The sequence below is a fragment of the Toxotes jaculatrix genome, chromosome 3 (genome assembly GCF_017976425.1).
Source record: "Toxotes jaculatrix isolate fToxJac2 chromosome 3, fToxJac2.pri, whole genome shotgun sequence".
NCBI lineage: Eukaryota > Metazoa > Chordata > Actinopteri > Toxotidae > Toxotes > Toxotes jaculatrix.
The window spans coordinates 11617815-11739710 of record NC_054396.1 but is presented as its reverse complement, the minus strand read 5'-3'; the positions used below and the strand labels follow the sequence as shown (position 1 = coordinate 11739710).

Sequence of the window (121896 nt, the reverse complement as noted above, 5' to 3'; positions counted from 1 at the left end):
ATGCCAGCCTGTTGTCTACTGTCTGTCTGCCTTTTAGTCCTTTCTGAAAGGATCATCTTTCTTTTCTCCTCATGTTTTGTGTTAGACTTTTACGTCTTGTCTTATATCTCGTCTTAGATATCTTTTGTGGTTGGCCAGTCACTGAGGGTAAGAATGGATCCATAATTACATTTCATTTATTCACTAATTGTATCTAAGTAGTCATTTCTATTTCATATTGTTGGGGGCCTTCAGAATAAAATTATACAGCCAGTTGATAATTGTTTTACACAATCCAACACCTTTCCATTTACTTCCATACTAAAAGCACACCTCGCCACTGGTGAACTGTTTGTTCACCCTTTCACAGTTCAAAGCCGCCTTGAGGCAGTGTATGAATGATTGAATGAATGACTGAATTAATAATTTATATTTGTGTCATACCACTGAAATGGACTATCTCACATGAGATTACACGACACACAATCATATGATGAAATGATTTCTGGCAGTTGACTTTTTTGTTTCAAAGAAAAATAAATCAGTGCCCCACACAATATGTTTTGCATGTTATAAGAGAAAGTTAAAAAAAAAAAAAAAAAGATGAAGATGTGAGATGTTTTACACCAAACAGAACAGAAACTGCCCATGCAAAGCAATTTTCTGTGTCCATGCACTGATCAGATTATTTACAAAAATCTGTTCATTGTTTAAAGAACCAGCATGTAGGATTTAGAGGTATCCAATCTTGTACCTATAGTGGCTCTCAGGACACATAAGCGTTTGTTTTGTCTATTCTGGGCTACTGTAGAAACATGATGGTGCAATATGGCAGGTTACGTGGAAGAGGCCCTGCTCCCTATGTAGATTCAGGTGATTATAAATGAATGACAACATAATTATCAATATTATATTTGATTTCTGCTAATACGTCCCCCTAAATACTACACACTTGTCCTTTAAGGGTCTCCCAGCAAAAGGAAAAAGTAACTATCAATACATTAAACATAATGTCCAGTGTTATGATCAAGCGATAAAATACAACACGTCACTTGGGAACAACTAACTATCCTCTGCCTTTTATTCTCTTTACATTTCATCGAACAATGTTTTTATCTTTTTACTGCATTTTTCTTTATTTTTAACCAGAGACAGATCATCTTATGAGGACACAGGTTCAAGCTCCTTTATGAAGTGTTACTCTATAAATGTATGGAGAGTACAGGAGAGTAGGTATTCTGCCTACATAACTGGTGACATACAGTGCATATCTGCGCATGGAGTAGTGTTTCAGCGATCTTACATTATGTATTCGTGGGCTGAGTGTTTATCCTTCTTCGGATTGTTCGCACCGAAAACCGCGACCACTCTACTTTGATATCCTTTCTGTCATATTCAGTGCTTGAAATGAGTCCTTATGTGGCAATACAAAGTCCTTCTCCCCGTCTCTTCCAAATTCTCTGGAGACCTCAAACCTTACTTTTACTCTTTCAGTTGCCATGGATACCTCCGGCAAGGCAGCTGATTGGAGGCAACAATAAACTCAGCTCTTTCAAGCCTTTGACAAATTTGTCTCCAAACTGACGATCTAAGAGACTCCCTCTACCTTCTCTCACATGCTGACACTCACCCACTAACGTATACACACACATACATGTGGATAAACTTGGACTGATACACACACACACACAGCGGCGGTGACCGTTGGATGACAGCGGAACGGAGATCAATGTAATCTCCCTCAGCACAATCCAAAGCCACTGTCATCATCTATCTATCTATCCCAGTGGAACAGTCGAAATGTGTGAAATCAATTCTGCATTCAATTAAGGAGCAGCCAGCCACAGCAGTCTAGCTCCAGAGGTGACCCCGAGTGCTCCTGCATGGTCCTTAGTGGAGGCCTGCTCTGGTTAATAGCCTGGTTTCCACTAATGCACCAAACTGGGATAGAAGGCTCGCTTGATAACTATGATGAAGCTCTGTACCTATCTGTGCCGACACAGCAGGGAACACAAGTCATGACTGAAAAGCTTGGTCTGGTTGACTGTTTCTGATGAAGAGCCTCAACTCTCAACTCTGTACTACGCATTTTGAGGAATAGTGACTAAAAGGAAGAAAAAGTCCCACATAGAACTTCACTGGAACAATTTAAATGTCCAGCCCCTTACATCAGTGTGTTTTTGGGGAAACCCAGTTTAGTGTTTTTTATCCATAAAACTACTACCCATTGTTTAGTAATAATGCGTTGATCTGTTGCTTCACCTAAAAGTTGAAGTGGTCAAAAATATACACGCAGCTCCAGCAACTGCAATGATTTACACAAAGGGATTTTTTTATTTCATCATGGGATCCTACTTCTCTCACTCAGTACTGGTTGTTCCTGTTTAATGACGATGATATGCTGCTTGCATCACAGGAGTTTATTCATGCTTCTGAGTTTCTTAATTTGGCAGTGTTGGTATTTGGGGGTTTTCCTCTCATTATTACAGTAAGGCTGTTAATGATGCAGTCACTTTACAAGCCCTTTAAACAAAAACGACTCTCTTCTGAAAATGTGATCAAATAATTTTTACCCTAAAATATTTTCAGTGGCCTCAGTGAATGCTTAGGAAAGGTTTCTCCTCAGAAAGTGAAGCATAGCTAACAAAGAAAAGGTCTAGACTGACTCTGTTTAACGCACAGTGGTGAAATACGGGGAAAGTTTGTAAACCGGGTTCTTTTGTTTTTTACTGGCCGAAGTCTGGTATTACTTCTCTTTTTTTAATCCATACATTGCGTGACTTGTGCATTTATGAAGGGAAAGTCCATTTTTCTGTGAATCCACTGCAATCCATTATTGTGTAGCATCCAGACATTATACTGATATCAGTATATATATTTCATGTTTGTTGTAGAAATAACTGCTAAAACCCCAAACTGGAAATTGAGATTCAGTGTACACAAGCAAAACAAATCTGATACACAAACATATAGTGAGATTAGTAATTTGTGCAATATGACTGTATTTACTGCATGGGCATGAGGACTGCAATGAAATATCAGTCCTGCTACAAGATTTAGGCGACCTCACTTTAATGCATCTAATTTTGTACAATACTATATCACTTCACCTACAGACGCCTCCTCTCTTGTTCAGAACAATTCTTCCTGCTGATTTTAGACTTTCCTCAGGCCCCAATTTCACACAGAACTGGGTGAAGGGCTATGTACAATTATAAGAGGAGTATGGGTTAACGCTGAGAGACCTTCATCACTCCTTGTCCAACATATTTGTGGAATCTTTAAAACAGAAATACAGTACAATGAGACAAACTGAAAACATGTTTAAGCCCAACGTGAGTCTGACTTTAAGGTCAGTTTATATATTGTGTTATTGTGTGTTAGTGGTACATTTGCAATAAATCTGATTTCTACTAACTAATGCCCACACAGTGAACCTGGGGTCTGGGGCCATGCTTGTTTTTCTTCACTGCCTGGCCCCTTGTTTGTATTATAAATAAAAAGACCTACAGAATCCTGTATGTGTGTGTGTGTGTGGTTTTTTTTTTCTACAGACAGGTGTGTGTGCACCATTAACAGGAGTGAGCCTATGCTAAACGTTTTGGCGCCACCTACAGGTTTATCAGAGTAATGTTTCTTGAGATTCAGCCTCCAATCTGCTGAATTTTCGCAAATCTGTTCGATAGAAGTAGTCTTTTAAATCATTACATTTAAATAATTTGTTCCAATTTTAAATTAAAGCGCCAGCCGTACTTTCTCTGATCCGAGTGGGAACTTTCATTTAGCTGGGAACTGTTATCGTTTGGCACCTGCCTTTCTGTCCGGACATGTAAGGGGTTGCACAGACACTTCGACTTGGTTTCGGCACGCCATTGTGGCAAACAGTTACTTTCATATTACTGACTCCGCAGTCTGAGCTAGCTGCCTTAGCAGAGTTATCCTGAGTATAAGAACCATAGAAGAAACTGTCCCACAATGGCTACGGACTCCTGGGCTCAGGCGGTGGACGAACAAGAAGCCGCGGCGGAATCGGTAAGCCGTAACTTACGCAACACGAGCTAACGTGTTGTTAGCACGTTTAGAGGATGCTCTGGCCTGTTCTGGTACAATGTTAACGAAAATCAGCCGCTCAGCAATTTTTGACACGTGAAACTGTATTGCATAATACTACCAGTTGGTATATTGGGTCATGCGACAGTAGCGTTTTCATTTACGTAAAAAGCGAAACTACCGGGCGGTGCCGGTTTGGCGTCGGAGCTAAAGTAAGTTAGCTAGAGCCGAGATGCTGCGTGCTCAATGAGTTATTAGCTTTAGCACTTAGCTGGCTAACAAGTAAATGATGCAAGAGGCTCCAAAATAGCCTAGCTGAAGGTGTAATAGTCGTGATTTGGTCCCAGTTTGCACCGTCATGTGTTATGAGAGGCACAGTCTTATTATGGCAAGCATCAAACAGCTCTGTAAACTTTCTGATGTTTCTTATTACAGATCGGTAGTCTCCAGATAAAAGAGAAACCAGAAGAAAATGGTAAGTGCGTATGACTTTATTAGGTGTAAGATTATATAGTCGGGGAACCAGTCATCCCAAAATATATAACTATATATTGTAATGTATATATAACTATCATTTTTAACATTGCAGGCACGGCCTCAAACGCAGACTCCAGCAGTGCAGCTGCAAAGTCAGAAGCTGAAGGAGAGAACAAGGCAGCAGATGACGATGACAGCGGTGGGCAGTTTATAATTTATATCCCCCCCAAAATACTCATCCTCTGGTGAATCCGTCTGACATTCTCGATTATCTTCAGCTGAGGTGTGACAGTTATTGTAACCTTTTTTTCTCCAGAGGACAAAGCGGCACAGTCATTGTTGAACAAGCTGATTCGGAATAATCTTGTCAATAATACTAACCAAGTGGAAGTTCTTCAAAAGGATCCCAACTCTCCGCTCTACTCTGTCAAGTCCTTTGAGGAATTGCGTCTGTAAGTGTTTCTTTGTATCTTTTATTTTTCTATTCTATCTATCAGTTGTCAATATTTGTCAGTTTTAGTATTATGACACATGAATGTAGTTCGAAAGGGTGAATTAGAACCAAAAACTTTTTTTTTTAGTAGATGTTTTAAGGCACTACTCACAAACGAAATGCCAAAGCGTTTTAAAAATGATCTGCAAAACACTTTAACACTTAATTGAAGATGTGACATATTACTGTTTTCTCCTGTGTGCAGAAAACCTCAGCTGCTTCAGGGCGTGTACGGCATGGGTTTCAACCGGCCATCTAAAATCCAGGAGACTGCCTTACCCATGATGCTGGCTGAACCGTGAGTAGCCATTACACTGTATGCATATGTTCTGAAGTCCTCTGGCAAAATATTATGTGTCTTAATAGTCACTAAAATCTCTCACCCTGAACAGCTACTGTGAAACCTTAAAATTAATTTACCCCTCTTTGCACCAGTATGTTATGCAAGGTGCTAAGGCCAAAAACTGCCTGTGCCTCCAATCTAATTCCCTGTTTTTTTTCCAGTCCACAGAATCTAATTGCCCAGTCGCAGTCAGGAACAGGGAAAACAGCTGCCTTTGTCCTGGCCATGCTCAGTCATGTAGACCCCAACAACAAATACCCCCAGGTTAGTATTCACTTACCTCACTGTTCTAGAAATTTCAACTTGAAATCTTAAGAGTCTAATTGATACATGTGAGGTGTCATTTGAAGAACACCTGAGACCTTCCTTCTATGTGTTCTTCTTGTGTCCTCTTTTTTATTAGTCTGTCTCCTACAATCACTATTTAATGCTGGTAAAATGCTGATATCTTGAACTAAATGACCCAAAGCATTTGTCTCCCTCATTTCCTTTCTCTTTATCAGTGCCTGTGTGTGTCGCCCACCTATGAACTAGCACTTCAGACTGGTAAGGTAATCGAACAAATGGGCAAACATTATCCTGAGGTCAGACTAGTCTACGCCATCAGAGGAAATAAATGTAAGGCTTCTCTGCTCGCTATAATGCTATGTGTGCATTGTCACTGTTGTTGCTGATGAAAAACATATGCGCCCGAGAGGTTGTGTGTTGACAAACGCTTGTCTCTTGTTCATGTTCCAGTGCAGCGGGGCATGAAGCTGCAGGAACAGATAGTTATTGGCACACCTGGTACCATGCTGGACTGGTGCAGTAAGTTCAAGTTCATAGACCCCAAGAAGATCAAGGTGTTCGTGCTGGACGAGGCTGACGTCATGATTGCCACACAGGGTCACCAGGATCAGAGTATCCGCATCCAGAGGTCAGTTGAATGAAACTGGAATAAAAATACTAGAGATAAGTTAGGCAGTTATGAATGCTGTGCAGGATCATATGGTGTCCTGAAACCATGATTGTTCTTTATCCATTCACATCAATAATCTGTAATTTATCTTGTAAATTACGTTTTTTTTTTCAAGCGGAGTTTCTGTGATGTACACTTTTACCCTATTTAAATGTGCAACTGCTGACCTCTCACTCCTCTCTTCCCTGCCACACAGGATGCTCCCTAAAAACTGCCAAATGTTGCTGTTCTCGGCCACGTTTGAAGAGTCTGTGTGGAACTTCGCCCAGCGCATCGTGCCTGACCCCAACATCATCAAGCTGAAGAGAGAGGAGGAGACGCTGGATACTATCAAACAGTACTATGTGTTGTGCAACTGCAGGGAGGAGAAGTTCCAGGCGCTCTGCAACATCTATGGAGCCATCACCATCGCCCAGGCCATGATCTTCTGTCATGTGAGTTCTCATGGAAGTTTGACTGCCTTTTTATTTCAGACAGCTGGCTGTGTTTTTTTTCTCTAGTTATTTGTAAGAGCAGAGTGTATTGTTGATTTAAAAAAAAAAAGAAATAAGTAATATTTCCACACATGATCTGTATTAAAAGCAACAATTCTCATTTTGACCCCACACATCTTATGCGACGCTATCAAAGTGTCCAGCAAACCTGCATGTTCACCAACTTTTGTAGCTTTCTCTCCATGTGATCCGAGTGTGAAAAAATAACTTGGCAACACAACACTAGCTTGCTTTTTTTCGACCCGTTGCCTTCATCAGGCTGTTTTCACACCCCAGTTCTTCCTGTAAATTAGCTGCTATTGCCAAGTTATGTTTTCACATTTCGTCCTTTGTTACACAAGCACCTAGTTGGCTGTTGGAAGCAGCTGCAGTACACTCTTTTCTCTGTGATCCAGACAAGGAAGACTGCAGGCTGGCTGGCGGGGGAGCTGTCCAGAGAAGGCCACCAAGTGGCGCTGCTCAGTGGAGAGATGCAGGTGGAGCAGAGGGCAGCTGTCATTGAACGCTTCAGAGATGGCAAGGAGAAGGTCCTGGTTACTACAAATGTTTGTGCTCGAGGTAAGGAGCATGTGCTATTAAGATGGGAAGAATAAACATGATGTGTTCATGACTTTAATTCAGCTGTTGCATGTACATTGACAAAGTAATGCTCCGTATTTGATAATTGCTTTTCACCTAAGACAAATCTGGTCTCAAATTTAAGGCAGGATGGGCATCACCAAGAAAACATGGGATTAGAAATAAGAAGGGGAAATTGGTTGTGTAAGGTGTTTTTATTATATTTAACTTTCTAAAAAAAAAGGCTATTGTGCTACTTGGTACAAAATAAAAATGTGCAACTCTAGCTCCACCTAAGCCCAATCAGTGTCCTCAGCGCAGTGTCCATTTCTCTGCAGTTTGGTCACATAGTTTTCCCGTGGCAAACTTTAGAGGAAACATCTAAGCTTTACCCTTTTCCCCAAGTTTTGGTCTGGATCTTCAGAGATATTTTTAAGATTTCACAGATGGCTACCCTTTGACCAGAATAATGAACCAGCATTTAAATCCAGTATTTCCACATACATGTCATGTTTACGAATACCATTACCACACACACGGCTCACTCGTAGTGTACAGCTAGCAAAGATGAGGAGTGGAGCCTTGTCTATAGTTCTGGAAAACTGAACTGTGTGACTGCAATTATTATAAATAATGCTAATTATTATTTCTGGCCTTTCTTGTCTTCAGGCATTGATGTTGAGCAAGTTTCCGTGGTGATCAACTTTGACTTGCCAGTGGACAAAGATGGTAACCCTGACAACGAGACATACTTGCACAGGATCGGTCGCACCGGTCGATTTGGCAAACGGGGACTGGCCATCAACATGGTGGACAGCAAGATGAGCATGAACATCCTCAACAGGATCCAGGAGCATTTCAGTAAGTCTGACAGCAGCTACTCGCACTTTGCTTTCTTATTCACACAAACAGTAAGTTGATGAACTTACACCATCTCTCTGTGGAGGACTGTTCCTACGCTGCACGGTGGGAGATATTACGTAACTATGTAAATAACATCTACCATGTATTATTCTTTGTCTTAAAAACATATTTTTATTTTGGGAAGATGGTGCTTTTCAGGCTGCTGATCCACCACATGTCAACCCTCCATACTCTGTGCTCTTTTTCTCTACAGATAAAAAAATTGAGAAACTAGACACAGATGATCTAGATGAAATTGAGAAAATCGCCAGCTAAAGAGAAGGGCATGACCGCATGAAGGGCGCAGACCCAACTTCCCTTCCCCTCTTCGCTCTCCAAGGACTGTGCGCTCCTACAAGTGTTTTATGCTTTTATTTTTTTTAGCCGTCAGAGGAAAGAGCAAAACCACAAACACAGCATATGTTTACACGTGGATATGTCTCCTCTCAGACGAGTGTTTTGTAAGTCTCTGGAACATACCCTATTTCACTCTTTGTACATTGTTGAATAAAGTCTATGAGTTTATCGCTGTGTACCGTGATGCTGCAAAAGCAGGCATAGTCGACTCTGTTTTACTGAATACACTTTGATTAAAAAACACTTTTTGGTGTTAGCTGTATTGGCGACATGATACAAGCTATTCTGTTAAAGAGATTCATAAAAAAAAAAAAAAACAATAGAGAAATAAACATTTTTATGTGCCACAAAGTTTTCTTTAATTTTAAAGAACAAAATTATAACTGAATGTAATCGTATCATGTAGACTATTACAGCTTTTATTGTGCTTTGTTATATCTACCAAAATCAGTACAAAGGGTGAAGTTGGGTATGCTGCTCCGGAGTGGTAGTTTTATCATTAAGATTATGTTATTGAGATGGTGATGGTTGGGTTTCAAGGGTCTATGCAAACTTATCAACCTGTGATAGCTATTATCAAATACTATCAACCTGTAATCACATGACACAAATTAATCCTGAATTAACCTCAGCTTTAGCATCAGGGTGTGTAGTCAAATGCCAAAAAAAGGCTGCCTAGAGTGATAATACACTACTAACTTCAAGTCATGGACATTTAGGTGTTTCCGTGTTTAACCAGTAATCAATCATCCGCCAACCACCCGTCTTACATGCATGTTATTTTTGTCATTTTAAAAACTATCGTCAGGCCATTGTCAGGACAGGCTTAGCGCCACTGCTGAGCATTAATCATTAGTCTTCTTTTCTCCTTCATCTGTCTCGTAAAACCTCATTTTAATTCCAATTGTGGCCATTAAGGTCTGAAGTGATCAGTTTCCCTTTGTGTCTCACTGTCCCACACAATCTTTTCAATCAGGGTCTCCAGTTTTACTTTAGCTCAGATACATTCTTCACCCAGACTGTGCTGTTACTAAGGATTGTGAGTTTAAAAAAAATACGCAATGCCTTCCTCAAGTGCATTATATATACATATGATTTTGTTATTGATATTCTAAGACATTGGGCTTAATATTCTGACTAACACTTGAAATTTTGATTATATATTGAATTATGGGCGTCTTTAGGATGTGTGAATTATCTTTTTGAAACCAAATGCTGAATTGACTTGAGGACCAGAGGACCTATGCCAATCAGATTCACTGTGTTGCTCCAACATGGTCGCATGGATAGGAAACATGTACTTGTGTACATATTTAAAATTTTAGATTAAAGAAATAGTGACTGAATTATTGACAGTTTGTCACTTCTAAGAAGTGCAAAAACATTCCTCATGAGGTTCAATTTTGACAGACGCAGCACTTCGATTACGGTGAGCCTAAATCAGTTAACCTTGCATCAGTGGATGACTGGACAAAATTAAGGAAACGGTGTGATGCCTGGTGTATTTGATAATGCGCCGGAACATTAAGGGCAGTGATTGGTCAGTCTGAACCTTCTTCAAACCTCATCTGGCTTCCACTGGCACCAAGAAGACTGCTGGTGGAGTCCAGTTTTAATGGACTGTTTACGTACAACTTGCTGAAAATCACTCAACTCAGTGAGCAGATGCAGCCAAATTAGAAGCAAGTGAGCATGCTGAAAATCCACGAGAATGGTCTGTGAAGACTTTTGGGTAAAGAAGCAGTGTATGCAGTTTTATTTGGACATTTGGATGTATACATTATCAATGAGAGTGTGTGCACTTTGTTGATCCATAATGTAATACCACTGTACGAGAGCCATGGACACACAAAGCAGTTTTGGCTATAGAACTTAACACTCCTCTCCACATGTTGTATACCTTGTTTGATAATTGTGAGAACCTACAAAACCCAGTTCATACATGTATACATAGGAATAATACTGCCTAATCAGGCTTAAAGCAAGTTGTCTGTTGTAACCTAAAGGTCATGTGTAGACAATGATAGGTTCAAGGTGTGTGGCATTCTGTAGCTGAGCTGCGTTCATGGACACAATTATGTATTCTTAATATGTTGAATTAAAGAGCATAGATGTCGATCTGTATGTAGTCTAATACTTATTTGTGTAAGTGTGGAAGTAGATTAGGTATAAACACCTGCAAGGGGCCACTGACTCAAAGTCAAGTTGCCACATTTTGTTATCAGTAAAGAAAACAGCATACATATAAATACAAAACCTTTATTACAATCAATGCATACAGTAGTATGGAAATACGTTAACATGAATAAGTTGTTCAAGTAGAATTAATCCTCTGAGTTTCCAGTGGAGGGAAGTTGTTCCTCTGACATCTGTTGTGAAAGCTGCAGGTCTAAGAAGGTAAAGAAAAAGAAAATAAATCTGAAACATGTCCTGACTTAACACATTCACATTTTATAAGTTTTACAGAACCACTGTATGTAATAGTCTGAGCTGAACACTCACTAGCATTATGTGTTATTACACGATTTAGATTTAGTCTGACTCCTTCCTACTGGAGTTTTTAAAGCCATCCACACCTGCGTCTCTGTAGTCCACCCTTGTGAGAAAGAGGCCGTGAGCTGGAGCAGCCAGGCCCTGTGGGTAGGCCTGAGAGTCCTGAGCATCCAATATGTCCTTCAGCTGGGGCACTGAGAGCCGCCTTTGGCCGACCGCCACCAGGGCCCCCGTCATCCTCCTCACCTGGTGGAGCAAAGGCCCGAAGCATTAATTACAAAAGCTACACTCATAGTTACTGACTATAGCACAGTGTCAGTGGGAAAAAGGTTGGACATTTTTAACATTTAAGGCTGAATAATCATTATTTATGATCCACATTTTTCAGTTATCACCAGCAGATGGCAATACATACTTCTAATGAACTGCAACACAATCACACATAGGTACATTAACAGAAATATAGCTGAGATCTTAAAGAAATTGAGGACATTTAAAGGGAACACACCTGCCTGTAGAGAAAAGATCTGCTCCTAAAAGTTATTTCCCAGATCGGGATGTTCCTGAAAAAGAAACAAAACTTGTGTTAGTGTACACTAGATACATACATACCAATTTTGTGCAGACAATTTGTGTTGTCTGGATATTGGACAAAAAGCGCACAAAGGCTTTAAGGCATATCTACAACACTTCTCATGAAATGCTACATTAATGACATCAGTTGCTGAAGGCATGAAGTCTACATGGCATCAGTGACAGAATGTGCCATACTAAAGAAAGGTTAAATACTGCCATTGGGTGTAAGTGCCACTTCAACAGCATAACAGTATCTTGATTGGTTGTCAAATGTAATATATATGTAATTATTTCTGTAAGAGAAAAAAACTGAAATGATTTAAAAAAAAAAAAATCAAAATGTTTCCTTAAAAATTGATTTCCCTGGATGCAACAAAAATCTGAGAGTGAATTATTCATTTAAACTGAAAGTGGCTCTTCTCTCATGTCTGTTATGTGTTAAGATTTGTCTCGTTTATCTCTCTTTTGTTACACTTTTCAATGTTTCCACCCACTGCATGGACAGAGTTGGAGGCAGATGTGACATTCATTCTTGACTCTTCATGCCAGACATCAGATAGAGTCTGGGACGCTCCTCTTGCACAGATTTGTTTAAATGTCACAAGCTGAATACGACACTGCAGCTTAGGCCCAACAGGATTATGTGTAATGCCATAGAAAATACAAATCTGTATTTTTTTTTTTTTTTTTTTTAAATTTGACATTTAATTTTTCTTTTTAATGATGTTAGTTGTTTTAGTGTTGAAGTCACAGCAACCCTCACCCCCCGACCCCCCCTCCCCATAAAAAAAATCTGACTGACTTGATATTTTGGGGAGAAAAGAGTGAACTGAGCAAACAGGCACAGGAAGAATTGGGTCAAATGCAAATTTGACTCAGCGCTTGCTGTCTGATTACATTTGACATGTAAGGAATTCAGAGACAGATTTATACAGCAGGGCTGTTAGCTCATGGACTGCAGTGAGGGACAATATTCGACTGTGGTGGAGCATAGACTGTGTATTAAAAGGGCTGGAGCAAGGCTGTGTCTCAAGTTCCTCGGTTACACATAACTGATTTTGTGTATTTTATGTCTCTATTTTTGCTTTTCGTGTCCAAACATATAATTAAGGATTAACAGAATAATCAATTACTTTATTGACAGAAATTAATTTTTCAGCAATTCTGATAATTGACTGTTTAAGTCGTTAAACAACACTAACGGGTACGGCCATGCTAGTAGCTCTGTGAGGCTGTATGTCGATACAGCAGCGGTGCTTTGAGCTCAATGCTACCAAGCTAGCAAATAAATAGAAAAAATAATAATAATTTTAAGAAAACTAATAAAACAGTTCATTATAAGGAAAACAAAACCCATGCTAGCATCTTTATGATAATGTACTACAGTTGTGCTTTGAGCTATGATAACGGAAAGGTTAACAATGCTAATTTATGCTTGCTCCCGCTAACCCGCTCACAATGACAATGCTAAGCAGGTATAATGCTTATCATGTTCACTGTCTTAGTGTGTTAGCATGCTAATATTAGCTAAATCTATAAAGTACAGGTGAGGCTTATGGGTATGTTGTAAGTTCTGCAGGTATTTGGTACAAAGTTTCATGGCTGTCGAGACATTTCATTGAAAATCACAAATTTCCAAGTCTGACAGTGACGCTAGAGGAAAAGTCAGGGGACTACTAAAGTCAGCAGGATTAATCTTCCGGGAAACATAAAATAATTGCAAGTTGTAACCTTAGTATTCGAAGGAGAAGGGTGTTAATGCTGATTAAATGTACAATAAATCACAACCAAAAGTGAACACAGTCTCACAGTGAATGTACTGTATGGCCACTACAAAGCTCTGAAATGGAGTGCTGTTCACTTATGTATGACAATGAGATCAGCCAATTCTGGAGGGAAAAAAATATCTCTTTTTTTCCATGTTGAATGGAGACCTAAGAACTCAGTCATGCCACACAGCTCTCTGTTTTAGGATCAAAAATTTAGTTCAACCTTTGGCTTTTCAATAATTCACAGTTTCTTATCGTTTTATGACTGTTGCTTAGAATAGTGACCCTCATGAAAAAGTAAACATGCAGCCCAACTTCCTGGCTTTCTCTAGGACCAAAACCTGACTGAGAATTAAGTTAGCCCACAGCCGGCCATTCATGAGAATTCTGTAGAGAATAAAAAAAAAAAAACACACACACAAAAAGGTTTTTGTTTGGTGAAAATGCAACCATGGACACATACACTACCAAATACAATATAAAATACATTACACATTTGTAAGCCTGATGCTCACAGCTTGTTAATGCACCACGTGTGTTGGGGTTAAGGGACTATATGACATTTAGTCTGAGAGCTGCTGTCCATGTCCATCTTGTGCACTATAATTTCAGGCAAATAATTACAGCCCATGACAGTGGTATTTGGCATGAAGAGTAAGCTGTGTGGATGTATAATCTAACAAAGCCCACAGGGCCCTGTATCTCTCACGCCCTAATCTTGTCATGTCTATAGTATATAAACCTGCTGTCACTCACACACACACACACAGCACATTAGTTAAGACAAACAAAAGAGTTTCTACATGTATGATCTAACATGCGTCACAGCTGGACAGGTTTATCTGTCAGATAGCATGAATAAGTTGTCCAATAGTAGTAATAGTAAGTATTTCCTGTGATGCCTGTTTTGTTGCTTTAATGACAAAAACGCATATTTTGCAGTGATGTGTATAATTTTAGTAAGAGACGGACAAGCTGTTCTGAACTGGATATGATTCAGTTACCACAGAAAAAGTTTGTCAACACTTAATTTGGAAAAGATTCAGATTTGAGTCTGTTAGACCTGCAATTCACCTAAATATCACATTAAACACTCCACTGAGTCTGACTGAAGCTTGAAAGGGAGAGATTTTCTAAGCCGTACACGCAGAACTGGCTGAGTGGAGTGAGTGTAAATGATTCAAAACTTGGGCCACCTTCTTGAGCAGCAGTTGACGCAAGATTGAGAAACAAGATTTTTGGAAGTGGAAAAGCACATGTATAATTCCTGTATTTTCCAGGCTTTTTTCTCTGATTTGGAATAATCAGCCCTCCCGTCACTGTGTTACCCCTAACTCCACTGTTGGCCCTTCATTGACATCCTTTCTAGCCAAAAGCTCCAAACCCACTGTACTCTACCTCCCCAGCACCAAATAGCAGAAACATGTTCACAATAACATCTTTATAAGGTGAAAATCTGTCAGTGTGTTTGCACTACCACCAAGTGGCAAAAAACATTAAAGCAGCTTCATGACACCTTATTTCTATACGTTTTTAAAATCTGGAGTATGTGCAGTCTGCTGGTAGGCAGTGTGGTCAGTCTTCCGTGAATATATAGCTTACCTATGGAAGTGTGCATGTGCGAAAGAGCTTCCTGGTTGTAAGTCAGCCACATCCAGGGTCTTGATGGGGTTTTTAAAAGGCATGTCGGAGCTGATTGCCCTGAAGCTGCTGAAGTTGTGAGTCCCAACCAGCAGGGCGGCGGCCTCACGCATGGCTCCTACATCCAGTTCTCTGATGAGCAACATAAAGAAGAGAGTTCTTCTTTAAAAGAATTCATTAAAAACAACACATTTTCTTTTTCTTAGAACAGACAGTAGAGGTCAAGATACTTTTTAAATCGGCCTTAAGTTTAAGTTGGCTATAAAATGACATGCATGAATAGCGAGGTCGAGCAGCTGGGATCTAATGTAACTACAACTAGTTTCAGGCTCCATGTCCCTGCTTTCAAAAATAATTTATAGGCGAACTTATATAATATGAAATTTCTGAGGCACAATGACACGTGAGAGCGCAGAGCATGTCGACGACCGGCTCATCTGAGGGAGAGAGAGAGAGTGTGCTTAGATTCTCTACAGTCTCATGCTTCTGTCACTGCTGAAATATGATCTGACAGAGAGAGAGGGAGCGATACAGCGAACAGGGAAAAAGAGGAGTGTGCTGAGTGACTCACTAATTAAAACCTTAATGCACTCATTTAAAATCTTGAAAAGAGAGTTTCCCATGAATGAAGATGTGGTTGAGTGCTGCAAAAAAAATCAGCTCATCAGCTCTTGTATAACTTTTCTTTTAAAAGAAATGTTTGATCCTTCCCAAATCAATGAATCAGGTTCGTCAATAGGTTTTTATAACCTTGTATTAGTGTTTTCAAGGTTAAGTCAGTTAACTAAACAGCTGTCATAACATAAATCAGCAAAAAGTTTAATGATATGTTTTTTTGATCATTAAAGACATTTAGCAAATAAAAACACTGACAATATTTGGGAACTTTCAAAAGCATTTGCCTCCTTTCTCTTTGTTATATCACTATACAATGAATGCCTTGAGATTTTCAAGACTTTGTCACACAAAACAGGCAATTCAAAATCATCATCTTGAGCCCTGGCAAACTGCAAACAGCAACACATTTTTTTAAATGAAGGAAGCTGATCATCATTTTTTAATGAGAGTGGATTGGTAAGGAAGTGCTTGGGATGGATGGCACAAAGTGCATGACTGTCACACCAGAGTTCAGGATTTGCATCCAGAGTCTGGTCTGTGGTCAGGTTAAGGCAACACAAGCACTTTTTCAATAATTTCAAAAACTCTGCTGTAATATGAAACTGGATCTCAAATCATTCTTGAAAAACGTAAAGTCACCTATGATCTTGCCTGTTTCAGAGTCAGATTATTGCACTTGTTCTTTCAAGACCAAATTCAGCATTAAAATAAACAGTGGAGATTAATATTTTTTGCAGTGGGAAAGATGGAGGGGGTGTGCTGATGCGGGAGAGGCAGATCAAAGAGAGAACGGATAGAGGCTGCTGAGACAGAGATACTCAGGGGTGGAAGGACGAGATGGATGCTGAAAATGAGAGAGGGATAACGAAGCAGAGACGCCAGAGAGAAAAACGAGGGAGGGAAGGAGAAGGGTGGAAAAGAGAGAGTGAAAAAAACCACACACACAGTCAGGGTAATGTGCGTGGGTGTTGTTCTGCATGTGTATAAGCCCGCAGCTTATCTTGCCCTACTTTCCCCCCAAAAAAGTGAAGAGAAGAGCACACAAACGCTGATACGTACTCTCTATGAAATGTGTTTCTTTATGCTCCCTCCCATCCAGCCACCATGAAGCCCTGTCTCTTCCTCTTTTTATACTCTGTCCATCCTCATCCCTGTCTCCCTTCTCTCCCTCCTTCTCCTTTGTTTGTTTTTGGGATGTCGACTCAGATAAAACCCTTTGTTTGACTGGCCCTAATTTGCTGTTCCGGCGTGGCACGTGTGGATTATTCATGTGTTTAAAGCGCCATTGTTTCTGCAAGGCTTGGCATGAGCTTATTGAGGGTATGTCTGTTTGTGTGTGAGTGTGTGCGAGGACCTACTTGTTAGACTGAGCTTGAGCCTGAGCTTGATTTTTATCTTTAAAGGGAAATCATCATGAAGGCTGTGCAGACAGATGAGAGAATGAAGAGAGGGGCAGACAACTCACGTGTTGCGGAGGTTCCAGCACAGATCGTGGTCTGTGAGGGGAAGCAGAGAGTGGCTGGGTATTCCCAGGGCTATCCGGTAGACGTAGGTCCGAGACTTGGCATGAAAACGGGCATGGAAGTTATCAGGCACACGGTGGGCATGGGTGATCCTGGAAAAGTGAAAAGATCACTTGGAGTGAAAGCTAACATCCATTCAGGCCAGAAAAGCTTTAAACTGTGTCTGAAACTCTAATGAGCAGTGATTTCTAATTTATAGTGTTCATTAATACAACATGCAGCTAATGCTCTGCACAAAAGTGTCCTGCTTTGTTATTGTGGTATAAAAAAAAAGATACTTCAAAGCACAGAAATTAATCTTTAACATTTGAAGTCTGGTGGATATTTAGACAAAAACTAAACAACAAACCGGGTTTCAGACAGACTGAAGTAGTCTCCAGACACAGATGGAGTTAATACTCATATTTTGTACTGCCAGCAAGAAAAACTGTGCATAAGTCATTGTCCAAAATGCCAGCGTTGCAGCTTTTTGCACAAAGGCACACCCGTTGTCAAAGTGCTAAAAGGGCTGCCAAGAGCCCTGAAGAGCCAAGTGCTTATGCTCACACAGTTAGCATCACAACAGACTGAGAGGCCAAGGCTCTTTGATGTGGTTCCAGCAGGGCTGGATGCTGGACACTTCCTGTGTATCTGTGCATACATAGACGCACATGCAGGCAGGGACAAATCATGAAATAAACTAATACACTCAGGTAAATTTTCCCTTTCATGATAAAATCAGTCAGTGCAGAGTGATTCATGGGTGAATTCTTGAAGTTGATTAAAGAACGTCACTGGCATTTCTGATCCAAGATCTGCATGTGTAATTGAATCACTCTTTATATGATCTATTCAGTGCAAAGTGTTGCTGCTGAAACAATTCGACCTAAGTGTGCTGGGCAATAAAACAACAAAAATTCACAAAGGCTTTCGACAAGAGGGTCTGAATATATTTTGGCTGTGTTAACACTTTTTGTGGTTCCAAGCTCTTCTGATAATTGAGTGTAAGAAACTGAGTGAGAGTCCCACTTGTCCTCATAGCTGGTGCTGTAGCAATCAATGTGACGTTTTTAAACTTTTTGAAAATGTTTGGCTGGCAGATTTAAATGAAATATGCTATTTCTAGTAAGTCAACTGGCACATGGCAAGTCATTCCTTCTTTCTACACAACAATTTGCTGTGTTTTCAATAAAAATAAAATTAAGAATTAGGTAATTAAAATGACCTGCTCTCTTAAAGCAGACTTGTTAAATAGCATATTCAGACTCTCACCAACAAGCCAAAAGCATCACAAATGGAAACTACAGTGCATGAAAATATTGCGATGTAAAATGTATTTTACACAGTGAATCTCAATTTTCTAGTAACAATGAATAAAACACATCCCAGTCTTTGTAAATCTAGTATGTCCAAATTTAAAACTTAAACCTAAAAAAATAAAATGGTTTCCAGGTAAGGACAAAGGGAATCAGGGTTGTTGTTGTTGTTGTGGAATTTCCTTTGTAAATGATACAACATAACACAAAACTATTAAAAACTATCATTCTTCACATTTTCACAGCTCACAGAAAAAGAAAATTCCACACTGTCTGTTCAGTGGGTCAAATATGTGATGTACAGTAACAAGTGGGAAACCCACAAACCCTTAATGCTTCCATCTGTAAACTGAAAGAACAGAGCTGAAGCCAGTCTGATTATCACTGCCTGAAGCACACTTATCACACTTGCACCTTATAGTGTTCATCCACACATGCCTGTGCCTGCACACAGAGGATGCAGTCATGCATGTGTATGTTTTTTTATGTGAGAGAAAGTGGGAGATGACGAGTGGTAGGGGCGTGTAAGCGTACTGCAGTATTTGGAACTATGTGAACAATGGTGATCAAATATACACATCACATGTACAGTATGTGCACATGCATGCGCAGTCTATCTATGTGTGTGTGCCTGTGCATAGTGAGAGAAACTAGGTTATGTTTCCAGGGGAGGAGATTGGGTGTGACACGTGGCAGAGGAAGCCCTTGCGTCTGCTTTCAGCGCCTGCTCCAATGTGAAGTGACAGCCTTCGCCTGGCCCCCAAACCACACACACACACATAAAATTTTCATAAGCAGTGTACAAAGCATGGTCTCACACATTTGGGAACTAGGGCTTTGTTTGGCATGGCACCATTTTGCTACTCAGCAGTTTTCCCTTATGGGAAAAGGGCCGTTCATTTTAGGCTAATTGAGGTCCATTTTCACAGAAAGACAAGTGAAGGCAAAGCCGAAGCTAGATTTTATTTTTATTCACAGTGTGCAGTCTGTGTTTAAATCTTGCTTTGGCTCTCTACCCCAGGAGGCAAATCTATGAGCCAGGAGCCATATTCTGATTGGTGCTTTAACAAAAACTCATTTTGCTTATATGCGAATAAGATGTGAAAATGTATTTTTTGTCAGATCTGACAATGTTTTCTTTTTTCATGACAGATCAAGACTGAAAACTTCTAACCAGTTTGAACACAGGCAGTGAGTCTTCATAAGTCACAAGGGTTTATGTGTCTCAGCAGGTTTCACATACTAATCACGATGGTAGTTTCCATTTAGCTGGATGTGTGTAGATGTGTGTGTGTATTAACGGATGCTACAGACCAAAAACCAGAGCAGGGATAATCCTTTCTAACCTTCTCTGCGCAGGTTTAGGGATTAGTGGGATGCTGGGAGCTTCCCTTACCTCCCTCCTCTCTTCTCCAAATGGCTCTTTTCTGCTTCACCCTCTCACTTCTCTGTCTGCTTTCATTCACTGTGTCTGTTCTCTAAATTTGTTGTGCTGACTCTCTTTATCCCTCACTATCCATGCCATCTCTCTCCTTTGTTCTCTCTCACAGAGAAAAGCTGCTGAGTAAATATCACAAAGTATCACAGCAGCCTAAACCAAAGTAGTCATAAGAAGTGACTTGTGGCTTTGAATAATGTAAAGATGTGAGCATTTTAAAAAGATGAGGTGGAAAAAAACCAAACAAATTAAACACTATCAACCAGGATTTGAAATATTCACATGCAACCCTATTTTAAAGTGCACTTTCAAAGCTCAACAAGTGGCCTTGTGATGTTTCACCAACGCTACATGCTTCTAAATGTTGGAGCAGACATTAAGCTGAGTCATAGCCACACAGATCTGCTGTTGTTTGTGCTTTATTACTGGAGGCATGTCCTCAGGCGATGCATGCATCATTGTTGTATAAATGTGAGAATGAATGCATGGATGTATGTTTTCCTTTCTGTGTCCCTTAAGGTTTTAAAACATAGTGTAAAACAATGTTTCTCCTACAGAACATGTCACAAGTTACAGTGAGTAAATGAATTAAATACACAAACACTGCTTTAAAGTGTATGGAGCATGTATATGTATTAATGTTCACATGAATGAATTCTCCATCACTTTTTCACTCAATCTTTGTCCACAGGGCAAACTTACTTTAAGACAATAAAAGGGCAAACTTGACATAATCAAAAGTATTTTTCACCTTGATTGTGCTAGTGGGATGCAGTGGTTGCCATGGATATTCCACACAACAGTCTGTGTCTGACATTATGTATTTAAATGGGGAAAAAAAATAGGAAAACAGCCTACCCAAGACTAAAGAGAAGCTATAAGTGATATTTTCTAAGAGCATGTCTAAATGTTAACAAAGCACAAGGAGCAGGTGTCTCTATTCTTTCAGGTTTTGTTTAGTGTAAAGTTACTTGCCAAGTGCTGAGCATCATAAATCTACCTGTATGCACGATATGAAGTTGATGTTTTACCCATAGCAGTGTATTAAGTCCTGTGTGGGAAAAAAACAAGCTAACCAGTATCTGTGTTAAGAAAGTCCATTTCTGGCCACGTCTAAGTTTTCAGACCAGGTACTTGTACAGATCATTGTCGATTCTGATGGACCAAGATGGACCAATTCAGAGCAGCCACTTGTTGGTCTGTTTCCTGAGATTGGGTAAGTTTCGCATGTGTGTGTGTGTGTGTGTATACACAATATACAGATATTGTATGACACTGAAATTTTATGAGAGCAACAGTGTGTGCTACTAAAACCTCTGGCTAATTTGATATCTCATTACCTGACCTGATTATTCAGTGTGGCAGAGTGATGGTGTCCAAATGTCCATTTTGAATGACCCTGTCTTACATTTAAGAGATGCTCTATTCACCTCAAATGTTGAACTTTAGTGACTGTTCCATTCTCACCTGAAAAAAACAAACACCTGACTCACCTGATTTGTTCTGTCCTCAGGTGGAAATTCAGAGCCTGAACAAGAATGTCCTCAGTAAACGGTGGCTTGTTGTTTTTGCGCTGGAGGTCAAAGTGGGCGGAGTTACAGAGAGCATGGACACCTGTGTCTGTCCTACTAGAGACTGACAGAGATACTGGGTTGAGGGGCCTCAGCCTCCTTATAGCATCCTGCTCAAAAACAAAGAGAACATCAGAGAAGCACAAAGCTTAAGTTATATTGTAAGAAAAAAAATTTTTTAAAGCAGTGAAGTCACCGCAGAGTCAGACATAGATAAATTACATCATAACAGAGAAAGGAAGGGGATCTATGTGTAATTCACATAGCAACTGACATGGTAGCTATTGCACAACCTGGCCAGCTCCATGCATTTATGGATATAAGTGTGCAAATACAACTGCTATGTCTTATTATCCATATTACAACATGGGATTCAGGTATTCATCAGGGACCAGACAAATAAAACAAAGAAGGAAGGATATGCACTGGAGGATATGTCAGTATAATAATTTAAGCAAACCTCACCTCCAAGTGGTCCTGGATCCCTTTCCTGTGCAGTTGATGTGGAGGCACTTTCACTGCACCACTGCGAGTAATTAATGGTTAATGATTTTAATAATAATTCACCTTAAAATGTGATAACCCACCCTGCTGTGTGACCTACCTGTACTTTGCTCCAATGTATTGAAAGAAGATGAGGTAACGTGCCTGCATGGTCTCTCCAAATGTCTTTGACACTTCTTGATCATGTTGCTCGTGTTGTTCACAACAGCGAAACGTTACATTTGAAAAGAAATATATATATATATCCCTTTTTTATGGGTCCAGCTTTCCTGTAACAAACACCGGCGGGTCTGACTGTTCAGTCTTCCTATGTAAAGGTCAACTTTTACGGACCTCCGCTGAAGAGCTCGTGTGCTTGTGACCGAGCTGATGAGCCAGACCTGCGCAGAGACGACACAGCAGCCAGAGCGTCAACGCGACCCGCACTTCCGGGTAGGCTCATAGTGAGATTTGTAGTCCGGAAGTACGATTAAAAAAAAAAACCCACTTGCAGTCTCTCCATCATCGTAGTAAGAGAGCAGCATAGTGTATCACTCATGTTAGTGTTTTATTCTTAATATTTTACCGATAAAACAGCCCGCATACAAACGTTCTGTTTCATATTAACACGTTATGATATTTAGCCTGTCGCACCAGTTAAACGTCAGATGCACATCCCGCGTCTGGCCATCTTCGGCAGTGTTTGAACACAAGCTGTCCGTACAGCGTGGTGTCTGCATTTATACCGTATGGCATGTATGTGCATCTATATATTACAAATTAAGGGCAAATATAAACGTTGATATGTAGTCTAGCTTTAGGTGTAATGACTTCTTCTATCAATGCTTCTATCAGTGCTGTCGGTCCATTTTTGTTTGCGTTGTAATCTACGGAGGGGTGTGTGTGTGTGTGTGTGTGTGTGTGTGTCGTCGTCCACGACTGACCAGTCGCAAAACCATCTGCCATGGAAACCATTGAAGCCAGAGACCTTAATATCCAGTGGAGATGGGTCAGCTGAGAGTGGGATAAAGACAGTCAACTGAATCAAGAGACCGGTTCAAGATCAGCGTGAAAAAAAAGAAACAACTACAGACTCTTGACATTAATATTATACTGTTAAAAAAATCTCAGCCTGATAATTACACTGAAGTGCTTTTTGGTTTCCCTTCAATATTTTGGGCTAAAATATGCAGCGTGAAATCTGAATCTGATTTCTTTGATTAAATTATAACATTTAGAGATTCATCTTTGAATTCAATATTTTTTCGAACTTCTTTCCTCCTTTCCTAAAACTGACAAATGTTTCAGAGGGTTATTATTTACAGTATAATATAGACAAAGTTATTCAGAGAGTAACCCGCATTTCGATGTGATAAAATTTATTTACTGACCTTTTGTTATATTATTGTTTGATTGTTGATTGTTTCGGCTGCTATACATTTCTCCTTGGGAACAATTAAGTTAATGTTGAAGCTGATTATCAGATTTATGCTTAGTTTGTTACATTTGTGAGATGAATTTTAAAAGAGAAAAGCTGGCCCTGTTCTCTCCTCCCATGATTCCTCCTGTTTCTCCATGCATGTTACGGCAGGTTGTAACTAGTCGGCGCTCTCCTCTGCTCTTTCAGTCTCCACGCTGCAGCTACGCCTCTTGCCTGTCTCGGCAGCAGCGACAGCAGTGTAGTAGTACTCAGCCTGCCGCGCTCTGAGCTCGCATTTTGTGTCACGGTGCCACCGGGTGAGGGGCGACAGACTGCTGCGCGTCAGAGGATACCAGTCACCATCCGCGAGGTTCAAGCGACATCCCGCTGCGGGCGATGACATTGGTAGACTGAAGTGGGAATAAACGAGTAAACGCAAAAATGACGGTGGACTTTGAAGAATGTATAAAAGATTCACCCCGATTCAGGTAAGGCTGTTCCTCTCAGGCACATCACAGCGGTGCGCAAAAATGGCACACCTTCTTTTACGCATGATTTTTTTTTCTGTAGACGGGGACTCAACGCTTCCTCTCATGCTGAATTAGTAGTGGTGGTATCAACAGGGTAAATGATAGGAGTGTGTGTGTTTAATATCTGAATTCACCCATGTGTTCAACAACAGGATGGCGTTTTCTCTCCGTTTTTGTCTTTTTTTTTGTATTTTTGCTGAAATCTCAGTCGTATTCATTAGAATTTTTAAAATGTCATCATTTGGTTGATTATTAAAACATATATTTGCACCGTGATGCATTTGCTGGGAGACATTTGTGTGTCTCCCATGTGATTGTCTGGTTTTTAAGTGTGGTTTGTAACGTTAGCTCAGTGCATGTGAGAGGAGGGGACACTCATTGCCTCGCACAGTGAGGATCCATTTTGCTTCAAAGTAAAAGATTTTAAGTTAAGTTTTTTAGTCCTGGTGCCAGGAATTAAATTCAGTCCTTATAACCTGTGAGGTGTGTGTAAGGGGACCCTCCTGTGTGTGAGTGAGTGTTGCAGCATGGCATATAGGTTGGGTGCAGTCCTCTCATTTGCACATAGAGGAGGCCCTGCAGTCACCCAGTGCATCTCTGTGGTAGCAGACTGGAGAGGAGATGCCCTTGTAGCAGCGGCAGCAGCAGCAGCAGCTGTAGTAGCAGCAGCAGCAGCTGTAGTAGTAGTGGCCTGGCTGACAGAGAGGCAGTAGGGAGAGGAGTACACTCTCTCTCTCTCTCTCTCTCTCTCTCTCTCTCTGCAGGGATGGAGCTCGTTGCCTGGGCACAGATCCAGCTGTTCGGTCCCCTGCCTGCCCGCTGGAGGGTTGTAGCCACACTCAGTCCACGTGCCAGTCTGGCTGTACTCCTGTGCAGGCCGATGGGAAACTAGCAGAGGAAATTCTAACAGCATCTAGGCCAGGGATCCCCTGTTAATTATGTCAGTTAGACGGACCTCATAAATGTGGTCAGTGTGTTACTCAGAAGGAGCAAAATCTGTCCCTATCACTGTCTGTTGCATGTTTGTTGTTGGTTCTCTCTTTTGGTCATTTTGTTGCTTTCTTCCTCTTTCTCTCACACACACACAGCTTATCCTGCTTGTTGCATATTATGTATGTGCACAGACTAGCAGATAGTGATTTGAGTGAGCAAGCAGACAGTGGCAAACAAGAAAGAGACTGAGTGAGACAGGCACTCAGTCTGTTGCTTAAGTCTCTCCTCAGTGATGATGGATGGCCCAGACGGAAGGTCACAGGAAGAGACAGCGAAGCAGCACACATTCAGATACTTCCCTTTTTTTCTGCCTGGTTCACTTTCCCATGATCTTATGAGGATTGTTATTTGGAAAATTCCACCACGGACAAAGGAAGCTGATGTTTCCTTGGATCAGGTTTACGAGCAGTAAGGAAAATGTAATGTTGTGTAATGCAGTGATCATGGTGATGGTGATGAAAGAGTGATAATTATGATAAAGGTCAGTATGTCCTTATGTCGCTCACACTTTTCCATTTGAGTACATTTACATGCACACTTGATTCTCAGTTTTGATTCTTATACTAGTTTTGATCATATTTGAGATATGGTGTTTACATGCAGCATGAGGGACCTTGTTTTTCATGTAATGTTATCCAGCTTTCTGATCATCTGTCAGTGCAGTCATGCTGCCTGGATGCTTCTGAATGTAGTAGCAGTATTTTGTGGTTGGTACTGGTGTCATGTATTTCAGCATGTAGGTCATCATCACATTGTTTCTCAAATTAGTTTAGTTACTCATTTTGCCTTTTATTTTACAAAATAAAATTTTAAGATGAATGTTAATTTAAGATCAAAGATTAACAAATTAATCCTCAAACTGTGTTCAAGAACCAAATTAACTCAGTGAGAATTAACAGGATTATTTCAGCCTGATAACAACATGTTAGCATGAATTAGCCAAGCCGCATTAGAAGTACTGGGCTCAGGACAACTGTCTGCCTTTAAACACACATTTTTTCCTGCAAAAACAAAATAACAGACAAATACCTATGTACCTAAAAAACCACTGAAAATAAAGATGGCCTTGTCCAGAGGTCAAATTCATAAGACAAAACCATGCCCATAAAACACTGAAGGTGAAGGTGATGGCAGTAGCAGTGAAGACAGAGACAATAATCTTGAGGACATTGTGACCCATCAAGGGTAGATGCCTGACTGTTTCCAGGTAATTATAGACAGTCATGGCTGGATTTTCCATTGTCCTGGAGTGCCTGATGTTCCAGGTTTCTTTTTCTTCCGTATTGTGTCATCCTGGAGATACAGCAGTGGGTGCTTAAAACAGCTCACACACACCCTCACACTGCAGGTCTTAACTTGTGCCACTGCTGCATGTGTGTGTGTATGCATGATTGGGTGAGCATGAAAGAACATTTAAGGTATGCCTGAGTATCTCTAACACACATCTTTTTGTTCATTCTCTTCCCCACATTTTCTGTTTACTAAGCCCTTTTTCTCTCACTGTCACTGCCCTCCCTTTTATTCAGCAGTCACCTGCTGCTTTCATTCATTTTATAACAAAAGCTGAGATGACGTCTGTGCACCTGCCTGTAGTTGTTGGTGCTAAATGGTTGTAATCCAATTCCTGTGAGGCACAAAGCTTTCAGATGTTCACCACCGCTGGTTTAGTTTTCAGCTTGTCCACACTCATGGCTGATAGAGTTTATCATACTTGTGGTTTCATTTTTATGGCAGAACATAACTGTGTTGGAACAAGTTTTCACCAAGATTATTATTATTATAAACTGAAACCAATTGACTTGAACGTGATATTTTGATAAGAAGGGCTGGGTGTAGCACATTAATAGTACAGGCAGCACATTACTATTTAATTTTTGTAAATCTCCTTATAGTTACAGATCCAGTGATCCTAAAGGGAAGTATTACATTATCCTTATATTTATGTTTAGCCTTTTCATTGACTGTGTTGTGATGATATAAGTATTAATATGCATATGTGGGTGTGAGCTGTTGCCTAGCAACAGCTGCTGTAAGGGAGACAAATGTGAGCTGGGAGAAAAGAGGACAGAAAATTTAACAATGGGAGAGGAGATGGACTCTTCGAGAAGACACCATCATTATTTTACATTTCCTGTGAAGAGAATAACTTCATTGTGGCAACTAAGTTATGTCCATAAGCATTTGTTCACGTATTTTAGCTCAACAAGCAAGAGAGAGTTGTTTTGTTTTATGAGTTGTTTTTTAGTTAGACCAATCAGAGAAGAGTGTAGTTATTGTAATTGGCTTCAGGTCTTAACTGCATGTCAAAGCCTGCGCTTACTGGTCCTATCAAGCTTACAGTAGCTGCATTATGGCATTTGTGTCATATCCCAAAACAAAATGAAAATACAGATCCTGCCTCCAGTAATGGTTATCTCAGGTCAGTGAGTTTAGCGATCTGGAGAACCAGCTGCACCTGTCTGCCTCTCTCTCTGTCTGTTTCCATCCCACCCTCATACTGTACACAGCACCAGGCTCTCCAGACAGGCTGAGTGAGCGAGTCAACGAGATTCAGAAAATGACAGGAGGAGACAGACAGGCAGGCAGAGTGGAGTTGTTATTGTGTGTTTTTCACTCTCAAGTTTATATAACCAAAACCACAGCTAAACCAAAACCAGCGGGCATGCAGATTGTAATCAGGAATTATGAGTCGTGAATATTTTTCTACAGGACTGGACAGGACTGTGTTACACTTGAAAGTTGCCAAACCTGCCTGCTAGCTTACCTCATGTTCAGATAATGTGTTCGGGCTTCAGGTAGCTACATGTTACACCTTGTAGCCAAGTAAAGGGAGCAAGGAGTAGACTAACAGATGTAGGTCAATGTTAAAATCTTTTATTTACCAAATCATATATATTTTGCTCCTGCCAGGTGTGTTCCTTATCTGTGGTTGCTATGGTTACCTGCAGTGTGTGTGTGGGGGGGGGGCTGCAGAGAGGTCACAACCTGTCAGTGCGTTATTTAATAGAGGCAGCTCATAAAGCCCATATTCTGTGAGAAAAGTAAACAAACTGTGTAGGCCTTATCATGTTGACCAAACCAGGTTACCAGGATAATATATACAAGGTGTTACTGCTTGTACTGTGGTTCCAGCTGCTTGTGTTATGTTCCCTAATAAGTTAACAAAAATCTGTAGCCTTGAAGAGTTGGAGTGCTCTTACTATGACATAAGTTTTATGGCACATCTAGAGACTGTCTACACAATAATTTCTCAAGTTTATATTTAGTAACTAACTAATCAGATTTGGTAAAAGACTTGAAAGCACTAAATAAAAAGAGGCTTTCACCCACTCTTATTTTTGGTTTCCTACATTATTTTAAAAGCATGTCTCCATTTATTAGCAAATTAAAGTGCTTTTTGATATCCTAGATATCTGTCTGGTGCCCTGGTTTCTTTTAACTGCCTGGATTTTTATTCTCTGCTTGCGACATCATCACCTGTAATCCTCCCTTTACACACATCATCACTTTGCTCGTCCGAGATAATGAATTCCTTTTGGTCAGTTGCCTGTGAAATATGTAGATATCCACCACACTGCCTCTGCTAGTCAGGGGAGGGGAAGTAGATCTGCTGTTGCCATGGGTGATCAATTACTTTGACGGGGATGGCAACTACCTATCCCCCTGTCTCGCTCCAGGATGCAGGGAAAGGCTCATATCTGTCCCCTTCAACACAGAAACACACACAGCTGTTTGCAGTGTATGCCAGCGGGCAGGTGTGTGTGCCAGCAGAGAGAACACGGCTGTATTACTCACAGCGTAAAAGGAACAGCACATGGTGACCTTGAAAGAGTACCGATGATTTTTCAGTAGCAAAAAAAATTGTATTAAAGTGCTGAATAAGATCACTTGTTGGCAGAGAGGGCCGACATTGATGTCCTGCGTGTTTGCTAATGTGATGATGCCTGGAAAGTGTCCCAGGCTGAAGCCATGGAGGTATGAAGTGCCAGCTTTCAATTATGCGCCCTGTGTCCTTGTCTGCTTGTCTTATTTTGGAGAGAACCTCTTTCAGAGCCTCCGTGACCCTCTGAACTTCACCAGAAATAGATCCTCTCTACAACATCTAGTCCTTGGCAAAACGTTAAGAAAGATTCCAGACCACTCACATTAAGTTTCTAATGTCAAGACACCCATTCCCAACCACTCTCCCTAATGCATCCATGTACAGAGGAGATGTGTGACAGAAAGAAAACGACCCTGCTGGCCTAGAATCCTTATCCTCTTACCTTCCATATATGGAGGTTCTCCATCCATTTTAAAGCTGTCCATTTTTTTTTTGTTATGCTAAAGAGGACTTTAGCATAAAAGACAAAATTGCTCTGCTTGAGAATTCTGCATTTTCTCTAAACCACTGAGTCCTAGACCTTCCATCAGTGTTTTCTGGGAAACACCATAATATAGCAAGCAAATCTCTGGCATTAGGCCCTAATCTTGAGGGATTTCCCACACAGCAATAGGGCTTTTTCTTAGAAGCTATAGGAAGGTCAAACAATTTATTTATGCTTGACATAGTCCCACACATGGGGACAATGTATTTATATAAGTTTAATATCTCTGTGGTAGGTCTAGTGCATGAGCAGAAGTTTACAGCCAAATATTTTCTTTCTACTCTGGACAATGAAGCCGACAACAAATAATATAAAGAACTGCTAAATAAAAAAATAAAGTTATTTTTCACTAGTGTAAGACTATCTAGACTGTTGAATTTGAGCAAACTGAATATTGGATACTTGAATTTTCTGAAATTTTTCAGTGCTATAAATTTCAGCATCAAGTATCCAGCACTTGATTAAATTAACTAATCAGGCATACAGCTGCTTACAGCATTCAAATCTTCATTATCTTCATGAATCTTCAGTCAAATTATTTCAGCATGTACAGTATAATACATTTCCAGTGCAATAAAAAAATACACTGACATTGTAGCCCAGTCCTTCATATTTATTTGTTTGAAACAGTTAAGATACGTCCTTCCTCTTGTTTAATTCATTTGTTGATCAAGTATGATTTAGTAGTTTTAGATTACTTCAAGTCGTAGCTCCACGCTCCTGTATTATGGGATAAAAGCTCTGAAAGGCTGGCCTGGAGGAGATTGAGGATCAGGTTGACAGTGATACGATGGATATTTTTTTGGAAACTCCTCACTGCAACTTTTACAAACTCCAGTAACTGTCTTTCTACTCCCCAGGAAAGCAACCATTTAACCACCAATTGACCTTTTAAACTCTCATAACCTACAAGTGTCACCAAAGGACAATGCAGAGCATCAGGGATTGTAAAAATATCTGACATACCCCATCTGTTACATTAAATATTTTAGTTCCCACTGTGCATAAGGGTGGAATTCTCCAACAATGAACTGCAGGAAACACGTCTTTTGTGTCAGAAGCATTAAATATCGGGGTTACTAGATTTGGCATTGTTGTCACTGCAGCATGTTTGTATTATCTAACTAATGTGCAGATGTGTGGTTCTTTTTCTCCTCAGCAAAGAAAATTCACTGTTGAAAGACAGTGGACCAGGCGAACAAAGAGGGCAGTTCCACCTGTGTTTTTCCTGTATGTGTGCTTTGAACTGATGCCTCTAGATGACAAAATGATGTCAGACTATATGAGCTCACTTCTTCAGTGAATTAGAGCCAAACTGAGTGGCTACTAAACTGTTGGCTTGCTTGGAAACGAGACCAGGGCGGCTTCCCTCCTCATAAATCTGTAATTCCTGCATACCTCACGCATGAGATTGGGTATTTAGCAATAAACAGGATCTGGAAACTTAATCCAGTCGCATTATTCATACAGAAGCCTGACTCAGACGTCAAAAGAAGAAGAATAATCCATATGAAGACTTAAGAGGAAATCTTCAAGCTCTTCCTCAATCTAAAGCGTCGTATAAGTGCAGGTGTGTCAGTGCCTGTCACTGGTGATTGAATTAGACCTACAACACATCAAGAAGGCTTAACAGGGATTTCTGTTTTATCAGAACAACTCCACCCTCTACAACAACTGTGCTTTTAATAAATCAAGGCTATTTTTGTCATGAGTGCAGGTGTTGATCCCTGTTTTTGGAAGATGAAGATGAAACACCCTGTAAATCAGAGAAGCAATAGCTGGGAAAGGATTACACAGAGAACTTGTATTATCTCTTGAGCTACACTGTCATGTTATGAAGCTGTACTGTGTATCAGAGGATGCTATATCATACTGTATATTTCCTTATAGGCAAACGGATGGGACGTGATTCAGTCTCTGTTAACTTCACATGCTTTGACCAAATCTTTAGGTGATGGTTATAAGTACAGTAATGAAGCCTAGATGGGGTTTTTACTGTGTTTCATTGTCCTTCATCTTGTTTGCATTTGCGCCACACATGCATGTATAAAGCTCCTGTGTGTGCCTGCTGGCTAGCATGTAGGCTAATCATCTTCCTGTCTCTGCCAGTTTGTCAGGCATACATTAGTTTGACATGTTCATGAGGGAACATCAGTCCAGCACGTGGACACTTCCACTGAATCCACGGTGCAGCAGATTTTCTGCCGCTTTGCTGCACGTGTTGCCGGGGGACTTAGTGTGGGACCCATTTATGAAATAGGATTATCAGTAACCACACTCTCTGATTAAATCAACTGGATAGCCTACACACCCTATTAAAGCTCACACACTATCAGCCTCTTACCCTGAGAACCTCAACACAATTTCCCATCTCATTCAGCAGTGGTGTGCAGGATAACGTAGAGCTGCAGAAATTGGTTTGACACAGTTTATGTCTTATTGCAGTTCAAAGGACTCGTGAGCCTTCACTCTGTTGCACAGATTGGATTTCTGTGCTTGTTGAAAATATATTAATATTTTGCCAGTTCAGGTGCCATTTGCCTTGGCTTCATGGTTTTATCCATATTTGACCTTTAAACTATCTAGCCTGGGTTATTTTAAGACCTGTCCTGATGGTATAAGCTGATGTCACGCTTCACAGGAGGATGAATAAACCACAGCAGACTGTAGACTTTGCTCTGAACTTTCCAGATGAAAAACAAGGGCAGTAATGGTGTTTGTAATAGATTTGATATGAACTCACTTTACATACAATTGTACATAAGGCTTGGACGTAAATGGTTGACTAAAAAGATATGCTCCGTGGCCTTGAATGCTGAGTAACTGCTGTGGGAAATATACCTCTGAACTTTTTGCCTGCCTAATATTTCTCCAACTAATATTAGCACCATTCACACTGCTTCCACATGTAGAGAAGTATGAAGCTTCAAAGACCCGCCATGTGTAGCTGTGGTTGCTCAGCTTTGATTGGACAATCAATTTTCGGGGGGAGGGGTTAATCATATAACAGTCAATAACAGTCAATTCCTCCTTTTCTGAATTTAGTTTTCCAATTATAGAGCAATGATTGATGCCTAGGTCGACTAAAGGGAAATAGGCAATTTAAAACTCCTGATTGAAGTAATGACTTCTTCAATAAAGACATGATCATCAGCAGAAGTGTGAAAAATGTGTTCAGTTTGAAATGACCTTATATGAAATGACCTTATATGAAACATTGGAAAACAACTTTAGTACGAGGTCACTTGTGGTTTGTGGCAGATAGTAGGGGTCAGACTTAACCACCGATGCTTAGATCAAATTTGATTCCTGTCATGAACAACAAGAGAGAAAAATGTGGCACAAATTGAACCTTCTCTCTGCTCTCCTGCTGTCTCACAGTTCATTGTGAATAGCCTCTCTCATTCATCCCCACTGAGATCACGATTTGGTTGGGAGTTTGTTAAAATCCTGCCAAGGCCTGTTGAAACTCGAATCAAAACTATTAAGTAAATTGCCTGCATCTTGTTCCTGGGCTGCTTTCTTCATCTTGGCACCACACAGGATTTTCTCAGTGAGAAATGTTTGTCTATCCTTGAGTGTCATGCCCAGTTTAAACACTTCTTTTGTCTTCTCTGAGCTCTGGATTTCAAGGGTTTCCCGGTTTCAAAACCCTGTTTGCCGGTTTGGTGTGCTGTGGCAGTTCTTTCTGTTGTTATAACTCCTGACATTCATACAAAAGAGCTTGACTATTGGTTTAGGCGTACAGAGGTTAAGCGCTCATAGTGGAAACCACATCTGAACTGTGAACCCCGAAACATGCTGTTGAGAGTTCACTCCCCAGGAAGTCGTTAAATCTCACAAGGGGAAACAAGCAGGACCAGCCAGCATGTAATATGTGGAATGCATCTGTGGTGGCCAGACTTCAGTGCTGACTGCCACACATTTAGGCATGCATGGATAAACCCTCTCAAGACATTAGTACATGCATGTACACATAAAAAAACTGTTAAAACATGTAGCAGCATGTGTGTTTGCACATACAGTACACACCACAGGAAGACTGTTGTTATGCAGCTTATGGTTCTGTACTAGTGAGACATAACCAGTTACACAGTCATATTCAGTATTTTCTCACAGTGCAAATCAAAAGGTCCTGGAGGAGAACATGGTGTCTCCAAAGTCCTTGATGTGTTAAAAAAAACCCCAAACAAAACAAAACCCTAGAACTTTTAACTTCTTGGTGGGGTTTTTTTGTTTGTTTTGGCTTTCTCATACACAGTTTTGCAATTCTTTATACAGTAGAGTTGAAAGAACAGTAAATCAGTTCTCATCATGAAGCGTTTCTTGGTCAAGATCGACAATTTAAAAACTAAACTATGCCATCAAATATCATCTGCAGTCCTCGTTGTTTACATCCAGTTCAAGTGACTCACGTCAGAACCCAGAAATGTATCGGCAAAAGCCTGTTTCACAAGACCATCTATCTGTCACAGAAAGGCACACACAGACACACACACATTCTTCTGTTGTTTATGTGTCTATCAGTCAAGATCAGGGACGGTAAAAGAAATCCCTTGCTTATGATGCTGGTATGACTAACAGTTGTGTTCGTGTAAAAAGAGACATTTAAGCCACAAGTGGGTATTTGTCATCTACACACAATGTGGGAATTATGTGGTGCAGCCAAGCCCTGCTCGCCTTCAAAAATGACCCAACTGGTTTAACCAAGTGGCGGAGAAAAGACTGAAAGAGAAAAGGAGTGAGAGGTCTTTTGTCAACATCTGTCCATCCCTCTTATTCTCAGTGATTCTCTCTTTCACTGCAGCAGTTGCTCATATTTGTCTTCCTTTCTTTTTCCTTTGACATGTGTCCCACAGGTATTCTGTCTTGTTCTCACCCTTTTACCTCTCGTTCTCTTCCCCCTCTTTCTCATTCCTCCTCCTGCCCGTTGTTGGTAATGCAGATGTGGGATGGATATGAATCAATGTCAAGGCCGCAGCAGCAAGGCAGATTGGGTTTCAGTGGATGAGCTGAGTCTCTCTGTCTGTTTTTGAACTGAATCTGGTTAGAAGGATGCAGGAAGAGAAGGTGGTATGGCTGGAGGGATGATAGATGACTAACACAATAGGGGAGATAATTGATAATTAATGGACGGATGTTTGTAAGAGAGAACGAGCACAGAGACAAAGGGTAGGTGGACTGGATGAATGGATGGACTTGGAGGAGGTGTAGTCTAAAGGACAGAGGAAGGAAGACAGAAAGTGGAGACAGATTAATGGTCTCCATCGTTACTATGGTGCGATCTTATCCTGGTAACCTGCCTGATGTTTCACAGATTTAAACACCAAATGCGTCATGAGTCACGTTGTGTGCTGAACATCCATCCAGGCAGCGAAGCATGAATGAAAACACACATTGCCAAAAACATTTCCCAGCAAATAACCACAAAAGGAAGTGTGAGAGGACAGAGCTGGAGCCGAGCAGAGGAAGTGGACAGCTGTCCTGTCGAATGGCGGGCATTGCTCGAACACAGTTTCCCTGAGGTGACAAATGAAATAGTCACGGGGTTTACTCTGGCTCACAGCCGTCTCATGCAGACTAGGAGGAAAGATGGTGTGTGTGTGTGTGTGTGTATGTGTGTGTGTGTGTCTGTGTGTCTGTGTGTGCGCGTGCTGACTCTCACATCTGGGATCCAGTTGAGCAGCTGGTTCAGATTTGGCCCAACTTTCTCTGCCTTTCTTTTAGTTCTGCTCTCTCAGTTTTGTGCATTTCTGGTTTTCCTTTACATCCTATTATTATTATTTTGAGCTTTAATATGTCGTTTCTTCTTCCTGTTTACTCTTGTGCCTTCTTCAGCTCTTTCGTCCTCTCTTTTTCCCTTTCTCCACCCACGTTCCTGTCGCCCCGGGCAGTGTGCGACGCTGTGTGGAGGAAGCTAAGGCCAATTGCATCAGAATTTTGGACCACTGACTTTAACTTCCGGTGTCTTTAGTAAACACCACCATTCACCCGCTTGTTTAAGGTTTTTTGATTTGTTTCATCCTCTCAGTTGTCTCTGTGTTGAGACATTTATCATTTATCGTTCCCTCGCAGGTTGTTCACACAGGCTCGCTGTGTGTTTGGCAGCCCACCAGCCCTGACTCACTGAATCCAAACACCCCTGCAGTGCTAAAACCGCAAGTGTGATTGACAAGCCAATCTTCTATCGAGACAAGAGGAGAGACGGGGGCACTGATTGCCCTCTTAGAAACTGATGGATTCCCTTTTCCCATTCTCCGTCCTTACATTATTCAGCCTGTATTCCTGCCTCAGATCTCTGTGGAATTCCTTGTAACCATATGAAAACATTCCCATCTGCCCTGTCAGCAATCCCACACTTTCTTGGATCCATCATTCCCACCCCCACAAAGTCACATACACACATGCACTCTTTGACATGGGGAGTGCTTTCTTCCATTTGTCCGATGGATTGTCCATTGCATACAAGTGGGAAAAAAAAAATCACAACAGCTGAAGCACAGTCACTGGTCGATAACGGGCAATATATCTTGAGCAGGAAGGAAGGATGACTATGCTCAATATACCATTCCTTCGGTATGTGGGTGTAGAATCATGGCGGGAATTACAGTGTGTATCTTATGTGTGTTTGTGTGCATATGTTACTGTGGAGAAGACAGATGTAGCGAGCTGAACAGGGAGGTTCTGTAAGAGAGATTTGGGCCAGAGAGAAGGGAGATTAAGGCTCAACAGTATATGAAACAAGCATAACTAAAGGTTTCATGGTGACTGCGACTTGCGGTTTACTTTGGACGAGAGAGCAATAAACCAGATCAGAGCCTGAGCAGTCAAGGCTCCGTTTTCACTGCAGACAAACATATTTTCCCAGTTTGTTTTTTTTTCATAAATTCATTGAATAGTAGAAGTGGAATAGTAAATTTTATGGATGCGCCGATCTGATACTGGTATCAGACATCGGTCCAATACTGACTCAGATTGCTGAATTGGGTACTGTGACAATAGGGCTGATCTATGGGACCGATCTGTTCCATTCAATTCTATGTTGATCAGTGTTTACGTCCCTGTGTGTGCTACATCATGTGTCACAGTAGACATGAACATTTTGCTAGAAGGAGAGCTTCAGCATGGAGGGAGCGAAAACTTTTTTACTGAGAGGAAATGTGTTGTTTTACCCTAAGGTCAGCTTTACACTTCTTTTTTTCTTGCACCATTTTCTTGTCATTCCCTGCAGTGTAAAGTACAAGAGTTTGAATGTTATCAGTCAAAATGCTGACAACGTGTCATGCTGATAGAACAATCAGCTGATTGCTCAGGTTTGAAGAAATAAGCTACGCAGTTGTCTTCTGTATGTTTTATTTGCTGTTGTTTTTATTTGTGATTTTGAAATGTATTATATAACAATAACATTGGTTGACAATTTAGTTTCTTAACAATTTCCTGGAACTGAACTTTGACTGTAGATTCAAAGAAATGTTCCTGGAAAGGATTATATCATTTGGTACTGATTATAGGGAAACTAGAGCGAGCGTAGGAAGTAATTAATTCCAGTTAATTTTTAGTGAACCAAGAGGTTTTCATTGATTCCACAGCAGGTCTACAAAAATTAGTCTAGAGGCAAGTATATGAAGAATTAAGTCTACAGCAATAAATGAAGATTTGCTTTGGTTTAAGTTGATCTATTAATTTCCAGCCATTAAGATCTTAGCAGCTCTTTCAAAAAAAAAAAAAAAAAAGCCCCTTCAAGATTAACAACTGTTTATAAACTCAATGCAACTAAGTAAACTCAGCTTATAGAATGTTGTCTAGACATTATTATTAGTAGGTTGTGGAAACTGTAAAATAAAATGTTAGCTAATATTATTTTTACCTCTGGGAATCAAACATTGCTAATTTGGTATCTTAAACTATTTGTCTCATACACTCAATACGTAAAACCATTGTATGATGTGTATATGCACACCCATGCCCTTTGACTGCTAATTCATACATGTTCCAGGCCCCGGCTCTCTGTCCTGCATGCTTTGTTTCTCTAGCTGTCTCAGTGTGTGGTGCTCTTGCGTAAGACCACCCCTTGTGTTAATGTAAACCTGTCTCTTCATTCTCTCTCAAACCCTGAACCTTCCCTCCACTTTCCATCCAGTTTCTCTTTCCTCCCAACACACCAATGCCGCACATCATCATCATTACATCCATACATAGAGTATGCACCCAACCAGTTTACATGTTGTAACATGTGTGCTTGATGGCAATCATGGTCTGACTGAGAAAACCCTTGTTCCCTAAGTTCAGTAAAGGAAGTGAAAATGCAGCCATTGTCTTCATCTGTAAAATAATCCTCTGGTGTTTTCTGTTGCTGCATCCTTAATCCCAGCATTCAGTGGTAAACGCTGCACTCTGTGTGAATTCATAGCCAACAGAAACTGGACAGTTACAATAAAGGTAATGGAAATCAGAGTACAGTCTTAGTTTTAAATAGATATATAAATGTTTATTCCCAGATTGGCTAAGTGGCCTCTGCAGCAGATTCCATTTCCTTTCTTAACATTACACAAATTCACTCAAAGATAAGGGAGCCATTTGTGTCGGCCTGATTTATTGGACAGCCGCTCACAGAAAACATTCGGGTCTGTGTGACTTTCAAAAATGTGCCGAAAGGTCATTTAGGATTTTGAGATTACGGTCACTGTTTATTTTGCCAACAAAATCAGTGGATCACTTTGTGTGTTTGTGTTCAGACTAATTTAGATTGGGTCGTACTCTTGGTGTATTGACATTTGGAAGTGTCATCTGTGATAAAATGATGGCTGCCTCAAGACTTGGAAAGTGCAGTCACCAGTGTTTGCTGAAAGACCCGAGTGAAGTGAGACTTTAATAACCCTCAGTATGCAAACATGAGAACTGAGTCTGATTGTGGTTTCCACAGTTCAAATTGGCTGAAGCTTAACTTTTATGATTAGATATCATTGTAGCCAAACAGTGAGGGATGTTTACATGCATTGAGAAGCCGCCACTGGTCAGACTCCAGTAAAAGTATGATTAAGCTGATAATATTCACTTTCATTAAATGAGGTATTTTCTGCTCTGTGAGCTTTTCTAAACCACAACATCCCATTATAATTGCAGGGGCTGGAGCCTTTCCCAGCATACATTTGGTGAAAAGCAAGGTGAAAAGGTAATACATATAGACAGACACAAATGATCTACCAAAGAAAAAAAACATAAAGTGTGTGGCTCCAAGTGTGCTCCCCCAACTGAAGTGACGACTTTGAATAAATAAAGAAAAAAATTAAGCGGAGGAAAAAATTATCCGGAGGAGAAAGCAATGGCCACCAATTTATGCTTTTAGATGTGGTCAGATGGTAACAACACAAAGTTAAAGGAGTAAAGGGTTTACACGCAGCAGTATAGGAACTTAAATTCCTGTCCTGTATATCAGTACAGTATATCAGTATACGACAGCTGAATCCAGAAAACCAAAACCAGACCTCAGGTTACTTTGTGGCCAAGATCTGATCAAATTGCGTGAGTGTGATGTACATGATCAGATGATTACTCAGTGCCAACCAGACAGCCAGAGTGTCCCTCTTCCTGAGTCTTTGGCATTGATGCTCTGTTCTTAGATGGATAAAAGTGTAAATTGGTGGTTGTTTCCTCTTTGGCAGATCTGACTGTGGCGTCAGCAGGAGGCTTATTCCACTGATGTTCAGTCAGTGCTGCCAAAGATAACAGGAGGGAAGCAGGCTGTTGTGGAAAGCTCACATCTTTCCTCTGGCTCACAGCTGGGTCAGAGCAGCATCTCTGCTCTCTCACGTGTGTGCAATAAAATGCATACACACACACACACACACACACACAGCCATAAATAGACACTTAACTTAGAACATATATCTTTACTTCTGCTACTGTAGGTTAAATATTAAAACACACTGTCACACTGCTTCACCTGTTTTCATACTGAGCCATGACCCACCCAGTGGGACAGACATAAACATCTTGCGTGGAAGACTTCCTGAGCTGCTGTCCCATTTATCAGGGCACCATAACATTTGAATTTGCAGTAACAGCACAAATACAAAATCAAGCAAAATCATAAAAAGTAACCCTCATCATTCCTATCAGATGTGGTTCACTAGTTACAATAAATCTACTCTCACAAATGTCAACTTCAAACAGCATCAAGACAGCATCAGTGTGTAATGAAGTATTCACATAATGAAATTCATTTTCATCCCACAAAAATTGATTGTACTCTAGTGTTTTACCAGAAGAATGTGATGTTGAGCATTTTAGTCTCTCATCTTGTGACAGATTTAAAACATTTAACTTATATAATATCTTAATATCTTGGCATATATCACACCTTTCACCATATTTTCTGCGTTCCTCTGCTGCCTCCTGTGAAATAAACTCAAAATGCCATAAATACAAATGTTTTAATACAGTATATACCCCATTTGCATTATCTGACACACTTGGGTGTGTGTGTGTGTGTTTCGGGGCTGAAACAAACGGCAGGCCTTATCTGCTCCAGACATTCTTTAAGAAAGAAGTCATGCTCTGTGCTGAGTTTATAAGAATAGTGGCTCCTTGTGCTAAGCAAAGCCGGAGGAATGCAGATGTAGCTTACCTGTAAACCTGTCTGTATCAGTCCGTTAATATCTGTTTTGTATTCTCTTCCGCCATATATGGACACTGTACAAACCAGTTGGGAACAAGTGGTGATGACTGTGAATTTCTTTTGACAGGTGTTTGAAGCAGAGAGTTTGCACTTCCTGTAGATTTAGTTACACAAGTTCGAACAGGTGCTTTGCAGAGGTGGCTTGAATCCAGATTCTTGTGTATTTCGATCATCACAAGTCACGTTTGCAGCTGACTACTGTTGTTTTTGCCAGTGCTTCATGCTGCCATCTTAACGTACATATGTGCTGAAAAGCCTGTTTTGATGGAAACGAAAGGGCTGAAGTATCCTAAAGGACAACATGCACTTTCATTGTGATTTTTAGTTTCTCTCTCTGGCTTTCGGCTCCAGGCGTGTGGGGGTTGAGATACATAGCTGGGTTAGTCACTGGCATCACAGCATCATAATCTGTTGAGTTGGTGCAATGTAGAGTCATCGCTGTATGGTGAGAATATCAAGTATGTTTCGCAGTGTAAAACTGGGCTTTTATAAAATGGTATTGCGCTTGGAAATCTTTGTTTCTCCATTTGCATTTGTTTGTACATGTTCCTGTGTAGGACAGCTCACATAAATGGGAGAACTGATTCCTCCAGAGTGAAGATGCAGCAGGATATGAAGTCAATAGATCAATTCATGGCTCAACAACAATTTTCTACTTGAGCCAAAGCCAACTGTGCTATTCACTGATACTGATCCTTTACAGATCATCAGCCCAACTGAACTGTATGTTCTTTTTCTGTGTGTACAATAGCCAGCTGACTGTCTCTACCACACAGAGTTGTTTTTGTGATGCTTGTAAATGCTTGTATTATATAATGCTTATTTTTAATGACAGTTTGCCTGCTTTCATTCATTCATCAACCCCAGACACAAGATATTGTTATAAAGAGATCTTTGCATAGTGAGAGGACGAGTTATTTCAAGTCATTACTATCATTCCCATTCTCGGTTCATTCATCCGGACTATAGAGGGATCAGGGATTGTTGCCCTCAACAGAAAACTGACATTTGCAACATATATTTGTCTGGAAATTTGTCATATAATAGCTCCGTCCCTGATCCATGCCACATATACTGATCTGTATAGTATACTGTGTTTTTTATTGCAGTTAGCAGGATATGCAACATATTTTGGACCATTGTCTCATAATTCGACCATGGCATTGTGACACAGCGATTGTCTCTCAGTGACACTCCACCACTCCTCTGTCATCCCTCTCTATCAGCTGGCTGTGGGTGGGATGGATGCAAAGAGGACAGAGGCAAAAGAGTCCTGGGAACAAAGTGCTTATACACCACAGGGAGTCTTCTTCCTCCCATGCCTTTCTCATGCAGGCTGCATCTGTGTGAGTGTCAGCTGCTGCTTATACCCCACTCGGGGGGTCAGTGGGGGTTAAAGAGGTTGGGTTTTAGGATGAGCACACAGTCTTACTCCTTGCTGTTCTTTTTTTGGATTCCTGCTGCTTTCAGTCTGTGACAGAAGCACTGCTGTGACTTTTTGTGTTGCTGGGCCGAGCTGTTATAACCTCTCAGCTCAGATCAACACTTTTATAGACAGGGTCACGCTTTACTTACTTGAAAAAAGACATTGTAATACACAGGGTGCGTTGTTAAGTGGTTTTGACATTCCTGTGGTTGATCAGAGTTGTAGATGTGCTGTCTTGTCTATCTCTCCTTCTTCCAACTATTTCTGTACCCCCCAATTTGAGAAGATGAGGCCCGTCATTTGCAGTATTCGGGGAGCGAGTCTGTGAGCGCACATTCCTCGGAGGATGAGTGAGGCACGATCAAACGTGCCCTCGAGCCCTAAATGGTTCAACACCAAAACACTCAACTCCACCCAGGCCACAGCAGCTCCCCTCCCCTCCCCTGGGCCAGAAGACACAAGGCTCTGTGGGCCCAACTTGAGAAGTCTTGTCAAAACTAAAATTTGCTGAGATTTGTGTGCTGTTCAAAAGTGTGTTTCCAGATGACAAGTAGCTCACCTGGATTTGAGGTTTGTGGTGTGAGTCATCAGCTTGTGGTTGCGTCTTTGCTCCCATTCTTCTTTTGCAGAAAAAAAAACTATATTAAAAAACTACTAATCTTCTAACAATAAAGTATAGTGCAAAATGGCAAAATCTAGACCACCTTTGGGTGGTTTCAGATCATTGTGAGCAGGGCCGTGATATTGCAGATCACTGCTGTTGCCTCCTGCTGTGAGAATGCAGTGGAAACAGAAATGAGCCACACCATATAAAACGTCAAGAGGGATTTTTTTCCGTTACAGCAATCCGAATTACTAAAGCTGAAAATGTGCTGAAATTTGGTACCACTTTAATGCACAGAAGGGATAAACATTTGGATCAGCAGGAGGGAGGGAGAAAGCTGTGTGTGTGTTTGTGTACGTGTGTGGTGTTTATAAATGCTAGAGTTTGGTGGAACATGTTGTGGGTATATATAACCCTCTGTTCTCTCTCTCTCTCTCTCTCTCTCTCTCTCTCTCTCTCTCTCTCTCTCTCTCTCTCTCTCTCTCTCTCTCTCTCTCTCTCTCACACACACACACACACACACACACACACAGGTTTAAGACTTTCTGCCACAGAACAGCTAGTGTCACTTGATGATGATGTAACTCACGTTGCATTTCTCAAAGTCAGCAATGTGGCTTCCTGTGGAAAACAGTCGCTTTCAGTTGTTTTCCCTGTTTCACTCCCTGCCATCCTCTCTTGGCCGGAAAGGGGAGAAAATGTTGTGTTTTCCAAGAAAAAGATGTTCCACCTAGCCTGAGATGCGGTTACAATACATTAGAGAGAAATTATTTCTGTCTGCTTTGGACTCCGAAGCTTCCAACACACTTCCTGTGGCCCGTGGCTGGAATGTACTCTGGAATGATATAATGATGTTTCAGCATCCCAGACAACTCTACTGTACCAGAAATATTTGGAAATATATTGTGTTTATAGAGAGCAGTGTACAAAACTGCTGCTTGTGAATAATGTTAACAAAGACACATCGCATTCGGGCCAGTGTTCAGCTTCAGTGAGGCCAGCAGGCAGGTGGTCTGACAGCTGCTAGGAAGCAGAGAAACTGTATCTTCTCTCTTATAGTGTGTTTGTGGTAATGATTTGTTGGATTATATAGCTGCTGCACAGATAAATGTGCAGACAGAGAAGTTAACGCTTCATTAAGTGTCTGCTATCCTCTGCTGCTCATAAGGTCCTGTACACTGTAAGACTGCAAGACTCTATCAAATATCTCTGACCAGGATCTCTGCTAATTTCAAGCATCTGTCTTCCATGGTGATATGAGTTGTGTCTTTTCAAAAGTCAGAATTTGTTGTTCTATGTCATTTTAGATTGGAAACCTTTGGATTTTGGACTAACAGGCATTGTTGTTTTACTATTTCTTGACATTTATTAAACAAAATGTGTTAGTTGAAAACATAGTTGACAGATGTCTTTAGTAGTAATTGCTGATTGTACTGTAGCTCCTGTGAACATTTGATCGGCTGTACTATCATACATAATGTAAAGAAATAGTCCTTTGCTGACGAGCACTGGATCAGCACATTACTTTGTCTCTAGTCAGCTACGTTCTGTGTAATGCCATTTAACTGAGGCTCAAGGATACAAGTAAGGGTTGTCCTTTTTGTCAGCATCATGTTTGGCCTCTTTGTCTCATCAGCCATCGGCGCAGTCAAATGTTTTTTCAGGGAATGAGTGTGATGTTTGTTGGGTGTTGGGAGGGTGGGCAGGGGGCACTCACGGGGAAGCAGTGAAGGCATCTTTGTTAGCAGCACATAAGATACTAGTGTCTGGCTTGGCTTGTTATTGGTGTGAAAAGACAGTCTGTTTAGGCAAATGTGTGTGTTGGTTTTTTGTGAGGATCATTTACTGGGGGCTCTTTAATTGAGTGCGAGCGCATGTGTGTGCATTTAGGTGTATGGAGCTGGTGCAGAAATCAAATGACAGAGTTGCAATGTTTGTAAATATGACTTTAAAAGACTTTATGTCATTAAGGTGAATATTTATATTCACCAAGGTTTCTTGCTCTCTCTCTGTTTGTCCTCTTGTGCACTGGTACACCCTCTTTCTCTCTCACACACATACACATGCAGACACTGTCCATGCCAACAGCTAAAGACAGAGTGAGAAAAGAGACTGACACAGGAAGCAGACAGACAGATTGTCAGACAGACAGAAGGAGGTGTGCACAAATGAAACAAAGAGAGAAGGGGAACAGATGATTTCTGGGGGAACAAAGATGTCGGGGAGAAAAATTAGAGCAAAGCACAGAGACTGTAGGTGACTGAACCTGATCACAAAGAGTCTTATCCTGTTACAGAGAACCTTCCGACGATGCAGACAGTTGAATGTAAAATCAGTCAATTTTAGTATGAAGTGATTAAAATTGGTTTTCGTACAGGGCCTGTTTGAATGTGGGCTAGAAGAACAAAGAAATGAGGGATGGGCTGCAGTTACTGTCCCCTCCCCAAAACCACCTGCGTCTGCTCACTGTCAGACAAAGCAAATCACCCATACGAACACATTGTTTGATCAAATGTTTAGTCATGAAATCTGCAAATTTACTATCAGCAAACACAAAAAGGTTATGAGGTTTTATATTTCCAGTGAGTTTCCAGGGAGTTTCAGCTTTGTGGTGAATTTCTTGTTGAGGTGATGGTGTGACACACAGGACACCCAGGAGAATAATGCAGATCATATCATTAGTTTAAAAGAAACGTGACTTTATTCAAGAAATGTTTTTGAAACCAATTGTAATCGACATCCTATAATATGAATTATAAAAACAGATTATTCAGGTGTTTTAAGACATAAATATGGGAGAAGAAATGAATTGCTAGGATCATTTTGCAGTGTGAAGGACTGATCGCAGAGCCTTTGTTTTTTTTTAGCTTTTAGGGATCAGTATGCTACTCAAGGGCACTTTGCCTGTGGCAGCAGGCACTGCAGTTGTACCTTAAGCCACACTACAGCCACTAGCTCAGCACTGCAATACACTGGCCTGTCAGTGGCACAGATTGTATCAGTAGCTTTCTGTATTTTAGCTGATTTTCGCTCAGGAGAATGAACATTTTATTAAAAGGAGGGAGCTGGTAAGAGTGAAGGGGGAGATGCACAGGGACAGACACATCAGACAAAGAGGAAATTGGTCAGTAAAAAAAGCGTGAGTAATGCTGATGCCTGTTGCCATGGTGATTGGGGTCAATGAATGGTTGCCATGGAGCTCCCTACTTGGAATTCTGGGAAGGGGATATTTTGATGTGTGTGCGTGCATGTGTGTGCGTGCATGTGTGTGCGTGCTGTCTGAACTTGTGGGTGGAGGATGATGAAAGTGTATATACATTATAAATGAGAATGTATAGTTTGAGTCTGTGTGTGTACATACACAACAGGACAGGCGGCTTAATGACAACAAGACTTCTCCACTGTTCATGCTGTCTTTTGAAAATCAGCAGTCTTATAGTACATACTACAGTAAGGCATGAGCGACTATTCAGACACTGTTGTCAGTGTACCATACATCATATATAGACATCTGTTTGTGGTTAATCCAATGAATTGATTCTGAAATTATTATTATTTTTTTAATCTGGCCCCACTTATTGCTTGTTGAGAAAACAGTTTTAACAATGCCATGATAGAAATATTAAAGGGGCACCACGGTATAAATAACATGGCAAAATCTCTTGACAGTTGACAAATTAGCATATATCTTCATATCACCCACTGCTACCACGTGTGCCACGTCTGACATGTCTGTTCTCAGCCATGTCATGGTAATTAGTGTCTTATGAGCCAATGAGGGCTGAGCACAATTAGGCACGCATCATGCATGTAAGACAACATTAAGCTGTTATTACTACAGTAAAACATGCATGATGATCCTTTTAAGTAATTTTGCAGTTTTCCACTCACTGCTGTTCACTTTCTGTGAGGCATGAAAATGTTGTTTTAGATACAGTAAATGTTCCAGCTGTCAGCAAACAACAGCAGCAAGAGCCCTATGACTTATTCATCTCCTTTGTTTAGCAAAAACTTTGGTACCTGTTCGTGTGAATGGAACCAGATTTGTCAGACTGGATACACCTGCTTTTGGCTTTTGGCTTAAGAGTTGTCTGATGGAACCATGTATTTTGTAGGCTTCTGGGTCAGTGTGTGTGTGTGTGTGTGTGTGTGTGTGTGTGTGTGTGTGTGTGTGTGTGTGTGTGTGTGTGTGTGTGTGTGTGTGTGTGTGTGTGTGTGTGTGTGTGTGTGTGTGTGTGTGTATGCATATGTGTGTGGGTGCATTTAAGTGCATGTGTATGTCTTGGCTGTCTTTGTCTGATTCATTTACTTATTTCCATTTGTCTGTCTCCAAGTGTGTCCCAGTTTGTCACACTCTGTCTGTTATGTCCTACATCTTTCTGGTTTATTTACGATAATCTGTCTCCGTGTGTCTGTGCGTGTGTGGTCATACTACACATGAGACAGTGGATTTGCTTCCCATCCACCTAATGTCAATAGAAAACGAGGTCATTGCTCATCACAGCTTGAACTGCTGAGTCAGCCTACAAATAATTTCAGAATAAATGTGCGAGAGACTGTTGATTAGTGAAGTACTTTATGCTTGTATTCAGTTTAAAAAATGCACATCTGTCACACAAATATACACATGTACATGTGTTTTAGGTCAGTGGCTCAGATTAGGAAGCGCCACAGTGCAGGCTGACTTTAAATTAAAGACTTATCCAGGGCACACATGCGCACACACACTTTGCATTAATGTCCCATTAGACTTGATGAGATGCTGTCAGTTTTAGCTTTGTCTCTGCTGCCCCAGTACCTTTGTTTAAGAGGTTAACATCTTGGATTTTACTCTACATAGTCACGTTTGTTTTACTCAAGGCACATGTATCATGTCATTTCCAGTGAATATCTGTGGTAATGTCTGGTTGGATGTGAGTATTTTAGCCATTGGGTCCGGGCTTGTCTGGTATCAGAGGACTTGTTCTGCTGCTGCTGTCCTTCTGGTCCTTGGAGTGATGCTGATGTGAATGCGATGCCATGTGACACATCGAGTCTGGAGGACATGGGGGGAACTCGGATATGTCTCTGGGCTGGAAGCCTTGCCTTGTGTGTGTGTGCGTGTGTGTGTGTGTGTGTTTGTGCACACTGCTCTCGTGTGAGGAGATTCGAGAAGATAGCCACGCAAACTTCATGCTAGAGTACACACACAGCGTGGAGGACAAGAATAGACTCTGTACACTGGTGTAGATGGTTGTTGGGGCTGATGGGAGTGTACATGGAGCAAGTGCACGTGAGGCTCCCCTCCCCCCCTCACTGGTGACGTCAGGCCCTGTACAGTATGCTACCACTGACAGCGAGTATGAGCCCATCCCCCCACCTGCATCGTCATCATCATCATCATCATCATCATCATCATCATCATCATCATCATCATCATCATCATCATCAGAGCAGCTTTTGGGGTGTATGTCCAGTGTTACACACACACTGAGCACAACAGGAATCAGGTGTCATTAAGACCAAAGCTGGAAACACACACATACATAGCATCTTCACCCTCGCTGCCTTTGCATCTTCATGCAGCCATTGTGTCTTGCAGCATTACCCATAATCCCCCTCTGGAGTCAATCTTATTCCATTTCACTTTAATCCTATAACTCTCCACTGTATTCAGTTAGAGGAAACACCTTAGTAGCTGAGATACTGTACACTGTAGGGGGTACTGAAAGGGGCAAACAAGGACAAACATACATTGTCAAGCTCACACATGCTCACAACATTTGTCGTTGTAGTTCTGGTTTTTGGTACTTAACCTTGATGGAGCTGGCAACCTTCTTTGTGTATTGATTTTCAAAGCTCTGCATAAATCCCAGTACACGCTGACACGTGTGTCAGAAACGTGCTGGGAAAACACATACATCCAACCTGCATCACAAAGCACAAGTTCCACTGTCATTTTATTTTTTCTGAAGTCTGAACTTGAACTGAACTGTGATCAATAGAATGGAGGCTGCTGCTGTATTAAATGTCATCCTTGTCATCAAATGTCAGTGAGTGTTTATTGGCAGCGTGCGCCGCCCGGGATACGACACGCTTGTAATGAGCTTATCCTCTAGATTGAACAGCTGTTTGACATTGACTGTGTTTGGTTCAGAGTGACTTAATGGAGAACATGATGCTGTTGGATTTGACTCACTGCTTGGGAGCGGAGCTTGTGTGTATGTGTGGTGTTGTATTTTTAATTGAAATGCAGCAGAGGAGCAGAAACTGTAAGCCAGTCTGATGGATTGGATCGCGCAATACACAAAGTGCCACAAATTACACAGCTTAATGAAAGGCCCATGCTCTGATCATCCCTGTTTTCCAGCTCTCACTTTCTCTTTGAAACAGTATAAATCAGCTTTCACACGCGTGTGCGTTCACTTGCTGTGTCTGTGTCTTGTTGTGGTCGGGGAAAAGTGCAGTCTTTATAAACAGTGTGTGTTTTGGTTGAGAGGAAAAGAGGACGAGTCCAAGTCGAGAATTAGCATCTCCAAGCATTGTAAAAAAGCTCAGGAGCAGAAAGGAATTCTGGGAATGTTGTTCTCTGGAGCAGGTGGTAGAGCCGCTGACCCCCCTCCCCCCTTTCACTGTGTACTTCCCCTCTAAAGCAGAAACAGGAAGAGTCATAACCTTTAGAAAATGAAATAGAAAACGCAGGTGTGGTTGCTTAATCATTCACATGTTCTTGTTCCAGCTCTGCACTGACGTTTCTCCTATGATGTAGAAGATCAGCTGTCAGGGATTTTTTTTACAAGTGTAGAAGAGCTGAATATGAGGGTGGGGTTGATTGTACGATGAGATCATCGTCTCCCACGGCGTCGGAGGTTACGTTCGACATGTTCTAGCACATGCAGGGTGTTACACTGATTCTTGGCTTGATCAGGTGGCTCCAATAAGCTCCAGCTGATCCCAAGGACTTGAGACTGTAAATTAGTTTATATTTATTTATCTGAGGAGATACTCTGCATTTTTTTTTTTTACTTTTCTTTTACAGAATAATGTTAGAGCCAGTCCGTTGAAGCGTATTTGTGTATATAGGCACTCATGTCGGAGACATAAAGACAATTTGACATAGTAAGATCCCAAGTGCAACCTCTGTGCCCCACATGTAAGGAGTTGCCATAACAACTGACCCTGTAAATGTGGTCATGAGTGTCTGTGCATGTATGTGTGTGCATGTGTGTGAGTGTACTCACATGCTAATGGAAGAAGACCCCCCACAGGGGATGGATGTTAAAGGCCTCTCACCCACCCAAGGTCCGTCAAGTCCCATTATCTTCATATTTAGTGTACATTAAAATGAAAAATAAAATAATTCTGGAGTTTGCGGTTGTATTTTTGTTGTTATTCAGTGTCGAGTTACTGGTACCTAATATAAAACCTTGTCTGTTGCTGCTGCCTCCTTTAACAGCTCACCTTATGGACACTTAAGTACCAGTCTACGTCTCTGCATGATGTCATTCATTGATTTTGCAGCTCGGCTGTGGCCACTAATCTTCCAGAGTGATGCCTTTGTCGATCCAGTCACTGGGATTAATGTTCAACTCTGTGAGACTGTGATGTGTGGTGACTGATTGCAGCTTGATTTGCAGTGAGGGTAAAATACAGATACCGTAAATGCTGAGGTGATGTGGTTTGTGTTTGAATACACAGACCAGTACTCACAGGGCTTTACACTGTCAGTTTGATCCTTTCGCTGTGTTCTTTCAATCGTGCTTTCATCTCTCTGCTCCTTTTTATTCCCATTGTTCTGTTTTATTTGAGATGTCACAGACACAATTATTTTAAACTTAAATGAGTTTTTTTGTAGTTATTTGTTATTAGTCACTGTGATATTGTGGCTTACCTCTAATCCAAGAATCTCTCCCAAACAAGAATGTTCTGACTGTAATGGTTCTCAGTTTCATTTGTGGCTCCACTTCTCAGAAATGGCAGTCCTTCTGGTTTGTACAGAGTCTGTCTCTCAGCTGTGCTGCTTTGTGTTCTCTCTACAGGGCTGGCATTGATGATGTGGAGACAGATGTGGTGGAGATCGAGGCAAAGCTCGACAAGGTATGACCCATCCTGCAGACTGTGCCTCTCATTAAAACATCAAATCTGCGCAATACTACAATACTACATTTGTCTGTTGGGTTTTAAAACTGGTTTTAAACTGTGTGTCTTCCAAATCATGCAAATACCTGTAAAGTATGTATACATTATATTGCTCATTGTGAGAACTATTAATAGTGGTGTACTTGTGTTTGATTCACATTGTTTGAATGAGAAAAGCCAGATGTCAGATGTTGAGGCCATGTGCCTGTTTATCTTACCTGTCTCCCTGTAATTGTGTTTCTCTTTATATATTTTTTATATCTGCCTGTCGTCCTCTCACTGTCTCTTATCTAAATGTCAGGGCTATTTGAACCAGGAAAACACTGCAGACATGAGTTATTATATTTAATAGGTTCATGCACTGCTAGATAACACACACACACACACAGGTGCTGGTACACAGTAACCGAACAAACACTGATTAAGCTTTATATGCTGCACTGTGTGTGTCAGCATCACACTGAAATGTTAACCGAGCATGTGATGTCTGTGTTTTACTTGCTTCACCAGGCCAGACCATGCTTGCTCAATGCAATACAATAACAACCTATTGTTACTCTTTTTGTGTTTGCAAGGTATGGAATGAAGCAGTCTAGCAGTTTAACATCCAGCTGCCTGGAGGCACCATATTTTAAGGTTTCAGTTACTCTGCAATGCAATGTACCTGGATTATTTTCACAAAAGGGTGTTTTTTTAAGTGACCACAATGAAACATCTAGTTAATTGATACAGATATAACATGCTCATATTAATTAAACAAGCTGTCTGTCAAAGTTCTACATGTAGTGCTGGAAGAATAGTGGGTGCTAAAAGGTTAAGGAAATAAAATGGGTCTAAAATAATGAAACTGGTCAAAGGCAAACAAGACAACTTGAAGAAATGTCTTAGTTGCACCATTGTCAGATCTTATTACTTATAAAGGTGGTTCCCAATTGTGGAGGACTACCAGGAATGGATGACTGTCCCCAGGGAGTCTATGAGCTGAGATAATGCCTCTTCAGATAAACTAATAGACTCGTTAGTCAGAGAGCATTTAGAGGATGAGGTAGTGTTTATGTAGTTAAGCAGCGACCGCGTCCTTTTTAAAAGATTTTTGTCTCTTGCATACTTGCATACAACAACAATAGATATCAGATGTCATCTAAAAACATCCTGTTGGTCAGATCAAGGTCACTCAGAAGTGTATAGTCCATCTTATGGAGCTTGTGGATAATAAAAACAGAGAGAGTAAGAGAGAGCTGCTCTGTTAAAGTGATGAACAAGCTGTTTAGATGATTGTGACATTTTCTTGCTGTTGCAGTCTCTCAGGTTTATCAATAGGTCCACATAGTTACAGCTCCCCGCTCTTAAATTAGTAAGCCAGCAGGCGACACTTTGACAAACAAATGTCCATGCCCCCACCCCGTCACACACACACAAAAACACACACGTGTGCACACACATCTAAAGATTATTTCTGCCCCCCAATAGGTCAGGACCCTCTATTGAACTTTGAGCTCCACCGTGGTGGGTCGGGGGGAGGCTGGTTTCCATCAGGGTGATTTGTTCTGGTCAGCAGGGGTCCTCACACTGTTCTGTTAGGGTGCTCTGAGGGATGGTCTGACAGCATCGAAGGCTCTTAGATGAAAATGTTTGAGATTAATGACAGCTGAACCTGCCTGCAGTGTCAAAATGCCTGTTCAAACCCGTGTAAAAAACATTCAGCACTGTCCAGTGTAATGGTTTCTCTGCCTGCAAGCTACATTTTGTAGCTTACTAGGGTGCTAGACTCAAGTATTGTCATAGTACAGTATTATTTCTTATTAATCAATTTCTTCTTCTTTGTAAATCCACAACTAGCAAAACTGTTGCTGCTATGGACCAATCATAATTTACATAATTCATCATTTTTAAATGCCCATCCTACACCTCATTGACCAGCAGGGCCTCTGCGTTGAGCTGTAACTGTTTCGGTCAATTAACGTGCCAAAGTCTGCCATGTGGTACCAGATGTGGCATTTTGAGTCCAAGTGGACCCCCGTGGTTCTTCCAGCCCATTTATCAACAAATCCTGACACATACACTGTGCCTCTAATGGCCTTGTTCAGACCCTGGGGGCTTACTACAGCGTACGATGAGATCAGATTCCCCACATCAGCCAATTTGTTGACAGATATGTTGTCAGACCAGCCTGGGAGCAGCAGCAGGGCAGGCATCATGCTGCCTTGTGTCTTGCATGGGTTTATAACCATGTCAGTAATGTCCACATGAAGGGAAATATACTGTATGATGTGCTACATCTATACATACAGTGTGTGCACACTATATGTTCTGCAGATTTAGCTCATGTTTTGAGCCAGCAGCTCATTTCAGCAATGCTCACATACACGTTACAAGTGTTATTTTTTAGTCAAGCTGTCACAGATTGTGCAGTTTATCAGTCGTTACTCTCTAGTTTTGCATCTCTGGACTGTGCAGCATAAAGGTCTTACTGTCAGCCACCCAGTAAACCACAGTCACATAGCAACAGCCTTGGGAACTTCTGCACCAAATCAGATAATTAAAGGTTTATGGCACTCTCTCTTCTGCAAACAACCCCTCACCAACACGCACACACATGTTCTGGTTCTGCAGTACACACAGCTGCGTCACTACAGTGGTAATAACAGTGTAGCTTATCATATTACCCATTAAGTGGGAAAGTGTAGCGGTTGGCAGTTCATGTCGTTGGGTTGTGTTTAAAAGAGTACATACCATTACTGTGAACTGTCTGCACCTGGTAATATACATGTTTACAATTAGGTTTCAACTCTCATGAGAGTTGTTAAAGACCATGTGCCATATATCATCTTATTCATTTGCATTTTTAAATGTACTTGTATTAAAATTTTTGCTGAATGCACAGTCATTGTGATTCCGGACACACCAGCTTCAACCATGCCTGCACTGGCCTCGATACAGAGATGAAGATTATTCTAAATTTGAGTGCCCTCTCAGATGTTACTTGTGACTAACAATTCTTTAAAGCTCTGTTTGATTCATATCATCACTGCAGTTATTAATATCCCTGCATCGCATTGTGGGAAACATGTGACTCTCTAAATAGACAGTCCTGTTGGGTGTTTAAAGTGATAATTTTGGTGTTTCTGTTCTCCCCTTGCAAAGCTGGTGAAGCTGTGCAGTGGGATGATCGAGGCCGGCAGGGCCTATGTCAGCGCCAACAAGCTCTTTGTTAATGGCATCAAGGACCTGTCCCAGCAGTGCAAGAAAGAGGAGATGATATCGGTGAGTGGAAGTGGCAAGATTTCAAAACTGAACTCCAATGTGTGCATCCAGTGAGGAGTGTTTGGGGCTCAGCTTCTCAACAAATGACCGCTCATCTATCCTCGCTTGTACATTCCAGTGATTCCCCATGTGAATAATAACAGTAAAGCAGCATAAACAGTATTGTCCAGACACCGAGTCATCCAGCTGTTTTAAACATGAGAGATGTGGTCACATGCGCACACAAGATGTTTACGCTGGTAGTTTACATGGCTGGAAGCAAAGAGATCTGAAACCTGCTTTATGGTTTTCTTTTACAAAAACATTTGGACTAGATTTCCTGTCGGTTCGGGTGTCGCCCTGGTAGCTTTTGGGTGCAGCAGTGGAGGCATAAATGTGTCATGGTCAATAACTATTGAGTCTTTAAATTGTTTGATGTGTTTGAGACTGTTTTAAAAAGTCTTTGTATGTTTGTATGTTAAAAAAAGGAGTTTGTGTTCAAATGGAGATCTGTGTGCTTACACTGTGTGTGTGTGTGTGTGTGTGTGTGTGTGTGTGTGTGTGTGTGTGTGTGTGTGTGTGTGTGTGTGTGTGTGTGTGTGTGTGTGTGTGTGTGTGTGTGTTGTCTACACTGCAGGAATGCCTTGAAAAGTGTGGAGAAAGCCTCCAGGAGATCGTCAACTACCACATGGTAAGACAGTTTTAAGCACATACACAAACTGGCAAACACACACACACATACTAGTCTTAGCCACAGGCAAGAGGTCAAGGTAGAGCGGTGTTCGGACACGCCCAGGTCCTTTTGGCATGTTAACGTCTTACGGACATCCAGTCCCCCCAGGCCCAGTGTTACAAAACACGCACACACACTCACACACACACAGAATTTAAGTGTGACCTCACTCTGTGACAGTGATTCTGTCCACGCTGGCCAGTGCACATGCGTGTGTCTGATTCAAACCACATGCTTCACCAGATGTGTACAGCAGCTATAATGCACAAACTTTTACACACACACACACTCACACTCACACATTCACAGATTTTATTCACATGACTCTAGAGTGATTTTTCCCCATGACTAAGTGTGATTAAGAATTTTCCCTCTCTATGAATCTGCTGAGAAGCTGCTGCAGGTTTGGAAAACATCAAATCAACATTTAAAGAGATATTATGATAATTTATGTTAAATATTTGGAAGTCATCAGTATTCACAGTTACATGTCTCACTTTCACTACACTGGCATATGATGACAAGGCAATATGTGAGTGTGTCATGTTTTGAGATGTTTGCGTATCGTATGTCGGTTCATGATCGTATGTGTGTAAACAAAACCAGAGTGAAAGAGGTGAAATTAGGATTTGTGACAGTAAAAGAAAGACAGTTGAGAGGAAGGAGAAAAGGAGGGAGAGAAGGAAAGTGAGCAGGAGAGTAGACGGGTTCTGGGGGAGGGTCAGATACAAACAAGGAGAAAGTAGGTGCAAATGAAAAGGAAGAGGCAGTTGCAGGACACAAGCTTTGAAGTAAGTCACTGAAAACGTGTCTGTTTGACACATAGACTCATATTGCTTAAAAGGTCATCAAAGATAAACAGGCAGAGGGAGATATTTAAAGTTATATTGCCAAATAACAGCTGGACTTCAGTACTCAGGCTTGCTCACTTCCTACCAGAGATCCTCTGATATTACAGCTGGTCAGCAGGTACACTGATCAAGATCCTTTTTTTCCCTCTTATGAATGATTAAGGGTCTACAGCACTGTCTGTTTTTTTTTTTTTATAGAATAACAATTAATCAAGAAAGAAAATCAGCAGATTAATCATAAATGGAAGCAGTCCTTAGTTGCATCACTAATCCATTTAATAGTAGTTGAGATATTTTAGTCTGCATCATAGAAGTGGACTGACTGACACTGTAATCTGCAGAGCCATGCCACAGATGTGGCTAAAAAGAAAAGTTGTACTGCTGCACTGTGTCTGCTGCTGGTGTTGCTGTCCTGCAAACTGTTGGGCTTTGGCTTCGCAGCAACTTTTATCTTCCCCTTTTCACCTCTGTGTTGTTCTCTGACCTCAACAGTGACTCTTTTCTTCCTCCTTTTTTCTTTTACAATTCTGCTGATTTGCCACCTACACCTACTTGTATCGCTTGCAATGTGCCAATTTATTGCCCACAGCTATCTAAGCCTTGGGTGGAGGCTTCCTGTTTTGTGAGTCCTATTGAAGTTTGATCAGTTTTTTTATTCAAAGAGCTGAAATGAACTTGACTTAAGTTGCAGGGCATTTAATCACTGTTTGGATAAACCCACCAGTTTGATAAACAGAGCTTCAAGCACAACATTGACAACAATATTAAAAAAAATGTTGATCCTCTTCATTCCTCTGTTCTTCCTCTGTAATCTATCTTGTTCTTTTCCCATATTTTTCATTCATACCCCCACTTCACTGACTCTCTTTCACTCTACCAAGGTCAAGCCTTTTTAACCCTGAGCTCTTTAAATTAAATCAAAGCGCTGCACACTAGAAAGGATCCATCAGCTGCATCAATCCAATACAGTCCTCTCCTCTCTTTTTCTGTAATGGCACTTAGTTGTCATTTCCCCTTTATATATTACATGCACTGACATTCTACTGAAATTCTATTGTGTTAGCTTTCGGCCATATCATACAGGCACACTACCTTTAAAAATTCCAGACAATACAGCTTCTGGCCATGTGCGATAGGCAATTTTCCATTCCTCTTTTTTTTCCACCTTTTACTCCATGCCCTCCTCTTCTCCTGCTCCCCCCATCACTTACCCTTCACCAGAGGCGTACCAGTCCTCCACTCTCTAACACCCAGGAATTACACTAATAGCTTGTCTGGCAGACATTATGAATGGAGGGATGGAGGGAGGGGAGGGAAAGACAGTGAAAGGAAATCTGTCTTTGTTCGACCACCCACTGATGCCTATTTCTGCACCTTCTCAGCTCTCGTCAGATACAAAAGAAGGATCTCCCAGTAAATCACATGATAGGCAAATGTGTTTACTTTCAGACATGATCTTGAATCATAAAATCTGAGCAGATTCAGGATTCTATTGAAGTGGATTTGAACTGATTTTTGTGAGACTGTAGCTTCTTTATTTAACCATAGTGCACCTCTTGCTGCTCTAGGGGAATTTTTCTTGTGAAATCAACATGTTGTTTTTTAGTTCTCATGCAGAATAGATACAAGAGAGTTTAATATCTACAGTAACAGGCATCAAGACATTGGGGATCTTTGAAGCTACAATCTTTGTGGACAAGAGTGATGGGAAACGGACATACAGAACTGTGGGTAGAGTCATGCCCAGGGCACCGTAATCCAGAGCAGGTTTGGGTGGAACATTAGAATTTGGATTACTGCACATATGGGTACAATGTCTGTCTGATGGAACTGATTATTTATTTTTTTTCTGGGATTTAATTTGATTCCATGAAACTGGCAGATAGGTTACACCATCCTGGAAACTACCAATCCTTCATTTTTCACAACACAGTTTGTTTACAGCCCTGTGACTCATTTGGAAAAGTCAGATACTGAAAAACCAACTTGAGTAAAGAAGCAAACTCCATGGGTGGTGAGATATGTGTTTCCCTAGTACTGGGTGGTGCTTTCTTTTATGGGCCTGTTATTTCATCATGATTTCTTAATAATTTATTTGTAGTTTGGTATTAATTACTGGTAAAACAGAGACAGTGTTCTGAGATGGTTGTTTTAGTTCAGTTTGTTGCATTGAGTTGAAAAACAGATTTCAGAATCAAAACCAAGTAAATAGGAGTTTACAAACCTGTAAAATTAAATGTTATTAGTGAAAGGAGACATTGTTGTCAGAGACTTACCTAAGAAATCAAAGATAGAAAAAGTGGATCTCTGCTGATATAAACAAAGGGTTGGATGAGTTGTGAATGGTGCACAGATATAAAGGAGTAAAATGTCTGACACCTAATTGACCACTTGATTGCGACCTTTTAAGAGGGCATTTAAAAGCTCTTTGGTCAATGTGGAGCAGCAGGCGAGGTGTTTTATGTTCCCGCTATGAACGCAGACTATATCTGAGAGGAAACCCACCTACAGCAAGAACCGGCCTGTGATGTCATCAGGTTCTGCAAAAACGTCATGTGGATGGAGGCTGACACACATAAACACACACACACACACACACACGCACACACACACACATACACACATAGACTAAGCCTGTAATCCTCAATGGGTATGTTTATTAACAAGGGATTGTTATAGAAAGTTTAATCCAGAGGCTGCCAGCAGTGATTGTTGTATGTATTGTTTGTGTGCGCATGTGGACATGAAACAATCACAATCTAATCCAAGTGCTTTTCTGTGTGTGTGTGTGTGTGTGTGTGTGTGTGTGTGTGTGTGTGTGTGTGTGTGTGTGTGTGTGTGTGTGTGTGTGTGTGTGTGTGCGTGCACCCTGAGGCACTCACTGAGGTATTCTTGTCTTGTCCATGCACATGGATTAATCAGAAGACCTATGTATTTCCTTCATGAAGATGGATGGTCTGTTCACCAGCAGCCATTTCATTTAGAGTGCAATCAGAATGGAAGAAGTCTAGATGTCTAGATGTAGAGGAACTGCTGTGCTTGCCATGCACAAAAAATAGATGGAAAATGGCTTAAGGATGGTAGAGCGTGAGAAGAGGAAGAGGGAGGAAGAGTGGGAATCCCACAGTTAACGGGAAGAGGAATCCGGGATCCTGTGAGGCTAAAAATCTGTTGAGGCAGCAGCTGAGTGTGTGCACATGTGTGTCTGGCCTCATCTCCCTTCCATTTCCCCCTCTTCTGCTCATGGCATAATCTGTTACACTTATGATCTGTAAGGGTTCATATTGCCATCTTGCGGTGAGATGTGGCAACTGCAGATTTCAGGACCTAATCCATCCATCACAGTTACAGCCAATTCTGTAACTGCTGTGCACAGCTTATATCATATGTTCATGTTTCCACCTCTCTCACCTTCTCTGCCCGCAGATTTTGTTTGACCAGGCTCAGAGGTCGATCAAGCAGCAGCTTCACACCTTCATTAAAGAGTGAGTACCTCATCGCAGTTATGTATTTTTATCCTGCTGCTGAAAAGAAAGACCTAATGCATGTTCAAGTGTGTACAGCTTTTTGAGGTTTGTGCAGTGATGAAAATGGACATCTTAGGCCGACCAGGTCTTATGGGGACGGGCGATTAGTGGCAGCTTTAATCCTTAGCCAGGTGGCCCATCAATATATGACTAGGATATTAAACCTCTACATCAAGTTTATAAGATAATCCTAATGCGTTCTATACAAACCACAGTGTTTGAAGGTTTACCTCTCAGCCAACCTCCACATTTGCAAAAGTTATATTTGTGATTTGTTGTCTTCAGAAGAAACTCTCCTGACTGGTCTACATGAGACCTACATACTCTTGCCACTGTCATAAATGTACATGGTCTCTCTTCTGTTTCACCAGGGATGTGCGTAAATTCAAGGACACCAAGAAGCAGTTTGACCGGGTGCGTGAGGACATGGAGCTGGCCCAGGTGAAGAACGCCCAGGCACCCAGGAACAAGGTCCACGAGGCGGAGGAGGCCACACAGGCCCTCATCCTCAGTCGCAAAGCCTTCAGGCACCTGGCGCTGGACTACGTGCTACAGGTGACAAACACACGCATACTTTACCCAGGCACACTCACAAAATCCAGCTGTATTACCAGAGTCGTCCAGTAGATGGTGATGGCACTCAACAGCTGCTGAACCTGAACACATGGCAGCTCTTTATAGTTCTGAATGCAGAGGAGGCAGCACTTTTTTGGATTTTTTTAAATGACCAAATTGTATATAATCCTCCTGTTAATCTCAAATATCCAACCTTAATGCAATCTGCATTTTGCTTTTCCTCTTTGTTTTTGGCAGATAAATGTTCTTCAGGCCAAGAAGAAATTTGAAATCCTGGATGCAGTGAGTACCCCAGATTTCTCTTTTCAGTATCACATTGATCTACACATTATTGAATAAGTTCTGTATATGTGTTAAAAACATATATCCCTGTGGTGTGTGTTTTTGAGTGGAGCTCTGAACGCAGCTGTGCTACAGTTCTCGCTTTCTCCCTGTGTCTGCTGCAGATGCTGTCCTTCATGAGAGCCCAGTACACTCTGTTTCAGCAAGGCTTTAACATCTTGGATGAGATTGACCCCTACATGAAAAAACTGGCTGCACAGGTTAGACGAAACAAACCCACAACACTCTGAGTGCCATGCAAGGAAAACAAGGAAATACATGCTCAAACAAGGGAATACAGTAAATGTGCACCTACACACTAGTTTTACTATGCTACTACTAGTCCAACTCAAATACAATAAAACCAACACATGTACACATTCAATTAATGTGAGAGGAAAGAAAATGTTAGGATAAACAATCTAAGATCATCATGTCTCACCCACATAACGTGAGTGGACACATTATTGCTCACAGTTTCATTTACCTGTCTCACTAAAACAGCTGGATCAGCTGGTCATTGACTCGGCCATGGAGAAGCGGGAGATGGAGCACAAACATGCCCTCATCCAGCAGAGAGTGAGTCAACAACACAGCTCTCATCTTCCTGCCCTCACTGTCTTCACGCTTCATACCTCTGATCCCTCTATTCAGTGGAAACGAGTACAGCTTCTCTTTTTCCTCTCCTGTCAGCAGCATACATTGGAAAATTTCCTGCAATGATTACATCAAAATCGTGCCTACAGCTCATATGAAACTTAAGAAACTTGATGACCAGTTACTGAGAATTTATCCCTTTAGTGCTGAAATTTTGTCATTGGTAATATAATAAATTATTGAAGATTACATTGACATTAACTATGTTTTTTCCAAACTTGACTCACGTGCCAAAACTCTATTGTGGCGAATGCCATTACAAACTAAAATAAGCAGTTATTAGTTTGTGAAACCTTTAGACAAGAATGTTTTGAGCTATGTCAGTTTTTCTGCTACATTTATTCAGGTTCATGTAAAGCTTTTCAAGTTTACAATTAATGCTACACATAAACATAATGAATCGGCCACTGCATGCGTATATCTTTTTCCCATGTCTTTTCTATTTTTCCTTTCATATATATCACGTTTACCATCTTAGAATTTGAAATGTCAAATGTAGGCGTCATTGTGGTTTGTCAGGAGAAAATTAGGTAAGTTGCCTGAAAGGTTGTGTAACTGGATTTTTCTCCTGACCAAAAAAAAAACATGCAGACATTTTTCGCTCTCATTTAGCGTGACAGGCTCCTCCTAATTCAGGCGAAGGATCTCAGTAAAAACACTGGTGTTGGAGAAGGTATTTATCTGTCAGCCTGGAATCTAAAATATGTCTCAGAACAACAACTTATCTTGTGTTAACATCTTATCATCAAATGCCTCATTTGAATAACAACCGTTCACGGGAGCTTTGAATTTATTTTTACATCATCTGTTTTGTGACTCCATGTCGTCCGTTCCTTTGTTTTTTAAATTCAGAGAGGCACAAATAAAGCTTCCAAAAATAATTAGAACAAGTTTATGAGCTTTGACTGTTTGCTGATTTTTTTTTTTAATCAATCTCAGATTAAGAGTTTGTAGTAGGAAAGTAGTTCCCACAAAGACAGTTTGGTATTTTTATTTTGTAGGTCACTCAGCTGAATAAAAATTCAAACCCTAATGCACAGATGCACAAAAATCATCCATCTGTTACCTGAAGAGATGCCAAAAACATGGCTCTTTTTCTGCCTGACTTGGCCCCTGCCTGATCGATTCACTTGCCAAGCGGCGGCATCCTGCCAGACACATCTCGCCAGCTTTGTGCCCGACCTAATGGCCTCTCAGCAACCCTTCCTCCTCCTTTTAAAGAGACAAAATAAGAACAACTGTTTTGTCGAGGCCTTGTGTGTTTCAGGATCCCTCTGAACTAGAAAGCTAATTACTAAAGACCTTCAGGACACTGACGTTAGTTAGGACATGATGCCTCTCATTAACACATACAGTATTTAGTTTAATGTAGTGAAATTCATGCAATGGTGTTCTTTCATTAATACATTTCTCTCCCTGTCTTTACTGTGCCCTCACCTGACCCTGTTCTTCCACCTCCAGACTCTGATGCAGGTGAGTTTGTTTTTTCAAATTTGAAATGGTTTATTTTACACTGCATTGTGTGACGGTTCTGGAGAAATACGGCCGAGGGATTTAGGACTTCTCTTCCGTGTTTATAATTGCCCTGCGTTGGCACTGGTGTTGAATTTCTTTAAGTCACCTAGATTTTCAGATGCCATCTTGAAATTTGTTTGCTGGGCTGTTATTAACCTATATCACGATGGCTGTAAATGAAGCACCTTTTTTTCAACCAGTCAGCATAAAGGCTCACAGTTCAAACCCATTTAAAAAGTTTCCTTAGAGTTCACTACATATTTTACTACATGGACCAGCGGATGCCTGGCTCCCAGTTTTTTTTTTTTTTTTTTTTTTTTTTGTGTGTGTGTGTGTGTGTGTGTGTGTGTGTGTGTGTGTGTGTGTGTGTGTGTGTGTGTGTATTATTTAGAAGTGACTGATTTATAGGCAGCAGTTTCATGGCCATCACATTCTGACTCCTGTGGCAGGAATCAATAGGCTGTTTGGAGATATGGTGCAGACTGTGTGTATGTGTTTCTGTGTTTCTTTCTCTTCATCTTTTAACTTGTGAATGTGCGTGTCTGTCTGGGAGCATACCAGGACATGACAGAGAAAATGAAATGCAGCTTATTATTGTGGTAACTTGTCTCCCAGTGTTCTTCTGTGTGTGTGTGTGTGTGTGTGTGTGTGTGTGTGTGTGTGTGTGTGTGTGTGTGTGTGTGTGTGTGTGTGTGTGTGTGTGTGTGAGAGAGAGTCGAACCTTCATGTTTGTGTGGGCGAGCCAGCATTAACTTGTTTGTGCACAGTGGTTAGATGCTTTGATTTGCATATTTTTCCTATTGTTTAACCTTGTCTTTGCATGTTTGCTTCACTGTGTGTCCTGATTTTGTGTCCATTAAGAACTGGATAAGTCTTTTATCCACCCTGCCTGAAATACTCATCTAATCTACTTACTTTGTACAGACCCTGTGAACTTATTTTTGTCTCTCCTTTGATGTTGACTTTTTTCTCTTGCTCTAGATCTCTCTTCCTTTCTTTTTTTCTGTTTTTCTTTATCCCTTACTTGCACACATGCATGGAGGCTACCACACACTCTTTTTTCATAAATGTGCATAAAAACACACATGCAGCTTCTCACCCTCCCTCTCATCTGCCCGTCTCTTTCTTTGAAGAATGCTGCTATCCCAAACATCCTCCTGCTTTTTTGTGCTGTTCTAATTTTTTTTCATCTTAAGATATAACCCTGAGGATTTGTCAACACATCAGCAAGCTAGTAAAGAAGATGTAACTGTCAAAGCAGAAGCTTAAAAATATTAGTCATGATGTCTTTTTTGTGTTCAGGCAGCATTTTCCATTATTATCTTGTTTTAGTAAATTGAGCCAGAAATCTTGTCACATCATGTCATCATCTGCCACTTATCTGGGTCCGGGCCCAGGTCACAGGGGCGACTTCCACAATACACTGAAGCCCTATGGCACCTCCCACAGGTGGTGGGCCCATGGGAGGCGGGGCCGCTCTACCAACTGAGCTTACATTCTTGTAGTCGGTCTGTTTTATTTTTCTTTCTGTTTAAAGTTTTGAAATCCCTGTCTGAAGTATTTGTAGAATTTGTATTGCGCCTTGTTGTTCTTCTAATGCTGATCAGCCAGTCAATACGTCACACACACATGTTGTATCATGTCGCCTGTTTGACATGATGCAGCCTGCAGGATCTTGCTGGTCCATTTGCTGTCGACAAAGCTCTGTATAGGGCAAAGCCAGTAGAGTGAAGTGGAATACAAGAATAATCTAGGTCTAAATGTCAGCTCTGGTAAAGGTCAGTATCTCACTAGATGCCTGAGAGATCTGACTGTGCATGATGCACGCCTCCACCCATTTCCTTCTCCTTCCACTGCCAGCTCCAGCCTCAGTCAACAGATGGCATTACAGCGCACCTTAGGGGGTTGAATGTGAAGTGGCAGAGCAAGAAGACAAAGAGCAGAGGATGTATAAAGAGAGAAGACAGTTTTTTTTTTTTAAAGAGAGAAGTTAAAGATTCAGACAGGGACTGTGAAAGAGAAAAAACTAGAGAAGAAGAAAGAGTGTGTCTCTGTAGTCACCTCTGAATGATACCTCATTCATTAATGAATAAATATCCCTGATTTAAAGAGTTAAATTGTTTTTTTTTTTTATCTCTGCTCAATTGTCAATATGTGGCTTTTCCATAATGAGCAGAATGGGACCAATGAATGGAGACTTTGACTAATAAAAATTACATCTTTTTTGTTGATCTAAATCTAAATGAGCTTTACGTGACTATGGTGTTTGTATTTATTAATAAAAAAATTCTGCATCCTATAAAATCACTTTAGCTTCATTCACATCTCTGTCCTTTACAAAAACACAGACTAAACACTGGGCCTGTGAGAAAAAAACTTTTTCCTTAGAAAGTCATAGCAGGCCATCATGAGAAACTAGATACACAGATCAGACGATTATCAAAGCCAGTCGGTGATAAAGCGCTAGAAAATATGCAAGCTGCCTCCAGTCAGATACAATAGAATGATATTCTTCTGTCTCCTACCATCTTCTTTTGTAATTGTGTTGGTAAAAACACATTTCTCAAAAAAAGCCTGGAGACAGATAAAGACAGGAAAATGCACACAGCATCAGGAGATTCGAGAGAAGATGTTGCCACAAGCTCTTTTCAGATTTCTCCCTTGAACACCAACTTTTTTTTTTCAGTCTCCCTCCACATTCAGATGTAACGATGCAGGAACCAAAGCCATGAGACCTCAGAGTTTGTGAATTATAGATATATACATTCTTTATTAATAGGCCGTTAAGTAACTGCAGAAATCATATTCAGAAGAGAATGAGATGGCTTCATTATGAAAGTAGCTCAGATTTGATTTTCAGGTTATTTTTCAGTGGGTGGAGAGGGATACCAGACCTGAGAAATAAGAAATACAAGATACTTTACGTTAACGCTTTTCCAGTAATAAATATATTAATGTTTTAATAGATTTAAAAACTGGTGTGAGAAAATGCGTGCATGCAAAAAAACCCCAAAACAAAACAATTAATCTTGACATTCATAACATTCCTACGTGCATGAAACCAAAACAATAATCTTTTCAAGCAGCGACATGATTTTAATCGTTCTATCACTCTGCACGATTCATCTAGATCACTCTACTTTCACAGCATTTCACTTTTCTTCCTCCTCTCTTGTTTCTTGTGTCCGTACCTCACCCCCACTTTCACTGATTTTGGTAAATCACCACAGATCACACACTCCCCCTGTCCCCTCTCTCTCTCTCTATTCTCTCACAGCAGTGTTTCATGTGTGCATGTGTGCAGGACTTCACTGCGGCTCCCGGGGGGATTGTTGCCTCAGCCGCCCCCCCCTCCATTGTTACAGCTTTTGGTTGAACAACTTTTTAAGTCAGAGGGAGTGAGGTCCAGAGAAAGAGACACGAAAGCATGGAGAAATGACTGAAAACTGTGAACTGTGGTAAATGCACCAGAAAACTTTTCTTTAAAAAAATATTTATACATTACGGTTCAGTCTGCATTAATGCAATTGCAGCTTGCAGTTCTATAAATTCTCTATCTAATAAATAAAGGCCGTTGTTTTGCCGTCTGGGCCTTTAGACACTTGTGCGCCGCATTCTTCCACCGTCCTGGCTGATTTAAGGTGGGAAGAGGGGGCTCTGAGCTGGTGTTTGGGGAGCAATAAAGTCAGCTTGATTAAACAGGAATAGTGTTCAGAGCCGCAGACAGATGGAAAGCTGACTCCTCCAAAACTGAGGATGAGGTTTGAGAATAGCTGCGGGGGGAGCCCTAAATCGCGGCGTGGGGCGGGCGACCGGCCCCATGGTACGGCCGCACATGCAAGCATGCACCCCCCCTGTTGTAAAATGAAATGTTTGATCTAAGGCAGCCGCGACGGGGTCAGTGGCGCACGAGCACTCTGTGACAGCTGTATGATAATAAGGGCTCGCGTCCAGATCCACGCGGCCGGAGCAGTCGGCAGGTGGCGTGGAGTGAAGGAACGGCACGAGCGTGCTGCTGTTGGCAGACAGTCTCTCATCTGGACTCGCGTGGGACGCGCGTGTGTTTCTCCCGGTTGATCCGCAGCTTCATGTGAATAGCCCGTGGGGTATTTCAGTTGCTATACCGATGCATTAGTTTATTTATTTATTATTAAGTAATTTATTCTGTAACTGTTGAATTCGAAATGCTGTTGGAGGCCAGTGTGGTAAGGATGAAGATATTTGGCAGACTGGACTTTACACTGGTGAGAAACCATATTTATTTTTGTCTCGGTTTTCTCCGGCCTGGAGTCAGTTTTCCTGAATACTTCCGTTTGACACTGGTCCCGTTTCATGTATTATGAATCATAAATATGTATTTTGCTTTTGAGTTTGTGCATTGGTTGGTAGGTTACATTCAGTAGGCTACAAAAGTTCAGTTACAAGAATTACACGTGCACAAATTGGGGCTATTAGATAGTTGGGTCTCCATATATGTTGATGTGATTCTGTGTAATCTGTGTGTATAGATTTGTGTTTGGAAAGGAAAACTCTTCTCTTTTTGTCTTTCTGTCCACATCTTCAGGGTGAAAATTAGCTTTTATCTCTCTAGTGATGTGTTTTAACATGTGAGAGACAGCCCTGGTTCTTGTAAATAAGTGCTTTGTTTGGATCCACTGGAGACACCTCAAGCTTTGAATATCTCAGCAGCCAGTCAGGAGACAGACTGTTTATATCACATCCCACCATGTTTTTGCATCACATAGCCTGAATATTTTCCACACAAACCTGTAAAGATTGCACACAAGATGTTGCTTATGACCAATATGGTAATTTACTACTCTTCTATTATCCCAGTACCACGTTGCTACTCTTTCTCTGAATAGCTACCCACACTGATCTGCACAAAGCAGCCAAATGATCAACTAAGTTGAATTTTCTAGCAGTATTATTTAAGAAATTACTATTTGTGATTGCTGTGGCAGCTGAGGTGATCAGTGAAAAGGCCTCGATACTTTTAACAAAGTTAAAATGGCACTGAAAGTACATGATGACATCGGTATGTAATTTGTATAGTCGCTGAGTTTTTCTGAAGAATTATTCAATGATCTTTTCAAGGGAGGCGATACTGCACCAACACAGAGCATGGGCCTGTGTGTGTGTGTGTGTGTGTGTGTGTGTGTGTGTGTGTGTGTGTGTGTGTGTGTGTGTGTGTGTGTGTGTGTGTGTGTGTGTGTGTGTAGTCGTCTGCTTATGTGAGCTGCTTGCCATATGCCCAGTATTACCTTACCCCAAACCAAAGTCCTCCTTAGCAATACTGAAACCTAACCTCAGCTCTGACTCTCATTTAAATCAGTGTGCTTGTGTTATTCACTTCACTGAGCAGGCGGCATGTGGCCACCTTTAAATGCCCTTCTTAGAAAATCCAACTCTGACAAAGCACATAAGAAAATGGAAGAGGTTTCAGCTGACAGGTAGAGAGGTGCAGAATTGATGTGATCTGTAAAGGTAAACTACTGGTAATGAACAGATGGTCAAACCGAAGAGAATACAGGTTCGTGTTTGTGGAGGAACACACAGGCACATTAGAGAGGGGATATAAGAGGAATAGTTCAGCAGTTGCATTGTGTTAGCATGTCTGAGCATGTGGTGCTGATAAAGCCTTATCTGAGTCTCCTCTTGTGTTCTGGTGGACCTTTGCCACTCGACAGCATCACCTGACCTGCTGACCTGATCTTTTAAGAAACTGATTGACTAAGGCTTTTCATCTCTGGGGTTTATAGAACTGAGAGGATGAACCCAATTCTTTTCCATGATGACATTAGTGTTATTTTTTTTACAGAACAGGGGACCATACAGTATCGACAGGAACTGAATAAATAATGGAGATGTGGCTCTTTTCACTACACTGGTTTTAACACAGCTCCTTGATCACTCCCTGAAAATGAGATCATACTGTGGAGCGGAGGCCAGACCTTAACATTTATGTGCCTTTGTGTTTTCCCTACAGGATTTTTCCTATGATGACCCCAAGTTGGAATTTAATGTGGATGCACCCAATGGTGTGGTCATGGAGGGCTACCTCTTCAAGAGGGCCAGCAATGCTTTCAAGACCTGGAACAGGTAAAAGAGACGTGACATGAAAGGGAGAGAGAATAATACAGTCTAATGAATGCTAATAACGCAACCAGTAGACATGCAAAACAGTTAAAAACAGTTTTAAAAAACATCTGTTGTATTCTAAGTTTTGCTAAACCATACTAGGACCTATTTCTAAGAGAATGATAAGAGCATGGATGACGTTTGTTCTTCAAGACGAGGATTTAAGGCTTTCCTTTGGCCTTATTTCAAAAGTCAATCAGTGCACATATGTATATGGTTATTAATTATAACTGTAATGAAAAGTGTTTTTTCCCTCGCAGATCAGATTTCAGTATGCAGACACTTGATTGAGATTGTGTCTCTTACAGAAATTAATTTCATACCTTCTCCCTTCTCCAGGCGGTGGTTTTCTATACAGAATAGCCAGCTGGTCTACCAAAAGAAACTCAAGGTACAGTTTGATATTATAAATTAAAAAATGTCATTATATATTTGTGTTTATGCAAGGATAGTTTTTTTCATTCCTGAAATTAAACTACAGCAAAGCAATGGTTGACCTTTTAGAGTTAGTCATCTAATTATTAATAATTTGCATATTGGTGAAAGGAGTCTTGCTTTGGCTTGTCCCTCCTTGTCAGTCATGAGGAGAGCAACCCGTTTTTTAAGTTTCCTTAAATAGAGCACTGTTGTTATGACACTCCTCTCTGCCAATGACAGGACTCTTTGACAGTGGTGGTTGAGGACCTGAGGCTGTGCTCAGTCAAACCTTGTGAAGATAATGAGAGGAGGTTCTGCTTTGAGGTGGTTTCACCCACCAAGTAAGTGTGTGTGTGTGTGTGTGTGTGTGTGTGTGTGTGTGTGTGTGTGTGTGTGTGTGTGTGTGTGTGTGTGTGTGTGTGTGTGTGTGTGTGTGTGTGTGTGTGTGTGTGTGTGTGTGTGTGCATGTATGTAGTTGTGAGTGGGGAAAAAGAAAATCTTTTCAGGTTTTCACCTCTCTTACATTACTGATTATGTCATTCTGCATGAACCAGACAGTTGAATAACAAAGGCAGTTGTGACATAGCATAAACGTATGTGAACCTGTAGGAGCTGTATGCTGCAGGCTGAGTCTGAGAAGCTGCGGCAGGCTTGGATCCAGGCAGTCCAGGCAAGCATCGCCTCTGCTTACAAAGACATAGGCGACAATTATTACATTGAGGTACGAACACACATTTGTATACACATATAAGAAAAGTGACACTGTAACGTGCATGGCCATTTCCTCTTTTTTTTTTTTTTTCCCCCAACATGTCCCCCTGTGTCTCTGCAGCGCTTGGATCGGACGGCCTCACCCTCCACCAGCAGCATCGACTCTGCCAGCGAGCCCAGAGAGAGGGGGGAGAGGTCTGACAAAGGCCTGAGGGGTGGTGGAGAAAGCCTCCTCCAGAGGGTACAGAGCCTGCCAGGCAACGAATTGTGCTGTGACTGCAGCCAGGCGGCTCCATGCTGGGCCTCCATCAACCTGGGAGTGCTGCTCTGCATCGAGTGCTCAGGGATCCACAGGTAACTGCACTAACACTAAGAGAGAGTTGGTTTAGAGAGGGTGAGCGAAGAACAACAGCAGGTGAGCTGATTTTCTAACATAAGAACTGGTTTTGTCAGTGTAAAATAACGAATTACAGAGAGATGTTCCAGGAAATTCGCCAGTGCAACACACATTTTTTAGATAACATTATTAAAACAACAACATTAACAACAAAAGCGTTTCCATGTTTTAGCATTGGCTATTTGCGGTGATGAAAAGTGTCTTAGCTTCACAGCGGGGAAATCCTCACATTGAGCTTCCTCCTCACATACCTCACGCTCTGCAGAAAGGACATGTCTCCTGCTTCTGTTTATTTTGTTTATACAACTCTCGTGATGCATTAAAGCATCATGTTGCAGAAATACTGGTGTTTGTCAGACACAATTCCACTCATCAGTCAAAGTCCTATTGTGGATATAAAAGACACTCCAACCTTTCACATAGATGTGTGAAAATTTGGGTGGGGTGTGTGCGTAAAAAAAAAAAAAGGCAATAATCTGCAGGGATCCAAACTGAAGTTAAAGTCACAAATGTGGGTGTTTAAGTATTAAGACAGTGCTGTTTTTAGCTAAGCTCTAGAGATTTTCAGAGTCTCCAGAGTGTAGAGAAACTGAAAAGTCTGACACTATATTCTGATGTCTGCCACCTCAGGTGGTTGTAATGGAAAATGCAAGAGTAAAAATGTGCTGCAGTCTTGCAGTAAGATGTAAACATCTCACACTTCACTTGCTTTATATAGTCTTTTCTCTTTTCTTCTTGTTTCTTTCAGGAGTTTAGGCGTCCATTGTTCTAAAGTGCGTTCGCTGACGTTAGACTCGTGGGAGCCAGAGTTACTCAAGGTGCGTCTCTCCAGAACATCTGCCTACAGCTCTTTCTGTCTGTGTTGTGCTTTTTTCTCCCCGTTAGAGTTGCAGTTATGATTCCTTTAGTGCATTTCAAAAACAGTGTTCCTTCTCTGTCTCTGTCCCTCTGCTTTGTCCTCTTTCCTTCTTCTTTCACATTTAGCTGATGTGTGAATTGGGGAACACTGTGATCAACCAGATTTATGAGGGAGGCTGTGAGGAACTAGGAGCAAAAAAGCCTGGACCCTCCAGTTCAAGGTCAGTATTTTACTCTAAAAATTCTCTTGTATATCCCATAGTTACATACCTTTGGCCAGGTAACTCAAAACAGGTGAAAAGAAGCGTCTTCACTGACTTATCTGTATGCTCTCAGGAAATGTCTGGCTCTCAGTGTTCAACATCTTATTTTACTGCAACATTCACTTCAGACTATAAACTCAATTATCTGTATATAAAAATGTCTCTCCAGTGATATAAAATTGCCAGTTTGTAATCATCTCCCTCCAGGCAGGAGAAGGAAGCCTGGATCAAGTCCAAATATGTGGAGAAACGCTTCCTGAAGAAAATGAGTGGGAGTGAGGCTTTGGTGGAGGGTGAAAGGAAGTCCCGCCCCTGGACGGTGAAGAAGTGCCAGCGACACAACAGCTCTGTTCGGGCCCCCAACAAGGCTCGTAGGAAATATCACCGCTACGAGCCAGGCAGCGCCTCACCTGCAAACCTCTCAGCAGGTAAGTGCAGGGGATTATCTTCACTTTGTTTCATGATGGGTTTTATGTCCACAGTAGTCATAAACCTTATCTCTACGCTGAAATCCAGTGCTGAAGGATGTTTGGACAGTAAATATCAAATCAAATCCAATCAAGATTATTGCCATTTAACCATACATCCCTCTACAAAATCAGAGAATATTTTCTGAGACAAAGGTGCAAAACATTAAACATAGTACTAAATACCTGAAGCATTAATCAAGCTATATACAGTAAATACACACCAACTTTTACACAACACAGTCCCTGAATCACACATCCCATTAAGTGTAAGCCAAAGAAAAAGTGTAAAATGTTTACTGCAGGTAACCAGAAGTTAAATATGCGGTTGCACCACATAACTAGGTATAAACAAAACGGTTAAAACAATAATAATAATAAAAGTATGGAATGATCATGAGTCTCCCAGATGTATTAAAAACACTGAAAAGGTGAATTAAAGTGTCCAGTGCAGGTATCCATAAATAAAATACTCCAGTTATGTGCCTTTATATGAAGTTATGCTATAACCAGTCACAGTGAGATGGATTGGCTATTGAGCAGCCTGATAGCCTGTGGGAGGAAGCAGTTCGACAGTCTTGTGGTTCTAGCTCTAATGCTGCAGATCCTCCTGTATAATGTGCAGAGGATTCTGTTGCCAACACAAGCTGACTATTGTCTCTCAGTCAGAAAATCCAGAGTTCAGCGAAAGGTAGAGGTACGGAAGTTGAGCACTACTAATATTAAATGCCAAACTGAAATCTAGTGCAGGGGCCTTTATTGTCCAGGTGAGTGAGTATTGTGTACAGTGTGGAGGATGTTGCAGCCTCTGTAGATTGGTTGGGGCGGTGAGCAGAATGGATGCAGTGATGTGGAGAAGCTGGCTGTGATGTGCGCCTTGACAAACCGTCCAAATCATTTCATCACTATAAGGGTCAGGGAAACTGGATATTGTTCAAGCAGGCCACAACTGGTTTCTTTGTTACTGGGATTACTGTGGTGGTTTTTAAATGTCTGAGGACGATAGCTTGACTGAGAGAGATGTTAAAGATGTATAGATATGTAACCCAGACTGAAGTCTTTTGATCTTTTGTCCTTCGGCAGCAGCGGCAGCGAAGTTTCGCCGGGACTCCCTGTTCTGTCCAGATGAGCTGGACTCACTGTTTTCCTACTTCGACACCGGCTCTGGTCCTCGCAGTAAGTCCGATACGCAGTCAGTACACACATTTACACACATTTCAGTAAGATGTAGGTAAGAGCTCCTTACTTTGACAAAATAACCCACAAATTCAAGTTCTAACATGATTTCTATTAAGTGTAGTCTATTAAGTGTTTGTGTGTGTATGAGAAGTTCAGTATGTGCTGTGTAATGATTAACGTGTCCGTGGCTTGGCGATGCTTGGCCCCGCAGGTCTTAGCAGCGACAGCGGCCTGGGGGGAAGCACCGACGGCAGCACTGACATCCTGGTTTTTGGCTCAGTGGTGGACAGCGTAACAGAAGAAGGTGTGTCTCTTCATATGTTTACTCAAGAATTTAGTCGTGTTGTTGGGAATATAAAGGATTTATTATGGTAGAGCACAACAGTCAGTTACACAATAACCTGTTTACAACTGAAAGAAAGAGACGTTCCCATTTCCGCCCATTGCTGTGCAATTCAGCAGTGATGATCTCATTAGGTTACATTTACTTGTATTAAGTTTTGTATTTCATCTACTTTTTAAAACCCATGTTGATGCCAAAACCTGAATCAAATACGGAGGCCTGGCTGCAACATCCCATTCAGTCAATCAAAGATCTGAGTCTAAAGAGCCTGAAATGTTCTCTGGTCGACTGAGACATCTGAAAGTGTGCACAGATGTAAACACACAGACTCTGGGGCCAATGAAAGTCAGATAAACCAGAGGAATTGCGAGAAAACTGACATAAGGCTTCATGTTTGTTGTTCTGGATTGTTGTCAAGATTTGGGAGGGGGTGTTGTGTGTATCAACAGAGTTTTAAACATATAAAATATTCCATTTACATTATTCCTCTTCTTTTCCGTCATTGTCACCGTTTTCTTACCTGCTCACAGAGGAGGAGTCGGAGGAGTCGTCCAGTGGTGAAGTGGAGATCGAACAGGAAATGTCTTCAGACCCCGAGGATCCGAGGGAGCTCCATCCTGGGGCTCTCCTCCACCGATCCTCACGTCTGCACAACCTGCCGCTCATGGCCGAGGCATTGGCACATGGTGCTGACGTACATGCTGCGAGTGAGGAGGAGGAGGGGAAGACACCACTCATACAGGCTGTGATTGGGGTGAGACACTAATGGTCTAACTACGATGTCAAATAATCAATGCGGACTGCCTGGGTTAAAGATTAAAAACCAATAATCTGCTGAAGGTACTGAAGCATAATCCCAGCCATAAACAATTACAAACAAGAAAGGAATCTCCTCATGTTGTCTGCTTCTAGGAACTGCATGACTCTCCCTCCACGTGAGGCAGGGGAAACTAAATTGTTAAATTCAAAACCAACACAGAGGCAATAAAAACTGAATTCAGTAATGTTTAACGACCAATTGTTGGGCTCCTCAGAGGAAATACACCAAAATAGATAACTCTTGTCTGTCTTTGTTTTTCTTTGGCAGGGCTCTCTGATAGCTTGTGAGTTCCTGCTACAGAACGGAGCCGATGTGAACCAAAGGGACATGAGAGGCAGAGGGCCACTGCACCACGCCACCTACCTGGGGCACACTGGGTAATAAATGGCTTTCTAAGTGGAAGGAAGGGGTTAATAGCTGCCTGCCTTCCCTGTGACATCCAGTTCATGTTCACACTTGAGTGCAATAAAAATAAAATGTTGTAGAAGCAACGTGACTTTTTAATGAATCATCATCGGTTCACTTCAATTCTCCAATGTGACGAAAAATCACCATTTGACATAACGTTTCTTAGGGACAGTATTGGGTAACCATTTTCCTCCGAAACTACCAGCAGCCATGTTTTCCGAGAAGATTGATTATCCGCTGTCTGAAGTACCTGTATTTTTGTCTCGCAAAGTCAAATCATTAATCATCACACAGAAGAATCAATGAAACAACAGATCCATCAGCCTAGAAACATTTTTGGGATCCTTCTGATCTTCATTCCATGTGCATTTGTTCTCCAATTATTATATATCTCTCCCATTTTTGGTGTTGACACCTGATGTATTAATCTCTTTCTTTTCCGTCTCTACATCTTCTATGGTACAGTCAGGTGTGTCTGTTCCTGAAGAGAGGAGCATCACAGACGGAGGTGGATGAGCAGGGTCATGACCCCCTAAGTATCGCTGTTCAGGCTGCCAACGCAGACATTGTTACCCTGTAAGTCATCCTAATTCTTCTTGAGGGTGTTGTTGTTTTAACCTGTTTTAACCCGTATAGCAAAACATTCAAGTTTTAGACCTGAATCCTAAAGTAGCTGATGACAAAGTGTTACTAATATTTTCCTTAAACAAGCAATAACCTACCACAAATATGGTGTAAATTTTCAATTTACTGTATAGTAGTTGGGACTGAGTGTCATTTCATTTCTAATGAGATAGTTAAAAGCTCCAGGAAAAAAAGTTTATAGCAAGATTATTTTGTCAAACTACTGTTTCCAAGGGAAAAAACGCTCTTCTTTATCTAAATGTTGCTTCATAGGACTGAATTATTTTTCTTTTGTTATGAAAGCTGATGTTGATGACAACCTTTACTCTCTTTTTCCCTCCTTCCTCTCATCCTTTCTCCACTGTGATATCTCCCTCATTGCTCCTTACCACCCCACCACCTCCTCACATTTCTAATGGTCTCCTCCCAACCTAAACATTTCACTGTTTTCACTTCCGTCACAATTCTCTCTTTTCTTCTCCCTCTGCCTCTCTTGCTGTCACTTCTCTTCGACAGATTGCGTTTAGCACGGATGAACGAGGAGATGCGAGAGGCCGAGGCTCCACTGGGTCAACCAGGTCAATATCCCAGCAGCAGCCCCACTGAGCAGCAGTATAGGAAGTGCATCCAGGAGTTCATCTGCCTCACCATAGATGAATGCTAGTCATTTCTGTATTCAGGAGCATAGCTCATATATACATATATATATATGTATACTATATATATATATTGCCCCTGAATGGGAACCGAAAATAATTGTGTAGACGAAGTTGCCTCTAGACACTGATCTCAAATCTGTTACTCACATAGATCTAGGCTTACGGGCAACTTCTTGGGGCATCTGAGAAGAAGAGAGTACTACTTACTCATTACGGGGGGGGTGTTATGTCCTAGGGAGACCCCTGATGGACCATTTAACTCTACTGACGATACAGTCATAACCTCCGTTTCTCTACATCACCACTACGTTTCTGCTTGCCATTACTCGGCACCACCCATGCTATGCTAGCTGCATCACACACACAGTAAAATGACTTTTTGGTGTTTTGCTAACATGGTTATCCTCTAACTTGTCATAACGTGGTGTAGCCTCTTGTGTGAGGGTGTGGGTTTACTGTTGCCTAACAGCTTCTTACCTCTGAAGAATTTTTGCTGCATTAACCCCCTACACTCTACATCAATCCAAACCATCTGTGTGACATCCAGCTTACCCATCTCTTCTTAATCGGAGATGTAAATATGCATATTTAGAAGTTATATGGGTAATCTTTTAACTATGTGCTGTGGCATGAGGTGAAAAAAATGGTATTTGTTCCACTACTTAAAGAAAAAAAGAGTAACTGACAAGCTACAGTAGAGGTGGGCAGGGTAGTTTACTGTGTATAAGAAGGGTCAGGAAGGGAAATTTAATGTAAAACTGTGACAAAAATACTGAAGGGCTTGTGGGGAAGAGACCCTCGCTTGCTTTCTAAGATACTTTGTGACATGATGAGTGAATGAGTGAGTGAGTGAACAGGAGAGTAAATGAATGCATGTGTTGAAGAATACTGAGAGACAGAGTTAAATAATATGATATTATGATGCATTATGTAAAGGAAAAAAAGAAACTGTGCACTTTTCCCATCTACAGTATTATAATTTTTATTTTCATTCAGTTAGTGTGACTTTTTTTTACATTGGTTTTGTCTGCTCGAGTTATTGTATATCTATCTGTTGTCTATTTTACTACTTTTTTATTGTTTTATTTATGTTAATCTCCCCAGAGGACCGGTGCAATGCATTCTTGGGTGCAGTTTTCATCTGCATTTCTGTTAATGATTGTCATTTTAATCTTACTTGGAAGATATGACAGGAAGTCTTTAGATTGCGTCATGTAGTAGCACTCATAAAAGCTTTGCTTTTGCTTTTATTTTTGCTTTAGAATGGCCTTAGATTTATATGGGTACAGTGATTTTTCAGACAAACCACTGAAAGAGATTTTACTGGCTTTACTATAGAAATTGTAGTTACAGTAGATCATTTTTTTAATTAACTGCAGTCATTTGTTGGTTACAAGTGAGGATGAGAACTTGCTAAGTTGTAAAGGTGATGTGCATACAAACAAGTGCAGTGAGGGAGGGTATAAAACTGGATTTACCTTTAAACAGTTACAGTACAAAGTTGACTCCTGGGTATATAACCACAGCTCAGTTTTGTTGTAAATACTCATTCATGTAACATTGTCTGTGGTGAGATTATGGAGCACATTTCTTTAGAACAGTTTACAAGCTTATGGGGTTAAAGGACGTACATACCTGGCTTCCCTCACTGGTCAACGCTAACAGTATTCTCTGCATGCTTTGCCAGAATTATTTTTGGGAAGTTCAACATCATTTGCATTATGAGCATGATGAAATAATTTTCTATGGTTTGATCATGTCGTGCAGTGCAGTCCTGTGGAGTAAGCATGTTACCACCATGACCCCTCTGACATCAGAAGTTTCTTCCTCTTTGCACCTCTGTGCCATTCATCCACCCACGGACCAAATCTGTGGTGACTTCCTCATTCTTTCCTGTTTATTTCCACAAAAACTTACAACCAGTGATTTTGATTACGTTTTTTTAATGTTGTGGTTTTATTTTCCTCTGCCAAAGACTTTTTAAAGGGAAAGTGTCTGACATTGTTGTACAATATCACTGCTTTTTTTTAATAATAACTGAAACTGTTGAGAGTAGATACAGCATAGTCTTACCATGCTTTGTGAAGTGACAGAGTGGTAGAAACACTGTTGGTGTACTCACGTGTTCAAAAGAGGTTACAGAAATGTGACTGACCTGAGAGATTTTGATATGGCAGGTGATATTCTGCAATAGTTCAATGTACTGCAAGTAGAACCAGTCTAGGGGGTGATGTGAAGCTACTGTGACCAAACTGTTAAGGGCCCTTGCCCTAGCGGGAGTATTAAATGTTGTGTCCATTGTGTGTGTTGACATAGGAGTGGTTAAAGGTGCTGTTCAAAGCAAACATGCTGTAAATAGTACACTTGTGTATTTTAACTCGAAGCCAACTGCCTGCCTCTCAGCATTCAATCACGGATCCTGACTGTCTGACCTGTTTTATGTTTGTCTTTTTATTCTCTTCCAAAAAACAAATCAAAACAAACAAACAAAAAAAAAAACACTACCTGTCAGGCAGAACTGTAACACAGTTCAGCACTACTTGGAGGCGTTCTTCTGTCCACTGATGTTTGGATTTCTTTGGAATACTTTCTTCCTTGTCTTTAGAAGCACTGAGGGGAAAAAAAGAAAACAAACTGCATACAATAAAACTGAGAAACTCTTGATGAACTAACCCTGCTTCCTGCTTGTTGCTCTCATTTCTGATTCCTGTCTCATCTCTTATCTGTAACACTCTCTCAACATTGCCGCAATATATTTGAAATATAAATAAAATATAAATGAAAAGGTGATTGTTTTAATTTAAAGATATCTAGCTATGTTGAAATATTGCCTAATGTTGAGAGAATACTATTTTTCACAATATGGTTTGCTGTGTCTTTTGGTCTATAACAAACCTTTGGGAAGCACTTGGCTTATTCAAAGCAATAAAATGGTTATCTTTATGACAACAGATATAACTGAGGTGTACACATGGACACCTCCAGACTGCCAGCACCCTATTAAAAGATCATTTCAGTGTTTGGGATCTTATGGGTATTAAATAGTGCTTCTATTTCTAGCCTGCAGCAGCAACACTGTGCCTTGAATAATTCAGTGTCTCAAGTGTGTAAAACATTTATGTGATCTCACAAGCATTGTTACACTATCACTGAAAAAAATGTTCTCACCTGCCAGAAATGCCTAATTCCTCACTTTACACTAAATGCGAACAGCACGTGTCCACCTGAGGAAATAAACACTGACTGACATATCATTGCTTCTGTTACCACAGGGGTTGCCGCAGGCAGCAGGAGAGCTAAACCCAAGGATGTTCGGGATAGAGTGAGTGAAGCATTCTGGGCCGTCTTAATAGGGGGACTAGTGTGATACTGGGATTCTCTTTGCTCTGGTGGCTGTGGGTGATCTTTAGGGTTTCTTGATCTGTCGCCCTTCCTGTCACAGGCACACCCTCTCTCTCTCTCTCTGAAGAAATATTTGGAGCTGTATAGATGTTGTGAATCTTATTTGCTTCTTGGGGAGAAATTATGCATTTGGAAGTACACAGTCTTAAGACTCAGCTAAAATGCAGTAGTCACATACATTTGGAAGTATGCACTTTTTACCTGAAAAAATATTAAAACATCCAAATGTATAGTGGGAACTAGGTCACAGAGAATGGGTAAGTAAATCACAATTACTACTATAAAATGTGAATTAGAATATTAACCACATGAATCCAGGTATCACTTGGTAGTGACTTGAATATGTACATGAGAGTAAGAAGGATCCCAGGATGATGTAGGCGTGAAATGGACAGGATGCTCACCACTCTTTCCCTGTAAGTTCCTAATTTTCATTGAGGAGAGTAAGCTTTCAAATAATAAATGCACAGAATACAGCTTAAGCATCTGGTATCCACAAAGAATTTACTTGTATAAACAAAAGACATAGAAGAATGAGTCACTTATATTATGTACCACTGAGCTAAACCTATCTTGAGACCATGCTTTCAGTGACTTTGCTCTTTCATTGGGTGCAAAAAGAAGAAGTTTATCTGCTCTGTGTTAATTCCTAAATACTGAAGTGTGGGTTACTGGAGATTGCAGTATTTGCTGGCATATTTCCTGTAATTTATGTCATTAAAAAAGTTTGGTGGGTTACTCACTGATGTTAAAGGAAAGATAAAACCAGCAGATTGGTCACTGCAGTCTCCACAGTGCCCTACAGTGGGACAACCCTACCCCTTACACCGCCCCTCCCATGACAAGTGTCCCCTGTTGCAGGTCACATCTCCTGTGTTGATGTCTTTCGCGAGTTTTCTCTCCTCGCGTCTCTCCAGCCCGAGAAGTTGAGGAGGAGGAGCTTACAGTTCAGCCCCTGCAAGAAGCCATAGTGACCACTGCTGACCACCTCTTCATCTGACCACTCTTCAGTCACTTTTGAATGAAAGCAGAGGCTGTATCTGCTATTAAAAGAGACATTTTGATGCTGGGAAGTTAATGCTACAGGTATAAACAAATGGTCTAACCTCTGCACACACTAAAGCTGTTTTATAACTCATTTATAATTGTTAACTTGTTAATTTCTTTTGTCAAAATATTTGGTCAAGCAAGGTCAAGCCCTTGCTTTTGTCAAAATGTTGCACAGTTCAAACAGTTCCTTTGCACAGGTGTTAGGCCCATTTCAGATGACCTGACACCAGTTTTGTAATGGCAATTTATTAGCGGCAGAGTCCTCTTAGCAGGTCTGAAGCAGAAGAAAAAGAAGTTGATGTTGTTTTTAAAGGGGCACTCCAACAATTTAGTATTGCACTTCCATAAAAGTGAAGGACCCACAAGAGACACAGGAGTTTTCAAAACTACGCATACCCTTTATCACATGGATCACATGCTCAAATTACTGGACTTATCATTTGCCCATAATGTAACACAATAACATAATTTATCCATATTAGATCATTCCTGCTGTTTTTTTTTTTTTTTTTAAATCTGCGATTCCTTAAAATCTGTCATCCCCAGGCCGATGTCAGTTCCATGAACAACAGTGGAGAATGTCAGAAAAGCTTTCAGCTAGAATTACAGAGAACACTGCGCAAATGTTTTCATAGGCTTAATCATACTCTCTGTGATGAGTGATCTGTGCCTCATTCCTGTTAAGGATAGTTTCACTTTGTCAACTGCAAATCTCTGATGAAATCTGATTTCAAACTGTTTTGCAGCTGGTAGCAGAAGAAATAAAATGAATGGGCAAAAGTAAAAAGGCCTTATGGAATGTTTTTGTGCTTTCCAGATTGTGTTTTCTTTTAACCTCTGGGTAACAAATACAGCAGCAAGAAACTTTGTGCTGCAGCATAATGAGAGAGATCCTCTGAGCTGGTTGAGGAGAAGGTGCACAGAACAGACTCAGACGACTTTGTAATGTGTCTTGGTGGAAGTGTGACTACAAGTGTAAGTATATTGTAAGTATATTGTAAGTATAGGTATTATGATCACAAATAATTTTCATTAGGTTACTATTGTACTTAACGAGACATTAACTAACACAGCTATTCGTGATATCAGATATCAGCGCGTGACAGTAGTGCGCTGTCCAAGTCGTTTTTTAACCGCTTTAACACAAATGAAGAAGAAAACCGGAAGCGTCACTTCTCCTGCTGCTGGCGATAGCTAAAGCTACGTCGGTGTCATCGTCTTATCGGTTTGGGGTTTGACAACAGAAACAACAGCCTTATTTCGTGTCCAGCCACGAATACCCATTTTCACTGGGGTCTCTGGAGAGGTATGTCCGTACTACTCGCTCTTTGGTTGGTAAATCCGAGAGACGTGGGCTTCAACACTCGTTAGTAACAGAGCTGTTTGCGCTAGTAGATGCTAACTCCAGGTAGCTAAACATAGCCGTGGCCTAGGTTAGCTAATGTTAGCTGTTGCTGGCTAACTCAGTGTCCACGGTGTAGCTTCCTCTGAATCCAGTTAGCCTTCCTGAGCGGACAGCGCTGACATAGCTGTGATTGTTAAATTAAAGCTCTTCGGCCACACACGATGCCGTGCTGCAGTTTGGGGCTGGTCTGCTTTGTTTGTTTACAGTCGGTGGTCTAGTGACTGTCTGATGTCTTTCCAACTTATCGATCTGCTCAGGCAAACAGAGATTTAACAGTAGCGCAGCTCGCCGAGGAGCGGATTAGCTTCAGGTAAAACACAAGTTGCGTTAAGTGACATGTCATTTACGAGGAAGTGACAGTGAAATCATTTCACCTCTGTTACAGTTCAGCTCAGCAACGACTACATGCCAGCTGTTAGCTGCATGACAGCGGCTAATGGTGAGGTTATCTTGAGTTTACTGGGCTGAGGTGAAGCCACAGTTAAAAGTACGTTTATACCCACGTCCTGTAACCCATATAGGAAACTAAGTACAGTCAAAGCACTTGTACTTCAACTCCACTGTGTTACAAATTCAGATATACTCTTTATTTTTATAACACCTTTCAACAACAAGGCACACAAGACATGAACAGAACGTAAAACATACAAAGACAAAAGGCAAAAAGAAACACAAGAGGATATTGAATAGACACTTTTAGTTGAAGAATCTGCCTGTTACAGCTTGCTTTGACTCAGAGTCAGACTTTTATTAACATCTTTACACTATTCATTGATCAATTAAAAAGTAATATATACATCATTCATTACATGCAGGCTTCTAGCACTGAAATAAAACATTTCTTACTCCTAAAGCAACTAATCATCTGAATGACACTATTTGTTATTTAAGTGCAGTATCAAGGTAATCTAGATAATCCACACAACTCACTGTCAGCAGTGTTATTTAGGATCTAGGTCTGGGACAGTTACTGCATTACAGCAGTACAGTGTTAAGATGAACCCTAACTACCATCTTCAGGTTTTGTCTTTTTTTGAACTCCAGTGTCTACCAAGCACTCACGAATCTCAGTCAACAATCAGACGACAACACTGTTCACAGAGTTTTCTCGTCAGCTCCACTTTCAGCTGCAGTTACGTTTTGAAAACGTAGCACTTAAGTTGAAGCTTCACAATTTAAGCTTTCTGCCTGCCAATATGGTATGATTATGAGGTGTTGTACACAATTATGGCTGGCAGTTCTACAAATTTTGCCGTTATGATACCTGTGTAACTTTAGAGATTATCTCTAAAATGAAAAACTGTTTTTAAAAAGTCGGTTTTAAATCTGTATTTATTCTCTGCGCTTTGAAGTTTCACCAAATTTCATCAGCAACTGAGATCTATCAGTCTGTTTAAAACACAAACAATAGCATGAACACTATGCCATCAGTCAAATGCACAACATCCATAAAGTGGTAAAAGACAGAGTTGCCGGAAAGCAGAGCAATTCTGGTGTTGAAACATCAGCAGTAAATGAAGGTTACCCTTCGGTCAAGTATTGCAGTGGAATACAACCTGATTGTGGTGCCACACTAACAGATTTCAAGACCAAAGATACCAGGATAAATTTCAGTATCTCCCTTTTTAATATCCTCCTAATCCTCAGATGAACAACAACGGGAATAAGAGAGCTCCAACAACAGCCACTCAGCGACTTAAGCAGGATTACCTCAGGATAAAGAAAGACCCCGTGCCTTACATCTGTGCAGAACCTCTCCCCTCCAACATCCTAGAATGGTAAGGTGTTCATCCTCGCAAGACCTTCAGCCTTTGGACAGTTTTTTTAAACATACACCAGCTGAATTTATCTCTCTACATTCTAAATCATAAAAGATATTAAATTCTAAATACAAAAATATAACAACTGAGGTTGTCAAGAAAAAGGACATTTTGGAAGCAACAAACTGTTTTAACAGTGGTTTAAAGCAGTGGTTCCCAAGCTGAGGTTCACAACCCAGGTGTACCAAGATCATTTAAAAGATAACAGTAGAAAAAAAGCATATTTGTCATACACAGAATAATCTGTATTTTGCAGGCTCCTTTTTAAAATGTTACTTTACACAAATTACCTTTTAACTCTTGTGGCCTTTAGCTGTTCAAATAGTTTTGTATTTATATGCCCAGGTTTCAAGACAACTGTTCCTGAGGCTGAGCGGTGCCAACGGCATTGAGTAACATGTCACTGCAGATTTAGTGCCAACTGTGTATACAGTTTTTTCAGAAGAATGCAGTTCCCATGAAGTCTGTTTACTGCATGCTCTGGAAAATATTGTGACTACATAACTGGGTTAGTGTCTGAAGACATCGCTCGCAGCAATGGAAGTTTTTCACTGCTGTGAGCGATGTCTCACTGTAAATAAAATTCAGCTCACCTCCAGTGGACTGGGGTGTAGGAACAAATCACAGAGACGGATATCTATTATCTAATAACCGAGAGTGATAAAACCAAAACTGCATGACCAGGTGTCACTGGAGTCAGGACTGCTTTTTTTTTCCTTAGAAAAATCTTATCACCTACAAATAGTGAATGAACTTAAGCACATGTTCAGGAAATACTACACTAACCTCTAATTTGTTGATAAAATCTGACTAGTATAACTGTAATAGTATAATAAAAGGTTAAATATTTAGTTAGTCATATTTGAACTGGCTGTAGTTTGTTGGATTTCATCTTCCAGGGAAAATTGCTCTGGTGGATTAGATTATTTATGAAGAATATGAGGTAACCTGCTGGAGTGCACATGAACTTGTAAAAGCAGTTGTGTGTCACTACCATGATTCATAAATCAGTCTTTTTCCTGGTTGCTGCTGTGATTTCTGTGAAACAGTTCTTCATACACAGTGGCTTCAGAAAGTATTCACATTTAATTTGAAATTGATAAAATACACAGTTTATACCCCAAAATTTACACTCTCAAACCAACAATCACAAAATGAAAATGTGTTTTTAGACATTTGTTAAAAAAAAAAAAAAATCAAAAGCTGAAATCTCTCATTTCACTGCAATTTTATCCATTTCATATGAAATCTACAAAACAGTAAAGTGTGGATAAAGTGAAGAGGTCTGAATACTTTCTGAAGCCGCTGTACACATTTGTTCACGTGCTGGCTGTTCCTTAAATAGACCTCTTCCTTCATAAGTTATGACTTCATTTACTAAAAATGCAAGCGTTCGTTTGAACATACAGTCTGTGTCTATTTCTAGGTATAGGTATATTTGCATTGGATGACACACCTTAGATGAGGTATTATTTGTTATCCAGGGCTAGAAATGTGACATGTTATTTTTGATATTAAAATGAATGTAACACCTCAGGTGGTTTATTTTTGCACTTAAATATATCACCTTCCTATCAGTTATATTTTGATAAGTGTTGAGTGATATTCTATTTTCTCTCTTTGTTCTGTAGATGGGTGTTAATTTGCTGCTATCACAGACTTATCGGACTTGAGAAAATAAGGAACTACCTCCAGTGTTCTATTCATTGCCAGTGCAAACTGTTTATAGTCAGATATATTGCTTTATTTAATTTTTATTTCGCTTTTGGTTAAGCCAGTAAAGTCCTACTGAGGTTGTAAATCGCTTATGTAAGGGAGAACCATGGCCAAGATGGCAGCACAAGTTGGAGACAGGCAGAGTTAATCAAACAGATAGAACACCGAAAATTGATAACAGTGTTAAAATGGTTAAAATGAGCAAAGAACAGGGACAATTAACAACGTGGTCAGTTAGCATACAATAAGAAGCCTCGGTGTGGTCTTTGACCTGTGTTTGAACTTTATGGAAAGTTAAAACTCACCTCTTCAGCATGGCTCAGTATGGTTTATAGATATTACTTTCTTTATTTTATTCACTTAATCTATTTTGTATCTATGTTATTAGATGTTGTTCTACATTGTTTTATCTGTTATTTTATTAATATTATGTCTTTCTTACTTTATATCATTTTTTTTTTAAAACTTCAACTGTTCTTGTTTGTCTTCTTCTTACTATCATTATTGTTAATATTCTATTTTTAAAATCTATCTACTTTTTGTTTGTTAATCTAGTTTTATACCCGTTACGGTCTACACTTGTTCTGGCTTATTATCGGCTTATCGTCATCTGTGAAGTACTTTGAACTGCACTGACCTGTATACTGACCTCCATAGATATAAAGTTTGATTGATTGATTAATAGATAGAATTTACAACTGTCCTGAATTCAGTGACTGAAGTGAGACAATCAGTGGAGTTTGATTCAGTGCAGATCTTGAAGATGGAGATTTAGCCAACTCACTGTTTATGGTTCCAAAAGTTGTTTGTGATGTAATGTTGTTAACATCTAGAGAACCTACAAGCTACGTTATATTTTTATTACTAATCTAATTTCTCCTGTCTTCTCCAGGCACTATGTAGTCAGAGGTCCCGAGAAAACCCCGTATGAAGGTAAAACTTCCATTCAGTTAATCATGTACTGTATTTGTGCTCATCATAGCTTTTTCCAATGGGTGTATTTTAGACAAGTTGAATCCTGCTGATCTCTGTGTTTTGTAAATGATGTGACATGTATTTTTATATTAATCTTGAACTGTCATTTTTTTTAGGAGGATATTATCATGGAAAACTCATATTTCCACGGGAGTTTCCTTTTAAACCACCAAGTATCTATATGATAACACCAAATGGGAGATTTAAGTGTAATACAAGGTAAGAATGTAGTTTCTTATTGATGAATTGAGTGAGATTTCAGGATCTTAAGAATTAAAAAAAAAAAAAAAAAAACTACTACTGTTTGCGACTTTCTTCCCTTTTTGTAACTTTGCCTGGTTCCTCCACAGGTTATGTTTGTCCATCACAGATTTCCATCCAGACACGTGGAACCCTGCGTGGTCCGTCTCCACGATCCTCACAGGCCTGCTCAGCTTCATGGTCGAGAAAGGCCCCACCCTCGGCAGCATCGAGACCTCTGACTACACGGTGAGGTCAAGCAGATGATCATAAACACAGAGCGGCGACCTGAACGACCTGTGACCTCTCAGATATTTAACATGTTGTTTCATTCATTTTTTTCCAGAAAAGACAGCTGTCAGCCCAAAGCCTGGCCTTCAACCTCAAGGACAAAGTGTTCTGCGAGTTATTTCCTGATGTAGTCGATGTAAGTATGAGGTGATCTCTAACTTCTTCTCTCCTTTTTTTCTTTCTTTTTGTTGACCTAAAGTTCTCCAATCTCTTTCCCTCCCTCCACCAGGAGATGAAGCAGAAACAGAAGGCCCAGGAGGAGTTAAGCGCCCGCACTCAGCCCCTACCCTTACCTGACGTGGTGCCCGACGGTGACCCTCAGCACGCCCATTATGGCCTCCCCGCCCTCAACGGAGGCCCCGTCCCACTCGGGGGCGCCAACCCCGCCCCTGGGCTTCAGCAGGCCAATCGCAACCATGGACTTCTAGGTGGGGCTCTAGCCAACCTGTTTGTGATTGTAGGCTTTGCGGCATTTGCCTACACAGTCAAGTACGTGCTGAGGAGCATAGCTCAGGAGTGAAAGGAGCCCGCGTTGTAGGGCGACGCTCCCCCCTGCAGGTGAGCCAGCTAGTGGACTCCACATTCTACAAACACACTACGTGGGGGAAGGGATGTTCATTCCTGGGTTAAACCCCTCCACGACCACCACCACCACAACCACCACCACCATGGACTTTGGAAGACGGAAGCTCAAAGCCGACCCACCCAGGAAGGACTGAGAGGAGGAAGGGGAAGGAGGTGGGGGAGTGGATGGGAGTGGCAGTAGGGCCAGGGGTTTGGAGGGGCTTATTAAAATGGTTGTGATCCACTCTGTGTACTGTCAGCAGTAGGAACAAACTTGGCTCATGGGTTGCCGAAGAGTGTAGAACCGAGGACGCGCAGACAGGTTGTAGTTCGTTGCACCGTCCTGAGGGCTGGTCACAACAGGAGAGGTGGAATGAAATGCACCACTGTTCTCCTGCTCTATCGTGAACATTACTCAGAAAAACTACAAAAAGTCTGTCCCGTCGCAGTCTTTCCTGGTCATTCATCAGATCACACAGCCTTCTCAGGGCATGACTTGTTGCTGTTGCAGTGCTCATTGTGTTCAGAGTCAAGTCTTTGACACTGGAGTTGGATTTATACATCCCCATGTAGCTCCATATAGCTTCAGGGCATTGGGTTTCATTAAGCCGCAGAGGAGGTCGAAAGAGGTTTCTCAACCTACAGTTTCACATCATCACCGGAGGCATTTAGTTATTGTGCAGTGGGAACACAGGAGTAAATCTGGGTAAAGGGAAAAAATGTAAGAGGAAGTTGTTTTTGTTTCGTAGGAATGTGTTGTTCTCCAGATTTAAAAACGAAAAAAAAAAAAACATGGACTATCCACATGCCTGAAAGAACACCTCACCAATTTGTAACATTATCCTGAGACATGTCTGTGTGTGTTTTTATCACAAATCCAAAAACACAGCAAAGGCCTGATGGTCTGTGTTTACTAACAGGGAGGGGAACATGAAGACCGTGAAAGACCATTGTCAACCAGTGACAAATATCAAGTAAGGGCAAGCAAAAATACACGTGCACAAATCACAGTACACAGCAATGTTATAGAAACACATGGTACTTTTGCATGTCATCAGCAGATCATGTTTCTGATGACTTTCAAACAGGCAGTAAACAAAGTAGTCCTGCTACAGCTGGGTGTATCTACAGCAGCATAAAAACACAAACCTGGCCTGTCAAGTCTGTGGGAGAACCACATACAGGGTCAAAGTCTGATGCGAGTCCAGTCCAGTCTCTCCCGTCAACCCATGAGCCAAGCAGTGAACCCAGTGTCTGCACAGAAAGTAAACAGAGACCAGTACCAGTAGTTTCTTCTTCTTTTTTTTTTCTTTAATTGGCTTAGCTGACCCGTTTAGCACCACTCTATATAGGTCCAAATAAGAAGACACATGAAGAGAACCAGTGTTTTGTTTCTGTATATTATTTTCTTTCTTTTTTTTTCTTCAATGTTTTTGTTCTCTTTATTTATAGAGACAACCTCGGCTTGTCTGTCTCGGTTCTGAGGAACCTTTTAGTGTTTGCTAAGCAGGGCGTCGTGGACAAACACACAGGCAGGCCGTGGACCAAGCTCACACATTTGCTGATAATTTACTGTTGTGCATTGCATTTAGTAAAGATGGTTCTACTGTGTATCTAATGTTTCAGCAGAAAAATGATCTGATCATGATCTGAAAGCGGAAAAACTCGCCTTCTATTGCTCTTCTTCTTTTCTTGGCACCATCTTTAAAAAAAGAAAACGAAAAAAAAAGACAAACTGATGATGATGGGAGTGCGTTTGTGTGATTCTACAGCAAATGCCCAAATTTCCATGCTTCAGTTAATCTTGTGTGACATTGTATGTTTTCATAGTAAATGCAAATAAATTACCCTGCTTGGCAGGGCGTTTTAGAAAACCTTCCTTTGAGCTGCTTCAAATCATGCTTTAAATTGTGCATAAGCATTTAGCTAGTTGCTGTTTCACTAAGGTCAAAGGTCCATTTTCTTTCTAATAAAACTGTCATTTAAATCAAAATGAGATTGCTCACAAAGGTTGTAATCTTTTGATTAGATAATAAAACTTGGAATTCAGGTGCCTGTTTACACTTGGCTCAGTGCAGTTCCACAGAACATCAGTTACTTCAGGGCAATGCTTCCTTGGAAATGTTCAGCCCCCACGTGATAAAGCATCACATCTGCAGGGAGTGCTTTAAGAGCACCTAAGCCAGGCACCTCACAGCCACTTCACAGCAAACCTCACTCATACCAGCAGAAAGCAAAAAGCAGCAAACAGAGGAGCCTCTGTCAACCCTGCAAGTAAGTATTACTCTAAAAGAGCTGGTAGATGTCTTTATACTATAGTAATAATGATGCTTTCTGTTATCTAAGAGTATTTATTGTCAGCAAAAGAAAACTTTTAATCATTTTTCCTGTATTGATTTTTTTTTTTTTACATGGTTTTGTCATGTTGTGTTCTTCAGGTTGTCCCTCAGTCTGGTGAAGGAATACACTCTGTTTTTTCCGTATCATCCTCTATCTACATCTACACTGAGGTCAACATGTTCATCAATGAGGAGCTCGAGTGCATTGTGTGCTGCTACGAGTACTCCCGCAGCGACCGGATCCCTCGGGTCCTGCACTGCAATCATACTTTTTGCGCCCCCTGCCTGGAGAAACTGTCCAAGCTGGACGGAGTCATCCGCACCGTCTCCTGCCCTCTGTGCCGCTGGATTACCTGCACCCGGGCCAGCCTGACCCTGCCCGGCGCCCTGTGGGTCAACACGGAGATCTGGGACCAGATTGCAGAAGAGCAGCGAGTGAGGAAGGATAAATCAGTGGAGAATTTGAATTACCCAAAGACCCAGCTCATCAAGCCAGACCTGTAAGTGTGTCCTTTGCGACAGCCTCCTGTGATTCAGCTTTTTAATATAATAATTTGACTCATTTGAAACAAGCTGCATTCATTTTTATTTATTCAAGTCTAATATCTAAACACATCCCTCTTCTTCTTTTTTTTTAATTTAACTTTTTTATTTTAGCACTAATTCAAGACAGTCTGGCTTCATGTCCACGCTTCAAAAAATATTCAGCTGTGTGCTGCTGCAAGAACAAGAGATGGAGCGCTGCTGACACTTAAACCAGCATAAGACATTTTGGTTGCATCTACCTTTCTTTTCCTGTTTGACGTGACAGATCTGATGAACGTGGCAGCGCGTCTGCAGTGCCATACTCAGTGTGGTTTGTATGGCCAGAGTCGCACTGATATCTCAGGTGGACTATGAGGAACGAAGGCCTGGTACAGGAGGTACATGTGAAGTTTTGGTTGGTTTTTTTTTCTTTTTTTTTTGGTTTTAAAAGAACTACACTGTCTTTAAGACAACATATTTTCTATGAATTTGTTGTGAAACACTGCTGTATAGTTTTTTTTTAAAATCACTGTAAGAGGAACTGTGAAATATCTGTGAATGAATATTTAATCAGCCTTCTCAAAACAAGTTAGGTTAACTGTGTTTAGGTGTGAAGAGCTCATTCATATTTAAAGTAATTCACTGGTATAAGGAATGCTGTATTTTGTAAAACACTGCATAATATAAATTAACAATTCTTTTGTATCTGTACAGTAAATTGCATTTATTTTGGTACATCTGTTAGAAAATCAGGTGTAGATTGGAGGAGCTGTGTTTTTTTAATCTATGTATCATTGACATGAAGGATTTGCATCAGTTATTCTGAGTTATTTATACAGCGTAAACAAAATCACAACTATTGACTGTCTATGGTACAGACATTTGTGCACATTTCCATGTAAAGTCAACACCATCTGTGAAGTGTTACTGGATGAACCATGAAGAACAATGTTCTAGTAACCAAACATGGGCAGCATTTTAATAAAAGTTGTTCAGAAGTATTTTGTCCAGAGTTTATTTGTCTTGGACTGAGTGGAAAAAAGTAGATCCAGTTTAGATTAAAATAGTTTTTGCTGTTTCAGTCAGTCTGGCTGTGTCAGATGAAAATTGCAAATACACCTGTTAAAATTCTATTTGGTTTTTAAAAACAAAATTATTTTTTTTGTTAAAAAAAAAAACCCTAAACATTACGCAGGTTAAAATGGTTTCTTTAGTTAGTTACCTTTTTCCAAACCGTGCAGCTCCACAGAAATTTTAACTTCAGTATTTGAATCACTTCAGTTTATTTGCAGTTTGGAAAAGAACTTAAAATAATTTGCCCAAAACTGCTTTACTAAATTCTGATGTTGCAGTAGCACCTGAATATACTTTTAAAGCATTATTGTGCTTTTTTTTAAGTGGAATAATATACCAACAATGACACACCTGTACTGTATGACTTTTTTTGGCATATTTTGAAGCCATACCGCGGTATGGCGTTTTTTTAAAACATTTTGAGGTCTTACTAAAATATGACTTTTTTTTTTTAGCATATTTTGAAGTCATAGTATGATGTTTTTTTTTTTTAGCATATGTTGAACCCTTACTATACTATGACGTTTTTTATGACATTTTGTAGTCTTACTAATATATGACTTTTTTTTAGCATATTTTGAAGCCATACCACGGTATGACGTTTTTGATGACAATTTGAGGTCTTACTAAAATATGACTTTTTTTAAGCATATTTTGAAGCCATGCCGCAGTATGACGTTTTTTATGACATTTTGAAGTCTTACTAAAATATGTCTTTTTTGGCATATTTTGAAGCCTAGACTTTTAGCTAATATAATCATGACTGTACCTTACCTGTGTCTTTGTTTATTCAAAATATGTCTTTTACAATGTTTTAAAAATTTAAAAAATTTGGCCGATTTTGACGCCTTACTATAATATGACCATTTTTATGACATTTTGAGGTCAAAAAAATTTTTTGATTTTTTTTTGGCCAATTTTGACGCCTTACTATACTATGACCATTTTTATGACATTTTTACCCAAAAAAAATTTTTGACTTTTTTTGGCCGATTTTGACGCCTTACTATACTATGAAGTTTTTTATGACATTTTGAGGTAAAAAAAATTTTTTGGCCGATTTTGACGCCTTACTATACTATGACGTTTTTTATGACATTTTGAGGTCAAAAAAAATTTTGACTTTTTTTGGCCGAAAAAAACGCCATACTATACTATGACGTTTTTTATGACATTTTGAGGTCAAAAAAAATTTTTGACTTTTTTTGGCCGAAAAAAACGCCATACTATACTATGACGTTTTTTATGACATTTTGAGGTCAAAAAAATTTTTGACTTTTTTTGGCCAATTTTGACGCCTTACTATACTATGACATTTTTTATGACATTTTTACCCAAAAAAAATTTTTGACTTTTTTTGGCCGATTTTGACGCCTTACTATACTATGACGTTTTTTATGACATTTTGAGGTCCAAAAAAATTTTTTGACTTTTTTTGGCCGATTTTGACGCCTTACTATACTATGAAGTTTTTTATGACATTTTGAGGTCAAAAAAAATTTTGACTTTTTTTGGCCGATTTTGACGCCTTACTATACTATGACGTTTTTTATGACATTTTGAGGTCAAAAAAAATTTGGACTTTTTTTGGCCGATTTTGACGCCTTACTATACTATGACGTTTTTTATGACATTTTGAGGTCAAAAAAAATTTGGACTTTTTTTGGCCGATTTTGACGCCTTACTATACTATGACGTTTTTTATGACATTTTGAGGTCAAAAAAAATTGTGACTTTTTTTGGCCGATTTTGACGCCTTACTATACTATGACGTTTTTTATGACATTTTGAGGTCAAAAAAAATTGTGACTTTTTTTGGCCGATTTTGACGCCTTACTATACTATGACGTTTTTTATGACATTTTGAGGTCAAAAAAAATTTTGACTTTATTTGGCCGAAAAAAACGCCTTACTATACTATGACGTTTTTTATGACATTTTGAGGTCAAAAAAAATTTGGACTTTTTTTGGCCGATTTTGACGCCTTACTATACTATGACGTTTTTTATGACATTTTGAGGTCAAAAAAATTTTTGACTTTTTTTGGCCGAAAAAAACGCCTTACTATACTATGACGTTTTTTATGACATTTTGAGGTCAAAAAAATTTTTGACTTTTTTTGGCCGATTTTGACGCCTTACTATACTATGACGTTTTTTATGACATTTTGAGGTCAAAAAAAATTTGTACTTTTTTTGGCCGATTTTGACGCCTTACTATACTATGACGTTTTTTATGACATTTTGAGGTCAAAAAAATTTTTTGACTTTTTTTGGCCGATTTTGACGCCTTACTATACTATGATGTTTTTTATGACATTTTGAGGTCAAAAAAAATGTTGACTTTTTTTGGCCGAAAAAAACGCCATACTATACTATGACGTTTTTTATGACATTTTGAGGTCAAAAAAAATTTGGACTTTTTTTGGCCGAAAAAAACGCCTTACTATACTATGACGTTTTTTATGACATTTTGAGGTCAAAAAAATTTTTGACTTTTTTTGGCCGATTTTGACACCTTACTATACTATGACGTTTTTTATGACATTTTGAGGTCAAAAAATTTTTGACTTTTTTTGGCCGAAAAAAACGCCTTACTATACTATGACGTTTTTTATGACATTTTGAGGTAAAAAAAAATTTGGACTTTTTTTGGCCGATTTTGACGCCTTACTATACTATGACGTTTTTTATGACATTTTGAGGTCAAAAAAATTTTTGACTTTTTTTGGCCGAAAAAAACGCCTTACTATACTATGACGTTTTTTATGACATTTTGAGGTCAAAAAAATTTTTGACTTTTTTTGGCCGAAAAAAACGCCTTACTATACTATGACGTTTTTTATGACATTTTGAGGTCAAAAAAAATTTTGACTTTTTTTGGCCGATTTTGACGCCTTACTATACTATGACGTTTTTTATGACATTTTGAGGTCAAAAAAAATTGTGACTTTTTTTGGCCGAAAAAAACGCCATACTATACTATGACGTTTTTTATGACATTTTGAGGTCAAAAAAAATTGTGACTTTTTTTGGCCGAAAAAAACGCCTTACTATACTATGACGTTTTTTATGACATTTTGAGGTAAAAAAAAATTTGGACTTTTTTTGGCCGAAAAAAACGCCTTACTATACTATGACGTTTTTTATGACATTTTGAGGTCAAAAAAAATTTTGACTTTTTTTGGCCGAAAAAAACGCCATACTATACTATGACGTTTTTTATGACATTTTGAGGTCAAAAAAAATTTGGACTTTTTTTGGCCGATTTTGACGCCTTACTATACTATGACGTTTTTTATGACATTTTGAGGTCAAAAAAATTTTTGACTTTATTTGGCCGAAAAAAACGCCTTACTATACTATGACGTTTTTTATGACATTTTGAGGTCAAAAAAAATTTGGACTTTTTTTGGCCGATTTTGACGCCTTACTATACTATGACGTTTTTTATGACATTTTGAGGTCAAAAAAAATTGTGACTTTTTTTGGCCGAAAAAAACGCCATACTATACTATGACGTTTTTTATGACATTTTGAGGTCCAAAAAAATTTGGACTTTTTTTGGCCGATTTTGACGCCTTACTATACTATGACGTTTTTTATGACATTTTGAGGTCAAAAAAAATTTGGACTTTTTTTGGCCGAAAAAAACGCCTTACTATACTATGACGTTTTTTATGACATTTTGAGGTCAAAAAAATTTTTGACTTTTTTTGGCCGATTTTGACGCCTTACTATACTATGACGTTTTTTATGACATTTTGAGGTCAAAAAAATTTTTGACTTTTTTTGGCCGATTTTAACGCCTTACTATACTATGACGTTTTTTATGACATTTTGAGGTCAAAAAAAATTTGGACTTTTTTTGGCCGAAAAAAACGCCATACTATACTATGACGTTTTTTATGACATTTTGAGGTCAAAAAAATTTTTGACTTTTTTTGGCCGAAAAAAACGCCATACTATACTATGACGTTTTTTATGACATTTTGAGGTCAAAAAAAATTTGGACTTTTTTTGGCCGAAAAAAACGCCTTACTATACTATGACGTTTTTTATGACATTTTGAGGTAAAAAAAAATTGTGACTTTTTTTGGCCGAAAAAAACGCCTTACTATACTATGACGTTTTTTATGACATTTTGAGGTCAAAAAAATTTTTGACTTTTTTTGGCCGATTTTGACGCCTTACTATACTATGACGTTTTTTATGACATTTTGAGGTCAAAAAAAATTTGTACTTTTTTTGGCCGATTTTGACGCCTTACTATACTATGACGTTTTTTATGACATTTTGAGGTCAAAAAAATTTTTTGACTTTTTTTGGCCGATTTTGACGCCTTACTATACTATGATGTTTTTTATGACATTTTGAGGTCAAAAAAAATGTTGACTTTTTTTGGCCGAAAAAAACGCCATACTATACTATGACGTTTTTTATGACATTTTGAGGTCAAAAAAAATTTGGACTTTTTTTGGCCGAAAAAAACGCCTTACTATACTATGACGTTTTTTATGACATTTTGAGGTCAAAAAAATTTTTGACTTTTTTTGGCCGATTTTGACACCTTACTATACTATGACGTTTTTTATGACATTTTGAGGTCAAAAAATTTTTGACTTTTTTTGGCCGAAAAAAACGCCTTACTATACTATGACGTTTTTTATGACATTTTGAGGTAAAAAAAAATTTGGACTTTTTTTGGCCGATTTTGACGCCTTACTATACTATGACGTTTTTTATGACATTTTGAGGTCAAAAAAATTTTTGACTTTTTTTGGCCGAAAAAAACGCCTTACTATACTATGACGTTTTTTATGACATTTTGAGGTCAAAAAAATTTTTGACTTTTTTTGGCCGAAAAAAACGCCTTACTATACTATGACGTTTTTTATGACATTTTGAGGTCAAAAAAAATTTTGACTTTTTTTGGCCGATTTTGACGCCTTACTATACTATGACGTTTTTTATGACATTTTGAGGTCAAAAAAAATTGTGACTTTTTTTGGCCGAAAAAAACGCCATACTATACTATGACGTTTTTTATGACATTTTGAGGTCAAAAAAAATTGTGACTTTTTTTGGCCGAAAAAAACGCCTTACTATACTATGACGTTTTTTATGACATTTTGAGGTAAAAAAAAATTTGGACTTTTTTTGGCCGAAAAAAACGCCTTACTATACTATGACGTTTTTTATGACATTTTGAGGTCAAAAAAAATTTTGACTTTTTTTGGCCGAAAAAAACGCCATACTATACTATGACGTTTTTTATGACATTTTGAGGTCAAAAAAAATTTGGACTTTTTTTGGCCGATTTTGACGCCTTACTATACTATGACGTTTTTTATGACATTTTGAGGTCAAAAAAATTTTTGACTTTATTTGGCCGAAAAAAACGCCTTACTATACTATGACGTTTTTTATGACATTTTGAGGTCAAAAAAAATTTGGACTTTTTTTGGCCGATTTTGACGCCTTACTATACTATGACGTTTTTTATGACATTTTGAGGTCAAAAAAAATTGTGACTTTTTTTGGCCGAAAAAAACGCCATACTATACTATGACGTTTTTTATGACATTTTGAGGTCCAAAAAAATTTGGACTTTTTTTGGCCGATTTTGACGCCTTACTATACTATGACGTTTTTTATGACATTTTGAGGTCAAAAAAAATTTGGACTTTTTTTGGCCGAAAAAAACGCCTTACTATACTATGACGTTTTTTATGACATTTTGAGGTCAAAAAAATTTTTGACTTTTTTTGGCCGATTTTGACGCCTTACTATACTATGACGTTTTTTATGACATTTTGAGGTCAAAAAAATTTTTGACTTTTTTTGGCCGATTTTAACGCCTTACTATACTATGACGTTTTTTATGACATTTTGAGGTCAAAAAAAATTTGGACTTTTTTTGGCCGAAAAAAACGCCATACTATACTATGACGTTTTTTATGACATTTTGAGGTCAAAAAAATTTTTGACTTTTTTTGGCCGAAAAAAACGCCATACTATACTATGACGTTTTTTATGACATTTTGAGGTCAAAAAAAATTTGGACTTTTTTTGGCCGAAAAAAACGCCTTACTATACTATGACGTTTTTTATGACATTTTGAGGTAAAAAAAAATTTGGACTTTTTTTGGCCGAAAAAAACGCCATACTATACTATGACGTTTTTTATGACATTTTGAGGTCAAAAAAAATTGTGACTTTTTTTGGCCGAAAAAAACGCCATACTATACTATGACGTTTTTTATGACATTTTGAGGTCAAAAAAAATTGTGACTTTTTTTGGCCGAAAAAAACGCCATACTATACTATGACGTTTTTTATGACATTTTGAGGTCCAAAAAAATTTGGACTTTTTTTGGCCGATTTTGACGCCTTACTATACTATGACGTTTTTTATGACATTTTGAGGTCAAAAAAAATTTGGACTTTTTTTGGCCGAAAAAAACGCCTTACTATACTATGACGTTTTTTATGACATTTTGAGGTCAAAAAAATTTTTGACTTTTTTTGGCCGATTTTGACGCCTTACTATACTATGACGTTTTTTATGACATTTTGAGGTCAAAAAAATTTTTGACTTTTTTTGGCCGATTTTAACGCCTTACTATACTATGACGTTTTTTATGACATTTTGAGGTCAAAAAAAATTTGGACTTTTTTTGGCCGAAAAAAACGCCATACTATACTATGACGTTTTTTATGACATTTTGAGGTCAAAAAAATTTTTGACTTTTTTTGGCCGAAAAAAACGCCATACTATACTATGACGTTTTTTATGACATTTTGAGGTCAAAAAAAATTTGGACTTTTTTTGGCCGAAAAAAACGCCTTACTATACTATGACGTTTTTTATGACATTTTGAGGTAAAAAAAAATTGTGACTTTTTTTGGCCGAAAAAAACGCCATACTATACTATGACGTTTTTTATGACATTTTGAGGTCAAAAAAAATTGTGACTTTTTTTGGCCGAAAAAAACGCCATACTATACTATGACGTTTTTTATGACATTTTGAGGTCAAAAAAAATTTGGACTTTTTTTGGCCGAAAAAAACGCCTTACTATACTATGACGTTTTTTATGACATTTTGAGGTCAAAAAAATTTTTGACTTTATTTGGCCGAAAAAAACGCCTTACTATACTATGACGTTTTTTATGACATTTTGAGGTAAAAAAAAATTTGGACTTTTTTTGGCCGATTTTGACGCCTTACTATACTATGACGTTTTTTATGACATTTTGAGGTCAAAAAAATTTTTGACTTTTTTTGGCCGAAAAAAACGCCTTACTATACTATGACGTTTTTTATGACATTTTGAGGTCAAAAAAATTTTGACTTTTTTTGGCCGAAAAAAACGCCTTACTATACTATGACGTTTTTTATGACATTTTGAGGTCAAAAAAATTTTTGACTTTTTTTGGCCGATTTTGACGCCTTACTATACTATGACGTTTTTTATGACATTTTGAGGTCAAAAAAAATTTGGACTTTTTTTGGCCGAAAAAAACGCCATACTATACTATGACGTTTTTTATGACATTTTGAGGTCAAAAAAAATTTGGACTTTTTTTGGCCGAAAAAAACGCCTTACTATACTATGACGTCTTTTATGACATTTTGAGGTCAAAAAATTTTTTGACTTTTTTTGGCCGAAAAAAACGCCTTACTATACTATGACGTTTTTTATGACATTTTGAGTTCAAAAATTTTTTTGACTTTTTTTGGCCGAAAAAAACGCCTTACTATACTATGACGTTTTTTATGACATTTTGAGGTCAAAAAATTTTTTGACTTTTTTTGGCCGAAAAAAACGCCTTACTATACTATGATGTTTTTTATGACATTTTGAGGTCAAAAAAAATTGTGACTTTTTTTGCCCGAAAAAAACGCCATACTATACTATGACGTTTTTTATGACATTTTGAGGTCAAAAAAAATTTTGACTTTTTTTGGCCGAAAAAAAACGCCATACTATACTATGACGTTTTTTATGACATTTTGAGGTCAAAAAAAATTTGGACTTTTTTTGGCCGAAAAAAACGCCTTACTATACTATGACGTTTTTTATGACATTTTGAGGTCAAAAAAATTTTTGACTTTTTTTGGCCGAAAAAAACGCCTTACTATACTATGACGTTTTTTATGACATTTTGAGGTCAAAAAAATTTTTTGACTTTTTTTGGCCGATTTTGACGCCTTACTATACTATGATGTTTTTTATGACATTTTGAGGTCAAAAAAAATTTGGACTTTTTTTGGCCGAAAAAAACGCCATACTATACTATGACGTTTTTTATGACATTTTGAGGTCAAAAAAATTTTTGACTTTTTTTGGCCGAAAAAAACGCCATACTATACTATGACGTTTTTTATGACATTTTGAGGTCAAAAAAAATTTGGACTTTTTTTGGCCGAAAAAAACGCCTTACTATACTATGACGTTTTTTATGACATTTTGAGGTAAAAAAAAATTGTGACTTTTTTTGGCCGAAAAAAACGCCATACTATACTATGACGTTTTTTATGACATTTTGAGGTCAAAAAAAATTGTGACTTTTTTTGGCCGAAAAAAACGCCATACTATACTATGACGTTTTTTATGACATTTTGAGGTCAAAAAAAATTTGGACTTTTTTTGGCCGAAAAAAACGCCTTACTATACTATGACGTTTTTTATGACATTTTGAGGTCAAAAAAATTTTTGACTTTATTTGGCCGAAAAAAACGCCTTACTATACTATGACGTTTTTTATGACATTTTGAGGTAAAAAAAAATTTGGACTTTTTTTGGCCGATTTTGACGCCTTACTATACTATGACGTTTTTTATGACATTTTGAGGTCAAAAAAATTTTTGACTTTTTTTGGCCGAAAAAAACGCCTTACTATACTATGACGTTTTTTATGACATTTTGAGGTCAAAAAAATTTTGACTTTTTTTGGCCGAAAAAAACGCCTTACTATACTATGACGTTTTTTATGACATTTTGAGGTCAAAAAAATTTTTGACTTTTTTTGGCCGATTTTGACGCCTTACTATACTATGACGTTTTTTATGACATTTTGAGGTCAAAAAAAATTTGGACTTTTTTTGGCCGAAAAAAACGCCATACTATACTATGACGTTTTTTATGACATTTTGAGGTCAAAAAAAATTTGGACTTTTTTTGGCCGAAAAAAACGCCTTACTATACTATGACGTCTTTTATGACATTTTGAGGTCAAAAAATTTTTTGACTTTTTTTGGCCGAAAAAAACGCCTTACTATACTATGACGTTTTTTATGACATTTTGAGTTCAAAAATTTTTTTGACTTTTTTTGGCCGAAAAAAACGCCTTACTATACTATGACGTTTTTTATGACATTTTGAGGTCAAAAAATTTTTTGACTTTTTTTGGCCGAAAAAAACGCCTTACTATACTATGATGTTTTTTATGACATTTTGAGGTCAAAAAAAATTGTGACTTTTTTTGCCCGAAAAAAACGCCATACTATACTATGACGTTTTTTATGACATTTTGAGGTCAAAAAAAATTTTGACTTTTTTTGGCCGAAAAAAAACGCCATACTATACTATGACGTTTTTTATGACATTTTGAGGTCAAAAAAAATTTGGACTTTTTTTGGCCGAAAAAAACGCCTTACTATACTATGACGTTTTTTATGACATTTTGAGGTCAAAAAAATTTTTGACTTTTTTTGGCCGAAAAAAACGCCTTACTATACTATGACGTTTTTTATGACATTTTGAGGTCAAAAAAAATTTGGACTTTTTTTGGCCGAAAAAAACGCCTTACTATACTATGACGTTTTTTATGACATTTTGAGGTCAAAAAAAATTTGGACTTTTTTTGGCCGAAAAAAACGCCTTACTATACTATGACGTTTTTTATGATATTTTTAGGTCAAAAAAAATTTGGACTTTTTTTGGCCGAAAAAAACGCCATACTATACTATGACGTTTTTTATGACATTTTGAGGTCAAAAAAAATTTTGACTTTTTTTGGCCGAAAAAAAACGCCATACTATACTATGACGTTTTTTATGACATTTTGAGGTCAAAAAAATTTTGACTTTTTTTGGCCGAAAAAAACGCCTTACTATACTATGACGTTTTTTATGACATTTTGAGGTCAAAAAAAATTTGGACTTTTTTTGGCCGAAAAAAACGCCTTACTATACTATGACGTTTTTTATGACATTTTGAGGTCAAAAAAAATTTGGACATTTTTTGGCCGAAAAAAACGCCATACTATACTATGACGTTTTTTATGACATTTTGAGGTCAAAAAAATTTTTGACTTTTTTTGGCCGATTTTAACGCCTTACTATACTATGACGTTTTTTATGACATTTTGAGGTCAAAAAAATTTTTGACTTTTTTTGGCCGATTTTGACGCCTTACTATACTATGACTTTTTTTATGACATTTTGAGGTCAAAAAAAATTTTGACTTTTTTTGGCCGAAAAAAACGCCATACTATATACTATGACGTTTTTTATGACATTTTGAGGTCAAAAAAATTTTTGACTTTTTTTGGCCGAAAAAAACGCCTTACTATACTATGACGTTTTTTATGACATTTTGAGGTCAAAAAAAATTTGGACTTTTTTTGGCCGATTTTGACGCCTTACTATACTATGACGTTTTTTATGACATTTTGAGGTCAAAAAAAATTTGGACTTTTTTTGGCCGAAAAAAACGCCATACTATACTATGACGTTTTTTATGACATTTTGAGGTCAAAAAAATTTTTGACTTTTTTTGGCCGATTTTGACGCCTTACTATACTATGACGTTTTTTATGACATTTTGAGGTCAAAAAATTTTTTGACTTTTTTTTGGCCGATTTTGATGCCTTACTATACTATGACGTTTTTTATGACATTTTGAGGTCAAAAAAATTTTTGACTTTTTTTTGGCCGATTTTGACGCCTTACTATACTATGACGTTTTTTATGACATTTTGAGGTCAAAAAAAATTTGGACTTTTTTTGGCCGAAAAAAACGCCTTACTATACTATGACGTTTTTTATGACATTTTGAGGTCAAAATTTTTTTTGACTTTTTTTGGCCGATTTTGACGCCTTACTATACTATGACGTTTTTTATGACATTTTGAGGTCAAAAAAAATTTGGACTTTTTTCGGCCGATTTTGACGCCTTACTATACTATGACGTTTTTTATGACATTTTGAGGTCAAAAAAATTTTTGACTTTTTTTGGCCGAAAAAAACGCCTTACTATACTATGACGTTTTTTATGACATTTTGAGGTCAAAAAAATTTTTGACTTTTTTTGGCCGATTTTGACGCCTTACTATACTATGACGTTTTTTATGACATTTTGAGGTCAAAAAAATTTTTGACTTTTTTTGGCCGATTTTAACGCCTTACTATACTATGACGTTTTTTATGACATTTTGAGGTCAAAAAAAATTTGGACTTTTTTTGGCCGATTTTGACGCCTTACTATACTATGACGTTTTTTATGACATTTTGAGGTCAAAAAAAATTTGGACTTTTTTTGGCCGAAAAAAACGCCATACTATACTATGACGTTTTTTATGACATTTTGAGGTCAAAAAAAATTTTGACTTTTTTTGGCCGAAAAAAACGCCATACTATACTATGACGTTTTTTATGACATTTTGAGGTCAAAAAAATTTTTGACTTTTTTTGGCCGAAAAAAACGCCTTACTATACTATGACGTTTTTTATGACATTTTGAGGTCAAAAAAAATTTGGACTTTTTTTGGCCGATTTTGACGCCTTACTATACTATGACGTTTTTTATGACATTTTGAGGTCAAAAAAAATTTTGACTTTTTTTGGCCGATTTTGACGCCTTACTATACTATGACGTTTTTTATGACATTTTGAGGTCAAAAAAATTTTTGACTTTTTTTGGCCGAAAAAAACGCCATACTATACTATGACGTTTTTTATGACATTTTGAGGTCAAAAAAAATTTGGACTTTTTTTGGCCGAAAAAAACGCCTTACTATACTATGACGTCTTTTATGACATTTTGAGGTCAAAAAAAATTGTGACTTTTTTTGGCCGATTTTGACGCCTTACTATACTATGACTTTTTTTATGACATTTTGAGGTCAAAAAAAAATTGGACTTTTTTTGGCCGAAAAAAACGTCATACTATACTATGACGTTTTTTATGACATTTTGAGGTCAAAAAAAATTGTGACTTTTTTTGGCCGATTTTGACGCCTTACTATACTATGACGTTTTTTATGACATTTTGAGGTCAAAAAAATTTTTGACTTTTTTTGGCCGAAAAAAACGCCTTACTATACTATGACGTTTTTTATGACATTTTGAGGTCAAAAAATTTTTTGACTTTTTTTGGCCGATTTTGACGCCTTACTATACTATGACGTTTTTTATGACATTTTGAGGTCAAAAAAATTTTTGACTTTTTTTGGCCGATTTTGACGCCTTACTATACTATGACGTTTTTTATGACATTTTGAGGTCAAAAAAAATTTGGACTTTTTTTGGCCGAAAAAAACGCCATACTATACTATGACGTTTTTTATGACATTTTGAGGTCAAAAAAAATTTGGACTTTTTTTGGCCGAAAAAAACGCCTTACTATACTATGACGTCTTTTATGACATTTTGAGGTCAAAAAATTTTTTGACTTTTTTTGGCCGAAAAAAACGCCTTACTATACTATGACGTTTTTTATGACATTTTGAGTTCAAAAATTTTTTTGACTTTTTTTGGCCGAAAAAAACGCCTTACTATACTATGACGTTTTTTATGACATTTTGAGGTCAAAAAATTTTTTGACTTTTTTTGGCCGAAAAAAACGCCTTACTATACTATGATGTTTTTTATGACATTTTGAGGTCAAAAAAAATTGTGACTTTTTTTGCCCGAAAAAAACGCCATACTATACTATGACGTTTTTTATGACATTTTGAGGTCAAAAAAAATTTTGACTTTTTTTGGCCGAAAAAAACGCCATACTATACTATGACGTTTTTTATGACATTTTGAGGTCAAAAAAAATTTGGACTTTTTTTGGCCGAAAAAAACGCCTTACTATACTATGACGTTTTTTATGACATTTTGAGGTCAAAAAAATTTTTGACTTTTTTTGGCCGAAAAAAACGCCTTACTATACTATGACGTTTTTTATGACATTTTGAGGTCAAAAAAAATTTGGACTTTTTTTGGCCGAAAAAAACGCCTTACTATACTATGACGTTTTTTATGACATTTTGAGGTCAAAAAAAATTTGGACTTTTTTTGGCCGAAAAAAACGCCTTACTATACTATGACGTTTTTTATGATATTTTTAGGTCAAAAAAAATTTGGACTTTTTTTGGCCGAAAAAAACGCCATACTATACTATGACGTTTTTTATGACATTTTGAGGTCAAAAAAAATTTTGACTTTTTTTGGCCGAAAAAAAACGCCATACTATACTATGACGTTTTTTATGACATTTTGAGGTCAAAAAAATTTGGACTTTTTTTGGCCGAAAAAAACGCCTTACTATACTATGACGTTTTTTATGACATTTTGAGGTCAAAAAAAATTTGGACTTTTTTTGGCCGAAAAAAACGCCTTACTATACTATGACGTTTTTTATGACATTTTGAGGTCAAAAAAAATTTGGACATTTTTTGGCCGAAAAAAACGCCATACTATACTATGACGTTTTTTATGACATTTTGAGGTCAAAAAAATTTTTGACTTTTTTTGGCCGATTTTAACGCCTTACTATACTATGACGTTTTTTATGACATTTTGAGGTCAAAAAAATTTTTGACTTTTTTTGGCCGATTTTGACGCCTTACTATACTATGACTTTTTTTATGACATTTTGAGGTCAAAAAAAATTTTGACTTTTTTTGGCCGAAAAAAAACGCCATACTATATACTATGACGTTTTTTATGACATTTTGAGGTCAAAAAAATTTTTGACTTTTTTTGGCCGAAAAAAACGCCTTACTATACTATGACGTTTTTTATGACATTTTGAGGTCAAAAAAAATTTGGACTTTTTTTGGCCGATTTTGACGCCTTACTATACTATGACGTTTTTTATGACATTTTGAGGTCAAAAAAAATTTGGACTTTTTTTGGCCGAAAAAAACGCCATACTATACTATGACGTTTTTTATGACATTTTGAGGTCAAAAAAATTTTTGACTTTTTTTGGCCGATTTTGACGCCTTACTATACTATGACGTTTTTTATGACATTTTGAGGTCAAAAAATTTTTTGACTTTTTTTTGGCCGATTTTGATGCCTTACTATACTATGACGTTTTTTATGACATTTTGAGGTCAAAAAAATTTTTGACTTTTTTTTGGCCGATTTTGACGCCTTACTATACTATGACGTTTTTTATGACATTTTGAGGTCAAAAAAAATTTGGACTTTTTTTGGCCGAAAAAAACGCCTTACTATACTATGACGTTTTTTATGACATTTTGAGGTCAAAATTTTTTTTGACTTTTTTTGGCCGATTTTGACGCCTTACTATACTATGACGTTTTTTATGACATTTTGAGGTCAAAAAAAATTTGGACTTTTTTCGGCCGATTTTGACGCCTTACTATACTATGACGTTTTTTATGACATTTTGAGGTCAAAAAAATTTTTGACTTTTTTTGGCCGAAAAAAACGCCTTACTATACTATGACGTTTTTTATGACATTTTGAGGTCAAAAAAATTTTTGACTTTTTTTGGCCGATTTTGACGCCTTACTATACTATGACGTTTTTTATGACATTTTGAGGTCAAAAAAAATTTGGACTTTTTTTGGCCGATTTTGACGCCTTACTATACTATGACGTTTTTTATGACATTTTGAGGTCAAAAAAAATTTTGACTTTTTTTGGCCGATTTTGACGCCTTACTATACTATGACGTTTTTTATGACATTTTGAGGTCAAAAAAATTTTTGACTTTTTTTGGCCGAAAAAAACGCCATACTATACTATGACGTTTTTTATGACATTTTGAGGTCAAAAAAAATTTGGACTTTTTTTGGCCGAAAAAAACGCCTTACTATACTATGACGTCTTTTATGACATTTTGAGGTCAAAAAAAATTGTGACTTTTTTTGGCCGATTTTGACGCCTTACTATACTATGACTTTTTTTATGACATTTTGAGGTCAAAAAAAAATTGGACTTTTTTTGGCCGAAAAAAACGTCATACTATACTATGACGTTTTTTATGACATTTTGAGGTCAAAAAAAATTGTGACTTTTTTTGGCCGATTTTGACGCCTTACTATACTATGACGTTTTTTATGACATTTTGAGGTCAAAAAAATTTTTGACTTTTTTTGGCCGAAAAAAACGCCTTACTATACTATGACGTTTTTTATGACATTTTGAGGTCAAAAAATTTTTTGACTTTTTTTGGCCGATTTTGACGCCTTACTATACTATGACGTTTTTTATGACATTTTGAGGTCAAAAAAAATTTGGACTTTTTTTGGCCGAAAAAAACGCCATACTATACTATGACGTTTTTTATGACATTTTGAGGTCAAAAAAAATTTGGACTTTTTTTGGCCGAAAAAAACGCCTTACTATACTATGACGTCTTTTATGACATTTTGAGGTCAAAAAATTTTTTGACTTTTTTTGGCCGATTTTGACGCCTTACTATACTATGACGTTTTTTATGACATTTTGAGGTCAAAAAAAATTTGGACTTTTTTTGGCCGATTTTGACGCCTTACTATACTATGACGTTTTTTATGACATTTTGAGGTCAAAAAAAATTTGGACTTTTTTTGGCCGATTTTGACGCCTTACTATACTATGACTTTTTTTATGACATTTTGAGGTCAAAAAAAAATTGGACTTTTTTTGGCCGAAAAAAACGTCATACTATACTATGACGTTTTTTATGACATTTTGAGGTCAAAAAAAATTGTGACTTTTTTTGGCCGATTTTGACGCCTTACTATACTATGACGTTTTTTATGACATTTTGAGGTCAAAAAAATTTTTGACTTTTTTTGGCCGAAAAAAACGCCTTACTATACTATGACGTTTTTTATGACATTTTGAGGTCAAAAAATTTTTTGACTTTTTTTGGCCGAAAAAAACGCCTTACTATACTATGACGTTTTTTATGACATTTTGAGGTCAAAAAAAATTGTGACTTTTTTTGGCCGAAAAAAACGCCTTACTATACTATGACGTTTTTTATGACATTTTGAGGTCCAAAAAAATTTGGACTTTTTTTGGCCGATTTTGACGCCTTACTATACTATGACGTTTTTTATGACATTTTGAGGTCAAAAAAAATTGTGACTTTTTTTGGCCGATTTTGACGCCTTACTATACTATGACGTTTTTTATGACATTTTGAGGTCAAAAAATTTTTTGACTTTTTTGGGCCGAAAAAGAAACGCCATACTATACTATGACGTTTTTTATGACATTTTGAGGTCAAAAAAAATTTGGACTTTTTTTGGCCGTTTTTGATGCCTTACTATACTATGACGTTTTTTATGACATTTTGAGGTCAAAAAAAATTTGGACTTTTTTTGGCCGAAAAAAACGCCTTACTATACTATGACGTTTTTTATGACATTTTGAGGTCAAAAAAATTTTTGACTTTTTTTGGCCGAAAAAAACGCCATACTATACTATGACGTTTTTTATGACATTTTGAGGTCAAAAAAAATTTTGACTTTTTTTGGCCGAAAAAAACGCCTTACTATACTATGACGTTTTTTATGACATTTTGAGGTCAAAAAAATTTTTGACTTTTTTTGGCCGATTTTGACGCCTTACTATACTATGACGTTTTTTATGACATTTTGAGGTCAAAAAATTTTTTGACTTTTTTTGGCCGAAAAAAACGCCTTACTATACTATGATGTTTTTTATGACATTTTGAGGTCAAAAAAAATTGTGACTTTTTTTGCCCGAAAAAAACGCCATACTATACTATGACGTTTTTTATGACATTTTGAGGTCAAAAAAAATTTTGACTTTTTTTGGCCGAAAAAAACGCCATACTATACTATGACGTTTTTTATGACATTTTGAGGTCAAAAAAAATTTGGACTTTTTTTGGCCGAAAAAAACGCCTTACTATACTATGACGTTTTTTATGACATTTTGAGGTCAAAAAAATTTTTGACTTTTTTTGGCCGAAAAAAACGCCTTACTATACTATGACGTTTTTTATGACATTTTGAGGTCAAAAAAAATTTGGACTTTTTTTGGCCGAAAAAAACGCCTTACTATACTATGACGTTTTTTATGACATTTTGAGGTCAAAAAAAATTTGGACTTTTTTTGGCCGAAAAAAACGCCTTACTATACTATGACGTTTTTTATGATATTTTTAGGTCAAAAAAAATTTGGACTTTTTTTGGCCGAAAAAAACGCCATACTATACTATGACGTTTTTTATGACATTTTGAGGTCAAAAAAAATTTTGACTTTTTTTGGCCGAAAAAAAACGCCATACTATACTATGACGTTTTTTATGACATTTTGAGGTCAAAAAAATTTTGACTTTTTTTGGCCGAAAAAAACGCCTTACTATACTATGACGTTTTTTATGACATTTTGAGGTCAAAAAAAATTTGGACTTTTTTTGGCCGAAAAAAACGCCTTACTATACTATGACGTTTTTTATGACATTTTGAGGTCAAAAAAAATTTGGACATTTTTTGGCCGAAAAAAACGCCATACTATACTATGACGTTTTTTATGACATTTTGAGGTCAAAAAAATTTTTGACTTTTTTTGGCCGAAAAAAACGCCTTACTATACTATGACGTTTTTTATGACATTTTGAGGTCAAAAAAATTTTTGACTTTTTTTGGCCGATTTTGACGCCTTACTATACTATGACGTTTTTTATGACATTTTGAGGTCAAAAAAAATTTGGACTTTTTTTGGCCGAAAAAAACGCCTTACTATACTATGACGTTTTTTATGACATTTTGAGGTCAAAAAAAATTTGGACTTTTTTTGGCCGAAAAAAACGCCTTACTATACTATGACGTTTTTTATGACATTTTGAGGTCAAAAAAATTTTTGACTTTTTTTGGCCGAAAAAAACGCCTTACTATACTATGACGTTTTTTATGACATTTTGAGGTCAAAAAAATTTTTGACTTTTTTTGGCCGATTTTGACGCCTTACTATACTATGACGTTTTTTATGACATTTTGAGGTCAAAAAAATTTTTGACTTTTTTTGGCCGAAAAAAACGCCTTACTATACTATGACGTTTTTTATGACATTTTGAGGTCAAAAAAAATTGTGACTTTTTTTGGCCGATTTTGACGCCTTACTATACTATGACGTTTTTTATGACATTTTGAGGTCAAAAAAAATTTGGACTTTTTTTGGCCGAAAAAAAACGCCATACTATACTATGACGTTTTTTATGACATTTTGAGGTCAAAAAAAATTTGGACTTTTTTTGGCCGAAAAAAACGCCTTACTATACTATGACGTTTTTTATGACATTTTGAGGTCAAAAAAATTTTTGACTTTTTTTGGCCGATTTTGACGCCTTACTATACTATGACGTTTTTTATGACATTTTGAGGTCAAAAAAATTTTTGACTTTTTTTGGCCGATTTTAACGCCTTACTATACTATGACGTTTTTTATGACATTTTGAGGTCAAAAAAATTTTTGACTTTTTTTGGCCGATTTTGACGCCTTACTATACTATGACTTTTTTTATGACATTTTGAGGTCAAAAAAAATTTTGACTTTTTTTGGCCGAAAAAAACGCCATACTATATACTATGACGTTTTTTATGACATTTTGAGGTCAAAAAAATTTTTGACTTTTTTTGGCCGAAAAAAACGCCTTACTATACTATGACGTTTTTTATGACATTTTGAGGTCAAAAAAAATTTGGACTTTTTTTGGCCGATTTTGACGCCTTACTATACTATGACGTTTTTTATGACATTTTGAGGTCAAAAAAAATTTGGACTTTTTTTGGCCGAAAAAAACGCCATACTATACTATGACGTTTTTTATGACATTTTGAGGTCAAAAAAATTTTTGACTTTTTTTGGCCGATTTTGACGCCTTACTATACTATGACGTTTTTTATGACATTTTGAGGTCAAAAAATTTTTTGACTTTTTTTTGGCCGATTTTGATGCCTTACTATACTATGACGTTTTTTATGACATTTTGAGGTCAAAAAAATTTTTGACTTTTTTTTGGCCGATTTTGACGCCTTACTATACTATGACGTTTTTTATGACATTTTGAGGTCAAAAAAAATTTGGACTTTTTTTGGCCGAAAAAAACGCCTTACTATACTATGACGTTTTTTATGACATTTTGAGGTCAAAATTTTTTTTGACTTTTTTTGGCCGATTTTGACGCCTTACTATACTATGACGTTTTTTATGACATTTTGAGGTCAAAAAAAATTTGGACTTTTTTCGGCCGATTTTGACGCCTTACTATACTATGACGTTTTTTATGACATTTTGAGGTCAAAAAAATTTTTGACTTTTTTTGGCCGAAAAAAACGCCTTACTATACTATGACGTTTTTTATGACATTTTGAGGTCAAAAAAAATTTTGACTTTTTTTGGCCGAAAAAAACGCCATACTATACTATGACGTTTTTTATGACATTTTGAGGTCAAAAAAATTTTTGACTTTTTTTGGCCGAAAAAAACGCCTTACTATACTATGACGTTTTTTATGACATTTTGAGGTCAAAAAAAATTTGGACTTTTTTTGGCCGATTTTGACGCCTTACTATACTATGACGTTTTTTATGACATTTTGAGGTCAAAAAAAATTTTGACTTTTTTTGGCCGATTTTGACGCCTTACTATACTATGACGTTTTTTATGACATTTTGAGGTCAAAAAAATTTTTGACTTTTTTTGGCCGAAAAAAACGCCATACTATACTATGACGTTTTTTATGACATTTTGAGGTCAAAAAAAATTTGGACTTTTTTTGGCCGAAAAAAACGCCTTACTATACTATGACGTCTTTTATGACATTTTGAGGTCAAAAAAAATTGTGACTTTTTTTGGCCGATTTTGACGCCTTACTATACTATGACTTTTTTTATGACATTTTGAGGTCAAAAAAAAATTGGACTTTTTTTGGCCGAAAAAAACGTCATACTATACTATGACGTTTTTTATGACATTTTGAGGTCAAAAAAAATTGTGACTTTTTTTGGCCGATTTTGACGCCTTACTATACTATGACGTTTTTTATGACATTTTGAGGTCAAAAAAATTTTTGACTTTTTTTGGCCGAAAAAAACGCCTTACTATACTATGACGTTTTTTATGACATTTTGAGGTCAAAAAATTTTTTGACTTTTTTTGGCCGATTTTGACGCCTTACTATACTATGACGTTTTTTATGACATTTTGAGGTCAAAAAAATTTTTGACTTTTTTTGGCCGATTTTGACGCCTTACTATACTATGACTTTTTTTATGACATTTTGAGGTCAAAAAAAATTTTGACTTTTTTTGGCCGAAAAAAACGCCATACTATATACTATGACGTTTTTTATGACATTTTGAGGTCAAAAAAATTTTTGACTTTTTTTGGCCGAAAAAAACGCCTTACTATACTATGACGTTTTTTATGACATTTTGAGGTCAAAAAAAATTTGGACTTTTTTTGGCCGATTTTGACGCCTTACTATACTATGACGTTTTTTATGACATTTTGAGGTCAAAAAAAATTTGGACTTTTTTTGGCCGAAAAAAACGCCATACTATACTATGACGTTTTTTATGACATTTTGAGGTCAAAAAAATTTTTGACTTTTTTTGGCCGATTTTGACGCCTTACTATACTATGACGTCTTTTATGACATTTTGAGGTCAAAAAATTTTTTGACTTTTTTTGGCCGAAAAAAACGCCTTACTATACTATGACGTTTTTTATGACATTTTGAGTTCAAAAATTTTTTTGACTTTTTTTGGCCGAAAAAAACGCCTTACTATACTATGACGTTTTTTATGACATTTTGAGGTCAAAAAATTTTTTGACTTTTTTTGGCCGAAAAAAACGCCTTACTATACTATGACGTTTTTTATGACATTTTGAGGTCAAAAAAAATTTGGACTTTTTTTGGCCGATTTTGACGCCTTACTATACTATGACGTTTTTTATGACATTTTGAGGTCAAAAAAAATTTGGACTTTTTTTGGCCGAAAAAAACGCCTTACTATACTATGACGTTTTTTATGACATTTTGAGGTCAAAAAAATTTTTGACTTTTTTTGGCCGAAAAAAACGCCTTACTATACTATGACGTTTTTTATGACATTTTGAGGTCAAAAAAAATTTGGACTTTTTTTGGCCGATTTTGATGCCTTACTATACTATGACGTTTTTTATGACATTTTGAGGTCCAAAAAAATTTGGACTTTTTTTGGCCGATTTTGACGCCTTACTATACTATGACGTTTTTTATGACATTTTGAGGTAAAAAAAAATTTGGACTTTTTTTGGCCGATTTTGACGCCTTACTATACTATGACGTTTTTTATGACATTTTGAGGTCAAAAAATTTTTTGACTTTTTTGGGCCGAAAAAGAAACGCCATACTATACTATGACGTTTTTTATGACATTTTGAGGTCAAAAAAAATTTGGACTTTTTTTGGCCGTTTTTGATGCCTTACTATACTATGACGTTTTTTATGACATTTTGAGGTCAAAAAAAATTTGGACTTTTTTTGGCCGAAAAAAACGCCTTACTATACTATGACGTTTTTTATGACATTTTGAGGTCAAAAAAATTTTTGACTTTTTTTGGCCGATTTTGACACCTTACTATACTATGACGTTTTTTATGACATTTTGAGGTCAAAAAAATTTTTGACTTTTTTTGGCCGAAAAAAATGCCTTACTATACTATGACGTTTTTTATGACATTTTGAGGTCAAAAAATTTTTTGACTTTTTTTGGCCGATTTTGACGCCTTACTATACTATGACGTTTTTTATGACATTTTGAGGTCAAAAAAATTTTTGACTTTTTTTGGCCGAAAAAAACGCCTTACTATACTATGACGTTTTTTATGACATTTTGAGGTCAAAAAAAATTGTGACTTTTTTTGGCCGATTTTGACGCCTTACTATACTATGACGTTTTTTATGACATTTTGAGGTCAAAAAAAATTTGGACTTTTTTTGGCCGAAAAAAACGCCTTACTATACTATGACGTTTTTTATGACATTTTGAGGTCAAAAAAATTTTTGACTTTTTTTGGCCGATTTTGACGCCTTACTATACTATGACGTTTTTTATGACATTTTGAGGTCAAAAAAATTTTTGACTTTTTTTGGCCGATTTTAACGCCTTACTATACTATGACGTTTTTTATGACATTTTGAGGTCAAAAAAAATTTGGACTTTTTTTGGCCGATTTTGACGCCTTACTATACTATGACGTTTTTTATGACATTTTGAGGTCAAAAAAATTTTTGACTTTTTTTGGCCGAAAAAAACGCCATACTATACTATGACGTTTTTTATGACATTTTGAGGTCAAAAAAAATTTGGACTTTTTTTGGCCGAAAAAAACGCCTTACTATACTATGACGTCTTTTATGACATTTTGAGGTCAAAAAAAATTGTGACTTTTTTTGGCCGATTTTGACGCCTTACTATACTATGACTTTTTTTATGACATTTTGAGGTCAAAAAAATTTTTGACTTTTTTTGGCCGAAAAAAAACGCCATACTATACTATGACGTTTTTTATGACATTTTGAGGTCAAAAAAAATTTGGACTTTTTTTGGCCGAAAAAAAACGCCTTACTATACTATGACGTTTTTCATGACATTTTGAGGTCAAAAAAAATTTGGACTTTTTTTGGCCGAAAAAAACGCCTTACTATACTATGACGTTTTTTATGACATTTTGAGGTCAAAAAAAATTGTGACTTTTTTTGGCCGATTTTGACGCCATACTATACTATGACGTTTTTTATGACATTTTGAGGTCAAAAAAAATTTGGACTTTTTTTGGCCGAAAAAAACGCCAAACTATACTATGACGTTTTTTATGACATTTTGAGGTCAAAAAAAATTTGGACTTTCTTTGGCCGAAAAAAACGCCTTACTATACTATGACGTTTTTTATGACATTTTGAGGTCAAAAAAATTTTGGACTTTTTTTGGCCGAAAAAAACGCCTTACTATACTATGACGTTTTTTATGACATTTTGAGGTCAAAAAAAATTTGGACTTTTTTTGGCCGAAAAAAACGCCTTACTATACTATGACGTTTTTTATGACATTTTGAGGTCAAAAAAAATTTGGACTTTTTTTGGCCGAAAAAAACGCCATACTATACTATGACGTTTTTTATGACATTTTGAGGTCAAAAAAAATTTGGACTTTTTTTGGCCGAAAAAAACGCCTTACTATACTATGACGTTTTTTATGACATTTTGAGGTCAAAAAAATTTTTGACTTTTTTTGGCCGATTTTGACGCCTTACTATACTATGACGTTTTTTATGACATTTTGAGGTCAAAAAATTTTTGACTTTTTTTGGCCGATTTTAACGCCTTACTATACTATGACGTTTTTTATGACATTTTGAGGTAAAAAAAAATTTGGACTTTTTTTGGCCGAAAAAAACGCCATACTATACTATGACGTTTTTTATGACATTTTGAGGTCAAAAAATTTTTTGACTTTTTTTGGCCGAAAAAAACGCCTTACTATACTATGACGTTTTTTATGACATTTTGAGGTCAAAAAAAATTTGGACTTTTTTTGGCCGATTTTGACGCCTTACTATACTATGACGTTTTTTATGACATTTTGAGGTCAAAAAAAATTTGGACTTTTTTTGGCCGATTTTGACGCCTTACTATACTATGACGTTTTTTATGACATTTTGAGGTCAAAAAATTTTTTGACTTTTTTGGGCCGAAAAAGAAACGCCATACTATACTATGACGTTTTTTATGACATTTTGAGGTCAAAAAAAATTTGGACTTTTTTTGGCCGTTTTTGATGCCTTACTATACTATGACGTTTTTTATGACATTTTGAGGTCAAAAAAAATTTGGACTTTTTTTGGCCGAAAAAAACGCCTTACTATACTATGACGTTTTTTATGACATTTTGAGGTCAAAAAAATTTTTGACTTTTTTTGGCCGATTTTGACACCTTACTATACTATGACGTTTTTTATGACATTTTGAGGTCAAAAAAATTTTTGACTTTTTTTGGCCGAAAAAAATGCCTTACTATACTATGACGTTTTTTATGACATTTTGAGGTCAAAAAATTTTTTGACTTTTTTTGGCCGATTTTGACGCCTTACTATACTATGACGTTTTTTATGACATTTTGAGGTCAAAAAAATTTTTGACTTTTTTTGGCCGAAAAAAACGCCTTACTATACTATGACGTTTTTTATGACATTTTGAGGTCAAAAAAAATTGTGACTTTTTTTGGCCGATTTTGACGCCTTACTATACTATGACGTTTTTTATGACATTTTGAGGTCAAAAAAAATTTGGACTTTTTTTGGCCGAAAAAAACGCCTTACTATACTATGACGTTTTTTATGACATTTTGAGGTCAAAAAAATTTTTGACTTTTTTTGGCCGATTTTGACGCCTTACTATACTATGACGTTTTTTATGACATTTTGAGGTCAAAAAAATTTTTGACTTTTTTTGGCCGATTTTAACGCCTTACTATACTATGACGTTTTTTATGACATTTTGAGGTCAAAAAAAATTTGGACTTTTTTTGGCCGATTTTGACGCCTTACTATACTATGACGTTTTTTATGACATTTTGAGGTCAAAAAAAATTTGGACTTTTTTTGGCCGAAAAAAACGCCATACTATACTATGACGTTTTTTATGACATTTTGAGGTCAAAAAAAATTTTGACTTTTTTTGGCCGAAAAAAAACGCCATACTATACTATGACGTTTTTTATGACATTTTGAGGTCAAAAAAATTTTTGACTTTTTTTGGCCGAAAAAAACGCCTTACTATACTATGACGTTTTTTATGACATTTTGAGGTCAAAAAAAATTTGGACTTTTTTTGGCCGATTTTGACGCCTTACTATACTATGACGTTTTTTATGACATTTTGAGGTCAAAAAAAATTTTGACTTTTTTTGGCCGATTTTGACGCCTTACTATACTATGACGTTTTTTATGACATTTTGAGGTCAAAAAAATTTTTGACTTTTTTTGGCCGAAAAAAACGCCATACTATACTATGACGTTTTTTATGACATTTTGAGGTCAAAAAAAATTTGGACTTTTTTTGGCCGAAAAAAACGCCTTACTATACTATGACGTCTTTTATGACATTTTGAGGTCAAAAAAAATTGTGACTTTTTTTGGCCGATTTTGACGCCTTACTATACTATGACTTTTTTTATGACATTTTGAGGTCAAAAAAATTTTTGACTTTTTTTGGCCGAAAAAAACGCCATACTATACTATGACGTTTTTTATGACATTTTGAGGTCAAAAAAAATTTGGACTTTTTTTGGCCGAAAAAAACGCCTTACTATACTATGACGTTTTTCATGACATTTTGAGGTCAAAAAAAATTTGGACTTTTTTTGGCCGAAAAAAAACGCCTTACTATACTATGACGTTTTTTATGACATTTTGAGGTCAAAAAAAATTGTGACTTTTTTTGGCCGATTTTGACGCCATACTATACTATGACGTTTTTTATGACATTTTGAGGTCAAAAAAAATTTGGACTTTTTTTGGCCGAAAAAAACGCCAAACTATACTATGACGTTTTTTATGACATTTTGAGGTCAAAAAAAATTTGGACTTTCTTTGGCCGAAAAAAACGCCTTACTATACTATGACGTTTTTTATGACATTTTGAGGTCAAAAAAATTTTGGACTTTTTTTGGCCGAAAAAAACGCCTTACTATACTATGACGTTTTTTATGACATTTTGAGGTCAAAAAAAATTTGGACTTTTTTTGGCCGAAAAAAACGCCTTACTATACTATGACGTTTTTTATGACATTTTGAGGTCAAAAAAAATTTGGACTTTTTTTGGCCGAAAAAAACGCCATACTATACTATGACGTTTTTTATGACATTTTGAGGTCAAAAAAAATTTGGACTTTTTTTGGCCGAAAAAAACGCCTTACTATACTATGACGTTTTTTATGACATTTTGAGGTCAAAAAAATTTTTGACTTTTTTTGGCCGATTTTGACGCCTTACTATACTATGACGTTTTTTATGACATTTTGAGGTCAAAAAATTTTTGACTTTTTTTGGCCGATTTTAACGCCTTACTATACTATGACGTTTTTTATGACATTTTGAGGTAAAAAAAAATTTGGACTTTTTTTGGCCGAAAAAAACGCCATACTATACTATGACGTTTTTTATGACATTTTGAGGTCAAAAAATTTTTTGACTTTTTTTGGCCGAAAAAAACGCCTTACTATACTATGACGTTTTTTATGACATTTTGAGGTCAAAAAAAATTTGGACTTTTTTTGGCCGATTTTGACGCCTTACTATACTATGACGTTTTTTATGACATTTTGAGGTCAAAAAAAATTTTGACTTTTTTTGGCCGATTTTGACGCCTTACTATACTATGACGTTTTTTATGACATTTTGAGGTCAAAAAAATTTTTGACTTTTTTTGGCCGAAAAAAACGCCATACTATACTATGACGTTTTTTATGACATTTTGAGGTCAAAAAAAATTTGGACTTTTTTTGGCCGAAAAAAACGCCTTACTATACTATGACGTCTTTTATGACATTTTGAGGTCAAAAAAAATTGTGACTTTTTTTGGCCGATTTTGACGCCTTACTATACTATGACTTTTTTTATGACATTTTGAGGTCAAAAAAAAATTGGACTTTTTTTGGCCGAAAAAAACGTCATACTATACTATGACGTTTTTTATGACATTTTGAGGTCAAAAAAAATTGTGACTTTTTTTGGCCGATTTTGACGCCTTACTATACTATGACGTTTTTTATGACATTTTGAGGTCAAAAAAATTTTTGACTTTTTTTGGCCGAAAAAAACGCCTTACTATACTATGACGTTTTTTATGACATTTTGAGGTCAAAAAATTTTTTGACTTTTTTTGGCCGATTTTGACGCCTTACTATACTATGACGTTTTTTATGACATTTTGAGGTCAAAAAAATTTTTGACTTTTTTTGGCCGATTTGGCGCCTTACTATACTATGACTTTTTTTATGACATTTTGAGGTCAAAAAAAATTTGGACTTTTTTTGGCCGATTTTGACGCCTTACTATACTATGACGTTTTTTATGACATTTTGAGGTCAAAATTTTTTTTGACTTTTTTTGGCCGATTTTGACGCCTTACTATACTATGACGTTTTTTATGACATTTTGAGGTCAAAAAAAATTTGGACTTTTTTTGGCCGATTTTGACGCCTTACTATACTATGACGTTTTTTATGACATTTTGAGGTCAAAAAAAATTTGGACTTTTTTTGGCCGAAAAAAACGCCATACTATACTATGACGTTTTTTATGACATTTTGAGGTCAAAAAAATTTTTGACTTTTTTTGGCCGAAAAAAACGCCTTACTATACTATGACGTTTTTCATGACATTTTGAGGTCAAAAAAAATTTGGACTTTTTTTGGCCGAAAAAAACGCCTTACTATACTATGACGTTTTTTATGACATTTTGAGGTCAAAAAAAATTGTGACTTTTTTTGGCCGATTTTGACGCCATACTATACTATGACGTTTTTTATGACATTTTGAGGTCAAAAAAAATTTGGACTTTTTTTGGCCGAAAAAAACGCCAAACTATACTATGACGTTTTTTATGACATTTTGAGGTCAAAAAAAATTTGGACTTTCTTTGGCCGAAAAAAACGCCTTACTATACTATGACGTTTTTTATGACATTTTGAGGTCAAAAAAATTTTTGACTTTTTTTGGCCGAAAAAAACGCCTTACTATACTATGACGTTTTTTATGACATTTTGAGGTCAAAAAAAATTTGGACTTTTTTTGGCCGAAAAAAACGCCTTACTATACTATGACGTTTTTTATGACATTTTGAGGTCAAAAAAAATTTGGACTTTTTTTGGCCGAAAAAAACGCCATACTGTACTATGACGTTTTTTATGACATTTTGAGGTCAAAAAAAATTTGGACTTTTTTTGGCCGAAAAAAACGCCTTACTATACTATGACGTTTTTTATGACATTTTGAGGTCAAAAAAATTTTTGACTTTTTTTGGCCGATTTTGACGCCTTACTATACTATGACGTTTTTTATGACATTTTGAGGTCAAAAAAATTTTTGACTTTTTTTGGCCGATTTTAACGCCTTACTATACTATGACGTTTTTTATGACATTTTGAGGTCAAAAAAAATTTGGACTTTTTTTGGCCGAAAAAAACGCCATACTATACTATGACGTTTTTTATGACATTTTGAGGTCAAAAAATTTTTTGACTTTTTTTGGCCGAAAAAAACGCCTTACTATACTATGACGTTTTTTATGACATTTTGAGGTCAAAAAATTTTTTGACTTTTTTTGGCCGAAAAAAACGCCTTACTATACTATGACGTTTTTTATGACATTTTGAGGTCAAAAAAAATTTGGACTTTTTTTGGCCGAAAAAAACGCCTTACTATACTATGACGTTTTTTATGACATTTTGAGGTCAAAAAAATTTTTGACTTTTTTTGGCCGATTTTGACGCCTTACTATACTATGACGTTTTTTATGACATTTTGAGGTCAAAAAAAATTTGGACTTTTTTTGGCCGAAAAAAACGCCTTACTATACTATGACGTTTTTTATGACATTTTGAGGTCAAAAAAAATTTGGACTTTTTTTGGCCGAAAAAAACGCCTTACTATACTATGACGTTTTTTATGAAATTTTGAGGTCAAAAAAAATTTGGACTTTTTTTGGCCGATTTTGACGCCTTACTATACTATGACGTTTTTTATGACATTTTGAGGTCAAAAAAAATTTGGACTTTTTTTGGCCGAAAAAAACGCCATACTATACTATGACGTTTTTTATGACATTTTGAGGTCAAAAAAATTTTTGACTTTTTTTGGCCGAAAAAAACGCCTTACTATACTATGACGTTTTTTATGACATTTTGAGGTCAAAAAAAATTTGGACTTTTTTTGGCCGAAAAAAACGCCTTACTATACTATGACGTTTTTTATGACATTTTGAGGTCAAAAAAAATTTGGACTTTTTTTGGCCGAAAAAAACGCCTTACTATACTATGACGTTTTTTATGACATTTTGAGGTCAAAAAAATTTTTGACTTTTTTTGGCCGATTTTGACGCCTTACTATACTATGACGTTTTTTATGACATTTTGAGGTCAAAAAAATTTTTGACTTTTTTTGGCCGAAAAAAACGCCTTACTATACTATGACGTTTTTTATGACATTTTGAGGTCAAAAAAAATTTGGACTTTTTTTGGCCGAAAAAAACGCCATACTATACTATGACGTTTTTTATGACATTTTGAGGTCAAAAAAATTTTTGACTTTTTTTGGCCAAAAAAAACGCCTTACTATACTATGACGTTTTTTATGACATTTTGAGGTCAAAAAAAATTTGGACTTTTTTTGGCCGAAAAAAACGCCTTACTATACTATGACGTTTTTTATGACATTTTGAGGTCAAAAAAAATTGTGACTTTTTTTGGCCGAAAAAAAGGCCTTACTATACTATGACGTTTTTTATGACATTTTGAGGTCAAAAAAAATTTTGACTTTTTTTGGCCGATTTTGACGCCTTACTATACTATGACGTTTTTTATGACATTTTGAGGTCAAAAAAATTTTTGACTTTTTTTGGCCGAAAAAAACGCCATACTATACTATGACGTTTTTTATGACATTTTGAGGTCAAAAAAAATTTGGACTTTTTTTGGCCGAAAAAAACGCCTTACTATACTATGACGTCTTTTATGACATTTTGAGGTCAAAAAATTTTTTGACTTTTTTTGGCCGATTTTGACGCCATACTATACTATGACGTTTTTTATGACATTTTGAGGTCAAAAAAAATTTGGACTTTTTTTGGCCGAAAAAAACGCCATACTATACTATGACGTTTTTTATGACATTTTGAGGTCAAAAAAATTTTTGACTTTTTTTGGCCGATTTTGACGCCTTACTATACTATGACGTTTTTTATGACATTTTGAGGTAAAAAAATTTTTTGACTTTTTTTGGCCGAAAAAAACGCCTTACTATACTATGACGTTTTTTATGACATTTTGAGGTCAAAAAAAATTTGGACTTTTTTTGGCCGAAAAAAACGCCTTACTATACTATGACGTTTTTTATGACATTTTGAGGTCAAAAAAATTTTTGACTTTTTTTGGCCGAAAAAAACGCCTTACTATACTATGACGTTTTTTATGACATTTTGAGGTCCAAAAAATTTTTGACTTTTTTTGGCCGATTTTGACGCCTTACTATACTATGACGTTTTTTATGACATTTTGAGGTCAAAAAAAAATTGGACTTTTTTTGGCCGAAAAAAACGCCTTACTATACTATGACGTTTTTTATGACATTTTGAGGTCAAAAAAAATTTGGACTTTTTTTGGCCGAAAAAAACGCCTTACTATACTATGACGTTTTTTATGACATTTTGAGGTCAAAAAAATTTTTGACTTTTTTTGGCCGATTTTAACGCCTTACTATACTATGACGTTTTTTATGACATTTTGAGGTCAAAAAAAATTTGGACTTTTTTTGGCCGAAAAAAACGCCATACTATACTATGACGTTTTTTATGACATTTTGAGGTCAAAAAAATTTTTGACTTTTTTTGGCCGAAAAAAACGCCTTACTATACTATGACGTTTTTTATGACATTTTGAGGTCAAAAAAAATTTGGACTTTTTTTGGCCGAAAAAAACGCCTTACTATACTATGACGTTTTTTATGACATTTTGAGGTCAAAAAAAATTGTGACTTTTTTTGGCCGATTTTGACGCCATACTATACTATGACGTTTTTTATGACATTTTGAGGTCAAAAAAAATTTGGACTTTTTTTGGCCGATTTTGACGCCTTACTATACTATGACGTTTTTTATGACATTTTGAGGTCAAAAAAAATTTGGACTTTTTTTGGCCGATTTTGACGCCTTACTATACTATGATGTTTTTTATGACATTTTGAGGTCAAAAAAAATTTGGACTTTTTTTGGCCGAAAAAAACGCCATACTATACTATGACGTTTTTTATGACATTTTGAGGTAAAAAAAATTTGGACTTTTTTTGGCCGAAAAAAACGCCTTACTATACTATGACGTTTTTTATGACATTTTGAGGTCAAAAAAAATTTGGACTTTTTTTGGCCGAAAAAAACGCCATACTATACTATGACGTTTTTTATGACATTTTGAGGTCAAAAAAATTTTTGACTTTTTTTGGCCGATTTTGACGCCTTACTATACTATGACGTTTTTTATGACATTTTGAGGTAAAAAAATTTTTTGACTTTTTTTGGCCGAAAAAAACGCCTTACTATACTATGACGTTTTTTATGACATTTTGAGGTCAAAAAAAATTTGGACTTTTT

At 38.1% G+C, this 121896-nt stretch overlaps 5 protein-coding genes across 7 annotated transcripts; 4 read left to right on the top strand and 1 right to left on the bottom strand.

Annotated features, from left to right (window-relative positions):
• Window positions 1-3814: 3814 nt before the first annotated feature.
• On the top strand, window positions 3815-10730 carry ddx19 (DEAD/H (Asp-Glu-Ala-Asp/His) box polypeptide 19 (DBP5 homolog, yeast)). Its single transcript, XM_041033079.1, has 12 exons — window positions 3815-4011; window positions 4465-4504; window positions 4619-4705; window positions 4823-4958; window positions 5205-5297; window positions 5504-5606; window positions 5846-5960; window positions 6081-6258; window positions 6497-6734; window positions 7190-7352; window positions 8022-8213; window positions 8470-10730. Exons 1-12 carry the CDS (start codon window positions 3955-3957, stop codon window positions 8529-8531), a joined length of 1464 nt encoding a protein of 487 aa, XP_040889013.1. The 5' UTR covers window positions 3815-3954; the 3' UTR covers window positions 8532-10730.
• A 127-nt stretch (window positions 10731-10857) lies between these two features.
• Window positions 10858-22402, bottom strand: pusl1 (pseudouridine synthase like 1). Its single transcript, XM_041033080.1, has 8 exons — window positions 22141-22402; window positions 22002-22062; window positions 21459-21646; window positions 17175-17324; window positions 15053-15223; window positions 11614-11668; window positions 11189-11351; window positions 10858-11001 (listed from the first exon to the last, which is right to left on the bottom strand). Exons 1-8 carry the CDS (start codon window positions 22188-22190, stop codon window positions 10937-10939), a joined length of 903 nt encoding a protein of 300 aa, XP_040889014.1. The 5' UTR covers window positions 22191-22402; the 3' UTR covers window positions 10858-10936.
• A 1341-nt stretch (window positions 22403-23743) lies between these two features.
• LOC121178759 (arf-GAP with coiled-coil, ANK repeat and PH domain-containing protein 3-like) lies at window positions 23744-80104 on the top strand. 2 transcript variants are annotated; one of them, XM_041033078.1, is made up of 26 exons: window positions 23744-23927; window positions 50056-50113; window positions 53300-53419; window positions 54036-54089; window positions 58409-58467; window positions 58881-59064; window positions 59323-59367; window positions 59532-59627; window positions 59911-59985; window positions 61525-61536; window positions 67568-67680; window positions 68059-68110; window positions 68377-68477; window positions 68746-68857; window positions 68969-69201; window positions 69993-70062; window positions 70229-70323; window positions 70573-70793; window positions 71916-72008; window positions 72223-72315; window positions 72885-73108; window positions 73442-73551; window positions 74048-74158; window positions 74723-74784; window positions 78138-78187; window positions 79129-80104. In XM_041033078.1, the coding sequence occupies exons 1-26, from the start codon at window positions 23881-23883 to the stop codon at window positions 79195-79197; spliced, it is 2559 nt and encodes an 852-aa protein (XP_040889012.1). In that variant the 5' UTR covers window positions 23744-23880; the 3' UTR covers window positions 79198-80104. The 2 variants fall into 2 exon arrangements, with proteins under 2 accessions (XP_040889012.1, XP_040889011.1); XM_041033077.1 differs by having other exon boundaries at window positions 72214-72315.
• Window positions 80105-80484: 380 nt separating this feature from the next.
• On the top strand, window positions 80485-88098 carry ube2j2 (ubiquitin-conjugating enzyme E2, J2 (UBC6 homolog, yeast)). The gene is made up of 7 exons (XM_041034796.1): window positions 80485-80623; window positions 82370-82500; window positions 85151-85191; window positions 85350-85452; window positions 85584-85722; window positions 85820-85900; window positions 85994-88098. The coding sequence occupies exons 2-7, from the start codon at window positions 82370-82372 to the stop codon at window positions 86282-86284; spliced, it is 786 nt and encodes a 261-aa protein (XP_040890730.1). The 5' UTR covers window positions 80485-80623; the 3' UTR covers window positions 86285-88098.
• Window positions 88099-88517: 419 nt separating this feature from the next.
• On the top strand, window positions 88518-90209 carry LOC121179524 (RING finger protein 208-like). 2 transcript variants are annotated; one of them, XM_041034414.1, is made up of 3 exons: window positions 88518-88602; window positions 88767-89167; window positions 89479-90209. In XM_041034414.1, the coding sequence occupies exons 2-3, from the start codon at window positions 88845-88847 to the stop codon at window positions 89546-89548; spliced, it is 393 nt and encodes a 130-aa protein (XP_040890348.1). In that variant the 5' UTR covers window positions 88518-88602; window positions 88767-88844; the 3' UTR covers window positions 89549-90209. The 2 variants fall into 2 exon arrangements, with proteins under 2 accessions (XP_040890348.1, XP_040890347.1); XM_041034413.1 differs by having other exon boundaries at window positions 89325-90208.
• Window positions 90210-121896: the final 31687 nt, after the last annotated feature.

Coding starts and splice junctions, on each gene's coding strand:
- ddx19 (XM_041033079.1), top strand. CDS start 3,955: ATGGCTACGGACTCCTGGGCTCAGGCGGTGGACGAACAAGAAGCCGCG. Junction 5,607..5,845: donor CCAACAACAAATACCCCCAG/GTTAGTATTCAC, acceptor TCTCTTTATCAG/TGCCTGTGTGTGTCGCCCAC. Junction 8,214..8,469: donor CAGGATCCAGGAGCATTTCA/GTAAGTCTGACA, acceptor TTTTCTCTACAG/ATAAAAAAATTGAGAAACTA.
- pusl1 (XM_041033080.1), bottom strand. CDS start 22,190: ATGCAGGCACGTTACCTCATCTTCTTTCAATACATTGGAGCAAAGTAC. Junction 21,647..22,001: donor GGATCCAGGACCACTTGGAG/GTGAGGTTTGCT, acceptor GTTTTTGAGCAG/GATGCTATAAGGAGGCTGAG. Junction 11,002..11,188: donor GGTGGACTACAGAGACGCAG/GTGTGGATGGCT, acceptor TTACCTTCTTAG/ACCTGCAGCTTTCACAACAG.
- LOC121178759 (XM_041033077.1), top strand. CDS start 23,881: ATGACGGTGGACTTTGAAGAATGTATAAAAGATTCACCCCGATTCAG. Junction 53,420..54,035: donor AGAAAGAGGAGATGATATCG/GTGAGTGGAAGT, acceptor TCTACACTGCAG/GAATGCCTTGAAAAGTGTGG. Junction 68,478..68,745: donor GAGGTGGTTTCACCCACCAA/GTAAGTGTGTGT, acceptor GTGAACCTGTAG/GAGCTGTATGCTGCAGGCTG.
- ube2j2 (XM_041034796.1), top strand. CDS start 82,370: ATGAACAACAACGGGAATAAGAGAGCTCCAACAACAGCCACTCAGCGA. Junction 85,723..85,819: donor TCGAGACCTCTGACTACACG/GTGAGGTCAAGC, acceptor ATTTTTTTCCAG/AAAAGACAGCTGTCAGCCCA. Junction 85,901..85,993: donor TATTTCCTGATGTAGTCGAT/GTAAGTATGAGG, acceptor TCCCTCCACCAG/GAGATGAAGCAGAAACAGAA.
- LOC121179524 (XM_041034413.1), top strand. CDS start 88,845: ATGTTCATCAATGAGGAGCTCGAGTGCATTGTGTGCTGCTACGAGTAC. Junction 89,168..89,324: donor CAGCTCATCAAGCCAGACCT/GTAAGTGTGTCC, acceptor TTTTTATTTTAG/CACTAATTCAAGACAGTCTG.